The sequence below is a fragment of the Dreissena polymorpha genome, chromosome 16 (assembly GCF_020536995.1).
Source record: "Dreissena polymorpha isolate Duluth1 chromosome 16, UMN_Dpol_1.0, whole genome shotgun sequence".
In the NCBI taxonomy this organism is placed as follows: domain Eukaryota; kingdom Metazoa; phylum Mollusca; class Bivalvia; order Myida; family Dreissenidae; genus Dreissena; species Dreissena polymorpha.
Genome location: NC_068370.1, coordinates 24,908,070 through 25,031,452, shown reverse-complemented (window position 1 = coordinate 25,031,452; position 123,383 = coordinate 24,908,070). Strand labels below are relative to the sequence as shown.

The 123,383-nt window shown below is 34.6% G+C and overlaps 3 protein-coding genes across 9 annotated transcripts; 1 reads left to right on the top strand and 2 right to left on the bottom strand.

Annotated features, from left to right (window-relative positions):
* The first annotated feature begins 14,328 nt into the window (after nt 1-14,328).
* On the top strand, nt 14,329-18,240 carry LOC127862254 (uncharacterized). Its single transcript, XM_052401310.1, has 3 exons — nt 14,329-14,442; nt 15,247-15,335; nt 16,475-18,240. Exons 2-3 carry the CDS (start codon nt 15,247-15,249, stop codon nt 17,994-17,996), a joined length of 1,611 nt encoding a protein of 536 aa, XP_052257270.1. The 5' UTR covers nt 14,329-14,442; the 3' UTR covers nt 17,997-18,240.
* Nucleotides 18,241-42,039: 23,799 nt separating this feature from the next.
* Nucleotides 42,040-71,510, bottom strand: LOC127862259 (uncharacterized). 4 transcript variants are annotated; one of them, XR_008040520.1, is made up of 10 exons: nt 71,458-71,510; nt 71,218-71,233; nt 70,798-71,021; nt 69,689-69,828; nt 69,254-69,499; nt 68,935-69,029; nt 68,390-68,493; nt 67,815-67,929; nt 66,827-67,510; nt 42,040-42,244 (listed from the first exon to the last, which is right to left on the bottom strand). XR_008040520.1 is itself a non-coding variant. In XM_052401324.1 (10 exons), the coding sequence occupies exons 2-10, from the start codon at nt 48,159-48,161 to the stop codon at nt 42,946-42,948; spliced, it is 1,194 nt and encodes a 397-aa protein (XP_052257284.1). In that variant the 5' UTR covers nt 48,341-48,413; the 3' UTR covers nt 42,272-42,945. The 4 variants fall into 4 exon arrangements, 3 of the variants coding, with proteins under 3 accessions (XP_052257284.1, XP_052257286.1, XP_052257285.1); XM_052401324.1 differs by lacking the exons at nt 42,040-42,244; nt 66,827-67,510; nt 67,815-67,929; ... (5 more) ...; nt 71,218-71,233; nt 71,458-71,510 and adding exons at nt 42,272-43,142; nt 44,465-44,579; nt 45,041-45,144; ... (5 more) ...; nt 48,105-48,161; nt 48,341-48,413; XM_052401326.1 differs by lacking the exons at nt 42,040-42,244; nt 66,827-67,510 and adding an exon at nt 42,278-43,142.
* Nucleotides 71,511-76,348: 4,838 nt separating this feature from the next.
* LOC127862258 (uncharacterized) lies at nt 76,349-96,587 on the bottom strand. 4 transcript variants are annotated; one of them, XM_052401322.1, is made up of 10 exons: nt 96,439-96,587; nt 81,390-81,500; nt 80,665-80,680; nt 80,191-80,432; nt 79,581-79,720; nt 78,627-78,887; nt 78,131-78,234; nt 77,371-77,483; nt 76,984-77,089; nt 76,349-76,797 (listed from the first exon to the last, which is right to left on the bottom strand). In XM_052401322.1, exons 2-10 carry the CDS (start codon nt 81,441-81,443, stop codon nt 76,619-76,621), a joined length of 1,215 nt encoding a protein of 404 aa, XP_052257282.1. In that variant the 5' UTR covers nt 81,444-81,500; nt 96,439-96,587; the 3' UTR covers nt 76,349-76,618. The 4 variants fall into 4 exon arrangements, with proteins under 4 accessions (XP_052257282.1, XP_052257280.1, XP_052257281.1 ...); XM_052401320.1 differs by having other exon boundaries at nt 81,390-81,497; nt 96,439-96,583; XM_052401321.1 differs by lacking the exon at nt 96,439-96,587 and adding an exon at nt 81,881-82,019.
* Nucleotides 96,588-123,383: the final 26,796 nt, after the last annotated feature.

Here is a 123,383-nt window from a genome sequence, read left to right as displayed (position 1 = left end):
ATAATTTAACAGGTGTTAATTTTACACCGAATACTCTTAACTTTCCTTAACAATGGACATTCATACAAGACGATATATCATCGTCCTCTTCATAAAAACGTACATGCAATGGGGAAATTGATTTGACTGCTTTTATTGTAGTTACAGAACCAGCATTTAGCTATGTTGTTGATGCGTTATAATTATATTTAATTCTAGCCTGTGACCACTTGGACTGCATATGCGGACATTGTACTATTATATGTGTGTATCAGACCTTTATTTAGTATTGATTTATACACTGTTTGGCACGAAGGTCTAAGTATATTGAAATAGTCTTGAAAGAGCCAAGCTTCTCAACATCAAAGTCGTTAAATGTTTAAACATGAATAAATCAATTCGTGAACTTTGACAGGTACCTTTTATGTGAATAACAACGTACACACTAGCTAGGGTTAAATAAGTGTACCAATAAAAACATTACTTTATTTTTTTTATAATTTATTTCAAATATCTGTGAATTTCAATGTATGACAAGAGCAATCAATTAATACAAAACGATTTAAAATTAATGACGTACGAAATTTATAAGCCAGTAAGATCTCAGCATAATTTAAAACTGTTATTTCCCTATATACATGAATACACGAACGGGACAGCCAAGATGACAAATGTGCATAAAATGGAGATTGAGTACACTCATTTAAATATAAGTCTTTTATTAAGTTCTCTTTGGTTAACATCTGTATAATAAATATATTTAAAACAATATGTATTTATAGTGGTATAGAGATGGTAGTAGTATACAATGCGTTTTTAAGTTCATATGTTCCAATAAATAAAGTATTATACAGTATAAACGGCTCATTTTTTATAAATTGTTATTGTTTATTTATTTAAAAAGTAAGTGTTCTGCTATTTTGTCATTAAATATGTATTATTTCCATATGCAATATCAGCCGACAATGTTTTAATGTTTGTCTTTGTTATATTTGATTCTATGACAGCTTATTGCGTAATTTGATGTTGATGATATTTGTATATTTTTATCATCATGTTGTGTTATTTCCCACTATTTATGAAGATTTGAAAAATTATTAACTCGACAAAAAAACAACAACAAACATATGTCCTTCTTAATATCGATTAAAAAAATAGCCAAAGTCTTATTACAATTGTAATCAACGCAATGAGACTTGTGTACATTAACAAATAGTTTATGTGTGCACAGTTTTAAAACCATTTTGTATAAAATACATGTACACTGTTATGAAATATCTCAACTACTGTGTGCTTATTTGTTCAAACGACATTAAGAAATATTTGTTTGGTCTTTAACGCGTTCCTCTTTTAATTATTATTGCTGATTCCTGTTGAATCTATTTAAGGTATATTTCATGTTATGTTGTTATATTTTCATGCTTGACTATATCGGCATATTGAAGCATTTTCCTTGTAGATGTCGTGTATATAGATATAAAGAAATTTTACTCGAGAAAGTAAGCCAATACACATCAGCTAAGGCATAAATTTGTCCCGGGTCGGAATTTATATGAGTAGCCGCATTAACAGGGTTATTCACGATTATATATAGCGCAAACAGACGAACGGGTCGTTGAATATCTCGAACACAATTATGTAGGTTTTAAAGTAACTGGAAAACTGAGAGGCTTTAATATATACCATTTATCAACAACAGCAATGATCAGTAGTAGGTAAGATGTGCTTCTAGACATGACAAAACCATGTCATCAATCACGTTTGCTCATATTTGCTTAAGTATGTAGCATAATTACAGAATCTATGTAATAAAACGGATTTCAAACCCTAAATAAATAGGAAAACATATCATAAATTGACCCTCTTCTTCAAGATGTATATTTCATTATCACACCCAGATGTGTGTAGAGTTACCCCATATAGCGTATGTGTACGAACGGCTTATCCGCTTTGTAAGTATGACAATATTCGCAGCATTAGGTGCAATTCGCAGATTGTTCACGATCATTTTTACCGTCAGCTGTAAACTAATGGTACAGTCTGGCAGAATCAGACATCTCTCATCATTTGGTGTTAAGTGCAAAGCATACGAATCCGATTCATTGATTTACGAGCAAGTTATGTCTTTCATCTGATAATCATATATTTTAACATACTCCAGCTCATGAACAAATCATATTCTGCTAACGATGTCCCGTCCTGCAAAACTGCTTCTTGGCTTAAACTAACTTCTATTTTCTCCAAAACTCTACTACATTTATGTATTTCTAACTATATTGATCATATAACAAAATAATGATGCTAAATACAAACTTTTTAATCCGCTATATACATATTTTACAACCTTTGTCATGTTGCAATAATGTTTGATACTGTTTCTAGTTTTGATATTGTTTTACATTGTTTTAAAACGTTTAGAGGTTAATATCATATCAGCAGAATTTTCAACTGACATTATAGACATATAGCATAAGGTTCGAGCTTCATTTATGATTTCTGTCAAATTGTACTTTTCATTCCGTTGGACATATTTTGTCAAAGAAGTATGCATGTTGATATTGTATTGCTAACACGTGCTTACGGACAACTACATACATTTTGTTTAAACAAAACATGTAAGCGAGTCAATATCGGCTTAGTGCTACCAATAACTTGGTGGTAATTAATTTCATTTACATGAAAAACGAAATAGGCACGGTACCAATAACCGTTTGAGATGATTAAAAATATTTTAACGTGTTCGCATTAATATGATGTATTATATTTGAGAAAATACAGAGTATGTACACGCGTTTAAAAAAACATCTTCGATAAATGCTTATAAATGATATTCTAAATTGAATGATGCAATGAAGTTTTCATCACATGGAACTAAACTGCGATAAACTGTTTTTGTTTTCACGTTTCAGTAATGTCCCCTAGCTCGGAAAATTAAATAAGCTTACACAGACAAAATAATTTTTTAGTTAAGTGAAACAATGTTTTGTAACATACAATCGGCATAGAACTTATTATTGAGAGGTAATGTGTTTTTCTTATATGGAATACAGAGGACAAAATATTTAAACAAATCGGTCCCAAAATAATTTAAAACAAATGTTATTAATCAGAATATGCACAATTAAAATATTTTATGTGAATCAACCGTTGCAAACCGTAACCGCATTGTTTATTTGCTTATTTTCAACAAGGTCTTATAATATAATACAATTTACAACAAATACATCATATTACATCTTTAGCAATAAGAACAAAACATAAATAATCATATATGCATGCACACTTAAAATGAAATTTATCATAATTAAAAACAAATGACTTACATACAACTACAATAACCATTTATGCAAGAACAGTATTCAAACATTAAAATAATGTTGTTTACTAAAACAACATGAAGCATGTTCAGTTTATTTCATCAAGAGTGGTAGACAGATAAGTATAGATTGGGGTAACGAATTCCAAATACGAATTGCAACAGCGTATTACAGTGTCATGAGCAACAAGCGATTATCAAGCGATTATCAAGATAATGCATGCTGTGAAAGTGGTTATGAAACATATCATTCCTAAGATGGTTCAACAAACATTGCTTTTCACTTCGAATGTTCTGGAACAAGATGACACAAATAGTCATCATAGTCCAATATTTCGCCAGCTTTGTAAGAGATGTGACTGTCCCATTATTTTATCAGACCCCTTACAATATCAAATTACTAACATAATGAATCAAAAAGCGTCAGTTACAAAGTAATTCACAATTAATATTATACGAAAAAAAACATGGCATACTCACACGTTAAAATAGTCGTTTCATTCAAAGCTAAATAAATAAAAAATAATAAATGCACCTGTCATCCTCGATTTTTATTCATTTTTATATCAGCTTAAGATGGATCTATCAAAAATAATGCTATACGTAATAAAATATATTTAAAACTACCGCGTATGTTCTTAAAATGAATTAAGTACTTTTGAATATGTGAGTCATTGTAGATTTAAAAACAAAACACTGATTTCAGTATTATTACATTACACTGGCGTATAAACAACTAAAATATTATTGTTATTTCAAAACATCATATTAGATAGTTAACGAAGTTCGTTGAGGATGTTAATGATTATTTATCATATACGTCATAATTGTCTCCTGTAGTATCTCTAAGTGAATTGTATTCGTGTTTTTAGTTGAATACTTAATTAAACAACCTGTAATTATCTCGATAAGAATTATTAATTATTTGTATTTTTATTATATTTAAATCTATATTTGAATTTGCATACAGCAATACATTGATCAAGGCATGTCAAGAATTACAGATAATACCATTAATATGCCCCTTTAAATGTGTTATATTGATCTTGGTTTTTGTTTGGTGTCATAGAAACTTTTTTTTTTGCTCTTGCTACACATTATTTTAGTTTTCACTTAAATGTAAATCAATTTGCGCCTTGACATACAGAAATACATTGGGAAAGTCATTTCAACATAACAATTAATAACGTTGGTAAGCCCCTTTAAATGTTTTGTATATGTTTTGTTTTATTTGGATGCTGTATTAACATACGTTTACTGATCTTGCTAGAAATAACCTGTGTTTGCATTTAAATGTAAATATACCTTTACACTCGCATACAGTGTACTTGTACTAATATGAGTTTGTACTGTACCATGTAAATTGTTTCCACTTGTTGTTTGTTTTAACTTGCATTGTATAACATGCAGTTTACCTGCAGTTGTGAACAAACGACACTATTGACCTTTGTTTACTTGTATCTTTGCATTAGTTCATGACTAATAAAACTGTTGGGTAAATTTTGACAAAATCTAGGTATGGGAAGTCATGTTAAAATAAAAATGACTTATATGCATTTCATTAATTTATATATGTGAAATTCTGTTGTTTTTGTTTTTGTTAAAAATTTAATAAAAAGCATTATTCAGTTGATATATGTTAAAATAAAATTCCTGTCAAAGTAAATCAGTATTATACATATATTGAGAGAAATAGATGATGTTTTCAACAGTTTCCTCAATATTGTACTCAATAATAGTGACTTATTTGCGAAATGTTCTTATGCTGAAAAAGGCTTATTGTTCAAGTGCGAATTAAAACTTAACAACACTGTTGACCAATGATTTTTATTCCATTTTTCTTTCCCTAACAGATGGTTATAGCTAAATACCAAAAATTATCAAATTCTAGGTATAACACAATTTTTATTAAAACTTCAGCATACGTTCTAAAAATCATTCTTCACTTGTATGAATAAATGGTAATATAACTATATTTATTCTACAAATTACTAATTTATGTATGAGTAATTGATTATATTACTATATTTATTCAACAAAACACTATCTTATGTGCTAGCATTATGGCATTTAGACAAACAAACTAATATTTACATTTAATAATCCAAATTAAATTGTGTCAAGTTTAAGGTTTGATGTGAACATGCAAAAGAAATACAAATTGTTACTTCTGCATTTTGAGTTATTGATTACAAAACTATTTAAAATACTGTTTATTACAGCAACTGGCATATCATACTTATACCTAAACTATGTTTATGTTATGAGTTTATGGAACATAAGCAAAACTGTTTTAGTAATCTCCTGATAAAGCATCTGTAATTCAATTATAGATATTTATCCTTAAAAGAAGGTGCCATTAATTTGTTAAGGCTTTGATCCATGAAACTTGTGTGTATTTTTCCATGTTTAATCTGAAAATATCTGGAAAAAATCTTATTTGTTACCGCTTCTGATCGACATCTCTTGTTGCCTACTTAATTGTACATAACTTAAACCATTGACATCTCTTGTTGCCTACTTAATTGTACATAACTTAAACCAACAGTCGCATAACAATTGTTATCGATTTTTGTGTAATGCTACTATTTCATGTATAATTTGTAAATAGTCAATTGTAAATGACAATTATACATTTTTTTTTTAGAACTTATGATCACATGAAATGAACAATAATCTTCCATAAGAACTCTAAAAGTGTTTCATTACGTTTGTTTTTTGTTATATATATAAAACAAAGTTATTCATTTCGTATTAACTTTAAATTGGTTTATTTCTGCATTTAAAAAATGCGTCGAATGAAATAACATAATTTTAATACATTTTTGTTATTTTAAAAATAAATCAACTTAATAAATTTAAATAACATTATATTGATTGATATCTGCACTTAAAAATATTACAAAAATTCTTAATTTTAACATAACTGTTCGAAAGATAATGAAAAAATTAACTATCCACTGATTGCATATGTTCTTTTATCTTTGTAATGTTTAGCCAAGCTACCATTACACTCATTGTCATTTTCACTTTTATGTTTTTCTCTGTTTAAATTGTTTTTTTTTTAGTTGGGACCAGTGGTTCATTGTGTTTTTTTCTCACTTTTATGATTATTTCTTTTCACTCTTTCATATCTATGGAATATTCATCTTTCTGTATCCCTATTTTTTGTTTCCTATTTTTGTTTGTATGTATGGACATCCTATGTCTTATAATAGAAACAAACTACATGTTTTAAGATTGAAACTAACTGGACAAGCACACACGAATTATCATTTACATCACACTCCACCTCTTAAAATGATTAAATTATGTACTTTGAATGTAAAAGGGCTAAACAATAAAGATAAACGCATAAAAATCTTCAAATGGTTAGACGAAAAACAATAGTATATGCCTATTACAAAAAAGTCACTTGACACATACATTAGCACAAACCTTAAAAGATGAATGGGACGGAGACATCTATCTCAGTGGACGACATACTAATAAACAAGGCATTGCCTTTCTAATAAAAAAATAATATTGGGATCACAGTCGATAACTTTAACGAAATAACAATTGGCAGACAAGCAAGTATAGATATTTAAATACACAAAACACAATCAACATTATTCAACGTTTACGGCCTTAACATAGATGATTCAACTTTTTACGAAACATTACAATCCTTTATAAATAATAACCAAGATTAAAACATTACAGTCGGTGAAGATTTCAATACTGTTCTTAACCCATTATTAGATAAAAAGAAGAGAAACCTTTATACTCATCCTAAAAATAGAAACATTTTAAACAACATAATTGAAAACTACAATATGATAGACATCTGGCGTACAATATATCCAAACGAAAGCAAATTCACCTGGCACTCAAACACAAAACCAACAATATTTTGTAGATTATACTATTATTTAATATCTGAGTCTCTTTGCAACATTAATGACACCTGTTACATAAAACCAGGATTTATGACTGACCACTCTCTAGTTAAACTTAAACTGCACAATATACAACCTGAAAGAGGCCCAGGATACTTTAAAATTAACAACAGCATCTTATTAGGTACACAATATCAAACACAAATAAAACAGGAAATATTAAATACAGTTCAAAATAATAAAGATGCAAACCCAAACACCTTATAGAAAGTAATTAAAGGAAATATACGTAACACAACACTTAGATACACATCATTTAAACAAAAAGAAACACACAAAGTTGAAACTGAAACCATCAAAACCATTGAAACCCTTGAAAAACAATTGCATCAAACAAACACAAATGATACCACCGACATTGAAAATGAAATAACATTAAAAAACAAATATTAGATGGAATCTATCATACACATCTCAATGGTATAATACTAAGAGCGCGTTCACAGCATGTTGAACACAATGAAAAAAAAATACAAAATACTTCGCAAACATTGAAAAACGTAGAAGTGAACAAAAAACTGTACACAAATTAGTAGTCAATGGCAAAGATATAACAAACAGAACTCAAATACTAGAAGAACAACGTTTATTTTTCGAAACCCTCTGAAAACGAACAAATGTTGAAAATAACACCCTTTTTAAAAATACACATCACGCTTTAAATCAAGAAGAAAAACTATTGTGTGACGGATTACTAAATGAATATGAATGTGGATTAGCACTAAAAGAAATGCAAAATAACAAAAGTCCAGGATCTGATGACATCACCATTGAGTTTTATAAAATATTTTGGAATTATATCAAAACACATTTAATTAATTCACTAAACTATTCATTTAATAATGAAAACCTAACTACGCTTCAAAAACAAGGTATAATATCACTCATTCCAAAACCTGGATAAAACTTAGAATCCTTATCGAACTGGCGCCCAATTAGTTTACTAAACAATGATTATAAAATTGCAACTAAAATATAGCAAACAGAATAAAAAAAATATTACTATCAATCATTTCAAAATCTCAATCTGGTTTTATAAAAGGACGTTACATTGGTGAAAACGTTCGTCTTATCCAAGAATGCATAAACTATTCCAACAATTCAACTAATCCTGGTCTAATATTCTTTGCAGACTTTGAAAAGGCATTCGATTCGCTTGATCATTCATTTATGTTCTCTTGCTTAGAAAATATGAACTTTGGTGAAAGTCTCATTCAATGGGTCAAACTATTCTATACCGATATTAACAGTATAATCATTAACAATGGCTTCTTTTCAAACAGTTTTAACATCGAACGAGGGGTTCGACAAGGATGTCCACTCTCATCATCGCCATTTATTATTTGCATCGAGTATCTATCACATCATATCCAATCAAATAAACACATAAAAGGCATATCACTAGAACCTGACGAAGAAATCAAACAGTCCCTATTTGCTGACGATGCAACTTATTTTTTAAACGACAATTACGATTCTTTCCATAACCTAATAGCGTCGCTAACCCTTTACGGAATGACATCGGGTCTTAAACTAAACAAAAGTAAATGTACTGTGCTACGAGTAGGTAAATTAAAACAAAGTAATGTCCAATATAAAAATTAAATTAAATTTAATTGGACATCCGATGAAGCCACAACGTTAGGAATTACTTTCACAAATAATGAAAAGGATACAGTTCTTAAAAACATACTACCTAAATTACAGAATTTTAAAAACTCCTTATAATCATGGCATCACCGTAAACTTACACTAATCGGAAAAAACACAGTATTGAAAACGTTTGCACTTCCTTAATTTATTTATGTATTAACAGTTCAACCAAATCCACAAAATTATGTTATTAACGATATAAAATTAGTAATATTTAATTTCATATGGGACGGTAAGCCTGATAAAATAAAACGAACTCAGTTAATTCAATCTGTAGAAAATGGAGGTATCCAATTAACGAACATTGACTCATTCTTGAATGCAATCAAATGTAGCTGGGTTAAAAGATACCTAGATAATACCAATACAAGTAAATGGAAATTATTATTTCAGAAAATTCCTAAAACAATAAGGTGACTCCTTACTTTTTGAATGTAACATCAGCAATACTTTCTTACATGAAATTGCAAACGAAAACATATTTCTGTCTGATGTTCTATCAGCATGGAGTGATGTCACTCATAACATAGAAACCCAAACCAGCAGTAAAACTATTTTATGGAACAATAAAGACAACTTCAAACAATAAGACGTTTTTCTATAAAGATTGGTTTGAACGAAGCATTAAATATGTCGACCAATTATATGACTACAGAATTAAGGATTTCTACTTTTTTGATGATATATGCTACACATACGGAATACCTTCAAATAATTTTATAAAGTACTATACACTTATCAAAAGCATACCCATACATATTAAATCTGAAATCAATACAAATAATACACCATGTACTCAAACAACATTCGTAGAAAACCTACATGGAAGAAAAAACAAAACGAATAAAATATTTTACACACTACAAATTAAAACCCTACAGAAAACTCCAAAACCAAAAATAAATGGCAAGTCCTTTTCGGAGAACATGAACTTAATTGGAAACACATATTTACAATGCCATATAAAGCAACTATTCAAAGCACACTGAGAAATTTTCAATATAAATACATCCGTAGAATTATAGCTACAACTAAATATCTCTTTAAATGCAAATTATCTAACTCAAATCTGTGTGACTTCTGCGGTGAAAACATCGAAACTATAGAACATATTTTTTGGGAGTGTAAACACATCCAGCCTATTTGCAATCAATTAGTATCTTTTCTTGAACAACAGCAACAAAACGTTAAACTATCTTCCTTAAATGTAAGTTTCGGAATTTACTCATTGAAATCAATTGACTGAAATAATTTTGTGAATTTTATTCTTATATTGATGAAATATTTTATCTTTAACATGAGGTACAAAAAACAAGTACCAAATTTTAATTGCTTAAACTAAAAATCCAAATCGAGAAAGAAATAGCCCTCAGTAATGACACATTACAAATCTTTGAACAAAAATGGAATCGGATTAAACTCTCATAATGTTTGTCCACTTATATACATTTCACTCTAATGTTAGTTAATCTTTCTAAAATATTTTTGTATATATTTTTTTTCAATCTTATAAGATCATTGTGAATATACAACAAAACACACAAGTCCAGTATGCTTTTATTCCCACTTTATACAACTCATAATTGTTCATAACTTTTCTTCTGTTGTTCTTTTCTTTTCTCTTTAAAAAAAATCCCTATCACAAACAACCAAAGAAAAAACATATTAAACCAGTTTTTTTTTGTTTTTTTTTGTGTGTTTATTTTTAATCTTAAGAAAACCAAAAAAAGTATATATATTAGCATATAAAATGTCCGAACTTTATTGCTTTTTACAATCACTTTGTTGTATGATCATATACATGTATACATTGTATGTATTATATTGAATTAAAAAAATACGTTTAGGTAGCCCATCTTTTTCTACATAAGTAAATAATTAAATCGATTTGACCTAAACAAATAAATTGTCCAGCATAATCATATAGTCATTAAAATATGTATACCACTTTATTGGGCATATCATACGCACTTTTGTGTGAAAACACGTGATTAATTTTGCGGACGGACAGTAAAAAGGACGGTTTGTCAGTACGAACATTGAATAAACATACTTATCTACTGCAAAATACCGGTAGGAGAATAGAAATCAATTCAGTATTGACAGGCACTTTTCCCCGTTAGTCTCATCACGATTGCGGATGCGAAGTTTGTTAAACATAAAACACGATTAAATAAGCAGTTAATATTCTGTGGCATTATTTATTTTAAAATAATCAATCAAAAGGAAGATCTGTGCATTTTAAGTATCTATAATACGGTCAAACTTGCACACTGTCATGATATATTTGTAGCATCTGACCTGAGCGCAATCATAATTGCACTATTACCGAGAAGTCGTTCAAACGTATTTACACATGAGACATACATTTATTTTAACCCGACAACACTGCGGTGATAAATGTTTTGTCATTTTTATCGGCTTTTGCGTCAGTTCCGTAGCGTACAACTTTCGAGTCTTTAAAAAGTAGTGTTGTTTAAGTGACGGTTTATAATTGTTGAGATACTTATTAAAATAAAAATTGTTATTTATTTTTATCGTACAATCTAGGATGTCAAACCTTTGATAATTATTTAACAAAATATACATACTTTAAACATTATCTTATATTATGTTTTTGGTGATAGTTTTAACGCATGTGTTACTTTAAGCTATGCCTATATGACCTGCAAATTTATATCCTCTTTCGATATAAAGTCCAAAAATAAAACCTTAAATAGTGTCTTTTCACTTTTCAAACTTGTTCATATTGTTATAAGCATGAATCCATTTAGATAAAAATACATGTAATTTGCACTGTTCGTTATTCGAATAATTTGAATATAATATTAAAAAACTATGCATTCCTTGCATTGAATTGTAAGTAGCATGCTGTATGCAAAAGGTGGTAAATGATGGTTGTATACGGATGACGTTTTAACGCTTTACCACTAAGATACATATTTTCATGCATTCGTAGTCCCTTCGAATGTTATATTTAATTGAAGACTGTTCTTACTAGATTCAAGTTTTTAAGGCTTTATTTCCAACCCTTAGATACTGCTGAGCAGCAAACAGCATAAAACCTGAACATACTGCGAGTTACTCGCAGGCTGTTCTGGTTTTATGCTGGTTGAAAAATCAATTTTCACTTTGCTTCTTATACGGATGACGTTTTAATGTACTGTTAAATTGTATTGGTAAAAACACGATTTAATTTAGGCAAATTATATGCCGCTATCAAACAAAACATATCATAAAATTATTAACATTTCACGTGTTTGCCCGTGTCGTATATTTGTGTTACATTACAAATACATGTAGTGGGTTTTCGGTAAAAACGTGACACAGAGTCAGTTGTAGTGAGCAGATTTGACACTCGTATAGTTTTGTAAAAACTGAAACAAGTCCAATAACACAATTCTAATATAAACATTATGTTTTATCGCAAATACGTGTAAATACAATAAACAAGTAAATAATTATTCTTATCTTTTTTATTCAACATAAGGCATACAATGTATAGATATATATGATCATAAAACAAAATGATACCATGTAGCAGCAATAATGTTCAGACATTTTATACAAGATATGCTAATATATATTTTTTTACCATGTGGTTTCCTTAAGATTAAAAAAAAGGGGTTAATATGTATTTTTTCTTCGGGTGTTTAAAAAAGATTGAAAAAGAAAAAGAACAGAATAATTATGAATAAGGATGGGTTGCATAAAGTGGGTAGAAAGCATACTAGACTTGTTTATGAAAGTTTAATGTGTTTCCATTTTTGTTCAAATATATAAAGTGTATCATTGTTTAGGGCAATTTCTTATTCAATTTGAATCTTCAGTTTTAAATAATTGATAAAACAGTTCATTGTTGGTATTTGTTTTCTGTATTTCATGCTGAATATAAAATATTTCATATAATTATGTAATTCACAGCGTTATTAACCTCTTGTATTTTGAAGGTCTTTACCCCTAAACTGATGTCTAAGAGAGATAGTTTAACATTTAATTGTTGTTTCTCTAGAAAGGTTGTCATTTGATTCCATAGAGATTTAATATGTTTACACTCCCAGAACTGGTTGTTTCAAGTAAATAATGATACGAAGACTATTGCAGACGAATCTATGAGTGGTGCACCCTTAGTCAGACATATATATTTGCGCGGTGCATCATACACAAAAATATTGGTGATTTGAACAGTGAAAATTATTAGAAACCACGTTTGCATTAAACGACATCTTAGGCAGCTTGAAATAAGTCAAATACTATAAGACAAACCTTTAAGTCAAGATTATAACAATATTTCAAACGTTCATAAGCGTATTGAAACGCATTCCGATGAATACCCGTTTGCATTGTTAACATCACCAATTAATTAGCTGCTCTCTAGCTATGAATTTATATATGATCATTAAGAATGTTTCGTTTATATTTTTGTACATGAAAATGTTTACATGTCTTACGTAGCACCTAGCACCATATGTTAAAATTTTATTAAAATGCAATTAAATTTAAAAACAAAATAGTAATTACACAATCAATATGTAAAAAGAGTTCACATCGTATGACTAAGCCATTGCATGCATTTTTGTAAACCATATATGGATATTTAATAATAAGATATTGTCAAAAATATACTATTACACATGTTAAGTAATCTTTAGAGACTCCCTAACACTAGTTTCTGTTCATCGTATTGTTAAAAAACAACCCATTTATGCCTAGCATCTAAAAAAATGCATTGGCAATCACCGTAGACCTCATCTGGGTCTACACTGGTTCCTTATAAGAATTTCTGTACGAAATATTCTAAATATAGAGATAAAATATACTAGACATCCCTTATTTTGGAAATAAATTGATCCAATTTAGAAGGATGGGAGAGTCCACTAGGCTTAAATGGGTTAAAAACAGTATTTAATTCTGCAGCGCATTCATCGCGAAGTACAACAAATAACTAATCCGTCTAGACCTTTCGCAATAATGTTTTTACGATGGATGCTTGTGAATTAACAACAACTGAAACAACAGCAAAACACAAAGTGACAGATCACTCGTTCATAAGCAAATGGTTTCAATTATTATCGTGTTTTTTTTCATATTGACATGTAAACAACAACGTCACTTACTTTTTTTAAACACTACGCTTAGAATTAAGTTATTGACTTATACGGATTAAGGTATTCCAAATCACGCCATGAAATCTAAGTTGTTTGTGGAGCATCATGAGTTGATCAAAGTTAACCAAAAACACAACATCAACATATTTGTTTAAATATGTGTGATCTTTCGAGCGCATTTGTTTTATATCAATAAACGATCCCTTAGGCCGCATGTGACGCAGATTCATAGTTGTACAATTAGCATTTCAGACAAAAATATTAAGATTGATCACGTTTAAACCATATGTCTTAATATATTGCTCGATCTCTCATTAAAGATTGACAGAACGTTGTGCAATATCAAATTGGTTTTTTCTAAGTAGGTAAAGTTTGTCTTCTTGTTGAAGAGAATCCAGAAGGACAAGGCGATTATCTCGGCCAAGCTCTATCCCCGAGACAAAAGGTAATATTTTATTAATATCAAACTTATTGTTTCCTTAACGTCAGATTCAAAGATTTACATAGAGGATATTTGTTGGATTCGACGGAATATCGATTTTATTTCACGAGTGATCATATAAAATAATCTTTTCACGAGTGGCGCAGCGTCATTTCACAGTTTAACAGTGAAAAATATCGTTATTTTTCACTGTTATTTTTCACTGTTTAAAACAGTGAAATACCACTTTTATTTTACAGATATTTCTCTATAAACCACCGGAAAGCACAAAATAAGCCGTGTTATTTAGAAACTATTTAGGACATTTGACAAAAAGTATCTGATTAAGCAACACAAATATGGTAAACGTCAAAACTGAATAGTTATGTGAATAAAGTAAAACTTGACACGCGTCAAACTCTTGTATGCATGTATATCCCTTTGCATGCTGTGAAATTTGTCGTCTGCTAAAATCTCGTCTGCTGAATTTCTAAAATTAGCGTTTTCTTTGATTTTTTTCAAAGAATACTATAAGAATAGCAAACAGTTTGGATCCTGATGAGACGCCTGTGGCGTCTCATCAGGATCCAAACTGTTTGCAAAGGCCTTCAAAATTCGGTTCCAGCACTGAAAGAGTTAAACTCTGTAACGATGAAACAATTCGTGTTTGTGAGGTATCGTATCACAGTTTTAGTAATATAATGCCTCCCATATGTTATAACGGGTTAAATATCTGTTCCACGGTGTCCAGCATTATTATGCTTACATATTTCTATGTATATCATACTCACTTAACATACATTTTATCAATGCCTGATTGTGTTACAGATGTCAATGCTATGTGTCTTTACACTGTGTGGAATCCTCGTTGGCCATGCAACAGGGCAAGGAAGGGGCACTAGTCGTACCGGAAGCAGGTGTGTGCAATATTTAAGTGCTTCTAATAATAGTTATGGCATTATATTCGTATATTTAGTCGGTTAAAAACGTACCGGGTATTTAGTGTACACAGAAATGACCCCAACCATCTAATCAAAATGCAAATTGTAAAACAAGGATTTTTTTCTGTATAATTGTTTTAGATGTTTATTCAGAAGGTGTAATCTAATTTCGCGTTTACGCCTTTCACATATTTTTTTTTATTCAACGCAAATACCAGAGACGAAAAAAGCATAGCTTGATGCCTCAATGAGACGCAGCTAAAATTTCACTTAAAGCGTACGGCCTTGCTCTTTGAAAAACAGGTTTAATGCATGTGTATAAAGTGTCGTCCCAGATTAGTCTGTGCAGTCCGCACACGCTTATCAGGCACGACACTTTCCGCCTTAACTGGATTTTTTGCTAAGAAGATATTCTCTGAAAACGAAAAATACTATAAAAGCGGAAAGTTTCGCTCCTGATTAGCCTGTGCGGTCTTCACAGGCTTATTTGGGACGACGCTTTACGCACATGCATTAAACCCCCATTTCCCAGGGCACGGCCAATATGCAAATAGCCTAAGAAAAATGAAATTAACATGCACAGCTTTCATTGATTTCTTTTTTTTTTTCAATTGACGTTGATACCTCAAAATTTAGTTAGTTATTTAATGAAGATTGATGAACATAATACACGTATTCAATTTAAATAAAATATGCTTTTGTAAGAATGATATTCGACATTTCTTTGACAAAAAGGAAGTCCTTTGAAAAATGAAAAGGACGCGTTTAAAATTATTAAGCACATAAATATTTATGCCTTAAATTGGAACCAAATTTTGGGACTCAATCAAACATGTTTCTGACTCGATGATTTTTTAGCAAATGTGCAGTCGAATTTCGGCTAAACGCAAACCCAGACTTAATATGCAAAATGAAAATTTATAAACACATCTTTCCGATTATATGGTGGTTAATTAACATGTACTTCGAAGAGTATTATGACCAAATCTATGCTTGGGCTGTATTATACGTCTCGTCCATTATACTTTAAGGCTGATCGAAAGTTTTGATGAGTTTTGCTGGTTTCTTTAATGTCTATGTCTATAGTTTTTTAAAAAGTGTATATATTGTTGTAGTGACTATGTACCAGGCGAACTCAATCGTAATGATGGCAGGAGTTCTGGATCTTCTGACAGGGCACCGTCTTTCGCATCAGGATTCGACTCGTCCAGTTTTGATCGTCAACGACCCGACTCGAATGGATTTGGTGGACCTGTTTACACGAATAACGACCGCAATGACGGCGGAATGGGAGGTGGATTTGAGAACAGAGAAACTCTCAGAGGAAGCCCAAGTTTTGAGCGGGGACCTATTGGTGGATTTGGACCAGACTCAGGTTTAGGAGGTGGTATTGGTGTTGGTGGCAGTGGTGGAATGGGAGGTGGATTTGAACAAAGAGACACTTTCAGAAGCGGCCCAAGTTTTGACCGTGGACCAATTGGCGGATATGGACCAGACTCAGGTATTGGAGGTGGTACTGGCGGTGGTGGAGGAGGAGGAGGAATTGGTGGATTTGGAGGCCCCGGCTCATTTGGAGGAGCGGGCTCTGTTGGAGTAATGGGGCCATATAGCGGTTCTAGTCAGGGCATCGGTGGTGGACTTGGAGGAATTGGTGGCTTCGGTGGATCCGGCTCAATGCCCGGCATTGGAGGAGCAACGTCCGTTGGAGGAATGGGGCCATTTGGTGGTTCTGGTCCAGGCCTAGGTGGTGGACTAGGTGGAGAAATCGGTGGCTTTGGTGGACACGGTTCAATGCCCGGAGGGGATTTCGGAGGCATGGGTGGACCTGGATCCGTTGGAGGAATGGGGTCATTCAGTTCTTCTGGTCTAGGCGTTGGAGGAGGACTTGGTGGCGGAATCGGTGGACATGGTGCTATACCTGGAGGCTTAGGAGGAATGAGTGGACCCGGAGCTTTTGGAGGAATGGGGTCGTACAGTAGTTCTGGTCTAGGCGTTGGGGGAGGACTTGGTGGGGGAATTTCGGGCTTTGGTGGACATGGTGCTTTGTCTGGAGGATTAGGAGGAATGGGTGGACCTGGGTCAATTGGAGGAATGGGGCCATTCAGTAGTTCTGGTCTAGGCGTTGGAGGAGGATTTGGTGGGGGAAGTGCGGGCTTTGGTGGACATGGTGCTATGTCTGGAGGCTTAGGAGGAATGGGTGGACCCGGGGCTATTGGAGGAATGGGGCCATTCAGTAGTTCTGGTCTAGGCGTTGGAGGAGGATTTGGTGGGGGAACTGCGGGCTTTGGTGGACATGGTGCTATGCCTGGAGGCTTAGGAGGAATGGGTGGAATCGGGGCTTTTGGAGGAATGGGGCCATATAGTAGTTCTGGAGTTGGTTTCGGCGGATTAGGTACCATGCCCGGTAGTGGAAGTATGGGAGGAATGGGACCTCATGGTGGTTTAGGTGGAGGCGGAGGAATGGCGGGTGTCTTTGGTGGGGGTTTTGGAGGAGGTCACGGGGGAGGAATTGCTTTCGGGGGATCCGGGCCAATGCCCGGAGGCGGAGGTATGGGAGCTTTTGGTCACTTTGGTGGCCCGATGACAGGAGGGCATGGTTTTGGGTATGCAGGAATAGTAGGCCGTCCTGGAATGTAGGATATGGATGGTGCTGGAAGTTTTAGTTTAAGAATAGCTGGTGCACATGGCGTGTATGGTGGTTGGCATGGATTTTAGCATACACATTGTACACGTTTTGCTGTATTTTTGTGAACAAATAATTTAAAATTGGACTTTGTGATGTTACGTATTTATTGATTATAAATCAGAGTTCAATTATTGTATCACCAATGGAACATACTTTGAAATATATATGCATGTATTAATAAAATATAACGTATAATGCTCGAGTATATTTTTCTTTTCCAAATATATATCATCAAAGCATAATACCATGATAATTAGATGGCATTACGCGTCTCTATTACTACTGTACATATAATGTGCCCTCATTGCCTTATCGGTCGCTTCGTTAAAAACAGACACGATATAACTGATAATTGATATATAATAAATTGCAACAATGTAGTCAATATGAATTCAAAGGTACGGAATGGAACGCATTCGTTGCATAGTAAATTTGATATGATCGTGCACACCAGTGATCGAGCGTTGGTGTGTGTTGGTTTAAACCATATACATATGTTGTTCATATTGTAGAATTATTTAAGAAAGGAGATATAAAAAACTAGCTTCACACGATAAAATGAGAAGATAAGGTATTAGCCCATAAACATGTAAATGGGTACAGAACTTTTTAAGCAACCGTAAACAAATAGTACAAATCTATGGGAAATATGCCAAATGGTACGACGTCACCAGTAGCATCCCCCAGGGATCAGTTGCAAGACCCATCCTATTAGTGGTGTTCATAAATGACTTACCAAAATGTGTGGACTCCAACATCTTCTTGTTCGCAGATGATACAAATATATATCGTGAGATATCCACCAAGGCTGATCAGTAAATTCTTTTAAAAGATATACACTTTTCAAAAGGAGCCGAATATGGTTGTTAAAGTTTCACCCTTACACGTTCAAAGTATTGCCGATATCAACAACAAAAACCAGAAACAAGTTCCTATACTATGCAAAAATATAAAGGAGGCCAAGTTTTCCTAGATAGCGTTGCAAATGAAAAAGATGTTTGAGTAACAATAGACACAAAACTAAGATTTGATGAACACATACAAAACCAAATAAATAAAGACAACAATATTATTTTATTACTAGGACGATCGTTTAATTATCGAGATAATAGAAGCTTCCGATTGTTATTCAAGTTTATCGTTAGACGACACCTAAAATACGCTAGTAGCGTATGGTGGTCAACTTAAATTAAAGACATTGATAGTATTGAAAATATACAACGTAGAGCAACAAAAATGTTACCAAAACTTAAGAATATCTTATACGAGAAAATACTTAAATTTATTAAACTACCCACTTTAAAATTTCGCCGACTACATGGAGAAATGAGAAAAACATACAAGATCTTGAACAATATATATGACAAACGAACTACAGCTGAAAGTTTTAGTCTGAATAATAATAACTAGAGATCTACTTTTGAAACTTATTAAACACAGGTGTAAACGCAACGTTTGCAATAACTTTTTCTCAAACCGTATTGTAAACGTGTGGACTAATTTACCAAATGCGATAGTTACAGCCAAGAGCAATAACACATTTAAAAAATGTCTGGACAAATAATGGATATATCATCCTATGATGTATGACTATAAGTGTGAATGTATCACAATAATAACCGGAAGTAGCTTAGTAACCAGTGACGACGAAGAAGAGGCCACTACAGAGGTTCCAAAGACCTACGGTGTTAACCCACTTAAGATAACCTAAGGTATAATAATAACTAAACTGAAATAAAACTCAGTAAAACTTAACATATCAAATTAACATTTTATATAAACCGAATACATTCATTTCGTCGTTTTAATTAAATCATCTCATTGGTTTTTATGCGCTCTTTTTTATTGTCGGAATGTTTTGCAATAGTACAATTAATATTAACAACATGATCACGTTTTTAAAAAAAAAATAGGGATAATATAAATACGTTTAATTAATACATTTACGCCTCATCGATTACCCCACGAATTCATAATCGGAACAATGTCCTCGTATTATATGATTTCGCTTATTTTTTTATCAGATGTGATAAATAGCACATACTTAGAGTTAGAATATCGTGCAATATAAGACGGAACTATCGAGCCTCGTTCTAATAAATCTGAGCGTAACGCATATGCGTGAAGCGTCTTATCATACACGCCTCTGCAATTCACACAGGCTAATCATGGGCGACACTTTACCTTATTTTCGGTTAGAATGGACTTCATTGAAACGAAAACTTACATTTAAGCGGAAATTGTCGTCCCTGTGAGGACTGCACAGGCTGGTGTGGGATTAAACTTAACGCATATGCATTAAGCCCTGTTTTTCCGAGGCTCAAATTATACCAAATACAACGAACATGGCTCCTTGTAAGACAGGTTCAGGCATTGTTTAACCCTTTGCATGCTGGGAAATTTGTCGTCTGCTAAAATGTTATCTGCTGAATTTCTAAAATTAGCATTTTCTTCGATTTATTTTTCAACGAATACTATCAGAATAGCAAAAAGTTTGGATCCTGATGAGACGCCACGTTTTGTGGCGTCTCATCAGGATCCAAACTGTTTGCAAAGGCCTTCAAAATTCGGTTCCAGCGCTAAAAGGGTTAAAGACTGATCCCGAACACATCTTAATTGTTTATGTAAGTGCAAACGTGAAATAAAGTCATGTTGTCATTTCAATAAATACGTATATTATATTAAACTACGACTCTTATTCAGGAATTGCGATTTTTCTAAGCGTGTTTCTGGTCAGCATGTTTTCTATTGTTAGAAATAAATGCTTGAGGGAACAATGCATTTCGAGTTGCTGGTGTTTGAATTTCGATATAAGTTAAATTTATCAAAATGCCTATGAAGTTGAAGCTGTTGTAGCATTGTTTAGTATACATTGATTCATTTTCAGACTCAATGATTCACGTCGAATGCATTTATTAACCCCTTTCCAAGAAGCAAAGTAAAAATGGCTACAGGCAACCAGCATAAAACCAGAACAGCCTGGAAGTTACTCGCAGTCTGTTTAGATGTTATGCTGTTTGCTGCTCATCAGTATCTATGGGTTTGAAATGAAGCCTTTAAAACTTGAATCTAGTGAGAAGGGTTTTTAATTGAAATTAACTTTCTAAGGGACTACAAATGGATCAAAATACGTATCTAAGATGTAAAGGGTTAAAAGCAGTTAAACGATAGGCGTTAAGTCAGAAATCACTTGATGTTTTTAATGTAGGTTAATTGTACACTTTAACTGTATACATCAACATATATTTTTTTTTCTTAAACATCATTTAACAATTGTGTTTTATATTTGAAAGTTTTATTTAACTTTTAAATATTAACATCGATTGCCCGCGGGCCATAAATGAATCAGAGCCAGTATAATCAACTAGCCAATTAGTAAATGCTCATGTCAATTTAATTATGCATCTATCAATGTTTTATACAAAGAAAAAATATAAAGCTATTTGTGCGCGACAATTCATCAATTTTGTATTGGTGCAAACGATGATAAATTGATTTGTAAATTTATAAGCAGTGCAGACACAAAACTGTTTCGATATAATTTATATGTAGTTATAAAAGAAAGGTTTTGCCTAAAGCATACTACTACAAATATATTTGATAAATTTGAGTGAATCATCCTTTGCGAAGAGTGTTATGGTAGGTGTATCTGTTTTAAATTGCTAACACCTTTATCATGTTCGATCAATTAGTAACTTAACTTTCCACAAGTCCATACCTTCGTGATTCTATCAAAGACAAGGTCGATGTGGATTGGAGATGACGTGCCCGGAACCAAGTTCGCCGGAAATGACAATGCCGCGCCCTTCATTGAGAATACCTCTGTTGACGGCACTTTAAGGGGGCGGTGGGACCAATGAAAGATCCGCGACAGAGTGGAAGTCCCTGATGCTCTCGAATATAGAGGACACGGTCGTGGCAAGAAAGCCAACGAATATCGTCGTAGTGCATAGCGGCTCTCCAAAATGGCCTGCCGATAGACAATCCCTTCACATGATACAATTCTATATTTGTTTCTTATGATGCGGTATACCTTTTAAACATGTTAGTCAATTTCATGATTATTATGACGAGTTACAAGAAGCTTGAGAGAAAATTTTAATCCGTATGCTCAATTTAAGAGATTTAAAAGATATCAAAATAATGTAGGAACGCACTGTTACATGTTACATTGTAGTTTATAGTTTGTGGTTTGTAGTAATAGTTGAATGAATAAAACAAGTACTTTTGTTTTTCGTCGACCGTGGTAAGACGGTGACACTTATCTTAGTCAAAGTATGGTTTATGTTGTGCTTATAAGTATTTTTTATGTTTGTCCAACTATATAGTGTACGTTTATTTTTAAGCAATATTTATCCGATACAATGTCGTTTATCTTCACTTCGTTTCGTTGGAGTAGACCTATGAGAACGACCACGTAATCTGTATTTGCCACTTCACAAAGATGATGCACAGCGAAAACATTAATGTTCTAAATAATTTTGCAAATATATTTGCAGTTAAATAATAATTATATAGTAATTATATGTCATACAATTCGGAACTTCTAGTTGCGTTGTAAGTTTGTTTTACAAAAATACTCGCGTTATCATTGTTTTGTGTTGGAAGATAGACGTGATTCATGTTAAAACAACCAGTCTTGTGTTGCAAAACTCGGGCATTTCCGCTTGAAAACAATATTTCGTTGCTAAACAAAGATCCAGTCTAGTCGGAAAATGTCATCCCTGATAAGCCCGTGCGGTCAGCAGAACGCGGAGTAATTATCAGTCAATGAATAAGTGGATCTTTGATATAACAGCATAATAAGTAAGCCTCAAAAGGGAAAGTATTACCGAGGTGTTGGTTCTGATATAAATCCTCGCTTTGCAAGACATCTCCAAAGGATTGCACATACATATCACCTGTTCATGATATGAGGTAAACTTCATGGTAAATGTTTTGGTAAACTTGACGCGTGAAAAATTTCATTGACTGAATAAAAAGTTCATATGTTTATGTCGTGTCATAATACTCCATATTTAATACAAAATGTGATTGTGCTAAAAGGATGCGTCAGATCGTATCATTATTTACATATCTTCAATGTTGTCATATTTCAGGCTTCAGATGCCGTAAGAAGTAGGGCTATTTCTTGTGATTTCTGACACCTGTTTAACACTTTTCTTAGATTGTTATAAACAACGCAAAGTTAATAATTGTATAACGTGTATTCTTTTTGCAAATTAACATCTTAAAAACAACCGAAAAATGTTTTTACCTCTTAAATAGTAGCTCTTCAAGTACTTGAATCTCATGAACCATGCAACGAAGTTATCATTGTCGGCGTGCACAGGAAATGTAACTGAAGTCGTATACAACCATTGCTTGGCTTGCAGGACATGGATCAATACGATATAATATTGAAAATACTTCTGTCTTTAGGATCATTTGTTTTCTTACAGTAACCTCTCATCTACCTTATACGATTACATGTATCTAAGAGTCTTTTTATTTAGCCCATGTCTGAAACGGGGAACTAAATCTCATTCTCTGGAATAAAGGACACGATGTCAATCGGAACATACATTCACAATAGATTACTGTGTATAGATATGAACACACGCATAGTTTCGTCTGTTCAAAGCTTGTGTATTCATATTCGTCGTCAGTCAAACATACTTATGTAGGATACATTACGATAAATAATCAATTAAGACATGTATGGCAGTAACAAAGCGCGGCCATGACGTAAAATCCCTTGTGGGCACGAAACGATGTTTGTCGATATAGAGTCATATATTTATTCTTTCCGAAACCATAGCAACAGGCTGACAAGAACTAACAAAAGACACATGCAACTATTTAGCAGAAATATATAGGTCAAATACAGCTCCGACAAGTGGTACTTTATGTCGAAAAGTACGCAGGATATTAAATGTTCCCATTAAAACCATGACTTACGGTATGAATATGTCATACTACCGGACGGCCGTGCACATGTGTTATGCACTTGACGAATACAACACAGGAAAATACTGATACTTAACTTCGTAAATAAATCTATTAATAAATAAATAAAAACATAAATAAAGTAATAAACACAGTAATACATTATACATATATATATATATATATATATATATATATATATATATATATATATATATATATATATATATATATATATATATATATATATATATATATATATATATATATATATATAATCGTAAACTGCAACATGTGTCTATACACACGCAGACACATGGTTTGGGATTTTAATAAAAATACATTTCCAGACGATAATGCTTTGGGTATCTGACATTTACTTCACAGTAACTTGCCTTATCGTAGGTAAAGGGAATCTGGTGTATTCCATATTTGGTTGAAGCGAGAGTAAAATGTTTGAAGCTGACATATTGTTTAACGTATTATAATCGTGTCGATAATTGTGTTGTCCATCGTTTTTTTTTCTTTACTTAACTTTATAGAAGAATAAAGATCAATTAATTCATTCAAATGTGAACCTAAAAACAAGCAGTTCTCAATTATTGCAAAGGTTAATGAATACAACGTTTTTAAGAGATAATACAAAGTCTCATTTAGAGTTCTCTGATTATATAGAGGATATTTGTTGGATCCGGTGGATTATCGATTTTAATTCACGAGTGATCATAGAAAATAATATTTTCACGAGTGGCGCAGCCACGAGTGAAAATATATGTTTTCTATGATCACGAGTGAATTAAAGTCGATAATCCACCGAATCCAACAAATTTTCTTTTTATTTAATGCATTTTTCACAGTTTATATACATTGTTCAAGAGTTTAACTAACGAATTTTGCTGGGATAATGACGTCATTTCGTCAAAAAAATGACGTCATTTCACAGTAAACAATGAAAATTATCGATAATTCTCACTGATAATTTTCACTGTTTGAAACAGTGAAATTATCAGTTTTTATTCACTGATATTTCTCTATAAACCACCGGAAAGCATTAAATAAACTCCTTTAATTGACGTTTCGGTATAATGCCTTTATCAAAATAATGGAAATTATATGTTAACTACATTTTTATGTCTTTTGACTGCACAATTTAAATAACAAAGAAAATGTTTTTAAACGTCAAATGACGTTGTACATGATGACGTCATAAATGACGTTATATAAAATGGCGCCAAAAAATGTAAAAATTCGCCGAAAATGAAATGACTTTAAATTCTTACATATTTTGTCTCAATCTTATGTCAAATGTGTGCTTTATATATTTAATAAATTGATATTTTACAATAAAACAATCATCATCATATTTAATTATAATTTACGTAAACTTGTTATCAAAAATTAAATAGGGCAAACTTATTTAATGAATTTAATTATTTCTATCCATATCTACGTAAAATATCATAATGATATTTGATTAAATAATCATATATACTTGCTATTCTATCTATCATATACACATTATGGATAAGATAATTGCATAAAGTACTATTATTTTTACATTCAATTATGTTGATGATTAATATAAAATGTTTTTCACATATTTTTTACTAGATAGTCTCCGTAGCAGGACATCAAGTTGATTCTTTGTATTTAGTCCATTTGGTGATTGTGTTTGAAACTTCTTAATGAATTCCAATTCCTTAATAAGTCTGTAATAACGGGAACTGTCTCTTATTTGTGATAGCACTGAAACACCAATGCCCTGCACTATGTGGCCAGCACCATTGAAATGTTGTGAGATTTGTTTATCTCTTTGTAGCCGCACGTCAGCCTCGTGTTCTTTGGCACGTTCCTTTAACGATCTACTTGTTTCTCCGACGTATACCATCTTTTGGCATTTGATACAAAATATACCGTACACCAAGTTATAAATGTAACAGTTCTGTTTTATTGCTTCATTTGGAATTTCACTTTTGGGGTTGTTATGAAAATCTCTTTTCAACATTTTACAGACTATACAATTAGTCTTGCATGATTTTTGGTATTTGTTGAAAACGCTTGTTTATTTCTTTATGTGTTTTACCATGAACTAAAATGTCACCGATATTCCTATCTCGTCTGTATGCAACTATTGGTACCTCTGGGAAAACATTTTTCATTCTGTCTAATTTATACAATTTGTCGGTATGTTTTCGAATTATTGAGTGGATATTTGGAAGGTTGTTGGAATAAGTTATAGCTAGTGGTACTCTCCTGTTGGCTGTTTTATTTGTTTCTTTCTTCTTAAGTAAGTCTGTCCTGTTTAAATTATCAACTCTGGATAATTCATGGTTTACAAATTTATTTGGATATCCTCTTTTCTGTAGATTTTGTTTTAGTTCTTTTTTTCGATGTCGGTTTTTGTTTTCGTCAGAACATATTTTTTTAAACGTATTCCTAGTCCATAGGGTATTGCCTTCTTCACATTTGTTGGATGGTCTGAGTCATATTGGACATATTGATGTTATTCGGTTGGTTTTGAGAATAAATCAGTTGTTATTTTATTATCTTCTAGATGAATGTTTGTGTCTAAGAAGTATATCTGTGCTGTATTCCATTTTAATTCTACTTTGATGATTTGATGTATTTTGTTAGCATAGTCGAAAAATTTCATGAGTTCGTCAATTCCATGTGTCCATAGTCCAAAACCATCATCTATTAAACGTTTATAAAATATCGGTTGTTTATTGTATTTAGATAACTGTGCATCCCATTTTCCCATGTAACAACAGGCATCATTTCTCCCAAGTTTTGATCCAATATGCCGAAACGTCAATTAAAGGAGTATAATCAGAGAGTTATAATTACTTAATATCCCTAAGGATAATTCAACTGAGCTCATTTAGAGTTGTTTACCTGTGTCAAATATGCCATTGCAAACACTTTAATTGTGATTAGAAATGCATATTTGAAGCAATTGTTTTCCTCAGGTTTAACTATGTTTTCAAAGAACTATTTTTAGTAAACTTTCAATGTATGCCTTGCATTTTCAGTTGCCGTACAATTGTATTAAGGAACAAAAAGCTTTTAATATTTTGAACACTCTCTTACACTACGGTTCATAACAGTCATCTCTTTCGTGGGCTCACGGACTACTTTCCACTGCACGTGACTTTTAGTCACATGATCATAGTCGCATATTCAAAATGGCCACGCCCATCGGCTTTGCTTTAACTGCTTGCATTTGAAGTTTACAACTGGACGCGTGCTATTTAATTTTGTTTCATGCACATATTAAATTAAATGAACAAATTGCAATATTAACACTGAGACAAAGTTGTATATCTTTATAAGAAAATAATATAACATTATCAAGAAGCAGCAATAATTAGTTGCTGTTTTGACAAGATTTTGAGTGAATGAGAAATGTTGAATATAAATATTGACCAAAGTAAACAGTGTTTATGTTTTATCAATACAATGCCAGTTTGGTACACATAGACCCAGAATATGTTTACTCAATAAAACTAATTACATGGTAAAATACAAATCTAATAATAAAGTCCAGGCCAATAGCAGTACAGTTGTTACTGTTGTTTTATCAAAATACATTTAATTGTCCCATGCTTTTCCAGAAAGGGGACAACTGGAAGCATCTGTCATACACTAACAAGTTCATTCAGCAATAGTTATAATAATAAAAAATTATATAAGAGAAATATGATTATATGACAATCTGTCAACAAAGAACAGAATAAAAACTGCACGAACCAAGCTGCTATAACATTAATTGAATTCTTTAAATGATCTTTTAAATAAATAATAAATCACCATTCTTCTAATACTCATGCCTTTCCCCAGGCTCTTTAAGCACCAGGGCACCCCTGTGCCTAAATCTTTAATTTATTACATTCTCTTACCAATTTATGTTGCTGTAATTCTTCATTATCATGAAAGACATAAAAATAAAAAATAACAGCTTTTTAAAGTCTGGTTTGTTTAAATATATTTGCTCAATTATTGCACTTTCTTAAGTACAGTAACATTTGATTAAGTGCCTCAAATACAACAAATTTAAACGGGTAACCCAGTACCCGGTTAATCACACATATTTTCCCTTGTGCCTTAGCAAATTTTTGGAGGAAGACCGGAATTGCTGATACAGTAGTGCATGTCCTTGTTTTGTTCAATGTCAATATTATTTATTCAGGATATTCAGAAGGTACAGCAATGCATTAAAGTGCACAAATTTAAACATGATAATATATGACAGGATTTTTTTTTATTCTTCGCAAGTGCAGAGGACCAGTTTAACAACAGAAAACAATAAGAGAAAAATGGACAGTGGAGTGTAAATTTGAATGTCCTTACTTGTTTTCTTTCATACACTTGCATGCCTTTCCATAATTTATATCTGATTAATATAAAAAGGAAAACACAACTTGACTTCATTTTAATCCGTCATGTTCAGCTTTATGTATGTTTCAACATACAGTACAATAAATACCAATGATTCTTTAGTATATTTTCATTATAAACAACACTAAATTTACATGTACATGCAAGCACTTCAGAATAAAAATATTCTAGCTTTAAAATTTGATCTTAACATTTTATCTATAGGACTGCCATTCATGAATTATGGCTTCATATTGCACTGATAAATTTAAAAATTGATTGCAGAAAAAAGTGTATGTATTAAATAATAACTGTGACAATTTACTATTAAATTTAGATAATTAAAGTTGTAAAGACTAATTATGAATATTGGTGTTTTTTTAGCTTTAAGTTATATTGTGAATAATTTGTATATAGTGCCTATTGTACCACAAGCTATTTCAGAATATCAACTTGGTTGGAAATATAAACCCAATTTCATGAGTAAAAACAGCAGTATATTTAATTTTCGTATGGTTTATTGTGTGAATATTTTCACAGACTGAATTTTTTTAATGGTGTATATACTGGTAATGGGAAGATGATACTGATATTGACATTATCAAATAAAATATTCAGGATAATTGCTTTATTGATGTATTCACCATGAAATCTTTGATTTCATGCATATTTTATATTTATAAACTGGTCATTCCAATTTAAAACAATTGCAATTTTATTGAAATGAAAGTACCAATTGAATATTATCAATGTATGTTTTGTTGCCATTAGATCATCTTCTGGAGCCTCTGCTGGGATTTGAACTCAGACCTCTTTCCAATTGGGTTAAATGGAAAGTAATCTCTCTTGAAATACAGGGGCAGGAATGACGAATTCAGCAACGTTGAGCATTTCATTTATCATATTTTATTATATCTTTAAGTGGCAATAAGACCTAGAATTGCAGTTTATAGAGTTATAGTTTTATGCATTGTGAACAGAAACAAGCATCTACTATTCTACATGTAGGTTAGTCAATGTGTTCAGTGCTTGATTTAAATGACAAATAGTATGATCCCATAATGGTGGCAGCTCCAAATAAGCAGGTTACCGTTAACCATAAATAGTGATCAAGTGATAAACTAAATGTTTTATTGTACACATGTATGTAACAGCATGCTCATAGGCACTATCCCTGATAGCGAGGGGTAAAGAATTTGAGTTCCGCATTTGCTGTACAATTTTCCAATCCTTCAACATTTGGTGCACAATGTGGGACCATGGCACAAGCAATTCTCAACAAAATCTGTTCGTGGTTTGAATGGATCAGGTTTACAATGATCCCTGTGACTTAAGTTCTCGAACAAATTCTAACTTGGCAGAGGAGAATGTCAATTCACGAACTTAGTGATTGTCACTAAAGGGGAGATGTTTTGTGGCGCCCTGATTAGCTCAATCACAAGAGCAAGGGGTCCCAGCTTTAAACCCCGGACTTTCTGCACAATTGTGTATCATCCTGTGTCATATAAACATAAAATACTATGGTATATTTACAATGCACACTATTAATTATGTAATTTTAACTGTAAATCATTATTAGCAGTATATTGAACAAGCACAGAAGTAGCATTTCTAAAGTAATTAATAGTGCTTGGTAAGTATGAAACCACATTAAATTAAGTTGACTAGAAATATTTCAGCGATACACATGCACATGTGTTTATGTCATATTTATCTACATACAATGATACAGTTTAGCATATCAAAACTAATTATTATCTAATTAGTTTTTTTGCAAAGTTAACGATTATGCTTTTCCAACATGCAGACTTACGATATATTCCCATAGCCAGCTATTTCATTTGATTATACATTTAACATAAACATATACAATATGAAACGTTCAATGTGTTTGTAGATAAACGCAAGCGTTTCCTCAGCACTTCGGCCTTTGTTTACATTTTATCGGAGTGATGCTATCTGCGTAAATGGGCAGGAAAATAGTTCTCATAATTGTTATAAAATATGTCGATAAATTAACGTATATATGCAGTTTTTTTAAGGGAATTACTTAAAAAAATTATGCCTAGTGTCCTAGATATTTTCATGAAAAAGCGTGCTGTAACGAACGTTTTCGAGTTGTATCAGCATTTAAGTTAATAGAAACGGCAAGTAACTTTCCTTGCATTGTATTGGGCTTTATTAGTTACTTCCCTTAGTCGTAAATTTTCCCACTTATTAACTTGGATAAACCGACTTACACTCACGAAGTAAGCTATATTTTCGTTTAATTACCATAAAAGACTCTCGTAAAACATATGTAATGTTGCTAGATACTTTACCAATGTAGTATTTAATATTTTTGATGCAAAATCATATAGATTTACGTTAATACTAAAGAAATATGAGATCGGTAAACTCCGTCAATTACGAAAGGCATTTAGAAACGTCGGTAGTTTCCGAATCGTTCATTTCCGTTGCGAGGGCTAGGCGGTGCTCTGTTCGCCACTACATAAAGGCTTGTCTCTTGGTAAGTTGTCACTTCTTTGTCTTTCGCATGAGACGTTAAACCGAGGTGCAGTGTACTAGGTGCTATACAACGGGCACTAAAAGACCCAGGGTCACCTCTGGAACGGGGTGTCTCCTGTATCTTGCACTATCCCCCGTAACCAACTAACACGTCTTTCTGGGGGCGATGGCCATATGGGAGACAATCCCGGTGCACTCGATAAAAAATAATGAAGAATGAAAGTTGTCACTTCTCATGTGGATGCGAGCAGAACAAGAGCTGAAGAAAAAGGTACAATATAAAATAATAGGTCTGGAGCATTAGGGTAAATACGTTGGCTGCAAGCTTCAAACGGTGCTGCCCGGGCTACAGAGTGCCTATTCAGAGTTCTTCAGAGGTTTTGAGACGTCGAAAGCGCGGTGGTGGAAGATTACTGAGGGCTTGCAGGACGTGGAGTTACAACTTCATCGAAGCCGGAAAATACAGACAGAAACGCCGTTAGAACAAGAGTTCCCTGTACGTCGCATTCTAAATATTTTAGGCGACATAATTACTGTTCAGTTTCAAATCATTAGGCAGGTAGCCTGAGAAAAATTAGTTAATCTTCATTGTTATTTGTAATTGGGCCTCCGAGGGTTTCGGAAGGAACATCGTCATTGTGAGGCCGCGTACATAGCGCTATGTGGCGGCCACAGGAATCTGCCTCTCGTTACAGTACAATAATTTTGACGTGTTTTGCCAAGATTCCTGGCATTGAGCCCGCTGCAGAGATGTATGTTGAGGCACGAACGACAACTCTGCTTTAATGAAAATATTAAGTATTTTTTTCAATTTATAGAGATTAATTCAGACAAGTGCAAAAATAATTGTTTTTTATAAGATAAGATTAAAATTGTTCCACAGTATATAATGCTTTTTTTAAGTCTATTATAATTATAATAGAAAGCAATCAAAAGTTGAATTCAAAGATTGCCTTCACTGGATCCGAATTTGGAGACATCTTGGAGCAGATTAAGATGCGTTTCAACTTCACCTTGCATGATTTAATATCGGTTGCGAATTAACACTATAGCAACAACCAAAGCTATATAAACTGGCATGACAGAACATTATTCATAAACATAGTACGAACCCGAACAAGGTATGATAGAATTATGAAAACGAAGACAAATGAACGCAGAGGAAAAACGCACAAAAAGCGCAGACGATATAAAAGCAGTAAAAAAACTCGAACTGTATCATGCTTGATTGCACTAACATTAATTTATTTCAGATTGCATCTTTGATTCCGACAACGTATTATGCTCTACATAATTTAAGAAACAAATAATATTGTTAGTAAAATTTGCTTTTAGATAGAATTTAAAACGCTTATAAAACCTTGCTATGCATTGAGTGTTTACTACAAACTGTTGTCGTCTACGATGTGAAGTAAGCATTTGTACCCGCTTTAGACCTTTTAACAGTGATCGAATCATTTTCAGTTTAATCGGATGAAATATTCAACCGCTTAAGCCGATGTCCCCCTACTGGCCTACGTCATGTTCTTCAATCTCGTCATGTGTACCTGTCAATTCGTTGAATTAATGATGCTCATTTTATCTTTGCCTGTGGTCTCGTCTGGGACATAGAAAGCCTACCCCGTTCCATAAAGCCCAAGTCTCACTATTTCCGGTAGAGCCCCGTTTCATCCCGGTTTGCTTACGCCGGTCGACCGGCAAGGTCCGGGATGATTCGTAGTACTGTAATTTTTTAACGCGGTCACACAATTTCCCGGTGTCGCCCCGGTTGAAGCCGGTCAAAAGCCCGGCAGAGTCCCGGTCAACCCCGGACAGGCTACGGTTTATCCCGGTAAAGCCCCGGCAGAGCCCCGGTTGTCGCCGGTAATGCCCCGGTTGAGCCACGGTGAAAGCCGGCAGAGCCCCGGTATACCGTAACTCCGCCGGCACTCACTGGGACAATACCGGCATCAAACCCCGGCAGAGCTACGGCAATGCCCCGGATCATCCCCGGTCGTCGCCGGTAATGCCCCGGCGGAGCCCCGGTGAATGCCGGTGGCGTCCCGGCAGAGCGCCGGTTTACTTATGTACCGTAGCTATACCGGGACTCTGCCGGCATTCACCGGGGCTCCACTGGAGCGTTGCTGTAGCTCTGTCGGGGTCTGTATGGGCCCTGTTGGAGCTACGCTGCCGTCCCGGTTGTTCCCGATGCCGTCCCAGTTGTTCCCGGTGCCACGCCGGTCGTTGCCTGTCCTTCCCGGTGACATCTCGTAGGTATTAAACATTTTAATTTTTTCCTTGTGGAGCCCCGGTTGTCCCCGGTCGTCCCCGGTTCATCCCGGTGGAGCCCCGGTTCATCTCGGTAGAGCCCCGGTTCATCTCGGTAGATGCCGGATCACGCATCGGGGCTCCGCCGGCATCATAGTGAGACTGGGCCTTAAGGAGTCTCGGTTCCGAATGATTTTCTTCAGCTGTCCCGACGTCTTACTATTCTGCTTGGCATCTGCCTCCACGTCAAGACAGCATTATTCGTTAATATTAATTAACCGTTCGCTGGAAATGAATACTACTTCATAAAATGCTTTGATACGTTAACACTCACATCCCCGACAAAGTGTTGACGTTCCTATTGACTTACTGTTGATCAATTTAGCCGGTCCATTGTCCTTACATGAATCTTACGTATCAAGTAGTGTATAGTATCTAAACACTTTAGACATTATATAGATTTTCCTAGAATTAAAACAAAAAAAATCATCGTATATTTTATTGAACTTCTTCACGACTTTCGTGTACCAAGAAGATCAGTATTTAACAAATCAAATTGCTGACAATTATGAACTCGGGTCACACTGTTTATACACGTAATTGAAGAAGGGATACAATTGCGACTTCAATTTTACACAATTCTTGACAGAGTTATGTACCTGCGAGTAGTAGTTGTATATTTTATTAAAGTGACGCATGGTACATAAATAATCGTTGGTATTTACAGCAATTATACGATCAATATTATTATAGGCAAAAATATTTACAAAATATTGTACTGCCAAGCCATATAAATGGCTTACGAGTCACTAACTTGACATGTTATCGGTTAAGTCATAAAATTTCATCAAAATAGTGCAGGATATATCAATATAATAAGTGAGTATATACATATATGCAGTGAGTACATGTTGCACACATATTCATTTCATAAATTCTAAGAACGGTGCTAAAAAGGCGGCATATTATTGATATATCGATATGAGTTCGACATTATATTGACTGTAAACCAATTTGAAAGCGCTTATGTTTGTGAAAAATAAGCCTTATTTTTGCATAGCTAAGACCAACATTATCACATATTAACGATGATATATATATATATTGATTCATTGATGAGTAATGAAATTCAGCAAAATAACTTTGCTTTATACAGAATAAATATATAAGCCGAACATTTAACATCTGTGGTCTGGAACGCGATAGTTAAGACATGCAATTTCATTGATGTGCGCACGCTATTTATATGACGTGCGCCCGCGATTTCTATGACATGAGCGCACACTATTATTGTCACGTGCAAACGCACTAGCGAACGTGTCCACGAATATTGTGTGTAGTAACTTTTCAAGGTATTAAAACAATGTCAACATACATATTTTAATCGTATACAATATAATGCATATGCAAATATCACTTAAATTATCTAAAAGCTGTAAGAGATGTACTCAATAATAATACCTTACAAATGAAGTGTTATTAAAACATAATACTAACTCGTAAATCTACGCATAATTAATTGTTTCAATATATTTATCAATTATGTATATAGGGCTGCAACGCCAAAACGTTGAGTTTCATTAAATTTGATAGCAATTAAAAAGTATGCTCGTTCAATGTTATTTACCGATTTTAAGGGTATGCAAGCAAACCGCATATCAATAAACAATCCCATCGTCCCATCAAAATACGAAGATGTGCAATAAAAAGTGGTTGGGTGTGGTTTAAAAAAAATAACATTAGAGAGAATGTACATATATTTTGACTGCAGAGTATAATCTAGCTTACGCCCAAAATTAAATCCGGCCATTATTAATTATCTCCTCGTATCACACGTCGTTATATTTCAATTAATACAAGTTAACTCTTCATTTGTTAATGTAGGTGCAACGAAGATATTAGATTATCGAGCAATAGGTTTGTTTTACGAGAAGGAAGCACTATTGTGTACACTTGGAGACTTTTCTAACGCAACAAGTAATCAAATCAATATAGCTCCCTCATTTTAAAACGGATTTTGTTGAAATTTCGACTCAGACCAAATCAACACATATCTAATACTTCACGTAAATTTAATTGAAATCGACCAACATTAAAATATAAAACATAACAAATTAAAAAACAATCACTGCAAAAATACAATTCTCAAAATCGTGCAACGTAAAATAATAATGTGAAAAGTATAACGCATTAACTTGACCGACCGGATTGTAACATTGCGCTCATAAATATTTACACGAGTCTTATTTTATTTAAATGAATGTTATGTTTTCATAAGCAAACGATAAAATTATTCATCCGTGTCGCTCGGATACTTAAACAAGTGGGGAAGGTAGCCCCCAACATGCCGATTGCGCGGTTGCGCTCCTGAAATTTTATACGATACATTTACATTTTTAGATTATTTGTATGCTTTCCTGGTGTATCAAACCACCTTAAATGACGAAAAATAAATTATAATCATATAACGTTTCACAATTTCCGCGTGCAAAAAGATGCAACCACACCTACCCTACGTGCAAAAGCGCTCGAGTGTCATGATGACTTATTTTATCTTCATCTTGCAGAGAATATAGTCAATTGATTACATGTGCATTTTTTAATTAAAATTTTAACTCATTAATTTAACATTCAAGTTTGAAAAGTGTTGCGTAAGAAAATTCTCCAAGTGCGTGTATTATGTTGCCTGCTAAACAAATCGGGTGAATGTGAGTAATCGTCCTTTTTGGTAGCCTTTCATCTCCACGAAGTGACTCGTTAATATAATGGATTCGCTTGGTCAAATATGCTAAAACAATAATATAAATATCCCTGTTACAATCTGGCATTTATTAGCAAGATTGTTTACAATAAACTACAACAAGATGTAATTGACATTTCGTCTGGACGATGATCGCCCCGCCCACTTAGTCACGTGGCTTAGCTGTTAAAAAAACCTAGACAAGCTAACACCAAAGTGGCTTCGTTGCCGTTATATTGCCTATAGATTACGCGATATTCCGGATGATTTGTATGGACTTGTTCACCCCCTATAACACTGTTAAACGGGGTTTGTGTCATACGTTTGATGCAAAAACATTATTTTTTTAAAGAAAATTAGCTATGTATTACGGGTATTTCGTTATTTAAAACACGCTCCAAAATGCTTTCGCGCTTACCGAAAGCTAACCTGTTACTACGTGTAATGGTAGTATTAGTAATAAATTACCACCTCTACACTGGTATTTACCCATGTTGTTAACAAAAATACTAACAAAACATTGTGTCCACATGTATTTGACTCGAATAGCGCTTTATAACTGGAATTTCGCTTTAGTTTTACACGCTAAATTTCTGATGCCGAGCGGGTACCGAAACCCCCAATGTTTTTACGTATAAAAGTGATATTAATTTTACTTAACATTGCTTATGGGACATTTACCAATCATTCTAGTTGAACGTTCAGAAACATCAAAACGGTGGCATCGATCCGTTTGTATTAAAATAGTAACATAAAATAGTGTTCACCGGTTTCTGACATGAAAAGCGAGTTCTAACGTTGATTTCGTTAAGTTACGCAAGTACCAATGTTCCCTATTAGTTTACACATACACGTAATACTTTTCATACTAAATATTGCTTAAATTACATTTTCAGTTTCTGAAATAAATTAATTTTCTTTAAGGGGGGTTTTGGTAATTCTACGCTTTGAAGTTTCCACTTGCACTTGTCAATACCACATTTCCGCGTTGGAAATTGCATTAATTTAATTCCTCTACTTTATCGATCTGGATACCGACTGACCGAGTTAAATAAACTTCATTTATACCGTTTTTTATATTTCATGTCCTATGTTTTCGAATAAAATAAACGAAACTCGTTGAATAAATTAGAACTATGCATTGGGCTTGTCTGGAAAATGGCGGACATGATTAATTGATCGCTGATTAGTCGATTGATCTTTAGATAAGATTCTGATTGACAGTTGGCGAGATGTCAATTACTCGAAATATGTATTAAACCCTAATCATGCATGAGTACGAATTATTTTATTTTATTTCAGCCTCACCCATTTACATTTATAACATAGTATATAAAAGATATAAAAACACGTATATAACAACATCTGTAAATAGCCATTCAAATATGAATTATAAGAGACTATAAAAAATCTTATATAATACCATGAACACATTTATGGTAAAACACAGTACATGTATTCCGTGAGTGAATACGTGAGTGTGATTGTGTAAATTAAAAAAAAGACTGTTAAAGGCTTTGCTACGCCTTCCTGTGTGGTTACTATAACTTACATTTTGATCGCATATTTTATGCAAAGCAAAAGCGGGCATGTAATTATGTTCAGTGCTAAATTGTAAGTTATAGACAATATAAAACGCTAGCATCAGCATTGCAACATGTCTTCAGTTGAACACTAAAACTCCGTTTAATAAATCTGTATAACTAAAACAACGCTACCACCCATATAAGTTCAATTTAAAAGCTTTATTTAATCACAAGTGTAAATTGTAATTCTCAAATTGCAGTATGTTTATACAACTGTATTCCCAAAATTTGCAAAATTCTCAGACCAAAAAACGGACAATATATTTTCGTATATTCATTATTTTGGGATGTTTAATATTCATTAGAGTTTCACTTCAGTTGTGTCATTTGCTTGCAAGTTGCATGAACGAGAGTCTTAATGTATATTAATAAAGTACAAATCGTCGCATCGGTTAAAGGACCGATTATCTGACGTGAAAAGTCTCTTCTATTGAACTCTGGTGTCGATGTCCAATCTTATATTTTTTGCTACAAAAGACATTTTAAGTTGCAAATTATGATATACAGTGATGTTCAAATGTTAACTCACAAAATACATACGAAATGTACAAAATTGCCGGTCGACGTGACCCGTTTGCATGACTAAACAGAATAATGCAAAACAACTAATGGAAATTCGAAAGCTTTTAAACACTGGAGGATCCGGTTTTGCAAAGCTAATTTTGATAGTTGTAACGATCAAAAAATATATAAACTATTTATTAAAACATGCATATCCGGAGTTAATCAATATGCTTTCATTTCGCCGGATAGAAAAGATATGCAAATATGTATTCCCTTTGAACATATTTAATCATATATTGAAAAACAAAATAAGATGGAGATGTATCGTCTGTTGTCGGACATTCAGTATATATTTTTCAAACATGAAAGTAATTTGTTAATAATAAGGCGTGTCTGTGTCACCTAAACCTAACGACTGAAACCAACATTGCAAAATGATAATACGGATAAAACTATTATTTTTATTCAAATGATAAATAATAACATGTATTTTGTGCGTTATTTTTTCAAAACGATTTCGAAGATATCCATTGATTTGTAGGATTTACATACTTATTGATGTGTGGACGTTTTTAGTATTAACGTCTCATTCATGTTGATTACTTCATTACTTGAAAAAAAAAACTATTTTATCAGATATCTTATTTTATCTTAATAGCTACATTTTAATTTTCGGCTTAAATCATTGCCTGGTAGACTCTCCCATCTTTCAAAATGGGATCAATTTATTTCCAAAATTAAGGATGTCTAGTATGTTAATTTAATTTCTATATTTAGAATATTTCTTACAGAAATTCCTCTAAGCAAACAGCGCAGACCCTGATGAGACGCCGCATCATGAGGCGTCTCATCAGGGTCTACGCTGTTTGCCAAGGCCTTTTTTAAGACTCTATGCATAAATGGGTTAAATCATGCTACTATTGCATGTGAGCTTTGCGAATAAGACAGCATTTAAATGGCGTAGAGTTCAGTGCACAGTCATGTGTAATTACTACGTGTGGACGCGTACTAAACAATTTAACCCATTTATGCCTAGTGGACTCTCCCATCCTTCTAAATTGGATCAATTGATTTCCAAAATTAGGGATGTCTAGTATATTTATTTATATATTTAGCATATGCGGCGTCTCATCTGAGTCTACGCTGTTTGCTAAGGCCTATTTTTCTACACGCTAGGCATAAATGGGTTAAAACAAATACAAAACTGTTAATTGTGCACAGTTAATCGCATGCAAATGATTTGACTAAAGCAGTATTAACATAGAATGCAAGGAACTTAATACCGTATTTTATGTGACAAGCATTTTTTTTAAATTATTGACACGAAGAATGTACGCATGTTGAGCACACATACAACACAATTCTTAATGATAGTCAGGTCAGCACGGCGGATGGCAAAACGCAAAATTTGCGAGTGGAGACGAGTGAGCCACTAGGATTGGACGTAAATCGGAAAAAAATATATCTTTAGAAAGAATGTGACCACGTGAAGCTTTCATGATTGCGCCTTAGAGACAGTTTGAGTTGTTATTCAATCGCAATAAATTTATATAAAAAAAATAATAATAATTACCCAGCCTGATTATCTGATGTCCATCTGTTTATGTTTTTTTTAAGTTACTTGCCGATTGGGCTAGCTCAGTTGGTAGATTGCCGTACTACAAATCGAAATTTAGCGTTTTTACAAATACCACGGCAACATTTCTTGGGCACAGAAATTGCGTTGCAGTTGGTAAAACAAGATAATAGTTGTATCACCATTTCAAGACTTCCTCTTCTTTGAGAAGGGCCATCGTCTGTTACTGAGTTTATGCATGTGTGTATGTAGTTGTTTGCAATAAGTTCAGATTAACCGAAAGTCCTATCATACATTTATTCGAAACAAAAAATGTAGTATGATGCTCTGCATCTCTTGTTTGGCTTTTCTTGACACATGATTCTAGTCACGTATTTGTCGTTCCATACAAGTTACACCGGAGATGACTATAGGTCTTGTGTCTGCCATTTATGTGTGTCCGTCATTTATGTGTGTCCGTCATTTATGTGTGTCCGTCATTTATGTGTGTCCGTAATTTATGTGTGTCCGTCATTTATGTGTGTCCGTCATTTATGTGTGTCCGTCATTTATGTGTGTCCGTCATTCCGCCCGTCGGATAACCTTGCTCTTGCGATGTTTGTTTTTGCACTAACAATGCTGCGATGAAACTTGGTTTGCTTTTTAAGACGAATAATTATGTAGGTAATACCAAACCTAGTGTTTTCACATTTCAAAGACATGAATACTGTCCCTTAATAAATGAACAAAACTTAGTATTTTAATATCTCAGAAATCATAATTTATTTCACGAAACTGTTCTCTCCATCTTGTCGTTCTAAAACGGTTAAATAATATAACAAATACAATAAACTTGAATCTTAGATTTCTCAAAAGACATCACTGCCTGACTATATGATGCAAATAAGAAATTGATTTATCAGGAAATCAATTCTTGTCATCAAGTGTTTTAAATACAATTCACGACAATACATAAGTTTTCCATAACACTTTCAAATGATTAAAGCTGGTTAAATCCATGTTATCGTCCTTTCATCGTATATTAAAACAGTCATAGATATGAGCCTTGTTCTGAGAAAACTGGGCTTAATGCATGTGCGTAAAGTGTCACCCCAGATTAGCCTGTGCAGTCCACACAGGCTAATCAGGGACGACACTTTCCGTCTAAACTTGATTTTCGGAAAGGAGGGACTTCCTTGAAACTGAAAATACCATAAAAGCGGAAAGTGTCGTCCTTGATTAACCTGTGCGAACTGCACAGGCTAATCTGGGACGACATTTAACGCACATGCATTACGCCCAGTTTTCTCAGAACGCGACTCATATGCTAGGCTGTAGTTCAGAGCGGTTTATTTTGAAACAGTTCAAGTGATACACAGTTCACACAGGCTGGTAGTCACGAGGCTCCACATTTTGTGTCTGACAGTTGTAAGAGAGTAATTGAGCCGCGTTCGGAAAAAACTGGGCTTAATGCATGTGCGTAAAGTGTCGTCCCTGATTAGAATGTGCAGTCTGCACAGGCTAATCAGTGACGACACTTTCCGCCTAAACTTGATTTTCGGTAAAGAGGGACTTACTTGAAACTTAAAATAACATAGCAGTGGAAAGTGTCATCCCTGATTAGCCTGTGCGGACTGCACATGCTAATCTGGGACGACACTTTACGCACATGAATTAAGCCCAGTTTTCTCAGAACACAACTCAATTCATAACTAATATTATTTGTGAAGCATGTGATTATTGCTTGTTACAAACCGGTTAACTATAAACATCTAAGCAATAGTTACTTGCTTCAGGCAGCTATATATAAATAGCAACTCGTCAACACAAGCTAGCAAGAGACTTAAGGATGTGTATGAATTAAAGAAAATTTCGCATTTTGAACGGTCAAAAGCATGTGTTCTGTCTATCATTTGACGTCCATAAACTGTATAAGTTTCCTACGTTGCATTTGTATCTCGATTGGGGGACCGTTTCAATAAACATCGTAGTACACATTTACGATACGATACATTTTTCAATGATACATAATTGCTAAAGTCCATATCATATGATTATAAATTTTCAGTACTTAATTATTTACATTGGCATCCCAAATAGCCGTACATATTTGACGAGCATGGCGAGCTAGTTCGTCAACTTAGTAAGATTACAAAATTCTCTCGTAAGTTAAAATTATCGTACTATCGTTTATGAAACGGCCCCCCGGTCAACATTTTATATTTGTATACTACGCCATATTTTAAGATCTTAAGCACATATAACTGGTATATCTACCAGATCCCAAATAGGTAAGTACATGATTAAATGTTTACATTGGATCAATCGTTTTACAGTTGGCATGAGATGATCATCGTGGCAAACAACACAGTTAATAGCGTGTGCATTTATTATTTATTGACCGAACTTAAATGACCTGAAAAACAGTTACTTTTGAAAATGTATTTAAGTCATGTATGGAACGAATTTAATTATGTATGAATTTCGATTAAAATTATTTTAAAACAACACACAAAAATAATTATAATGCATTTATATAAATAGGACACAAGAAAATATTTGTAAGGAAGTTTATTCAATAATAAAATTAAAGGTAAACATAAAAGCAATTTGACAACACTCTTTTCAGTCTGATGTAGACAAAACGAGATAACCAATAAATATTAACTAGAAATCAATCTACAATTCAAATAAACACTTTTAGTAAAGTCGCTTGAAACAAGTCTTCGAACTGTTACTTGAAGAAACATTAACCTTCTTTATTCTGTTGCTAAGGGAAGTTATTGTGATTTATGCCTGGCGTCTTGAAAAAAAGGCCTTCGCAAACAGCGTAGACCCCGATGAGACGCCGCATGATGCGGTGTCTCATCTGGGTCTACGCTGTTTGCTTAAATGAATTTCTGTAAGAAATATTCTAAATATAGAAATAAATATAACTTGACATCCCTGATTTTGGAAATAAATTGATCCAATTTAGAAGGATAGGAGAGTCCACTAGGCATAAATGGGTTAATCTATTTGATGTTTTTTCGTGTACATGTCATATTTAGAAATCTAAGCATCTAATTCAGAAAAACATATATACATCAATTAAAAGAAACAAAATTTGATTAGTATGTGTGCAATATTTGGGTTTATAAAAGAAGCACAGTTTACCATGGAAACGTAGTATAAAATTATAAAGATATCGTGACATTATTTGCAACGGACACAAAATGACTTACTGAATTGCAGAATTAAGTGGCGATATTTTACGATTTAACTGTGGGCCATGGAACTTTTGTTCATACATGAAGATTTAAGAACATAAACATTTCAGGAGATTTTGAATAACTTGTTTTTTCGAATATCTTATCTGATTTTATCAAACAAAAAGCAAGTAAAAAGAAACAAAACCACATTGATCGAATAAAAACAAACTGTGTTTAAGATCAGTTTAGACAGGTGTTACTTTCTTACAAAGCTTTATTTGTGTAGCCGGTTTTCTCATTGATCCTTTCGACACGCGGTTGCTCAGAGCGCAGTCGATAGAAGATGTATATGCTCCCCATGCTAATAATCGGCAGAACAATACCAAGCACGACAGCGATGATCCAGTACGTCTTGTCGGCTTCACATTCCTGAGACTTGGTGTCGTAAGCCGGGCCAACATCTGACAATATAGGGATAATGCACGTTTTCGAGGGCATGATCATCTGTGGGCGCTCGAAAAATCCGTTCCTGCCCGAGTGCTCATGTCCGAGAAAATGTGTATTTTCGCTATTATTGCATAAACAAATCACACATACCAAAATAATTTTAAATAACATTGAAAACAATATGTTTTCTTCATTCGACATCGACAAAATTATTCGATTATTTCAAATAGTTCAAGGTTGTGTTTTACATATGCCTCACTCGGTCATCATCCGAAATGACGATGCTTTACTTTCGAATAGGCAGTTTTCGATTTAAAATGTGTTAAAACACTGGATTAATACAAAGTTGAAATGCAGCCGCGCAAAGTAAGAAATGAGGAATTATTTTGGAATTTACATCAGGAGGTTGAAGGTACATAAACACTTACATTTACAGCATACTCTTTTGAAAGAGTTGAGTAAATAACCTAAGCTTCATTGACGTTGCCGATAAAATAAAGCAGTTGTCAAGAGAGTGCAGATGGTATAACTTGAAAAGTGGATTGAAATAGTCATTATCCCTGCATGCATGAGCAAACTGGTGCTTATTCAACTCCCCATTTATGCTTGGAAAGTCGTCGAAGGCTGGAGAAGGGAAGTAACTGCGCGTGGACCAGATTATGGATATGAAAAACACATAACAGGGCTTGAATGGCACGTGAAACGCATTGTTAATACACGATTTCTCCCGTTCAAGCCCTCCTTTTGCCAAGTTTCTGCACCCCGCCAGAGGGCATTATAGATAGAGTTTATGCAATAATACACATTAATACAGTATCGTTCTGACCGTTTATTTCGAAAAGTTAACACAATTTTATTTGTATTACAGTAAGTGTTTATCTCAAAATCGATTTACCGGTATATAAGTACTGAATCTCGCATGTTATTCCAGTAAAATTTGGCAAATTATTGGAGTAAAATAAAAACAAAGGCATGGACATAAACAGCTTTTAGTTTTAAATAACAGTATATGTTGATGTTTAACCCATTTATGCCTAGTGGACTCTCCCATCCTGCTAAATTGGATCAATTTATTTCCAAAATTATAGATGTCTAGTTTATTGATTTCTATATTTAGAATATTTCTTACAGAAATTCCTTTAAGCAAACAGCGCAGACCCTGATGAGACGCCGCATCATGCGACGTTTTATCTGGGTCTTCGCTGTTTGCCAAGGCCTTTTTTTCTAGACGGTAGGCATAAATCGGTTAAATAAGTATTGTGTTCATGAACAATATAAATGTGTTCCTGCTTGTGTTCAATTGTTATGTATAAATAAAGTCTGTGTAGATACTTACTCTGTTGAGTTGTTGATTGTCCTGGCAGACCAATGTTGACGCTCAGCGAATATGTTCCATTTACTTCTATATCAATTGCCCTTCTTTTTCGACCATTTAGATTTAAACAATAAGCCTAGGTAAAACCAGAAAAAGTATAAAAAGCAAGGTGAAAATAGACCAAACATTGTTTGAATAAAATATATCATTGAGGAACATACCACTAACCGTATTTAGCTTATAAAAATGGTTATACTATTTACTTAAAAACCCCCCAGCTTTTTGTCATTTTCTGAATTTCAATGCCTGAACGTCAATAGTTTTGATGTTTATCGGTTGTGTATAACCATTTGGGTAAATATCCATACGCTATCGTTCCGTCATTAAATAACATGTTGGTTTCCTGAGAAATCTAACATTTACCACTGTACAGTTTATCATTATCTCCCCATAATGTTTAATGTCGATTTATTGTAATTATTTTTTGCAGAATGCAGCTAAGTAAATATGTTTACTAGATACATATGTTTGTTAGCGGTTGCGCAAGTTTCAATTTAATTAATTCATTGGTCAGTTGTGGTCGTGGTGTATTCTTACCGGCTGATTGAAACACTTGTCTTCGCTCTCATAGCATTCTGCCAGGTAGCGCCCAGTAAAGTGAAGCTGTTTGGTAGTGGCGAACATAACAACCTTGAACGTACCTGAAAATATTATAATGTATGTGTATTAAAACCAAATTCAACATACAAACCAATCAATAAGTGGAGAGTTCATTTAAGGTACATCCCAAAACCAACCACGCGCAGTATTTCAATTATATGTTACTTATAGAAGTTGATACACATGAATATCCAATATCATTTAATCTTTTGAACATTTAGTTTAAGTATGATATTACATAACGCATAAGGCTTTTACAGGCTATCAACCAATACATGAACACTACTTATTGAAATTATACGTTATACGTTTGGTCGTACGTATATAATCCGTTATAAGCTATCATTCTTTAAATGGGGCGACTAAAACCAAAACCACTACATGAGCGTGAAATGTAAGTGTCATTTATTCAATACATTAAATCAATGGACAGTCATTTTTATTTTAAATAAAACACACGAATATACCATGGGTGAAGTTACCTGTTTCGAAAACGTTTTTGCCTGAAGCACTTTGGGCTGCGTTGTAAGTATACGTCTGCCTTACTTCGAAAATGTTGGCCGACATAGAAAGACATCTGTATAATTATAATACCTGTTTCATGTAATAATACCAATACTAACAATAATACGAATATTACGAATAACACGAATTGTACTATAACTACTTTTACTACTAATACTACTTATACTACTATTATCATCATCATCATCATCATCATCATCATCATCATTATAATAACCATTTAAAGAAAGAACAATGGCAAACGTCACCGAAGCACAATCAATAATATACCCAGCATTATTTATCAGCTGTATCCGCCAATTGCTACTATCATCTGGTCCGACAGTCAGATCAAAGTTGTGCAGGCCCCTCGGGAATTCCGATGGCAAGGCGGTCGGGTCAAAGAAATAGGTTGTCCTGATTTTCACGTTTTGTCCAAGTATGGGTGTCGTAGTAACAGCACCGCTCTCTTCGACTAACTCCATAATCACTGAAGTGTTTCGATTTGGTGCTGGCACGAACGATGCGTTGTTGGTGCTTGAAACGGAAGAAAACAGTAATGTTAACGGGTCTCCATCATCATCATGCCTACATAAATATACCTAACACCATACAACACATTTTAAAATATAGTAGATATAAAAACACAGTTCTTAAGACATAATGCTAAAATGAAAAATAAAAATAGTAAAATAAAAAAGCAACATTAAAATTATTTAAAACAAACATGTTCATAGGGTCCAGTTCTAGAAATCCGGTATCGACATCGCTTGTGTTACAAGTCGCTGAATAAAACTGATCGGAGGCTTGGATGAAGTCCTTGTCTTGCTGTACTGCAACATACACCTTGATGTCCGGAGATACAAACTGAAAAAACCAACAAGCTGGTTTTGTTTATAAGCCTGATTTATGCATTTTTAAATTTGTCAGAATGAGCGCGAGTCGTTTGTCATAACTAAAATGACTTTTTCATTGAATGTCGAAATGACAATTTTCCTCCTTCTTTTATCAAAGATTCAAAACCTTAAAAACACTGAACATCGGGGAGCATAATAACCAGAATGACGTAGTCATACTGCAAAACATTTCATGAGTAATTAAAATTAGAAATGTATATACTGATAAACCGTTGCAAACGCAGACGTATTGCACATTTGGAATGTTTATGTCGTTCTCGTTGTATTACGTGTATTACTTATACAAAGTATACCATATACCATGTTTTGTATCAGTTCTGAAGGCAAAGCGGTTGGAAGCTGTTCAATCTATACAAATATAAGTTGTTTGACTCCGGAAAGTCGAACTTTTTTCTTTTTTAAAATATTTTCTTGTTTTATACTTATCTTTTTAATTCCAAAATTTACATTTATAAATCAAAAGCATGTTATGACAAAATGAATGAACAATTCCTTTTAAACAATTAATTCAACATGTAATTGCAAGTATTATTATTATATTTGCCTTAATTATATATCAAAATGGAGAGGCAAATTATTTAAGTCCCATAGTACAAAACCATATTGACAACTGGCGCTTTAAAAATGCGTAAACAGTGATTTAAGCACTTTGTGTGGGAAAACTCTGAACATATAATCAATACATTCAAAGCAAAAACGTTAACATTACAAAGGATCCAAAGAGGCGGTTTAGACTTTTGTTTGGTATGTTTGTTTTGAAGATTGCTGATGTTGACAACGAAAAACAGCTATTGTATTTGAATTAATAGCATCATGGTTGAACATGTTTTAGCGTTTTAATATGCTCAATAAAATAGTTGTTACGCACATGAACTCTCTTATAGATATTACTTAAACATTGATGTATGTAACACTGTACCTCGACATAGCAGTTCTCAGCTGAAGATGATTGCGATTGTGCTGTTATGTTGAATTTGATGATCAACTCGTTTACTCCTGGATCCACCGAAACGCTTGTACAATTTGTTGGAGCTTTTGTTGTATCCAAAGCCATGATTTGCTCGGCGGATGCATTGGTCTGACGTAAAACCATCGTGAACAAACCATCAGGGTCGGAATTGTTGCGATAACACCGCTTTTCAACTGCAAATCACATTTGCAATAAACGCACGTGGTCACGATAAACAGCTAGAATTTCATTAAGTAAACTTAAAATGTAAGATAAAGTCGAGCATTTTTAAACCTTGTTGACTATTTTAATCATAATATTTAATTATTTATACTAAAGCGATCGTTACCCAAAATAAATCATTTAAAAGGAGCATAAAGCTTATACTTACATCCGAAAACGCCGATCTGAAAGTTAAAAACATGTTATAAAATAAGCAGGTGCAGGACAAATTGATAACCATATTGTTTAATTAAAATTATTATTTTGATTGCGGTTTATGGATTAAAGTCATAATTGAGTTAACAAAGAATTAACACGAACATTTCCAGCTTTATTTTGTTTAATAAGTCCTACTAATACAGTATTTTGCTTTTTTCTTAATAAGGTCTCACGACAAATTCATACTCACAGACAACAAACTTGCTATTCCAAGCATCATACATAATTGCCTCATATCTGCCATCATCTAAACAAACAAGTCATTTTGATGAATAGTATTCAAAACAATTATATCAATACTTGTATTCAATCTCAAACAGTTCTAGTTATTTATCATAAGATTCATTTAATTGTCAACAAAAGCCCTACGTTTAAAAAAAACAACAACACTACTACTGCTACAAAATAAAGTGTTTGTACAGATACCTTATTTGGATCTTGATACACTATCAACTGGAACTTTTACTGTTCGAACAAGTTGTCTACAATCCGTTTGAAAGACACATTGGTAGCCAGTTTAATAAAGTTCATGTTAAAATCCTAAGCGTTTTGGTAGGCGTGAACCAAGTAACCAATCGTATCGGTAAATTTTGATCATCCAATACACAACACGGATATCATTTTTTCATACAGAATATTTCTTTATTTTTCTGCTAAACAAGATTAGCACCCATTTAATCTGACTAATGTGTTATTTGTCATGCGACAACATTTAGCTGTTAACCAAAATCATAGTGTTTTTGCTAAGTCAATTAAATGGCTTAAAATGTAATTGACGTTGTCGAAACATTTTTTACTGGTATATAATGAACTAATATGTATCCGCTATAGCAAAGGCGTGGTAATTTATTGCTCTTTTTTTAATATGTTTATACTTTTGTTATCATGATTAAAATATTAATTTTTGTTTTACATCATGCTGTTGTACCATTTCGTGAGCATTCTCCTATGTAAGTGCGTAATTGCTACTTAAACTCATTAAATCTGATTCAAAGCGATTTACCCGAAAAGTCTATAGGTTTGTTTTCTGCGTTTTCTTTATAAAGGCTTGCCATCATGAAACATTGAAACTAACGCTTCCATACGTGTACCAGAAATATAACCTATATTGATAACTTATTACGTTAATATAATACATTTTTACCAAATATGTGTTCGAAACAGTCAGAAGATTTAAAGCAATACGAGAATTATTATTTGATATGATGATATGTGCTTCATGGGACTGAGTATGTTTTACTTCATGCAACTGAGAAATGTCTGCTTCATGCAAATGACCAATGTTTGCTTCATCCAACTGCGCAACTGATCCTCACAACCACCCATATACTTTCCTGGAGGCGTGGTAATTTTGTGCTATTTTAATATGTATATAATTTTGCTATCATGGTTAAAACATTTATTTTAGTGTGACAAATTAATCGATTCATAGCTAACCGAAAAGCTAAGGTTCTGTAACACACCTTTCGTTGCTATTGAATGAGGTTTGGTAAAGCGTCTGTAAAGTCAGCATAGAGAGCCTATTCAGAAAGTTCATTATACAGATTGAAACATAATTCCTGTACCCTTTATTAGCACATACAGCAACCAATTAAGAATGTGAAGGCTCTTTACACACAAATAAATGATGATTATTCAAACTTTATTTGTCAGTTTGATAATGATCAAGACATTGGATCGACATTTGAATGCCTAGATAGCCCAATCTCGGACACTGAAATTTTAAAAGCTAATAAGAAATTTGGTGTAAATAAATCACCATCAATTGACAATGTTCTATTTTAAGGTATGTGCACCACAAATAGTCCGCCCGCTTAACACATTTTTTAATCACGTAATGAACTCAAAGTCATTTCCCCGTGCTTGTGCCTCGGGCATGATTATCCCCATTCATAAAAAGGTGACCAATCCTACCCAAATAATTATAGGGGGATTACACTAACAAGCTGTTTTTCTAAATTGTTCAAAATAGTATTGAACGAGCGTTTAATATTATGGGCAGATGAACACTCGGTTTTAACGGATGCTCAATTTGGATTTAAAAACAATTATGGCTGTATAGACCTAGTGTTTATTTTACACTCGTTGATACAGAGACAAATAAGAAATAAGAAAAAAATGTTTTGCTGTTTTGTGGATTATCGTAAAGCATATGACTGCATTGATAGGAATAGACTGTGGTACAAACTAATACATTTGGGAATCGACGGGAAAATACTATCCGTGCTACGTTCTATGTATAATGAAGTTAAACTTTGCGTAAAACATTTAGGAACATTGTCAATTTTCTTTAATAGCAACATCGGCCTATTCCAGGGGGAGATCACCTCTCCGATATGCTTTTCTCTTTTTCTAAATGATATTGAGATGCACTTACAAGAAAATATAGATGCAGGTATAAATATTGACCAAATCGCTATTTTTTATTGCTATTCACTGACGACGCAGTGCACGTATCTGAATCTAAAGATGGACTGCAAAATTCTCTCAATAGTCATTATTGATATCGTCAAAAATAGAATTTAACTGTAAATATCGAAAAAACTAAAGTAATGATCTTTCGAAAGGGGGGGGGGGGGTAGACGCTAACGATAAATGGTTTTATAATAATCAAGAGGTAGAACTCGTTATCTCCTTCAACTACTTAGGGGTTGTGTTTATCAGCGGCGGGTCATTCGCTCTAGCAATGAAAACACATGCGGGGAAAGGATTGCGATCTTTACATGCGCTTATGTCTTTAATTAAGAATAACCAAGTACCAATAAATATCATGTTTAACCTTTTTGACGCTTATGTCCTATCAGTATTAAATTATTGTTCGGAAGTTTGGGGTTTAATCAAGGTGAAACGTTAGAAAGAGTACACAACAAATTTTGTAAATGGGTCCTTAATGTAAAACCATCTACAAATACTCCTGCATTGTATAGAGAATTTGGTAGATTTCCAATGTATATCGAAAGATATATTAGAATGGTTAAATACTTGTTAAAGATACACACGGTTAAACAAGAAAATTGTATTTTACATACCGTTTTAAACGAAAAATTAAAAAACATAAATGTTAACAATGTTCGTTCAAACTGGGCATCTCAAGTGCGTCTGATACTTTAATCCTCGGGTTTACATGAAATATGGATAAATCCGAACTCTGTTAGAATAGAAACATTCATCCCAAAGCTCAGAGCCCGACTTCGCGATATCTATATTAGCGATTGGCGATCAGGACTAGAAGACTCAACGTCTCTAGATGTATACAGAGAAATAAAACTTATTTGTGAAAAGTCAGCATATATAATACAGTTGGAAAATCCAAAATACAGAAATGTATTGGTCAAATTATATCTATCATCCCACAAATTAAATATTGAAATCGGTCGTCATAATAATGTGTCTAGACAAGATTGAAAATGCACCCTCTGCAACCTTAATGATATAGAAGACGAGTTTCATTTTGTCCTAAAGTGCCCCATATATATCCATATTCGGAAAGAATATCTTTCAAAATATTTCTATACACACACGAGTATGCTTAAATATGTTCTACTAATGCAAAAGGAAAATAAAACTACTTTAAAAAAGTTAGCAACATACTGCCAAAAAGCTTTCCAACTAATAGAAACGTTAATGTCTACAATTTAAATTATCAAATCGATGACTTACACAGCACTCAAAGCTTTCATACACCCGACTCTTGTTGAATATTCATGTTCATGTATGTTTTCTTGCTGTTTGTCTTTTTATATGCTTTTCAAATATTTAATGTATTGTTTAATTGTTATGAAGTAATTTTGACGCATACATACCCCTAGATCATGTTTGTGTATGTTTTGTGCTGTTTGTCCTTTTATTTGTTTTTCAAATACTGAATGTATTGTATAATTGTTCGAAAGTAATTTTGTCGCTTACATATAGTCAATCAGCCAGATGGGTTGGGGTGTACCACTCAGGGGGGCAAAACAACACCTATCCTACTTGATTGTGTACTCAATATAAAGTAGCAAAATGTGTGATAAGAATTTTAGTTGGGCAGCTATAAGTTATTATTGAGCTGTTTCTATGGCAACCGTCAGGCTTTGAATAAAATAGCTAGTGAACTAGTATAATTCTCAAAATTGGTTCTAGAAAAAAAATTGGTGTTAAAATGAAGATTATGATTATTACCTATTATGATCTGCAATTAAACATGCAAATTAGTACATTTGCATATCTATGAATATTAATGAGATTGCAAGAAAAGTTCATCAAAACTAGCGAGCCTCCAAAATAGTAGGGTCAATATATGAAAAAAAACTTCAACCACCAAAATATTGCTACAAAAGGTATTTTAACTGAACCTGGTAGGGTAGAAGCTTTTTTAAAACATACCATTAGTTTATCACAATCGGACCTCCGGAAAGTTTTTTTTCTAGATGGCCGCCAAGATGGCCGCCAATACCTATTAATGATCACAACTATGTAACTATACAATCAAATTTGATGAATTTGGTGTCTATTCCTAAGTTTCAAGGGGCAAATAACACATAAAGATCATCAGACATTGTTTAAGTGTACAATTGTACTCACAAATCCAAAATGGCGTCGAAAATGACCACCAAGATGGCCGCCAAAACCTATAAATGATCATAACTATGTAAATATCCACTCAAATTTGATTAATTTATGGCTATATATGGGTTTCAAGGGGCAAATAACACATTTAGATCATCATACATTGTATAAGTTTATTATATTACAAAATGGCGTCCAAAATGGCCGCCAAGATATCCACCAAAACCTATTACTGATCATAACTATGTAACTAGCCACTCAACTTTAATAGATTTGGTGTCTATACCTACGTTTCAAGGGGCAAAGAACACATAAAGATCATCAGACATTGTTAAAGCTAACAATAGTACACACAAATCCAACATGGCGTCTAAAATGGCCACCAAGATAGCCTCCAAAACCTATTATTGATCATAACTATGTAAATATCCACTCAAATTTGCTTATTTTGGTGGATATGCATAGGTTTCTAGGGGCAAAGGACACATTGAGATTATCCGACATTGTTTAAGTTTACTATATTACACACAAATCCAACATGGCGTCCAAAATGGCCGTCAAGATGGCCACCAAAACCTATTAATGATTATAACTATGTAACTATCCACTCAGATTAGATGATTTTGTTGTCTATACCGAGGTTTTGAGGGGTAAAGAACACATTTTGATTATCAGACATAGTTTAAGTTTATTATGTTACACAGAAATCTCACATGGCGTCCAATGACACAATACGAAGGACCGCAAGTCCATTACTTTTGACGTGATGCTTGTTATGTGAAACGCCATAGTTTGGACCTGCCGTGATTTCTGGATTTTGACAAGAGGATCGATATTTTTCAGTTTCAGGCAACACTGAATTTGCAGGGAATGATGCGTATCTTGCATCAGCAAAGACAGTACCCTGGGCTGTTGTCAGTCAGATTCTTGCCTATGATTAATATGCACAATGGGGACAAAGCGTGCATTCTGTAAACATAAGTCTTAGTTTGCAACCTTGCCTCAACCTTTTCACCATTGTAACGTTTGACCAACCCTTGTATTGGAAAGCTGCCGAGATCAGCATTGATGCGCCACAAAGTAGTTGAAAATGTTGTTCAGAATTTGGGATGTTTCATAAACGTATGAACTTGCGGGGGGGAGGGGGGCAAAGGATCCCTCATGCAAGAAACCGCTCTCAAAACAGGCTGTCTATTGAGAAATGCAATTGTGCACATTGTGACACGAAAAGCTGTCCAGAGGGCTTCACGGGACCATCTTATTGTTGAAAAGTGCATACACAGCCAGCTTTCAGCAAAAATGACCAAGGAAGATCCAGACATTCAGATGCTGCTAGATCATGCCAATGATTTGTACTCTTCCCTTTTGAGGGGCAAAACGACGCTAGCAGATGATATGTTATGCGATTTTAATCAAACTCGAGAGGGCTACAGAGAAGTAGACACATGAAATTGTCCAGACCTCAAAGAAAAGCATAGTATGGCTGAATTATTAGCTTATGATTAACAATTCAAGGGTGTTGATAAAACCATATTGTACTGGGTGTTGGTTGATGCATTAGGCAGTGCCCAAATTGATATCCATCTTTGCTGCTGCTGGATACATTACCTGCAATCTGCGTATTACTACATATATCTGCAGCAAATAAGCAACCTAGAGGAAACGCACCCGGACGTTTATCGAAAGTTCGGTATTGGTTTTCACGTTGTTTGTAGGAGCCATCAGTGCTGGGCTGGGCTAGGACTTGATCTTGTTATTGAGCGAACGTTGATGATGTTTTTATAGAGCACATGTGGTCTAACTCGCGGCAGTGAAATGACTGAGGAAATGCAAACCCCTTGGACCCTATCTGCAACATCCGAGCAAAACAGTGCGATGCAGGATTTCACAGACCTGACCTTTACTTCAAGTCCACAACACAAGGACTCAACTGAAGCGTGCATCAAAGGGGATTCTTCTTATCTAGAGAAAATGCAGACACAGATTACAACCTGATCACCATACACAGCTGACCTTACTCTCAGAAACACGGTTAATGAGATAGTAGCTGGGTCACATGTGAATGTTCATGCAATTGAGGCGGTTGGGAAAACGATCATAAGAGATATCATAGGAAAGTCGGTCTTTGCTTATAAATTCACGAGAAGTACAGAGCGAAATCTTTTTGGAATAGCTTGGCTGTTAAGATCGCTTCTGACAGTGCTTTTGATCCTGCTCTTCTGTTCCAGCGTTTCCTGGTGGTGTCAAAATATGGAGATCCTTTCCTTGCAGTCGTATTGTCTTATGAACTGAGCTCCCATCCTGTTGCCTTCTTTATAGCCAAGAACATATTTTGTACAGCAGATAAGCCTCAGATCGCTCAGGCAATTTGAGAGTATGCTGAGGACACATCATGTGAGGCTGTGATGAACTGTAATCATGAAACAGATGCATGATGGTGGCATTTTGCTGCATCGTTAACCACGGAGAAGAGCGACTCATATAACGCAATAGCCGACTCTTATGTAGATTCAGTGAAAGGCATTACGGACAAGCGATAGTGGGGTTCGATGGCTACGAAGACGGTGATTATAACAAACACAAAACGCACCGGAAACGTGAATAATATTGTGAGTTTCAGCAAAGAAACAGAATGCTCATGTAAAAAAGGAAGACTTTTTGTCTCGTGACAGAAACAAGGCCGGCATGATTGCTCTGATCAGCACAACTCTGACTAAAATTGGATGCTATGTTGTTCTGTCTTCAGGGGATCCGGAAGTTCAAATTGTTAAATACAGTATAACGATCCCGTTTTAGCACCACAACGTTGGTGGGCGAGGATACAGATTTGCTCATCTTGATCCTGCATTACTCCGAAAGGGACAATAAGGCCATCTACTTCCGCTTGTATGTAAAGAAATAGTCAAAGGAACGCAAAGTGTATAATATTAACCTTTTGAAAGAACTCGTGCTTATTCAGGCTGTAATTAATCTTCAATGATTTCAGCAACGGTAAAAAATCAAGTCTACAGAAGTTAGTAAAACCTGATCCTATCATGAAGTCATGTGCTGGTTCATTCTCTCTTCCAAATGTCGTAAATTGGATTTTATGATGATTTAAGTCCTTAGTGATAACCTCAATTCGATTAAAGTGTTTCTTGTCTCCTAAACTATGGCATTTTATATAACAACCATAACGTTTGAGTAACAAGTTATGGACTTGTGGTCCTTCGTATTGTGTTGATGGCCATTTTGGACGCCGTGTTGGATTTCTGTGTAACATAATTAGCTTACATTTTGTCTGATGATATAAATGTGATATTAATGTGTTTTTTGCTCTCTGAAACCTGGGTATATACACCAAATTCATCAAATTTGAGTGGATAGTTACATAGTTATATTTTATAATCATAAATATGTTTTGGCGGCCATCTTGGCGGCCATTTTGGATGCTGTGTTGGATGTGTGTGTAATATAATTAACTTAAACAATGTCTGATGATCTAAATGGATTCTTTGCCCCCTGAAACCTATGTATAGACACCAAAATCGTCAAATTCGAGTGGATAGTAACATAGTTATGATCATTTTATAGGTTTTGGCGACCATCTATGCGGCCATCTTGGCGGCCATTAAGGACGCCATGTTAAATTTCTGTGTAACATAATTAACTTACACTTTGTCTGATGATATTAATGTGTTCTTTGTGCCCCCTGAAACCTGGGTATAGACAACAAAATCATCAAGTTTAAGTTGATACATAGTTATGATCATAAATAGGTTTTGGCGGCCATCATGGCGGCCATTTTCGACGCCATGTTGAATTTGTGTGTACTAAATTAAACTTAATCAATTTCTGATGATCATTATGTGTTCTTTGCCCCTTGAAATCTATGTATAAACACTAAATTCATCAAATTTGATTGGATAGTTACATAGTTATGATCATTAATAGGTCTCGGCGGCCATCTTGGCGGCCATCTTGAAAAAAAATCCGGAGGTCCGATTGTGGTAAACTTTTAATATGTTTTTAAGGACCTTCTACCGTACCAGGATCAGTTAAAATACGTTTTGTAGCAATATTTGGGGGGTCAAAGTGTATATTGACCCTACTTCGGTTCGATTTCTCCCAGACAATTTATGAAAATTAAGCTGATTGAGGCCCCATCTTCAAAGGAGAAAAAAATACCAAAAGCTGCCAGTACCAGACTGTTATCAACCATTTTCATATGCTACTGGCATGCATCTTTCAAGATATATAGGTGTATTTTTGCCCCCCTTACTGGTACACCCCACCTCAATTTTGGGTACTTGGCTGAAGGACTAATACCCCTATATCATGTTTGTGTATGTTTTGTGCTGTTTGTATTTTAATTTGTTAATCAAATATTTAATGTATTGTGTAACTGTTAGGAAAGTTATTTTGTGGCATACATACCCCTGGATCATCTATATTTTTTTCGCATCGATGGTCGACGCTGGAGTATGATACAATTTAAATTGACTAGTGTATATAGATGGAGATTTTACTTTTAGAACTTATGGATTGCCCTCTAAATGATACGATTTTAATATTCGCTACGGAACCATATCCCTATAGATCAACTATAGTTTCGATTTTCGTATAGGTGGTCAACAAATGGGAAAGTACTAATATTAACACTAATACAATACTTAACAAGTAAGTGTAAATTTGAGGTATTATTTTTATTACAAACAGCTTTAAAGTTATCAGCATTCCTATCCCATATTTATAATTTCCATTTGACTAGGAATGAAAATAACATTTTAATATAAAGTTGGATTTATGCGGTTATATGTGCCCATCATATGACTTCATTTTAATGTATTTTTCTTTGTCAAAAAGACTCAAAGGTTTGAATGCATAAAAAACGAGTGATATCTTCCATATGAAGTTTGAAATAAAAATTATATTCACTTGTGAAACTTGTCGCAAAATTATATAATGAGTGCTGCAATTATTACACTACGTTTGAAATTATGTTATAACATTCTCAAGAAAACACGATTACGTGTTTAATTCTTTTATTGTAAATTAATCTTTCTTCGAAATGATTATACTTTTTTGTATTAACTTCATGCTGTTATTGTATACGATTATAAATGACGATGTGCTTGACATGCTTAAGTCTGATTAAACGATTCTGTTCTGTTCTGTGCTATTTAGCAACTTTATTTAGTAGGTTGAAACAAAACCCATATCTAGCTTTTTAAGCATATTTTGATGTCCATTTTGCTTACTTAGCACGTTTATTAAATAAACTGAAACATACATGTTATTTAGCATTTTTATTTTATGAAGCACCATGTTTTACCTATTTTGCAAATTTATTCAATATGTTGAAACAGACTCAAAATTTAGCATTTCTTTCGCCAAATTAGCAGCATATGAAGTAGCCAATTAATCAAACAAAATAACGTTTTAAAGAATTCCTGTTTATAGGAAGTTTAGAAATTCAACATTTTTTGACTAGAGAGCCATTCATACGAAGTGATATTCACTCGTATAGAAGTATAAAGATCCAGGCGTATTTTGTCGATACGCGTTTTTTTAAATAAATACCTGCGAGGTAATTTATCTTGGTTAAAGTTATATAATTATGTGTGTATGCAAAAAACAGAGCACATTTTGTTGTTTGAATTACGTATTTAAAACGTTAGCTCTGTCTTTCGAATAACTGATGATATATGACTATTTGTGAATGACAAAAAACTGTAAAGTTTACGTCAATAAAACATTCTGTCTGTCTGTCTGTCTGTCTGTCTGTCTGTCTGTCTGTCTGTCTGTCTGTCTGTCTGTCTGTCTGTCTGTCTGTCTGTCTGTCTGTCTGTCTGTCTGTCTGTCTGTCTGTCTGTCTGTCTGTCTGTCTGTCTGTCTGTCTGTCTGTCTGTCTGTCTGTCTGTCTGTCTGTCTGTCTGTCTGTCTGTCTGTCTGTCTGTCTGTCTGTCTGTCTGTCTGTCTGTCTGTCTGTCTGTCTGTCTGTCTGTCTGTCTGTCTGTCTGTCTGTCTGTCTGTCTGTCTGTCTGTCTGTCTGTCTGTCTGTCTGTCTGTCTGTCTGTCTGTCTGTCTGTCTGTCTGTATTTCGAATAACAGGGTATAACAGTCGTAAAATATTTTCACATTAATGCGATCAACCGATCGGCCGTTACAAAGTGGTCTACGATCAGAAGGATACACATTTCTAATGACGTAAACCATTTCAATTTAAACAAATTTAAAAGTTTTTTTGGGGGAAAATAATATTAATAAATTACGAATTCGATTGCATTTAAGTACACGCCTCAACTGCTCGTCTTCACAAACGTTTTCCCCTATTGAGAACACATTTACTAATCGCATCGTCCGTCCGACCGTCCTTCCGTCTGTGTGTGTACAGTTATTTGTGCGGAGAATATCTCAGGAAGCTAAGAAGGGTTTATAATAAAAATGCATATACCATTCGAGGGCTTTAATGGGCCGTGTAATGTGCAAGAGCCATAACTTACGGAATCCGGATAGGGCCAAGTTGATTGGCGCGTGTCGACCTTCGAGGTCGTCGCACGACATTCAAGCGACATTCAAGCGACGAACGATATGACACTCGACAGTTGAAGTCGACGCGCGACAATCATGCGACAATCAAGATTTGAGTGTCGCATTTCGCACTGGGTTTTAGAAAAAAAAATATTGCAGAAAATCTTGACTGTCGACTGAATTGTCGCGCGTCGTATCGTGCGTCGCTTGAATGTCGCTTGAATGTCGTGTGTCGACCATCGAGCGCGACACTCGACATTCTCTCGACGCACGATACAACGCGCGACATGCGATATGACACTCGACACGATATCGAGCAAATGTCGCGAAAATGTCGCCTGTCGACCTAAAAATCCCTAGGTCGAAACGCGACATTCTCTCGACGCACGATACGACGCGCGACGCACGATATGACACTCGCGCGATATATCGAGCAAATATCGCGCAAGCGTCGCATGTCGACCGATGTGGGAGTATTTATTTCAACTGCAAGCACGGTGTTATATTCACCTTTTTAAGCTACAAGTAAAAAATGTCGGCATCTCGTAGTAGCAGTAACAGCAGCAGCAGTAGCAGCAGTAGCAGCATCAGCAGAAGCAACAGTAACAACAGAAGCAGCAGAAGCAGCAGTAGCAGTAGCAGTAGCAGCAGCTGCAGCTGCAACAGTAGAAGCAGTAGCACAGAAGTATCAGTAGCAGCAGTAGCTGCAGTAGAAGCAGTAGGAGTAGAAGAAGCTATAGCAGCAGTAGCAGCAGAAGCAGCAGTAACAGCAGAAGCAGCAGTAGATGCAGTAGATCAAGTAGCAGCAGTAGCAGCAGTATAAGCACTAGCATTAGCAGCAGGTGCAGCAGTAGCAGCAGGTGCAAAAGTAGCAGTAGTAGCAGCAGTAGCATCAGTAGCAGCAGTAGAAGCAGAAGCAGCCGTAGCAGCAGTAGTAGCAAGAGTAGCAGCAGTCTTAGTACAAGTAGCAGAAGTAGTAGTAGCAGCAGTAGCAGTAGTAGCTGTAGTACCAGCAGTAGTAGTAGAAGTAGTAGAAGTAGTAGTAGTAGCAGAAGTAGTAATTAGTAGCAGTAGTAATAGAAAAAGTAGTAGTAGTAGAAGTAGTAGTAGTAGTAGTAGTAGTAGTAGTAGTAGTAGTAGTAGTAGTAGTAGTAGTAGTAGTAGTAGTAGTAGTAGTAGTAGTAGTAGTAGTAGTAATAGTAGTAGTAGTAGTAGTAGAAGTAGTAGTAGTAGTAGTAGTAGTAGTAGTAGTAGTAGTAGGAGTAGTAGTAGTAGTAGTAGTAGTAGTAGTAGTAGTAGTAGTAGTAGTAGTAGTAGTAGTAGTAGTAGTAGTAGTAGTAGTAGTAGTAGAAGTAGTAGTAGCAGTAGAAGTAGTAGTAGTAGTAGTAGTAGTAGTAGTAGTAGTTGTAGTTGTAGTAGTGGTAGTAGTAGTAGTAGTAGTAGTAGTAGTAGTAGTAGTAGTAGTAGTAGTAGTAGTAGTAGTAGAGACTGGTAGTAGTGGTAATGGTAGCGGGACTGGTAGTTGTGGTGGTAGTAGTAGATGTAGTAGTAGTACTAGTAGTAGTAGTAGTAGTAGTAGTAATAACAGTAGAAGCAGTAACATTAGTAGTGCATTAGCTGCAACAGCACAACCAGCAGTAGCAGTAGTTGATGTAGAAGTAGTTGTAGCTGCAGTAGAAGCAGTATCAGCAGCAATAGAAGCAGTAGTAGCAGAAGCAGCAGCAGCAGTAGCAGCAGAGTAGCAGCAGGAATAGCACCAGTAAACGCAATAAAAGTAGTAGTAGTAGTAGTAGCAGCAGCAGTAGTAGTAGAAGCAGTAGTAGCAGTAGTAGCAGTAGTAGCAGTAGTAGCAGTAGTAGCAGTAGTAATAGTAATAGCAGTAGTAGTAGTACTAGTAGTAGTAGTAGTAGTAGTAGTAGTAGTAGTAGTAGTAGTAGTAGTAGTAGTAGTAGTAGTAGTAGTAGTAGTAGTAGTAGTAGCTGTAGTAGCAGTAGTAGCATTAGTAATAGTAGAAGCAGTAGTAGAAGTAGTAGAAGTTGTTGTAGAAGTAGTTGTTGTTGTAGTAGTAGTAGTAGTAGCAGCAATAGTAGTAGAAGTAGTGGTAGTAGTAGCGGTAGTAGTAGTAGTAGTAGTAGTGGTATTGGTAGTGAGACTGGTAGTAGTGGTAGTGGTAATGGGACTGGTAGTAGTGATAGTAGTAGTTGAAGTAGTAGTAGTAGTAGTAGTAGTAGTAGTAGTAGTAGTAGAAGTAATAATAGTAGTCACTGTACCAGTAGCAGTGCAGTAGCAGCACCAGCTCCACCAGCAGTAGCAGTAACTCAAGATAAAATAAAATTTTCTATAATCACTCGTGAAATAACAAACGATCTTACACTGACATGAACAAATATCCTCTATTTCATATCAAAATTAACTCTGTATTTTTTATGATCGCGAGTGAATTAAATTTGACATTCAATCGAATCCAACGAATTTTCTTTTTATGTTACGCTTTTTTCACCGTTTTTTTACATTGTAAAAGAGTTAAACCGGATAACTTCGCTATATTTTTGACGTCATTTTGTTTATTGAAATGTACTGAGGCACGCCAAGGGAAAAGAGTAAGTTTTCAGCGAAAGGGACACAGCTGTTACTTAGTTTCTTGAAAAAGAGGCATATTTTTTTTGTCCATGTCAGTGTAAGATCGTTTGTTATTCCACGAGTGGTCACAGAAAAAAAAATATGTTCACTCGTGAAATTACAAACTATCTTACACTGACATGAACACATATCCTCTATTTATACAGTTTTTATATGTCATGTCCTATGTTTTCGAACAAAATAAACGAAACTCGTTGAATAAATGAGAACTAGGCATTCGGCTTGTCTTGAAAATGGCGGACAGGTTATTAGCAACGGCGCGCACGATTGATTGATCTCTGATTGGTCGATTGATATTTAGATAAGATTCTGATTGACAGTTGGCGAGATGTCAATTACTCGAAATATGTATTAAACCCTTATCATTTATGAAAACGTACGACTGTTAAAGGCTTTGCTACGCCTTCCTGTGTTTACTATAACTAACGTTTTAATCGCATATTTTACGCTCAGCAAAAGCGGTCATGAAATTATGTTCAGTGCTAAAGTGACAATATAGACAATATAAAACGCAAGCATCAGCATTGAAACATGTCTTCAGTTGAACAATAAAACACCGTTTAATAAATTTGTTTAACTGAGAGAACGCTAACACCATTATAAGTTTAATTTAAAAGATTTATTTAATCACAAGTGTAAATTGTACTTCTCCAATTGCAGTATTTTTATACTGTTAACTGTATTCCCAAACTTTGCAAAGTTCTCTGACCAAAAACCGGACAATATAATCTCGTATATTTGATTTGTAGGATTCACATACTTATTGATGTGTGGGCGTTTTTAGTATTAACAAGAAATATCTTTAAAAAAGATATACGGCGTTGATTGTGGTTGGAGTTTATGGAAGGTAAAGATTTAAATGAATGAGATCAAGGATAGCTAATATCTTTTTCTGTGCAGTTTTTAGCTGCATCAAACGCAGTACGGGTTGTTACGCGGAGTTTTCGCGGCTTATTTTACATTATTACATATTGCTGGTCATAAACCTATAGATACAAAAAAGAAAACCAAAGTCAACCGGCCACACGCGAAGTCTCCGTACATATTTTAAATATGTATACGCGCGTTCTTCGAACAAACCTGTTTGAGTGGTTTATCGGGAATTGCTACGTGTATTTGATTCGATTATTAACAGTATCGAGAATCATCGCGCTCATACTTAATACATTAGTCAATATGCTGCAATAATACATTAGTAAATATGATGGAATAATTCTTGTTAATTAATTAAAAATAATATTTATCATGGTATTGTTGAAAACACATTAAGAATCTATTATTGACATGCCATAAAATAATATCGCTGGATATCTTCATTTCACATCTTTCTGGTGGTAAAGAAAATTCTGGTTCACCTAGTTCACGCTATAGCGTCTTTATTATATAACTATTATATAACTGACCGCGAACTCCGAACAGCACAGAAGGTCTGACCTGTATATAAACTCTGACATTCAAACACACTAACCGCGAACTGACCCCTTATACCTCGCGGGTTGAAATGCAACACATTAAAGTGAGGCATCGCTTCCACTGCTCTTTATACTTTTATATATAACATGTTGACAGGAATATGGAAGTCAGTACTAAATATGAGAACATGGCCTTTAAGTACACAACGTTCTCGCGCTGAAAATCCTCTGAAAATAAAAGATGTACGCACAAACTGTATTGATGTCGAGATTGAGTGTAAAACTGTTCTATCTATAAAGCCTTTTTATTAGAGATAAAACTGTTTCATGCTGAACACGCAGTAAAACAGTGTTACAAAGACGCGGACATGTTTCCAATGTTCTAGTGGTATTATCAAATCAGCCAATGCAGTCAATGAAGTGTATTCATCTGTACTTGGCCGCGGGAAGTTTTATTTGAATTCTATTGGACGCTAACAAAGGTCAGGCTAAGGTGAAAAGCTGGCGTATTCAGCTGACGCCGAAAAATGCTGCTAAGTCTCATTCATGTTGATTACTCGATTACTTGAAAAAAATATTTAATCAGATATCTTATGTTATCTTTACATCTACATTCAAATTTTCGGCTTACATCGTGCTACTATTGCATGTCTAGTTCACGTGAGCTTTGCGAATAAGACATAGCGTTTAAATTGTCTAGAGTTCAGTTCTCAGTTATGTGTAATTACAACGTGTGGACTCGTACTAAAAGATTTAACCCATTTATGCCTAGTGGACTCTCCCATCCTTCTGAATTGGATCAATTTATTTCCAAAATTCGGGATGTCTAGTATAATTATTTCTAAAGTCAGCATATGCGGCGTCTCATCTGGGTCTACACTGTTTGTCAAGGCCTTTTTTCTACACGCTAGACATACATGGATTAAAACAAATATGTTAATTGTGCACAGTTAATCGCATGCTAATGATTTGACTGAAGCAGTATTAACATAGAATACAAGGAACTAAATACCGTATTTTATGTGACAAGCATTTTTTTCAATTAATGACACGAAGAATGTACTCATGTATAGCGCACATACATGACAATTCTTCATGATAGTCAGGTAAGCATGGCGAATGGCAAAACGCAAAATTTGCGAGTGGAGACGAGTGAGCCACTAGGCTTGGACGTAAATCGGAAAAAATTATATCTTTAAGAAGAATGTGACCACGTGAAGCTTTCATGATGACGCCATAGAGACATTTTGAGTTGTTATACAATCGCAATAAATTTATTTAAACAAAAAAAAACGGCTTAAAATAATTACCCAGCCTGACTATCTGATGACCATCTGTTTATGTTTTTTTTAAGTTTATACTAGCCGATTGGGCTAGCTCAGTTGGTAGATTGCCGTACTACAAATCGAAATTTAGCGTTTATATAAATAACACGGCAACATTACTTGGGCACAGAAATTGCGTTGCAGTTGGTAAAACAAAATAATAGTTGTATCACCATTTTAAGACTTCCTCTTATTTGAGAAGGGCCATCATCTGTTACTGAGTTTATGTAGTTGTTTGCAAGAAGTTCAGATAAACCGAAAGTCCTATCATACATTTATTCGAAACAAACAATGTAGTATGGTGCTCTGCACCTCTTGTTTGGCTTTTCTTGACACATGATTCTAGTCACGTATTTGTCGTTCCATACAGGTTACACCGGAGATGACTATAGGTATTGTGTCCGCCATTTATGTGTGTCCGTCATTTATGTGTGTCCGTCATTTATGTGTGTCCGTCATTTATGTGTGTCCGTCATTTATGTGTGTCCGTCATTTATGTGTGTCCGTCATTTATGTGTGTCCGACATTCCGCCCGCCTGAAAACCTTGCTCTTGCGATGTTTTTTATGCACTAACAATGCTGCGATGAAGCTTGGTATGTTTTAAAGACGAATAAATATGTAGATAATGCAAAACCTAGTGTTTTCACATGAAGGTTCAAAGATAAGGTTACTGTCACTTAAATGAACAAAACTTAGTAATTTAATATCTCAAAAATGATAATTTATTTCATGAAACTGTTCTCTCCATCTGGTCGTTCTAAAACGATTAAATAATATAACAAATACAATAAACTTGAATCTTCGATTCCTCAAAAGACACCACTGCCTGACTATGTGATGCAAATAAGAAATGGATTTATCAGGAAATCAATTCTTGTCATCTAGTGTTTTAAATACGATACATGACAATGAATAAGTTTTCCATAACACTTTCAAATGATTAAAGCCGGTTAAATCCGTGTTATCGTCCTTTCATCGTATATTAAAACAACCAAAGATATGAGCCTTGTTCTGAGAAAACTGGGCTTAAGTCATGTGCGTAAAGTGTCATCCCAGATTAGCCTGTGCAGTCCACACAGGCTAATCAGGAACGACACTTTCCGTCAAAACTTGATTTTTGGTAAGGAGGGACTCCCTTGGAACTAAAAATACCATAAAAGCGGAAAGTGTCGTCCCTGATTAGCCTGTGCGTATTGCACAGGCTTATCCGGGACGACACTTAACGCACATGCATTAAGCCCAGTTTTATCAGAACGCGACTCATATGCTAGGCTGTAGTTCAGAGCGGGTTATTTTGAAACATTTCAAGTGATACTCAGTACACACAGGCTGGTAGTCACGAAGCTCCACATTTTGTATCTGACAGTTGTAAGAGAGTAATTGAGCCGCGTTCGGAGAAAACTGGGCTTAATGCATGTGCGTAAAGTGTCGTCTCTGATTAGCATGTGCAGTCAGCACAGGCTAATCAGGGACGACACTTTCCGCTTAAACTTGATTTTCGGTTAGGAGAAACTTCCTTGAAACTAAAAATACCATAAAAGAGGAAAGTGTCGCCCCTGATCAGCCTGTGCGGACTGCATAGGCTAATCTGGGACGACACTTTACGCACATGAATTATGCCCAGTTTTCTCAGAACGCGACTCCATAAATAACTAAAATTATTTGTAAAGCATGTGATTGTTGCTTGTTAAAAACCGATACCCTATGAACCTTTAAGCAATAGCTACTTGCTTCAGGCAGCTATATGTAAATAGCAACTCCTCAACACATGCTAGCAAGAGACTTAAGGATGTGTATGAATTAAAGACAATTTCGCATTTTGAACTGTCAAAAGCTTTTGTTTTTTTTTCCTATCATTTGACGTTCTTAAACTGTATGAGTTTCTTAAGTTGCATTTGTATCTCGATCGGGTCAACATTTTATATGTGTATACAACGCCATATTTCAAGATTCTAAGCACATATAACAGGTATATCTGCCAGATCTGCCATTGATCCCAAATAGGTAAGTACGCGGTTAAATGTTTACATTGGGTCAATCTTTTTACAGTTGAAATGAGATGACCATCGTAGAAAACAACACAGTTAAGAGCGCGTGCATTTATTATTAATTGACTGAACTTAAATAACATGAAAAAAGTTACTTTTGAAAATGTATTTAAGTCATGCATGGAACTTAAGAATATTAAATTAATTATGAATTTCGATTAAAATTATTTTTAAGCCAACACACGAAAGTAATTATAATGCATTTATATAAATAGGACACAAGAAAATATTTGTAAGGAAGTTTATTCAATAATAAAATTAAAGGTAAACATAAAAGCAATTTGACAACACTCTTTTCAGTCTGATGTAGACAAAACGAGATAACCAATAAATATTAACTAGAAATCAATCTACAATTCAAATAAACACTTTTAGTAAAGTCGCTTGAAACAAGTCTTCGAACTGTTACTTGAAGAAACCTTAACCTTCTTTATTCTGTTGCTGAGGGAAGTTATTGCGATCTTCATCTATTTGATGTTTTTTTTCGTGTACATGTCATATTTTGATATCTAAGCGCCTGATTCAGAAAAACATATATACATCAATAAAACAAGAAAGAAAATCTGATTAATATGTGTGCAATATTCGGATTTATAACAGAAACACAGCTTACCATGGAAACGTAGTATAAAATTAAAATGATATCGTGACATTATTTGCAACGGACACAAAAGGAGTTCCTTAATTCCAGAATTTAAGTGGCGATATTTTACGATACAAATGTGGGCCATGGTACTTTTTTCATACATAAAGATTTCAGAACATAAACATTTCAGGAGATTTTGAATAACTTGTTTTTTCGAATATCTTATCTGATTTTATCAAACAAATAGCAAGTAAAAAGAAACAAAACCACATTGATCGAATAAAAACAAACTGTGTTTATGATCCGATTAGACAGGTGTTACGTTCTTAGAAAGCTTTATTTGTGTAGCCGTTTTTCCCATTTATCATTTCGACACGCTGTTGCTCAGAGCGCAGTCGACAGAAGATATACATGGTCACCATGGTAACAATCAGCAAGACTATACCAAGAACGACAGCGAGGATCCAGTAGGTCTTGTCTGCGACACATTCCTGTGCCTTGATGTCTTTGGTCGGGCCTACATCTGAAAATACACATTACCGTTCTGACCGTTTATTTCGAATAGTTAACACAATTTTATTTGTATTAACTGTTTATGTCAAAATCGATTTATATGCATGTTAGTACTGTATCTTGCATGTTATTCTTGTAAAATTTGACAATTATTGGAGCAAAATAAAGACAGAGGCATGGACATAAATAGCTGTTAGTTTTGAGTAAAAGTATATGTTAATGATTAAATATATATTGTGTACATGAACAATATAAATGTGTTCCTGTTTTTGTTCAATTTGTTATGTATAAATAAAGTCTGTGTAGATACTTACTCTGTTGAGTTGTTGATTGTCCTGGCAGACCAATGTTGACGCTCAGCGAATAAGTTCCATTTACTTCTATATCAATTGCCCTTCTTTTTCGACCATTTAGATTTAAACAATAAGCCTAGGTGAAACCAGAAAAAGTATTAAAAGCAAGGTCAAAATAGACCAAACATTGTTTGAATAAAATATATCATTGTGGAACATACCCCTAACCGTATTTAGCTTATAAAAATGGTTATACTATTTACTTAAAAAAACCAGCTTTTTGTCATTTCCTGAATTTCAATGCCTGAACGTCAATAGTTTTGATGTTTATCGGTTTGTGTGTAACCATTTGGGTAAATATCCATACGCTATCGTTCCGTCATTAAATAACATGTTGGTTTCCTGAGAAATCTAACATTTACCACTGTACAGTTTATCATTATCTCTCCATAATGTTTAATGTCGATTTATTGTAATTATTTTTTGCAGAATGCAGCTAAATAAATATGTTTACTAGATACATATGTTTGTTAGCGGTTGCGCAAGTTTCAATTTAATTAATTCATTGGTCAGTTGTGGTCGTTGTGTATTCTTACCGGCTGATCGAAACACTTGTCTTCGCTCTCATAGCATTCTGCCAGGTAGCGCCCAGTAAAGTGAAGCTGTTTGGTAGTGGCGAACATAACAACCTTGAACGTACCTGAAAATATTATAATGTATGTGTATTAAAACCAAATTCAACATACAAAACAACCAATCAGTGGAGAGCTCATTTAAGGTACATCCCAAAACCAACCACGCGCAGTATTTCAATTATATGTTACTTATAGAAGTTGATACACATGAATATCCAATATCATTTAATCTTTTGAACATTAAGTTTAAGTATGATATTACATAACGCATAAGGCTTTTACAGGCTATCAACCAATACATGAACATTACTTATTGAAATTATACGTTATACGTTTGGTCGTACGTATATAATCCGTTATAAGCTATCATTCTTTAAATGGTGCGACTAAAACCATAACCACTACATGAGCGTGAAATGTAAGTGTCATTTATTCAATACATTAAATCAATGGACAGTCATTTTAATTTTAAATAAAACACACGAATATACCATGGGTGAAGTTACCTGTTTCGAAAACGTTTTTGCCTGAAGCACTTTGGGCTGCGTTGTAAGTATACGTCTGGCTTACTCCGAAAATGTTGGCCGACATAGAAAGACATCTGTATAATTATAATACCTGTTTCATGTAATAATACCAATACTAACAATAATAAGAATATTACGAATAACACGAATTGTACTATAACTACTTTTACTACTAATACTACTTATACTACTATTATCATCATCATCATCATCATCATCATCATCATCATCATCATTATAATAACCATTTAAAGGAAGAACAATGGCAAACGTCACCGAAGCACAATCAATAATATACCCAGCATTATTTATCAGCTGTATCCGCCAATTGCTGCTATCATCTGGTCCGACAGTCAGATCAAAGTTGTGCAGGCCCCTCGGGAATTCCGATGACAAGGCGGTCGGGTCAAAGTAATAGGTTGTCCTGATTTTCACGTTTTGTCCAAGTATGGGTGTCGTAGTAACAGCACCGCTCTCTTCGACTAACTCCATAATCACTGAAGTGTTTCGATTTGGTGCTGGCACGAACGATGCGTTGTTGGTGCTTGAAACGGAAAAAACAGTTATGTTTACGGGTCTCCATCATCATCATGCCTACATAAATATACCTAACACCATACAACACATTTTAAAATATAGTAGATATAAAAACACAGTTCTTAAGACATAATGCTAAAATGAAAAATAAAAATAGTAAAATAAAAAAGCAACATTAAAATTATTTAAAACAAACATGTTCATAGGGTCCAGTTCTAGAAATCCGGTATCGACATCGCTTGTGTTACAAGTCGCTGAATAAAACTGATCGGAGGCTTGGATGAAGTCCTTGTCTTGCTGTACTGCAACATACACCTTGATGTCCGGAGATACAAACTGAAAAAAACGAACAAGCTGGTTTTGTTTATAAGCCTGATTTATGCATTTTTAAATTTGTCAGAATGAGCGCGAGTCGTTTGTCATAACTAAAATGACTTTTTCATTGAATGTCGAAATGACAATTTTCCTCCTTCTTTTATCAAAGATTCAAAACCTTAAAAACACTGAACATCGGGGAGCATAATAACCAGAATGACGTAGTCATACTGCAAAACATTTCATGAGTAATTAAAATTAGAAATGTATATAATGATAAACCGTTGCAAACGCAGACGTATTGCACATTTGGAATGTTTATGTCGTTCTCGTTGTATTACGTGTATTACTTATACAAAGTATACCATATACCATGTTTTGTATCAGTTCTGAAGGCAAAGCGGTTAGAAGCTGTTCAATCTAAACAAATATAAGTTGTTTGACTCCGGAAAGTCGAACTTTTTTCTTTTTTAAAATATTTTCTTGTTTTATACTTATCTTTTTAATTCCAAAATTTACATTTATAAATCAAAAGCATGTTATGACAAAATGAATGAACAATTCCTTTTAAACAATTAATTCAACATGTAATTGCAAGTATTATTATTATATTTGCCTTAATTATTTATCAAAATGGAGAGGCAAATTATTTAAGTCCCATAGTACAAAACCATATTGACAACTGGCGCTTTAAAATGCGTAAACAGTGATTTAAGCACTTTGTGTGGGAAAACTCTGAACATATAATCAATACATTCAAAGCAAAAACGTTTACTTTACAAAGGATCCAAAGAGGCGGTTTAGACTTTTGTTTGGTATGCTTGTTTTGAAGATTGCTGATGTTGACAACGAAAAACAGCTATTGTATTTGAATTAATAGCATCATGGTTGAACATGTTTTAGCGTTTTAATATGCTCAATAAAATAGTTGTTACGCACATGAACTCTCTTATAGATATTACTTAAACATTGATGTATGTAACACTGTACCTCGACATAGCAGTTCTCAGCAGGAGATGATTGCGATTGTGCTGTTATGTTGAACTTGATGATCAACTCGTTTACTCCTGGATCAACAGAAACGCTTGTACAATTTGTTGGAGCTTTTGTTGTATCCAAAGCCATGATTTGCTCGGCGGATGCATTGGTCTGACGTAAAACCATCGTGAACACACCATCAGGGTCGGAATTGTTGCGATAACAACGCTTTTCAACTGCAAATCACATTTGCAATAAACGCACGTGGTCACGATAAACAGCTAGAACTCCATTAAGTAAACTTAAAATGTAAGATAAGTCGAGCATTTTTAAACCTTGTTGACTATTTTAATCATAATATTTAATTATTTATACTAAATCGATCGTTACCCAAAATAAATCATTTAAAAGGAGCATAAAGCTTATACTTACATCCGAAAACGCCGATCTGAAAGTTAAAAACATGTTATAAAATAAGCAGGTGCAGGACAAATTGATATTCTTATTGTTTTATTAAAATGATTATTTTGATTGCGGTTTATGGACTTAAGTCATAATTGATTTAACAAAGAATTAACACGAACATTTTCAGCTATATTTTGTTTTATAAGTCCTACTAATACATTATTTTGCTTTTTTCTTAATAAGGTCTCACGACAGATTCATACTCACAGACAACAAACTTGCTATTCCAAGCATCATACATGATTGCCTCATATCTGCCATCATCTAAACAAACAAGTCATTTTGATGAATAGTATTCAAAACAATTATATGAATACTTGTATTCAATCTCAAACAGTTTTAGTTATTTATCATAAGATTCATTTAATTGTCAACAAAAGCCCTACGTTTAAAAAAAAAACAACACTACTACTGCTACAAAATAAAGTGTTTGTACAGATACCTTATTTGGATCTTAATACACTATCAACTGGAACTTTTACTGTTCGAACAAGTTGTCTACAAACCGTTTGAAAGACACTTTGGTAGCAAGTTTAATAAAGTTCATGTTTAAATCCAAAGCGTTTTGGTAGGCGTGAACCAAGTAACCAATCGTATCGGTAAATTTTGATCATCCAATACACAACACGGATATCATTTTTTCATACAGGATATTTCTATATTTTTCTGTTTAACAAGATCAGCACCCATTTTATCTGACTCATGTGCGATATGTCATGTGACAAAATTTAGCTGTTAACCAAAATCAAAGTGTTTTTGATAAGTCAATTATGAAGCTTATAATGTAATTGAAGTTTTCGAAATAATTTTACCTGGTTTATAATGAATCAATATTAATACGCTATAGCAAAGGCGTGGTAATTTATTTTTAATATGTTTATAATTTTTCTATCATGATTAAAATATTTATTTTGGTTTAACATCATGCTGTTATACCATTTCGTGAGCATTTGCCTATGTTAGTGTGTAATTGCTACTTAAACTCATTAAATATGATTCAAAACGATTTACCCGAAAGTCTATAGGTTTGTTTTTTTGCTTTTTGTTTATAAAGATTTGCAATCGTTTGCTTAAAACTAAAGCTTCATTACGTATACCAGAAATATAACTATTGATAATTCATTGTGTTAATACAATAATCTTTTACGAAATATTGGTTAACAGTCCGATTATTTAAAGCAATACAATCATTATTATTTGGTATGAGGATCTTTATGGGACTGAGTATTGTCAACTTCATCCAACCGAGCAATGTCTGCATCATGCAACTGACAAATGTTTGATTCATATAACCGAACAATTTTTGCTTCATGCAACTGCGCAAACGATCCTCACAAACACCAACATACATTCCCGAAGGCGTGGTAATTTTGTGCTATTTTAATATGTTTATAATTGTTCTTTCATGGTTAAAGTATATTTTTATGTGATACATTAATCGATTCATAGCTAACCGAAAAGCTAAGGTTGTGTAACACACCTTTCGTTGCTATTGAATGAGGATTGGTAAGGCGTCAGTAAAGTCAGCCTAGTTAACCCATTTAACCTAATTAGCAAGTTCATTACACAGGCTCAAACATACTTCCTATAGCCTGTACTATCATATACAAGACAAGACAAGACAAATATTTATTCATATATATACAGCAACCTATCAAGTCATTGTAAGCTATTTACCAACTTTAGTAGTTTTGAACAAAATTCATATCTAGCTTTATAAGCATATGTTGAAGTCCATTTTTCCTACTTAGCACGTTTATTTAATAAACTGAAACGTACAGCCTGTTTAGCATTTTTATTTTATAAAGCACAATGTTTTACCTTTTTTGCAAATTTATTAAATATGTTGAAACATTCGCATTATTTAGCCTTTTTCGCAAAATTAGCAGCATATTAAGTATGCCTATTAATCAAACGAAATAACGCTTTAAAGAATTCTGGTTTATAGGAAGTTGAAAAATTCAACATTTATTGATTAGAGAATCATTCGATTCGATGCGATATTCACTCGTATAGAAGCATATAGATCGAGGCGTATTTTCTAGATACAAGCGTGTTTTTTATAAATAAATACCTTCGTATTAATTTATCTTGATTAAAGTTATGTATATGTTTGCAAAATTCACAGCAAATGTTATTTTATTATGAATTACGTATTTAAACATGTGCCCTGTCGTTGGTATAACAAGAAATAACAGTCGTAAAATAGTTTCACATTAATTGCGATAAAATGCAAACCTGTTGTTACCATGTCGTTCATCAACCCATCGGCCGTTACGATGGAGTAAGATGTGATTTTTTTTCTACGATCAGACGGATGGTAACACATTTCTAATAAGGTAAACCATTTCAATTTAAACGACTTTAAAAAGTTGTTTGGGGGAAGATATTATGAATAAATTACGAATTCCATTACCATAAATTACACACCACAACTGCTCGTCTTCACAACGTTTTTCTCCCTTGAGAACACATTTATTAATCGCATCGACCGTCCGATCGTCAATTCGTCTGTTTGTCCCGTTACTTGTGCGGAGAATATCGCAGGGAGCTAAGAAGGGTTTAAAATAAAAATTCATATACCAGTAAAGGATTTCAAGGGGCCGTTTAAAGTACAAGGGCCATAACTCTCTATCCCAGATACGCATAATACGGTCGCAACAAAAAAGCAAAATGGTCATGAGATTATTACTTGAGCTTAATTGAGCAAACGTGCGACAGCAACAATTAATTATTACTTGTTTGCAGCGAGCTATACAATTTCAATCGAGCTTTACAAATTAAAAGTTATCAGTTTCAATAAACTAATCTTGTGCATTAATAATAACACCTGATTCATAACAAATTGCAATATTATTGTGAAACATGTACATGTAGCTACAAAGGTATTGGACCATCATCATAGTAAGCTTGTTTGTAAAGTTGTAAAGTTGTTAACCTGGTCAGTATTTGGCGAATGTTTATACGGTTTTTTAAGGAGTATCAAAAGCTTGTTTGCTTTCGTAATGCACACAAGTGTGACATATTAAACAAAAAATACATTATTGTACAGAAAATTATATCTGAACTAAAAATTAAAATATTTATTGTGTACAGCGTCATAAACTAGGTTAAAGTTATACAGAACATGAAATAAGACACGGATGCAAGTTGATAATATAACATTAATTACAATTTGGAGAACTGATTGTTTAAATTTGTTTTTAATGATTCATGTTTGTACCAAATAGAGCCTGTCATGCAATAAAGTGTTTCCTTCATGTCAGCTATATAAATCTATCAACTGTCATAACTATTTTTGTATAATACTGATACTAAAACAGCATTTACGATGATTTACCTAATTCAGTTAAATACACATTGTTGTAAATAAAGCTTACTTAACATTATAGAAAATGGAAATTGTAATATTAATATTGGTCATTAATTCAGACATAACTGGTTATCTGGCTATCTGCACTGTAAGTTTTGAATGAACACATGGCCAGTTAAACTGCACATATGGAGTTGTCTCTCTGTTGTACCGACTGTTAAGATGACTTTTATCTGCCTTTTTCTGCGTTGGCTTTTTTTCTATTAAGTAAATAAACAAATGTTCTCGATTATATAAAAGACACGAGGTAGCACACTCAAAATTTTCGGACATTTTTTAATGTCTAGGTAAGTGTGCCTTTAGTGTATGACTGGTTGATTCATTATTTATAAACATAGGCGTCGTCTCATTCATAGTGTTCAATCCGGGAACTAAGATTGGTGGTTTTCTTTCACGCCAAACGCATACATTGATTTCTAAAACAAGGCAAATTCACGAACATCATTGTTTGGCGCGCATTTAATTGTTATAACGGTGTATTCAAGGGTCATATTATCAAACAATAATTTACTTAAGAACCATCGAAGATTGCTGCGCCTAAATGAATGTTACTTTTCTATCAGTGAATCAGATCGTTTTTGTGTGCCTTCAATGCAATAATTGTATATTGTTTTGATAAAATGATAATTCATTCGTATGATAAAAGCAGTACATTAACCATTTACTCCTAATTAAGAACTTAATAACATTGTGGTCCCTTGTATAGTTTTGCGGTGGCCCCGATTGTGATAAAAACCTCGGAGGTGTCTTTTTTCTTTGCAATCGGAGACCACAAAGAAAATTTCTTAATTAGGATTCTCGAAAAAGCTCATTGCTGTTCATTTTTTGAGATTCTGTTTGGTAAATCTGATGATCGTGCTTTAATTTAGCGTGACTGGTGCCTTAGAGTAAATTCTTTGTTTTTCGTACAGTACATTCAATGTTATCAAAATGTGTACTCTGATAGAGGACATTTCGAGTAAATGCAGAACATAAGAACCGCAAATTAAATGTCATTGTATTTGAAGTCATTGTACTTTGCAAATATTGTTGTTATACCATTTTTGCTATGTTGAGCATGACTCAGCACCTTGTAAACATTCGCAAATGCATCGTCATTGAATCTTATACGTCGTTTGTGAACGTTCGCAAATGAATCTTCACATAACTTCTATGTCTTTCACACAAACTTTGCAAATCCAACGACCGAAACGATCTCAGTATTTCCCGACTTATTTGTTGCCCATGTGTGGATATTCATCATACGTATTTTATAGATTAAATAATTGCATTTTCTATTTGAGAATTACCCAAGCAGCATTGAAGGGAATCTTACACAAGTTCATTCAATGATAAGAAACACTGAAGGGCAGTGCTGAGTAAAAATATCATAACTTTTTATTTGGTACTTCGTAGTAAGAGTTGTTTTTTTCTGTTATTTAATACTTTTTTAATACAAATAATCTGTTTCACATGTTTTGAATAACAAGTAAAAATGTTTGGCACAAATCAATATCTCGCGGGCATTCGACACTAACAGTGACAGCTTTTGGTGTTAGTTTTTCTTCTGTTTGTGCACGCAATTCAGTGAAAAGCGACAAAAATGACATTATTTACTCAATTCTTTTGAGGACATGTATGTTCATTCATAAATCATAATAATCATGATAACGGTATTGGAATATACGTATGTCGGCTTAATGGCAGAGAGGAAAACAAGATATGTGCAAAAACAAGGTTGTTAAGTGTTGAACATTTATTTATTGAAAAAATCAAAATGTTTTATTACTGATACCATTTAGTATATCTCTATATAACTAAAAAAAAACAAAAAAATGTAATGTTTCATAATTCATACAGCAAAAACTAATGACAATGAAGAATATCGAGTACAGTGTTTGAATTGAGTCAGCAAACGAAAGTCTTCATAAAGGCATTTGATTGAAGGACACATTTAAAACAAAAAACATAATTATTCAATTTCTTGATTCGTTTGTTTTTTTTTTCGGCTGGATTTTAGTGTCCGGATTTCTCGTGGACCATGGACCGTTGTTGTTCAGCGCGCAGTCGACAGAAGGCGTAGATGGTTACCATGGTAACTACCAACAGAACGATACCAATCACGACAGCGAGGATCCAGTAGGTCTCGTAGGTCACACATTCTTGAGCTTTAAGGTTTTTGATCGAGCCAACATCTGGTAATATAACATCATAACATATTTCTCTTAACGGAAAATTTCAGGGTTTCTTTTTCAAACAATAAATAAACACACATAATATAAATATGAATAAACTTAATTATTTGCTGCATTTAATTTTAATAGTTTTGTCAACGCAATTTATTAATTTTTTTAGTAGACAGGTATGCAAGAACAGCTTACCTTGTTCCAGAGGCGCTTCGCCGGACATGGCTACCTGTATGTTCAAGGAGAGTGTTGTATTTCCTCCCTCGTTAGCTGCCCTCTTTTTTCTACGATCGCAGGTAGCCTACATCAAACACATGTTAATTGTTTATTGGTGAGACGAATATAAGTATATGTGTATCTTTCAATCAATGACAAATGCTAATGACAACTTTTGTTTATTATTTTTATAAGAAATATAATAGTGAAAATACAAAATAATTATTTTGTAATTCATGGATATTTTGAAATTAATTTAGTATTATAACATGCCTATAAAGCCGTTAAAGACACGACATCCTCTAAGTCCATTCGTGCAAATTGAGAACAAATAACTTGGTTATATTATTTTTAATTTGATACTACCTGCTGATCGAAACATTTTTCTTCCAAGTCGTCGTAGCATTCGGCACTGTAACGTAGCGTGAAGTGGAGTTGTTTAGATGTTGGCTTGGCAAACATTACGATTTTGAATGGTCCTGAAAATATAGGTGTATAAGGGGTTTAAATCATTTCCGGACTAAATGAATATTATGTCTTTAAAATTGTGTGTGTCCATCTGAAACCGCCATAAATTGCGTTTGAATAATTATACATGAACGGCACGTAGATGACCATGCAGTCGTTGATCTTAAACTAAGTCGCCAAGGGTCAATAATATATTACAAACGTTATTTAACTCGGTAAATTATCTAATGAGTTCCAAATTACTTTAAACATTTAACAACTATTTATTTAAATACGTTTTTGTTTAAATAGAAGTACACATATTTGTAGTCATTAGCATACACAGATTACTTTCGTTCAAGAAACATATCTTTTATGGTTGCTGTTTTTCTTAAAATTTACACTTTTAGCCGTAATAACCCCAGTAATTTTAAAAAGTCATCAATAACGATTTGCTTTAATGAATACTCAAACCAATAATATTGAATTCACAATAATATCCGGCTCAACGTGACCATGAACTATGTTAAAATGACTTAAGAGAACCAACCTCCGTAAACAAATCAGTGAAAACACCAGGATGCACTTTGATTTTTTTCCTAAGTTGAAGAAATGAGGTTTTGATGGTATAACGAAATGCATCTTTGATGATGCCATATAATTTTAATCTTCATGTTACCTGTCTCAAAAACATGTTGGTTTGGAACGCGTGGATAACTTAGTCTCCGGTTGTGATAAAACGTTCTTGTGAGGCCAAATGGACTTTGCGTGGTAGGAACACACCTAAAGAGCGATTAAACAGCATGACCACATCTGATATATATATATATATATATATATATATATATATATATATATATATATATATATATATATATATATATATATATATATATATATATATATTCATATTTTTTTAAATATATATTTATATTTATTTAATGACTGATGTATTTATTTATTCATATAAATAATAATAAGTATTATAATTCTGCTAGTAGAACAAATAATAATAATAATTATAATAATAATATTAATATTAATAATAATAATAAAAATAATAATAATAATTATTATTATTATTATTATTATTCTAATTATTATTATTATTATATTCATAATAATGTTATAATGATAAATATTATTATCTTGATTATCACAATACAAAAACTTACCCAGTGTCAGTTATAAGTTGAACCCGTCCGCTTGCTCCACTCCCTGGTCCTACAGTCAGATCATAGTTGTGGAGGCCGATCGGGTATTCCCCGGCTGTAGCGGCCGGATCGAGTGTGTAAGTCACCCGCACCCGTACCCTATCCCCCAGGAGAACCGGAATCTTTACTGGACTGCCGTTGATTGTGCCGTCCACTTTGATCAACTGCATGGTAACTCTGTCTTTTCGAGTGACCGCCTCATTAAAGGTTAGGACATTGGTTCTTAAATATAAAATAATATAAATCTTAAATGGATTTATTTATGCAGATTTTTGTTGCTGTTTTGTTGTCAAGAATTATCAGCTATCTTTTTATTTTTAAGTTTTGCGAAACTTATATCAAATATCACTGTTTGAAAAACTACGCCAACCATCGTTTTTAGTCCTTAGAGTTATACTTTTTATCAGAGTAACAATTTTGATTTTCATTAGTTCATACTTAAGCTTTCATTGAATTTTTTTTAATAAATACATAACGTTAAAATGTTTATACTCCAGATCACTTATTGAATGCGTAATTTGTAATGTTATATTTTAATATTGTGCTTATACAATAACTGAACATGTGTGATTATAATCGTTTAATTAATTGTCATTTCGTTTAATTTTGTTCGAAAACTGTCATAGCTTTCTTAATACATATTGCTATCTATGTTAACCCATTTATGCCTAACGTCTATTAAAAAAGGCCTTGGCACACAGCGTAGTTTGCGCTGTTTGTTTAAAGGAATTTCTGTAAAAAAATATTCTAAATATAGAAATAAATATGCTAGACATACCTAATTTTGGAAATAAATTGATCCAATTTAAAGGATGGGAGAGTCCACTAGGCATAAATGGGTTAAATGGTCTTTAATATCTTTTAAATTTATACATGTGTATATTTGATTTTGAGCATCTCTTTGTGAATACCTACATGTTCCCGCCTGCCAGATTTTGTAAGTTGTCGTCTACACTGGTTGTGTTACAATCTACGTCATAGAACCGGTCGGTTATTGTCACGAAACCCGGATTTCCTTGTACTGTTACCTTCACACTAAATATAGGGGCTGAATACTGAAAAAAGGTGTAAAAATCTGTAGTATTAACAGTACATCAACAACATTATTTAAAAGTAAAATAGTTTGGTTTATTTACTGAAATAATATTCCACTTGGAATTATTTGTATAAGCATTTAACCGGAACGAAACCACATCATTTCATATTGCAGATGTATGTGTGTTATTAGCCGAAATCTCGCGTATATGTTTGTATATCAGGCTAAATGCGTATTCCACGGTAAAATAAAATAACAAAATACAAAAGTAAACACGTAATAATGATTTAATGAAAACCAAACAGAAAATGCTACCCTTCAGACTTCTATTCGTCCTTTTCACGAACCTTATAAACCGAAATAAAGTAATTTTGCCTGCACCAATATCAAATGCGATACATAATTTGTGAACAATAACATTGTTGAAAGCAAAAAGGTGCTTCAGCAAAGAGGTCTTATGTATGTGTATAGCTTCAAATATAAAAATACCGTCACAAAGCAGTTGTTGGTCGACGGGTTCGGGGTTGTTTGAGAAGCAGACGATGTGTTGTATTTGATGACCAGTTGGTTAACTGATCCCAAGACAAGGCTGGTACAATTTGTCGGCGCCATCCCGCTTGCCCCATTCAACGCCATGATTTGCATGGCGACACCGGTAGAGACTTGTTCACGCATTTCCAACGTAAAGACGTCTGCATCGTCCGATTCGTTATGATAGCAGCGTTTTTCAACTGTAAGACAAAACCTACATGCATGCCTTCCACGGACGCTAACAATCACAAGTTTAATATGCATATGACCATTATTTTAAATAAATGCAAATATAAAAAAATAATATTTTGCTAGATACTGATATTTTGCTTTGAATAAGACGAATTCCTTTTTTATTCTTAATTCGTATAACCTCTGTTTTAAACACATATTGGATCATGTTAGCGAAAGGTTAAGCTGAATTTTACTCACATCCATAAGCGCCATTCTGAAATGTTAAATGTAAGACATATAACTTACAAATAGTGAAAAATTTAGTATGTAATATAACCTTATCATTAAAGCACATTCAGACATGGAATATAGTTTTTGTTGTTCGCTCACAAAAGTAACCACGTGTTAAATTTTGGTTTCAGTGAGAGAGTACTATGATTTACCAACTCACACACAAATCGAGGATTTAGTGTTAATTTTTTTCTGCTTCAGATTCCTTTTAATTCCACAACAGCTTCACACTTATTCCGGATTTGCAAAAAAAATCCGTTTGGAGCAAGCAGAGATTTCTTATGTCGACATTTTTAATAATATTTTAAGAACATTTTAAGAGTTTTGAGTATTATGTGATACGCTAACAAATAATTTAAGTTTAAGCTTAATCTATTTCCTTTAACATTATTTTTGTCAAACAAGCCTCTAAATTTTTTTGCGATTTATAAAATTAATGTTGCTTTTATTTAAAAATTCATTATACGTATGGTTCGCTCGAACGCAACATTATGTTTACAAATAGCAAACTCACGTTGGTCTTGAAAACCAAAGTTATGGCTACATCAGCATGCGATATTACATAACCATCAATTTACACAATAGCGAAACATTGGAATGCACTCAGCGCTTTGATTTTCATTAACGGTAGCTAACAAAACCATGTTTACGTTCTTTTTATTATAAAAATTAATAGGTGTATGACAACTCACGATAAACACGATGACAACTACAAGGAACACGTGTAGGATGTTGTTGTTGGTCATTATCTCAGTATTTATTCCGGTTTGTTCTTGCACCAATAAAGACTTCACGCACTGCTACTGAAGAAAACAAAGATAGCATGTAATAAAATAATCCTTAAATTTAAGGTAGTGATCAGTTGCACATATTTATGAAAATAATTTTTTTAATGAAAACATAAATAATTTAATTGTTTAGCCAGTTAAGTTAACACGTTCTAATTTTAACTAATATTTAACATCATTTTATGTACACTTCTTGAGATATATTTTTTAATAACTTTAAATAATAAAGTTTCTTTTTAAATAATTACCCTGCAAACATGTTTGTGTGCGTGGGTAAGTTCATGTCATATAGAAATAAAAATGGAACTATATCATGTTTGCCAATCATAATAATAATCGCTAAAATATTTTAAATGTAAACATATTAAGTTGTAAAATAAACATAAAACTAATACCTTCTATCCTAAAAGCAATATTTCCTTTGATAGAATCATTAAACGTAGTTGTGAACCGGATACGGTTAAATTCATTACTGAGGCGAGACTTGAATGCGTTTCGGCTAGATACCGAGGCACTGCGCATAAATGAGTTTGCTATTTTAAAAGAGGGTGTGACTTTATTAATGTTTCAACGAATTAATAGTGGCGCTAAATTGAATTGTCAAAATAGCAGGTGGATCGAATTTTAATAATATGTTATAGTTATGATAGTTACTGAGCATGAAAGAATTAAAATATTTGACTACGGACAGAAAAGTTCACAGAAAATAAAATACGAACACACACACACACCCACCCACACACAAATACAGACTGATATGTTTGATATGTTGATTGAAGTGTTGCTGCTACTAATGACGACGATAACAGATTTGTACAATATGACGACGAGAACAGCTTTGTACAAAATGACGACGAGAACAGCTTTGTACAATATGACGACGAGAACAGCTTTGTACAATATGACGACGAGAACAGCTTTGTACAATATGACGACGAGAACAGCTTTGTACAATATGACGACGAGAACAGCTTTGTACAATATGACGACGAGAACAGCTTTGTACAATATTAACGGTAATCAGCATCTTCTTTGAGACACCGAGTTTCATAGGATGAATAATTGCACATTGACGTGAACATCTAAGTAAAATAGTGTTTGTTTCTATTGATCAGGCTGATCCTAATTATGTGAACCGAACCTTAATTAATTTTTTTTTTGGTATGCTATGTTTAGTTTTCGATCAATTTTGCTTAATTTATTTTCACAACTATTACATTTGCACTGGCTATCTAAAACTGTTTGCATGTATCATCACTAGCATTCTGTAGAATAAATGTAAGACAAATGTAAAAAGGCAACGTGCTAGACGAAATGTAATATTTTGTTTAACCATCAGCACTCAAGGGCAGTGGTTATAAAAACAAGTTCCTTTTGCGAATACTGTCGAAAGATGATATAAATATTTACAAGATGTTTATATAACACGTATCTCCCAAACTGATATGACTTTTAATCATGTCGATTCCCCACAGCTTATCATTATTATTGCTAATTGAATTCGTAGGAAAATATAAAAGGATTGTCAAAGAATATAACATACTTGAACGCAATTACTAGTGGCAGCACCTTTATGTATCATCGACAAATGTTCAGGTAGTGAGTTATCGTACTTGAAGGCTTGTACAAGGATTGTTATTGTGGTTATAAAAGTTAATTGACTTGCTATTGCAAGTGTATAATTTCATGGTACATGCTCCTGTGACCTTGAACTTTGATGTGTTAAACTTAAAGTTCGATAGACGACTTCCTTAATCCTAAGTTGCATGGACATCCGTCAAAAGGTTCTATATATATCGTGCGGAAACCTAATGGTCTACGGCACACAATCTGACCAACCAGGGGACATGTGCAAAGGAATGTATTCCCGCTTCTTTGAAGGAGGCATAATACAAAATAGTTATAATATATTCAGTGAAATTAAACAGAAATATCTTAAAAGCCTTATATTCCATTTCAAACTTGATTAGGGAAAAATATTCAATACAAATATTTTTATATCGGAATGCATGCAACGTTATACATTGTTTTAACGGTTTTATTCTCGGATAATTCGTTTCTTGGTGTTGTTCAAAAACAAGAAACTTCGAGCATGTATGAAACACAATCGCATGAGAAATCGTTATCACACTGCAGTTGCAAAAAATCACCAATAAAATGTGATATTAATTTAGCTTAAGAGCTAACGCCCATAATTACACACGATCTTGTCAAATTATATCTTTACATTTTTGTTTTATATACACGACTATAACCTCCACATGTAGCTACATTTCAAAGTTTGCGTATTGAAAAATTGTTCCCCGTTTGAATAAAACGCACTCACATGTAAGGTGTGAGTAAAACGATGTGTACATAAGAGCATCCCTCTGTGAAATGGGGTTTAAATGCATGTGCGTAAAGCGTTGTCCCAGATTAGCCTTTGTCGTCCGCACAGGCTAATATTGGACGGCATTTTTCGCATAAACTGATTTTTTGCTAAAAAGAGACATTCTTCAAACGAAAAATAACATAAAAGCGGAAAGTGTCGTCCATGACAAGCCTCGACGGACGACACTTAGCACATGCATTAAACCCCTTTTCACAGAGCATTTTTTTGACAATTTTTCTTCAATTTCCCAAAATGTAATGATAGGAAAATCCTGAATCCTGTGATATGCACATAGTGCGAAAAATATACATGCACAATTTAAGTAGAAATAACTGTTTATCTACAAAATGTCAAATTCATTAAATGACTAATTAACTGTACCTCCGCCACTCCTTATGGTGCTAAAAATGTTTGACACCTGTACACACCGGTGATGCAAGTTTCAATTGAGATGTCGCCATTTTTTGTCAATCAAGATATGTTATAAATGGGAGTCTTTCATTAATACAGGATTTTCTTCATTAGTTACGTCTGGGCTATCTGTGGATTAAATATGTGTACATTATGTTGTTTACGTTGCAAAAATTTAATAACTTATTCGTTTGATATCATCAAAAGGGAGTTACCACGAGATGGTTTGTAAATTACTTGGTAAAAAGTTTAAGGCGTTATTGATTCGGAGTTATTTGATCTTTTTCTTTTAACAGCGTCATAACTTGTCATTACTTGATTTGCGTAGTTAATGAAATGAAACAACTTACAGTGTGCTTTGGCAAATACAAAATAATTAGATACATATTTTATCTTTCAAAATATTTCTAAGTAATCGATCTTCACATAATGTATAACAGTTCGGTTGGAGAGAAAATAGAATTTCGTTTACACAGCATAATTGAAAAAAGATAAAGAAAGTAATAAAACTTTTATTTAAAATGGAACGAGTATATGGGTAATTGGCAAAAATAAACATATCAATTTACAAAAGATATTGTTCCTCACATAGCTATACACGAAGTATGTGAGGAAATATTTAGAACGAAAAGGTTGTTACAGTTAAAAAGATAGATAATAAAATATGATAATTAAATATATATGTTACGCCGACAATATAACTTACGGTCATTTTATTCTTCCTGTTGAAATATAATAGCAATTTTAAGTAAAAATGCTAAATTTTGGCATTCGTGATTTTATCATCATATAGCAACTCTATATGAGACGCCTTCTGAGAAAACTGGGTTTAATGCATGTGCGTAAAGTGTCGTCCCAGATTAGCCTGTGCAGTCCGCACAGGCTATTGAGAGACGACACGTTCCGCTTTTATGATATTTAGCGTTTAAAGAAAAGGAACACACACGTTTGTATTGATGGCATACATTATTTGTTTAAATACAATATTTAATCAAACTTCTGTTACTTTAAAATTGTTTTAAATTGTCTTCTCCGTGCATACGCATTGCGTGACATCTTTGAGAAAAAAAACCCACATAATTCGTAATCAAAACTTAAACAAAAATATGTTATATTACATGTACCTCATTGACTGCTCTCTACTACTATTTTCTTCCTCTCCCTCTTACTTGTTGACAACTGGCAAAACTACATAAAGGACAAAATACATGCGAGGCACATGATTATATTTTATTCTGCTACGCGATAATTACAGTACAGATTCCAACAAATTGAGGGAAATAATCCATGTGAAGAATATGCTTTTAAAGTGTACCTTTTTGGTGGTTTCCCTTCCTTAACGTAATGAAACGCAATGCAAATAACAAAAAGTTATAGTTTCCGCATATTTAACTTTTACGCAAACACAACTGTCTTACTTTTAAACTAACAACTGTTGAAGGGAAGTAATCAATGCGAATGATTAACTGTTTTATATCCACGCCCCTGTTACTGACCTTAGTTATGCAACACAATTCAAATGAACATTGAAGTTTCAACTGTTTAAACTTTTACGCAATCATGACTATGTTACAGAACACAAAAACGTTTTGTCCGTCTGTGCGCGCAAAGTCAGTGAAATGAATTGTAGAATTTTGCTTCTTAAGGAAAAAAATATATTTGAACAATATGTTTTTTTTACATTCATGGTTTTGTTTGTCCCCAGCCCTTCATGCTTAACCTATATTTTGCAATCCAATGCAATCAAAATTGTATAGTCAACCGTTTACCTATACGCACTTATAAAAACGTGACCGAACAACGTCTCTCAGGAACTTCTTGTTCTTCTATGTCTGCAATATTAGAATAATGACAGACTCACATACGCTGGAATAGCGTGGTTAATAAATTATGGAAGGGAAATAATGAATGCGGATAATATCGTCTTATTTCATCAATGCAGTATTAAATATGCAACTGATCATTTAAGATGTTCCCTTTACAACTACGCTCCCGATAGGGAAAAACAACAAAATACAACATATTTTTTGGTAAGTCATTGGTATGACCGACTGACTGATACCGTGTATTACTATTTCATAGTCATCAAACACACATAAAAACATGAATACACACAAAAGCTTTGTAACAACATCATACAACGTAGTCTACAACAGCGCCAGGCATACTGTATGCCGGCACGAGTCCCTCCTCGTAGGCAACTTATCTTTTAAGTTGTTCCCTTTACAACTACGCTCCCGATAGAGAAAAACAACAAAATACAACATATTTTTTGGTAAGTCATTGGTATGACCGACTGACTGATACCGTGTATTACTATTTCATAGTCATCAAACATACATACAAACATGAATACACACACAAGCTTTGTAACAACATCATACAACGTAGTCTACAACAACGCCAGGCATACTGTATGCCGGCACGAGTCCCTCCTCGTAGACAACTTATAAGACAGCCACGCCTATCAACGTTGACTACTACAACGCCAGGCATACTGTATGCCGGCACGAGTCCCTCCTCGTAGGCAACTTATAAGGCAGCCACGCTTATCAACTTAGACTTCTTCGGCACCAGGCATACTGTATGCCTACACGAGACCCTCCTCGTAAGCAACTATAAAGGCAGCAACGCCTATCGTCTCTTCCGGAGACCGAATCCCACAGAGGGGTACATAATAATTATTATGATACTGGTAAACATGTATAAATTGAATACATTAAACGCATACTCAATGTGAATAAACGCATGACCTGTTGTAAAAAAAACAATCCTAAGTTTCAAATATCAGCTCGTACCAGGATAAAAAAATATGTAGATTACACAATCATTTAAACAACAACATTTGTAATGTTATTCTTACTGTTATTCAAAACAAGTTAAAAAATTTACACATGTATCGATCAGTCAATCCCAACGCTGAATGACTGAACAGAGTTACTCGGCCACGAGTAAAACGCTCTCTTACAGAGCCACCTATCGGAAACTACATTGACAAGGGAAAGTAGTTTTCGTCTAATTCGCACGTGCTCAAACGACGAAAAAAAAATTTCCCTTTACAACTACGCTCCCGATAGGGAAAAACAACAAAAATACAACATATTTTTTGTAAGTCATTGGTATGACCGACTGAATTAAAAGAACGGGCTTGAAAGTATAGTACCAATAAAAATTGGCTTATTATAGAATGCATTGATGGTTATAAATCCAAGTGACATTGAAACCCTTAACCTCTCATGAACAGAGCTTTTAACATAGCCGTCCTTAGCTGTTTCACTGAGCCATCTACCATGACGTTTAAATAACCTGTCAGGAATGCCATTATTAGCCGCAGCAGTTGCGCCACCAGCTCTCAAAGAATGAAGGCAATATTTGCTTATGTCTTGAACATGCGGTTTAAACGCAATCAAAAACAGTTAAATGTAATATATGACAAATACTTGTTTTCCTGTCTGAGCCTATGTCCACATTTCTTTGAACTTAATAATTAACCGACGAAACAAGTAACATTCAGATTCCGAAGAAAAATCTGTCCAAGTAAGGTATTTCTGTAATTTGACTATGGGACACAACTGTGTGCCTGTCTTAGCAATAAGCACCCATGCTCCTTCACGGAACTTATCTGTCTTGCTAGATTCAATAAATACACTTAAGTAACTACTGTTAATACAAACATCACTCCTTCTCAACTTAAGTACCTCTGCACTTCTTTAAAACCCAGCATATGATAAAAGGCATATTCAAATAAATCTTTGATTCATAACATCATTTTCAACATACATATGTGTTTACATTTGTTGCAGTAAATCAACAGTCATTGGTTCTTTATTATTCACAGGTTTCGCTAAACGCCGTTTTGCAGCTTCTAACATATTAATAACAAGTCTTGAATCAGTGGGTGATACATATTCGAATAAATCATGATAATATTTAATACTGTAAAACGTATTTATAATCGGACTTGCACTACTAGCTGTTTGTATAATTGACGCTAAATATAACGCAACTTGAAAAGCCTTGGCGGGCAGGGCATCCCCGCTTGAAAGCCCATCAGCATACCCCCAACGACGCCATCGATTGAAGCCCGTTTTGTAACTGAGGTACGTGTTTTCCGCTTTGATGACTTTAAGCAACTCGGGCAGCAAGGATACCTTCGCCGCCAAGACCTCTGGCAAGCCATCAACTTCACTTCCGTATCTCTGAAAAATAAATGTGTTACAGCACTAAAGTTGACACAGTTTGTTACTTTGCACATTACATTTACAAACATTAAGCAACGATATAAATGTCCATGATTCACAAATGATATCAAAAGTGCTAACATGCGAAATTTAAAATCTTCAACACCAAACAACCCAGAACCATTCTTACAAGGTATGTAATAACTTTTTCTCCGTAGGTAAAACCATACAGTCTATTACAAACGACTTAACATGTCCATAACTTGTCCAAATCATAGGCCAAAAATTAGCCCGACTTCCATTCTGGAACAATCAAAACACCTTTTGCCCCACAAGATTGCATTTTTAATAATACCCTTGGTATTAATATTATAGGTGGTACTAATAAGCCAAAACTATGTGCCCATGGGTAAGTAAAAGCATCAACTCCTTCAGACTCTTTACACCAAAATCTAGAATAAAAACGTTGTAATTTGGCGTTATGTGTTGAGGCAAAGAAATCGACCTCCAAATTTCCCCATGAAGACTGAATTATTGACAAAATATAAGGGTAAATACCCAAGTCGTCTTTTTCTACTATTTTGGACAAATAGTCTGCCACATAATTCTCTCCCATTGGTATCCATTCAACTTCAAAATGAATGGAATGAACTAAAGAATACCCGAATATTTTAATCGCTATATCTTGTAATTCAGGCTTCATTGAGCCCTTAGCAAAAATGCTACATACACCTGCGTTATCAGTAAACCACTTAACTCTTTGATTTACCAATACACGCTAATTAAGCGACAACAGTACTCTATAAACAGCACACAATTCTCTCCACGTGGAGGATTTTGCCGCTTCCGACGGCGACCACGTGTCGTGCATTACACCGCTTTGTATTTCGACCTCATACCCTGCTAAACCAGTGCTGCTAGCATCACTATCAACAATTGACCAGTCGCCAAATACGAGATCGCTCCGACCACTAAGTTGTGTTTTCATAAAACGCTTTATCCATTACTCCGACAGTCTTTGCTTGTCGGACCATGTGGCCGCAATAAACGAAATCTGATTGATTATTTCGTGAGTTTGATTGACAGCTGGCGACTGGTCAATTCTAGTACATCCATGACTGATTGCCAATGCTCTAACATTTATAATTTGTAAATAGGCAGTGGACGGCTGGTCAGCGTGCACAAGGTCTCTTCCGGGGGATAACTCTTGTTCGTCCGAAAGGGGCCCTTAAAAGGGCATACCCGCTAAATAGGTTGCACCTGGCTCCGACCGTAATTAAAAGTCCCGGCCGAAACTATGTCAGCCCGAATGGAAGTCGACGGCTGGTCAGCGTGCACTAGGTCTCTTCCGGGGGATAACTCTTGTTCGTCCGAACGGGGCCCTTAAAGGGGCATACCCGCTCACTGGGAAATGACGCATACGAGAAATAGGCTAAATAGGCTGCATGCACGGGGCCGACCGTAATTAAAAGTCCCGGCCGAAACTAGTTCAGCCCGATAGGCAGTCGCCGACTGGTCAGCGTGCACTAGGTCTCTTCTGGCGGATATCTCTTGTTCGTCCGAAAGGGGCCCTTAAAGGGGCATACCCACTCACAGGCAAAAATTTCGCGTAATACGCTAAAAAGGTTGCACCTGGCTCCGACCGTTATTAAAAGTCCCGGCCGAAACTAAGTCAGCCCGACAGGCAGTCGACGGCTGGTCAGCGTACACTAGGTCTCTTCCGGGGGATAACTCTTGTTCGTCCGAAAGGGGCCCTTAAAGGGGCATACCCGCTAACTGGGAAATTACGCATACGAGAAATAGGCTTAATAGGCTGCATGCACGGGGCCGACCGTAATTAAAAGTCCCGGCCGATACTAGTTCAGCCCGATAGGCAGTTGCCGGCTGGTCAGCGTGTACTAGGTCTCTTCCGGGGGATAACTCTTGTTCTTTCGAACGGGGCCCTTAAAGGGGCATACCCACTCACAGGCAAAAATGTCGCGTAATACGCTAAATAGGTTGCACCTGGCTCCGACCGTATTAAAATTCCCGGCCGAAACTAGGTCAGCCCGACAGGAAGTCGACGGATGGTCAGCGTGCACTAGGTCTCTTCCGGGGGATAACTCTTGTTCGTCCGAAAGGGGCCCTTAAAGGGGCATACCCGCTCACAGGGAAATGACGCATACGAGAAATAGGCTAAATAGGCTGCATGCACGGGGCCGACCGTAATTAAAAGTCCCGGCCGAAACTAGTTCAGCCCGATAGGCAGTCGCCGACTGGTCAGAGTGCACTAGGTCTCTTCCGGGGGATAACTCTTGTTCGTCCGAAAGGGGCCCTTAAAGGGGCATACCCACTCATAGGCAAAAATGTCGCGTAATACGCTAAATAGGTTGCACCTGGCTCCGACCGTAATTTAAAGTCCCGGCCGAAACTAGGTCAGCCCGACAGGCAGTCGACGGCTGGTCAGCGTGCACTAGGTCTCTTCCGGGGGATAACTCTTGTTCGACCGAAAGGGGCCCTTAAATGGGCATACCCGCTCACTGGGAAATGACGCGTACCAGAAATATGCTAAATAGGCTGCATGCACGGGGCCGACCGTAATTAAAAGTCCCGGCCAAAACTAATTCAGCCCGATAGGCAGTCGCCGGCTGGTCAGCGTGCACTAGGTCTCTTCCGGGGGATAACTCTTGTTCGTCCGAAAGGGGTCCTAAAAAGGGCATACCCACTCACAGGCAAAAATGTCGCGTAATACGCTAAATAGGTTGCACCTGGCTCCGACCGTAATTAAAAGTCCCGGCCGAAACTAGGTCAGCCCGACAGGCAGTCGACGGCTCGTTAGCGTGCACTAGATCTCTTCCGGGGGATAAATCTTGTTCGTCCGAAAGGGGCCCTTAAAGGGGCATATCCGCTCACTGGGAAATGACGCATACGAGAAATAGGCTAAATAGGCTGCATGCACGGGGCCGACCGTAATTAAAAGTCCCGGCCGAAACAAGTTCAGCCCGATAGGTAGTCGCCGGCTGGTCAGCGTGCACTAGGTCTCTTCCGGGGGATAACTCTTGTTCGTCCGAAAGGGGCCCTTTAAGGGGAATACCCACTCATAGACAAAAATGTCGCCTAATACGCTTAATAGGTTGCACCTGGCTCCGACTGTAACTGAAAGTCCCGGCCGAAACTAGGCCAGCCCGACCGGCAGTCGACGGCTGGTCAGCGTGCACTAGGTCTCATCCGGGGGATAACTCTTGTTCGTCCGAAAGGGACCCTTAAAGGGGCATACCCGCTCACTGGGAAATGACGCATACGAGAAATAGGCTAAATAGGCTGCATGCACGGGGCCGACGGTAATTAAAAGTCCCGACCGAAACTAGTTTAGCCCGATAGGCAGTCACCGGCTGGTCAGCGTGCACTAGGTCTCTTCCGGGGGATAACTCTTGTTCGTCCGAAAGGGGCCCTTAAAGGGGCATACCCACTCACAGGCAAAAATGTCGCGTAATTCGCACAATAGGTTGCACCTGGCTCCGACCGTAATTAAAAGACCCGGCCGAAACTAGGTTAGCCCGACAGGCAGTCACCGGCTAGTCAGCGTGCACTAGGTCTCTTCCGGGGGATAGCTCTTGTTCGTCCGAAAGGGGCCCTTAAAGGGGCATACCCACTCATAGGCAAAAATGTCGCGTAATACGCTAAATAGGTTGCACCTGGCTCCGACCGTAATTAAAAGTCCCGGCCGAAACTAGGTCAGCCCGACCGGCAGTCGACGGCTGGTCAGCGTTCACTAGGTCTCTTCCGGGGGATAACTCTTGTTCGTCCGAAAGGGGCCCTGAAAGGGGCAAACCAGCTCACTGGGAAATGACGCATGCCAGAAATAGGCTAAATAGGCTGCATGCACGGGGCCGACCGTAATTAAAAGTCCCGGCCAAAACTAGTTCAGCCCGATAGGCAGTCGCCGGCTGGTCAGCGTGCACAAGGTCTCTTCCGGGGGATAACTCTTGTTCGTCCGAAAGGGGTCCTAAAAGGGGCATACCCACTCACAGGCAAAAATGTCGCGTAATACGCTAAATAGGTTGCACCTGGCTCCGACCGTAATTAAAAGTCCCGGCCGAAACTAGGTCAGCCCGACAGGCAGTCGACGGCTGGTTAGCGTGCACTAGGTCTCTTCCGGGGGATAAATCTTGTTCGTCCGAAAGGGGCCCTTAAAGGGTAATATCCGCTCACTGGAAAATGACGCATACGAGAAATAGGCTAAATAGGCTGCATGCACGGGGCCGACCGTAATTAAAAGTCCCGGCCGAAACTAGTTCAGCCCGATAGGCAGTCGCCGGCTGGTCAGCGTGCACTAGGTCTCTTCCGGAAGATAACTTTTGTTCGTCCGAGAGGGGCCCTTAAAGGGGAATACTCTCTCATAGGCAAAAATGTCGCGTAATACGCTTAATAGGTTGCACCTGGCTCCGACCGTAATTAAAAGTCCCGGCCGAAACTAGGTCAGCCCGACAGGCAGTCGACGGCTGGTCAGCGTGCACTAGGTCTCTTCCGGGGGATAACTCGTGTTCGTCCGAAAGGGGCCCTTAAATGGGCATACCCGCTCACTGGGAAATGACGCATACGAGAAATAGGCTAAATAGGCTGCATGCACGGGGCCGACCGTAATTAAAAGTCCCGGCCGAAACTAGTTCAACCCGATAGGCAGTTGCCGGCTAGTCAGCGTGCACTAGGTCTCTTCCGGGGGATAACTCTTGTTCGTCCGAAATGGGCCCTTAAAAGGGCATACCCACTCACAGGCAAAAATGTTGCGTAATACGCTAAATAGGTTGCACCTGGCTCCGACCATAATTAAAAGTCCCGGCCGAAACTAAGTCAGCCCGACAGGCAGTCGACGGCTGGTCAACGTGCACTTGGTCTCTTCCGGGGATATCTCTTGTTCGTCCGAAAGGGGCCCTTAAAGGGGCATACCCGCTTACTGGGAAATGACGCATACGAGAAATAGGCTAAATAGGCTGCATGCACGGGGCCGACCGTAATTAAAAGTCCCGGCCGAAACTAGTTCAGCCCAATAGGCAGTCGCCGGCTGGTCAGCGTGCACTAAGTCTCTTCCGGGGGATAAATCTTGTTTGTCCGAAAGGGGCCCATAAAGGGGCATACCCACTCACAGGCAAAAATGTCGCCTAATACGCTTAATAGGTTGCACCTGGCTCCGACTGTAACTAAAAGTCCCGGCCGAAACTAGGTCAGCCCGACCGGCAGTCGACGGCTGGTCAGCGTGCACTAGGTCTTATCCGGGGGATAACTCTTGTTCGTCCGAAAGGGGCCCTTAAAGGGGCATACCCGCTCACTGGGAAATGACGCATACGAGAAATAGGCTAAATAGGCTGCATGCACGGGGCCGACCGTAATTAAAAGTCCCGGTCGAAACTAGTTTAGCCCGATAGGCAGTCACCGGCTGGTCAGAGTGCACTAGGTCTCTTCCGGGGGATAACTCTTGTTCGTCCGAAAGGGGCCCTTAAAGGGGCATACCCACTCACAGGCAAAAATGTCGCGTAATACGCTAAATAGGTTGCACCTGGCTCCGACCGTAATCAAAAGTCCCGGCCGACACTAGGTCAGCCAGACAGGAAGTCGACGGCTGGTCAGCGTGCACTAGGTCTCTTCCGGGGGATAACTCTTGTTAGTCCGAAAGGGGCCCTTAAAGGGGCATACCCGCTCACTGGGAAATGACGCTTACGAGAATTAGGCTAAATAGGCTGCATGCACGGGCCGACCGTAATTAAAAGTCCCGGCAAAAACTAGTTCAGCCCGATAGGCAGTCGCTGGCTGGTCAGCGTGCACAAGATCTCTTCCGGGGGATAACTCTTGTTCTTTCGAAAGGGGCCCTTAAATGGGCATACCCACTCACAGACAAAAATGTCGCGTAATACGCTAAATAGGTTGCACCTCGCTCCGACCGTAATTAAAAGTCCCGGCCGAAACTAGGTCAGCCCGACAGGCAGTCGACGGCTGGTCAGCGTGCACTAGGTCTCTTCCGGGAGATAACTCTTGTTCGTCCGAAAGGGGCCCTTAAAAGGGCATACCCGCTCACTGGGAAATGACGTATACGAGAAATAGGCTAAATAGGCTGCATGCACGGGGCCGACCGTAATTAAAAGTCCCGGCCGAAACTAGGTCAGCCCGACAGGCAGTCGACGGCTGGTCAGCGTGCACTAGGTCTTTTCCGGGGGATAACTCTTGTTCGTCCGAAAGGGGCCCTAAAAGGGGCATACCCGCTCACTGGGAAATGACGCAAACGAGAAATAGGCTAAATAGGCTGCATGCACGGGGCCGACCGTAATTAAAAGTCCCGGCCGAAACTAGTTCAAACCGATAGGCAGTCTCCGGCTGGTCAGCGTGCACTAGGTCTCTTCCGGGGGATAACTCTTTTTCGTCCGAAAGGGGCCCTTAAAGGGGCATACCCACTCCCAGACAAAAATGTAGCGTTATACGCTAAATAGGTTGCACCTGGCTCCGACCGTAATTAAAAGTCCCGGCCGAAACTACGTCAGCCCGACAGGCAGTCGACGGCTGGTCAGCGTGCACTAGGTCTTTTCCGGGGGCTAACTCTTGTTCGTCCGAAAGGGGCCCTTAAAGGGGCATACCCGCTCACTGGGAAATGACGCATACGAGAAATAGGCTAAATAGGCTGCATGCACGGGGCCGACCGTAATTAAAAGTCCCGGCCGAAACTAGTTCAAACCGATAGGCAGTCGCCGGCTGGTCAGCGTGCACTAGGTCTCTTCCGGGGGATAACTCTTGTTCGTCCGAAAGGGGCCCTTGAAGGGGCATACCCACTCACAGGCAAAAATGTCGCGTAATATGCTAAATAGGTTGCACATGGCTCCGACCGTAATTAAAAGTCCCGGCCGAAACTAGTTCAGCCCGACAGGCAGTCGACGGCTGGTCAGCGTGCACTAGGTCTCTTCCGGGGGATAACTCTTGTTCGTCCGAAATGGGCCCTTAAAAGGGCATACCCGCTCACTAGGAAATGACGCATACGAGAAATAGGCTAAATAGGCTGCATGCACGGGGCCGACCGTAATTAAAAGTCCCGGCCGAAACTAGTTCAGCCCGATAGGCAGTCGCCGGCTGGTCAGCGTGCACTAGGTCTCTTCCGGGGGATAACTCTTGTTCTTCCGAAAGGGGCCCTTAAAGGGGCATACCCACTCGCAGGCAAAAATGTCGCGTAATACGCTAAATAAGTTGCACCTGGCTCCGACCGTAATTAAAAGTCCCGGCCGAAACTAGGTCAGCCCGACAGGCAGTCGACGGCTGGTCAGCGTGCACTAGGTCTCTTCCGGGGGATAACTCTTGTTCGTCCGAACGGGGCCTTTAATGGGCATACCCGCTCACTGGGAAATGACGCATACGAGAAATAGGCTAAATAGGCTGCATGCACGGGTCGACCGTAATTAAAAGTCCCGGCCGAAACTAGTTCAGCCCGATAGGCAGTCGCCGGCTGGTCAGCGTGCACTATGTCTCTTCTGGGGGATAAATCTTGTTTGTCCGAAAGGGGCCCTTAAAGGGGCATACCTACTCACAGGCAAAATAAACCAGGTTTTTCATGAATACCTAGGTTCTCATAAGAAACTAGGTTTTTCAAGAGAACCTAGGTTTTCATGAGAACCTAGGTTCTCATTTGAAAACCTTGGTTTACGCTAGAGAACCTAGGTTCTCATGAGAAACCAGGGTTTTCATGAGAACCCAGGTTCTCATAGACACATATAACTTAGGTTCTCATGAGAAACTAGGTTTTCATGAGAACCTATGTTTTCATTCTGATATTTTCAGTTCTCGTTTGATATCCAAGGTTTTCACAAGAACCTAGGTTCTTAACAGCTTTTCGCGTCGTTCTCTCTGATAACCTAGGTTTTCATGAGAACCCTTAATTTCATTTGGGAGCCATATTTCTCATGAGAAACCTAGTTTCTTGGGATTATGCGTCGAACCGCTTGCCATAAAACCGCTTGCCATAACGTTGTTTACCTACCTTGTTTGGTTGCATCAGTGTAATATCCATATGGAAAAGATTGTTCAAATACTATATTATTTCTTGTAGGTATTGTCAAAGGCATGTAATAAGGTTTTTGAAATTCGAAACGAAGTGCCGAATTTTACTGTTCATACATATTCTATCTACATATACACGGATCCGTGTATTTCATGGAAATCCTTTGTCCTGATTAAAGCGTGCGAATCTTTTACTTATTGTACCTCCTCGCCTCGTTCTCGTAAAAGCGTTTATACAGAATAAAAACGTCGCAGTGCAGAGAAAGTCGAGATCTTAACTTTAATTTTCAGGTAGGGTATTGATTAAAGCGTATTTTTCTAGTGATTTACATAATTGAAACGGTAGAAGCATCGGTACTTTAATATTTAATGAACATCATCTTGTAGTGAATCTTTGTTTGTTGTGGGTGTGGAGTGGAGGAACATTGCATACAAAGTCCATACCATTTTATTGACGTTGATAAATATGGTCATAGCTGAAAAGTCCTAATTAAGAGAATGAAACTATCTTAACAAACAGAACAAAACATGCCATGCTATAAACTATTAATGAAATAAATAGTCCTATAGTTACGCTTATACCCACACGTTTCATAATACAATAATGCAAAATATTTAATAAACAAAGCCAGTGTAAATCACTGTGTTTAAAACAAGAGATGGACTGACCGTGAGGTCAGATAATAAATCATTTTCATAATACGAATCAGTGCAATAAAATGGGTGTAAATGGCCATAACCATGAACACCATATTTTAACTGCAATTAGATTCGAAGTGCAAATATTTTAACTAATAGATAAAACAAACACTCAAACATATGAATATGCCCCATGCGTAATCAATCGTATTTGTATTTTCCTTACGAAGTTACAGGTTTGAGAAAGACCGCATAAGACTTAACGGCTTTTATCTGAGGTTTTTCATTACTAATTTATCTTTTAACTCTAAAGTCATCATTTGAAACTTTCAACATGCTTGGGAAATGCAAGACTTTTAAGTTCAACAATTTGTTATGAAAAATATGGATATTTATATATGGCAGGTTACACAATACAGACGTTGTTTTAAACTAAAACGCTTGGGTTTGTTTTGAAAGTTTAAGGCAAAGAACTGCGTCACTGCAGCAGGCACATTTCCACAAGCTGTTACCAATATATTGTGATGGGAGAAAATTGTGTAAATGATTGTAATAAAGTCCCTGAAGGTCATAACGTGTTACCAATGTCCGTGCGCATGCGGTGTGTTTGTTAGTTTTGTCAACGTTTAAAGTGTTGCTTTTTTTCGTTTATCACAGAAATTCAAAATAATTAGGCACAATTAATCATCAAGATTGCTTGCAGAACTATGTCGCTTGCTTTAAAGTAAATTCAGAGTTTAAAGTTGTTAAATTATTATATGGATATGATGTAAGTACATAATCGTGTCCGGCCTATACGTTTGCATGCACAGATGGTTTCGAAATAAATTGGCAAAAGTTTTTATTATATCAAATCGTCATGTCGCATTCAATAACTAGCATTTCGCTGACTTAAAGATGAAGGCCAAAAGCACACTTGAATCTCATGAATATCCCTTACAAACCTAGTCGTTCATGTACGGCTAATAACTAAGAATCGAATGTAGAATGTGTATTTCTTTAATATAAGCAGAATAACGATGTAGCTAGTAATAACAAGCACGAATTAGATGTTCGAGGAAAATCTAGTAGATTGAAAACCCACAATTATAGTTTTCATTCCTACTCTTGTTTACACTATTCGGTTACCATGGTTATCAAGTCGAATGAAGAGTTGCTCGAGAATGTCTCATCAACTAAACTGTTCATCAATACGACGTTGCGTTGACTGAAATTCGCGGATAATAAAAAGGCGATGGGTGAAGCAGTTTGATTCGAATTTGCTCTGGAAGATGGTGATTTTTTTACAGCCTATACAGCCAGTGGTCCTTAGAATTATCGGCTGAAAAGATATTAAGTGTGATGGTATAATGAGAATATTAAGACAATTTATAAAAAAATTATATGTATATGAAATTCTGTTGTATGTTCTCGTGTCTAGACTTTTGCTATGATTAGGTTATCTACATCCCTTATTTGATTCGTTTGGAATGTATATAGTTCGTATTTTTTGCGTCATTCAGTAGATTGAGTAACAAAACAATCACCAGGGTATTTGTCTCCGAACTGTTGTTTAACGTGCCGTAACTTCTAGCTTATACCGTTTAATATATCGTATATATGTCAATAAAAAGAAAACTCATCTGATTGTTTTGTAACACTGTATAAATCCTAGGATAATATCCAACCAAACGCAGCCAACCAATTGGAATATTCCTTTTTGCAAACATACATCAAAAAGCGAAGATAGATCGAAACAAATATGATGTTATTTTCTTGAACATATTTATTTATGATTTTGCATGGGTCTTGGTCTTCTTAATTTGTTTATTTGAATGTTTCTCCATCGAAGACGTAAATTTCAGGCACGTTTCATGTGCCTTTCATTAAAGATTGTCCACGTGTTGCTGACCTTTTAACAGAACATGTTACTGATGTTTAAATGACTTCATATATAAAATGAAAGTGTACATGTGTTTAGCGTGCAAATTAGGTTTTTGTATAAATTGTAAATACGTTATTTATTGCAAAATAAAATATTAGCGAAATAATTTGTCTACGGAAATTTAATTAAAAACAACACACTTGAAAATTCATACCAACGATCATAAATCTTTTTTCAGTATTATTGTCATTTTCAAACAATACCCCGTCTGTTTTGGGTCCAAATGTATTGTTGTATCTTTGAATGGCTTGATAAAACTTCTGTCATTGTCTAATCCAATAAAAAAATGTTTGAACATTTCCTTGTATGGACGAAACACAGTCGAATAATGAATTGTACATAAATGAATCATTGTTATATTTCGGGTATTCGAAATATTAAAGCAGGTCAGTTGACTTACGGCTGGCACTAATAGTGGATGTTTCTCTCACCTTTTTGAAGCATTTTACAGTCATTTGTTTATAAGTTTTATAAAGAGCGCGTGTTTGAAATGTCTTAATGTGCTTTCTTTTTCCCAGAGAAAAGCTTTCTAATTGTCACCTAACAACCGCATTCGGAAATGCTACTATTTGTCGTGAATATCGATGTCCAGTTTTTCGATCGTTATGCCAGAGTGTATCGGTGAAACCAGGTTGATGCCTGTTATTCGGAATAATAAAGATTTCAACAGTAAAATCGCAAACACGCAAGTATGTCGAATCTCATTAATGCCGGTGCGCTATATTGTGAAGTGAACTGTTTAAGTCTATTAAACGTGGGTGTATATATCAACATTGTCTATTTGCTGTGAAATAATTGCAATGAATTCACCAATCTTTTTTACTTGAAGAATATGGTAAGTCGTAGTTATGTTTCGTATTGTTCTATAACTTGTGTATATCATGATAGCAAAAAAATGAAATAATTGTGAATAAACGTTTTACATTATATAATCTATCGAGTGTGTTTTTGCAATAAAATTGTGAATTGTGCATGATTATATTAATGTAACATATTAACATTTAATAATAATAATGATAGACACAGTTTAACATTATATGAACCATATGTGAAGCTTTTATTCACATTGAATGGATTTCGTTTTTAAATCAATGTTTGACAAATGATCGTAATCGCCAATTTAATAGCACTAGTGACCACTGCAATCATTAATTGTATATATACCTTGTTCTGCAAAACGGGGCTGAATGCATGTGCGTTAAGTGTCTTCCTTAAACAGCCTGTGCAGCAAGCTCAGGTTGATCAGTGATCAAACTATCTTCCTATACTGTATTTTCGCTACCAATAATGGCTTTATAGAATATCTCCATCATGAGTCTTATACAAGGTTTGGTTTTAAATGTTCACAAATATTTATTGCTGAATTTCGTATTTTATAATTCTTAACACTATCTATGTATTTGATAATGTATCAATTCAGCATTAAGGATTAAAGTTTGTATTTATATGAATAGTTAAGAAAGAGCGTTTTCTTTCTTTAAACACCAGTTCACAAGTCACATATGAGCAATACAGACATTTTTCTTGACTTTTTAGCTTTTTTATAACCGGTTTCGCTGACGTGTATATATATATATTATGGTCATGTCTGATAACTTTGACTAAACCTCATCAGCATTCCGCTTCAAACGTTTATGTATCTATATTGTGAAAGCGTGGTGCAGGTAGCAATGTGCACATTTGTCTTATTAAAGATTTATTGAGAAGGAGACATGATTTCATATTCACATTGCAGTTTAGTTTGAGATTCACTTTGAAAGTATATATACATGTATGCAATCCGCAATATTTAAAGGGTTTCAGTTCATACAAGTTGACATGCTATAGTATTCAACATGTAATTTTTATTGTGGGCACACTAACAAATTAATATGTCTTTTAACATTACTAAAATTTTCACGACCTTCTTTCGGAACGTATTTTTTTCAGAATTTTCCTAAGAAACGTCATTTGTAAGCCGATCTGACAGATCTTATTTCCTAGAATGTGATTACTGTACGAAATCGACTATAATAGACATATTGAGAATGGGCATTTATCCATATATTTGTTTTATTATTTCCCAAAGGAAATTATTCCAAACTCCTTTCTCGCAATAATAGCTGGTCAAGTAATTAAATGTGGCAAATGAAAGCCAACAATAGGCGCAATTGTGTAGTACAAATACCTTTAGGATTTTGATAATGTCATGCCATTTAAACTCTGCTCGCGGTTACACTAATTTAACATTTTACAGAAATAGTTATAGCAGCATGAACTTTAAAAGCATTAATTGATTGAATATATTAATATTTAATTAACGATTTCAACGCGTTCTCGGTTATGATCAATATAATATAAAAAAACTGTTATGGGGTCGGATGTCAATTACTATGTTTCGATAAAGTTAAAATAAGATTAACATATTGAACAGTTTACAGAAAATACAAATTCGAAAATCACACATTTAAATCTTTCTTAGTACTGACATATTGAACACAATGTTCCATAAATCAAACACAGAACCAGGTCATTACTTATTATACTCTGCTTGTGTAATATCGGTTATTGTGGAGATGATATAGTAATTTTGTTTGTCATTTCAAATCTCTTTAATACTTTGACTTTTAAAAAAGGCATTTCCTGTTTGTTGCTAGTCCTTGTAGTAAATAATCCAATTGACAAATGTAAATTCGCGTCTAGTACTTTTCTCCACATAACATATTGATCATGTACGTAAAATTTAAATAGACTGATATTTTTGCATTGATGGCACTCACTAGCACGGTCTCAATTAAAAATAATGTGTACTCTTTTGAAATGTTGTCTACATTATATAGTTCTAATGTATATTTCAGTCATGCGTTACACAACCAAGTTTACGTTATTGAAGACATTTTAAATACACAGTTCTTTTTCTTTTAACAGTAACACGTCCCTTAAGTGCAAAATCGGCTTGTTAACTTAAAGTTAGCATTCCCCTTTGACATTAACTCTTGACAGGCGGATAAACTGTTTACGCAAAGAATTCAAAAAGTCAGTGTCGTTGCCGTAAACAGACAATATAGCTGACATATACTGTACTTTGATAAAATCCTTAAAAGCAGTGGCCGTCTTATATGTCGTCGAACATAATGGGTATTTTATATAAAATTCTTCTGCCTTGTGTTTTCCCTTCATAGATTCAGACGTCGACTTATTTAGGTTCTGATAGTATATATTGATAGTGATCGTTGTATTATCTACATATTTATTTATATTATTTATTCCTTCTTGCAGTTTAGAATTAGAATTAGAACAAAACAGATCTTAAGCTTTACAACCATGTTAAACCTCCTTTAAACGAAAAATACCAAGCTGCATAGGCTAATCTGGGACGAAACTTAACGCAAATGTAAAAAGCCTTTTCCCATAGAAGCGAATATATTGTTTAATTTATAAAACACAATGACACAACTGTGCCCAGCCATGCATACAATTAAACTTAGTACATATATAATACCTGTAACGCCAATGTCTCGTTTCGGTTAATACAAATATAATAAGGTAAACATATTTCTACAATTAAAAAAAATCTATTTTATTAACTAAAACGATCAGTGCAATACTTGAAACAACAATTAAACACAGCTCGTCAAAGAATAAAACACTGCACAAATTCAGAACAACTCATCAAAATTAAAAATTGCTAAGACCAGATTGCTTGAATCAATACAGTCGGACGTCGGCAATAGCTCGAATGTGTTGATGGCATACTTTTGTTAATGCGAGTACATGTATACACAACTATCACTGCTTACAGTTCTATTGCAATATATTTAACTTGCGCGTATCATCACTCAGACTCATGAAATTCGTTTATTAATATTAACTGACCAAGTTTTACAAATTGACTTTTAAACAAGTTCTCTTTTCGAATGGTTTAACAATTCATCTGCTTCCACTTATATCACTAAACGTAGAGTAAGTAGGTCGGCCAACCTTTTTGTGGCGAATTATTTTTTTACATTCCAGAATTTAATTCGAGAATTAAATAGCATGCAGAAATCATCCAAATTTCTATATAAAATCATTTATTAATTAAGTCAATTTGTTTTTGGCTTTTAAGAGACTTTAATCGAATCCAAACAATCGATCGGAAAATTTCAAGTAAATTTTGTGAATTTAGACCAAATGATAAAACATTGAACCTGCAATTACAAAATAAGGTTTAGAGTCGTCACACAAGTAATACACTTTTTTCTCTTAAGATTATTTTTTTCATGCAACGATGCAGTCTTTTTTTTTTTGGTTTTTAATGTTATCTCTTTCATTTTAAGAAACTCAATTAGCACTTTTGTTGTATACTTCGTCTTGTAACGTAGCACCTTGTAAAACAGGTAAAGCCTACGCACAAAATGCGTTAACACTGTTTGGTGCTTGGGATCACAGTTTTTTGTGGGTTCATCTTTTCCGCGTACTCGCTTATTCATTACAACACATACAAATTAAGACTTAAATTGCTTTATTATCTACAGCAGATGCTGCTTGAGTAACACATGTAACTGGTGTTACTGATCATCATAAACGATTCAATTAAACGGAAAGTGTTGCTTTATTGTAGCTATGAAACTGTTTTTATACGAAATCGGATATTTAAATGTATCGATATTTCTCTTAGTCGAGCGGTGTATTCCGAAGAGACAACAGGTATTGAATTGTTATTTGAAAACAGCAAGTGAAACGTGACACAAATATTAACAGTTTTGCTATTGTTAATGCCGCATTCGATTGCAATTAATTCATATTACTTTGGATTAAGCGTTCCATTTACAGATCGGCTTTAATACTCCAATGTATAAAGAATAATATGAGAAATGTTGGTTAACATATGTAGGCAGCTCAATTGATAATAAAGTTAGTTTGTTTGTAATAATCATATCATTTTTATGATATTTTGTGAGTATTGTGATATTGTTCAATGTCGATTGGTCAATTATAATTGGCATATATCTAGCGTATTGTTTGGATTATAGAATAAGCCAAACTATGTTTTTATAATATTAAAGTAAATGAATCATGCAAACGATAGATAAGCCGGTGCTTCAAACTAAAAAAGAATCAGTCGTGACAACTTCTTGCAGAACATGGAAATGTCGAAACATTGAATTGTCACTGTTCACAATGGGAGCATAATATACTATTGTGTCGTCGAATTTACACGTTTGCAACATATCTATGAGACTTTGTGGATATTAAAAACTACCCATATATGATTTTATAATTAAGACTTGCGTATTAACACATGGGCGTGATTTTAGTATATAAAAAAACAGAGCAAGCCAAATCAAACAAAAGATACACAAGACTTTGATTGGTGAATGGTAATTTAGAAGAACTTAAATATGTCAATACAAGTTATAAAATGTAAACGGACGTGACCGTTCGTTGGTGTTACTAATACATATTTCAGATTGAACAATGCGTTGAAGCATATATATTTATCATGGAAATAACATTCTATATAATTATATATAAAAACTGTAATTCTTAGTAGCATGTTACGGTAAGTGGTCATGTTATAGACAATACAATTATGCTTAAAATGTTTTGCAAGATTCGCGTTCCAATTCCCGTCAAATCATTGAAAGTCCTGTGTGTGTTGTTTTTTTTTGCAATCACCTTATAAGGTCCGCAATATTTTCTAGTTGTTTTGTTTAAATTGTATCTTATAACTAAAAACACGTCTACTACAAAATGAGACACACAGCTTCTCAACGTATCTTAATATTGCTGAGAGTTAGGGATACATTCCGCAACCAGAATTGACATCGACTTTATAGAGAAAACGTTTTTTCGTTCCAGGCTTTTACTGGAAAACGTCATTACTAAGCCGATTGGTCTCTTGATATGTTTTAGAATGTCCTTTCTGTCCGCAGTTGATCATTACAGACATATGGGGAACTAAGTATTTCCCAAAGGAAATTGTTCGCAGAACATTACACTTAAGCCAATATAATATTTGGCCAAAAGTGTTGTGCGATACAAAACAACTCATATTGGCATTACTATATACTGAAAAAAAAACAATATAGTTCTTAAAATCAGTGGTTATACATATAGGAATGATTTATTATGTCAATTAATGCTAGATGTTTGCATTACTCCAGAGCCCATTATGATTACAATAATTTAATTGAAAAAAAAAATAAAAAAATAAATAAACAATGTCATTGAGTGGATGCTTGGCCATCCGAACTAGTACAAGTTTTTTTAACTAGATGACAGTTATCCTCGTGTTTAAAGCCACATACCTTGAAATGAAAGTAAATTTAAGTATAAATAAGAAACATATTTGATCTATGTCAATAAGAATATATCGGGTGGTTACAAGGTAGAAATCCGTCTTTTTGCGCTTTAACACTTATAAATAATCGCGTTTGTCGAAATGGACGTATACGTCTAGAAATCCTACACTCGGTTTTAAAATCGGTACCGTTTGAAAAATAATAAATTAATTGCTAACTAGGCTATAGATTTAATTTTATCTATGGCAATACGAATATATCTGGTGGTTACAAGGTAGAAATCCGTCTTTTTTGCGCTTTAAAACTTAAAAATAATCGCGTTTGTCGAAATGGATATATACCGTATATAAATCCTACTTTCGGTTTTAAAATTTAAAAACATAATAAATTACTTGCTAACTAGGCTATAAATTTAATTTTCTCTATGCCAATTAAAATATATCTGGTGGTTACAAGGTAGAAATCCGTCTATTGGCGCTTTACAACTTAAAAATAATCGCTTTCTCGAAATTAACGTATACGTATAGAAATCCTACTTTCAGTTTTAAAATATAAAACAATAAATAAATTACTTGCTAACTAGGCTATAGATTTAATGACAATTTTGCACACTTTCAAATTGCATCTATATGTATTGATAAACAAATATTTCATTTCAAGGTATGTGAATTTAAACAAAATTTAACGCATATAACATAACCGTACCAAATAATTTAAAGTATTCAATCGTTTCGCTTTACAGTTTATCATTTTTAAATCATGAGAATTAATAAAATAAGATGTATTTTCAGTATGAGCCTGCATCATTAGTCCGCTGCCTGATTTGTAGTGTTATTTGTTAATGTTGGAATCTATGACTACAAGGTGGAAGATGTGTCATTTAGTTAGTAGTGGACTTTAAAGCACCTTCAAATTCGAATTATGTAGCCCACTTTTCAATTTACTTGGATATGATGTCAAAGTGTATTTGCTAATAAAAAAATACAAAATGCACAAGTAGCACGATGCATGCTTGTTGCGTATTATGTTTTCATATCAATTCAATACCTGAGAGTATATAACCAACAAACTTTATGACATTACGTGATTTAAAATGTTTACATTCAATCCTAGTTTTCACTTAGCAATAGAATTAAAAAAACAACAACTGATCTTTAAACATTCCGCAAGCATATGTTTGTGGTTGAACACATCCTTCTTACATGTCATGGCAATAAATTAAAACTCTTTCCGGTGTCGCATTTACATGTTATACGTGTCTGCACATCAGCTTCATGTTGCAGCATATTACTACTGTAGAGTTCAAAGCAAGGCGCATAGCCAGCCAAACCATTTATCGATTCCAAAATGTAATCATGATGCTGAATTCAAATCCACGCATATTTGCTCTGGAAAACAAAACATGGTAGAGGATAAAGTCTTTTATCCCACTTTTACAGCGAAATCGGTTGATTAAAGCCCCGTTGATTAAATTTCATCTATAATCAACGGCAAGGCTATAATCAATGGCACGAAATGACGTCATCAACTGCCGAACCGGGACTACTTTTTCCCACGCACCTCGTCACCTGTATTTGCCAAGTGCATCAATAATAAAAACAATCTCAAATGTTTGTCAATCTTAATGACCTTAAAACAAAGGAAAGTAGCAAAAAACGAGTTTTTTGTCATTTATTGTCATTAAAACCTAGTATTAGGTAAATTTAACACTATGCAAATAGGTTCTGTTGTTGTTGCTCCCCTTTGAAGAAGTCAGTTCGAGTTGCTCCCCTTTGACCGTAGAAAACAATCGTCTGGACCAAGAAATCCTGTGTTCATTTACAAGATGTACTCGGATATGCGTCCATCTGATTTTTCTTAAAAGCATCTTTTCTACCTGGCAATACGCACAAATGACACTGCATCCCGGTGATTCTTGCGTCAACAATTGGGTGTCAACAAGTTAGGTCAGATGCTGAAGGCCATGGCAAAAGACGCCGGCTTTCTCAAGCACAAGAGAATAACGAACCACTCAGTTCGCAAATTCCTGGTCCAAAAACTTCGAAATGCAAACATTCCACCCACTGAAACCATGGCCATAACAGGGCACAAAAATGTCCAGTCCATAACCAATTATTCCAACATATCTGTTGAACAGCAGCAAAAGTGTTCATTCTTGCTCAGTCCAGTAAATGTAACAATCCAACAGATTCCTCTTGTTAACCTTCACGCACTGAAACTATGGCCGAAATGCAGCCTAGACAACCGATGTCTACCGTCGAACAAGTTGATCTTGATGTTCGCCCCACCCAGTCACTTCACTTGCAAATGTCTTTCTCTAGTTCGAACAACTTTGCCTCACAATTCTTTGGTGCCACTTTCAACATTCAAAATGTTAATGTATATAATTAGCTTAAATCCAAGTAATCTTTGTTATTTTGTCACGAAATAACCACATATTATAACAAAGAAGGAAATATTGTGCACCTCGTGATCGACTCGATAGTTTGATATCGAAAGTGAATTGTGTGTGGTGTTAGGCTACGTTGTAAACAAATGTAGTTCCTTGTGTATAACAACTTAATGCCATATTGATATCATAAAACTTAAAGATTTGCAATTCAATATGATTAAAATTGTAATAAATAACGCTCGACACTTTGTTACAGAACGATATTCTGATTTAAAAAAAATGATTATTTGATCAGCGGTTATTTTTGGAACGCGGAGTAATACACTGACCTTGGTTACACTACAGTCATTATCAAAGTACGACAAACACTCATAAAAACTTATTTTGTTTAAATAAAAATAGTTTACTGAATAAAAAGTGGGATAAATAGAATAATAGGTTAGTGTTGATTATAGATCAGGTTTATCATGCTCGGCACGAAAACGAAAAAGCACTCGCCAAGGCTCGTGCTTTTTGTTTTCTAAGCCTCGCATGATAAACCTAATCTCTAATCAACACTAACCTATTATTCTCTATGTTTAAAAGGCGCGCACATATATTTTGAATAATTCAAATAATTTTCGAAGTTTTCACAAGATTTTTGTTATAGCATTGTTAAGACTGAAATTGTTCATCTTTTACAATATGTGTTCATATTTTGTTAATAGTGTGTATACCCTTAAATAGAAATTACACATAAAGTATAACGTTAGTTGGTGCCGACATGTTTAAACGAAAGTATTTATAAATGCGAGAGAATAAAGCACATAAAACAGCACACCTTATTTTGATATTTGATATACTACGTTATTGCAATAGTGGTCACTATCGATTGTGAAGACCGTCATTTCAATTAAGATCCTGGTAATAAGTGCGTTAATAGCTTTAAGCTTCGCGTGAAAGAGTCTCATGGGCTTTTAAAAATACTGACCGTTAAGTCACTCAAAAGCAAAGTATAATATAACATTATTTCGGAATTTCTGCGTAACAAAACATTAAAAAAATAATTTTACCCGCTTTGAAGAAGAAAGGTATTCTGCTTTGGACCGGTCGTTCGGTCGGTCGATACATTGATACGTCCTTAGACGTTATATTCCTCGTGATATCTATCGAAAGCATTAACCTTCAACCTAATAAAGTGATACGGTGGTTACGTGTGAGGAAAAAAAATCTTCTATCGATTCGAATTCAACAGGTCAATACTTCCAAACATATTACTCAATATTACTTAATACATGTTGCGGGCAACTAGTTATTTTGGTGCAGTCTATCTGTAGAAGAGAGTTACTTTATTTGTCACTTTAAATCGTATTAAAAATATTGTATTAGTGCTTTTTGTACTTGTGGGTAGATTAAGTTATAAAATATCAATTTAAGCTAATTTATGTCTTATACTTCTTCAAAACAACATTGAAGAAAATAGAAATTCAATATTTCTAACACTAGTTACATGTGTAAAGAGAGAATTTTGTTTAAAGTACAACTTTTCATTTTGACTCTAATCGCATCATTTTAACATGCTTGGGAAATGGAAGCATTTTAAGTTGTACAATTTGTTAAGTGTGTTGTATTTGACAGGTTACAACACACAGTAATTGTTTGAACTAAAAACGCTTCGGTTTGTTTTGAAACTTAAAGCAAAGAAATCCGATTTATAAACAGTATGTACATACTATTGGTGTCGCCAATGCGACATAGTGTCACTGTAACATGCACACATGTTTCCCCCGAGCTGTTCCCATTTTTTTGCGATTTCACCAAATTGTTTAAACACTTGCAATGAAATCACTGAAAGGCATATAATGTTGTCAATGTCCGTGTGTGAGTGTGCGCGCGTTGTGTTTGTGAGTGTGGTCGATGTTTTATGTGCGTCTTTTTGTCGTTTATCACAGACATTTAAAATTAACAGTCACAAATTATCATCAAGACCCGTGCTGCTTGCATAAATCATGTCGCTTGCTTTTAGAGTGATATTATGGGCATTTTTCACGGTTGAATTGAGCTTAAAAGAATTAACAGGTCAAAAGAATTAGTTAAAATGTGGTAACTGACCAATTATGTTCAACTCATCTTGCTACCAGATGTTTATGAATATATATTATTTCCGATATTTTGCATGACTCACCCAATCCTCTAAGCCGAAATGATCCGTAAAACAAAATTGTGTCTTTGTGTCGTATAAACGAATCAGCATGAAAACTACATTAAGACTCACAACCATTTCTGTCGTCAGCTGTCAAAACGAAAGTACGGTTGATATTAAAATGGATTGTTTTCCCTTTCCGGGATATTGTTTTAGTATGCTGATGCTGCATTAACAAATATAAGTGTATACGAAGTGAAAACATAAAAAAATAAACAACGGTTGCGATAGACGCCTATATACTGTTAGATGCCCATAATATCACTTTAAGAAAATTGACAAAATGCATCATCATATCAAGACGACAAGAGATGAGGACATACAGGACAATTGGATTATATGCAAATTCATTATAAAATTAGTCGTTCATGTACTACTCATAACTAAAAATTAATAATACACGAGTAGCACTATAATAGAGGCAGAACAGCTAAAGTAGTAACACATATGAAATTATCAATGCCTTTAAATCAATAGATGTTCGATGAAAATTAAGTACATTCACAACCGACATTATAGCTGTCATCCGTACTGATGTTTACACTATTCGGTTGCCATGGTTATCAAGTCGAATGAACAGTGTCGCGAGATTGTCTTATTAACGTAACTATTTACCAATACGACATTGCGTTGACTGAAATAAGCTGATAATGAGAAAGAAATGATTTTAGCAGTTTTATTTCGAATTTGGTATAGAATTACGTGATTCTTAAAACCAATGCGGGAATCACGTGTTCAGATTTGAGAAAACATGGCCGCCCATGCCTCGATAAGATGGAAATTTGAGTGTTTAAACAGGTGCATCTTCCTTATTACTTACTTGTTTTTAATCGGATGACGCCTATCATAGGGCCAGTCGGACGCGGTTTCATCGAGTATCAACCGTTTCCCTCTGGTTGGTCTGAGTGTGAAGATTACTCATGGAATATTTTGCGATTTCCTGAACGGTCAATTGCTGTTGTACACGGACCTACAATAATATAACTGTTTTCACACTAATTAGCACTGTTTAAGTACCAGTTGTTCATGCGGACGCATTGAAACTGGCAAAAAAATCGATACATCGTGTGCTAATGGCGTTATTTTCAAGGTAAAGTTGAGTTTCGATTGGTTTTGACGAGTGCTGTTGAGCACGCACATGGCTGTTATACACGGACAACTTCTAGAACAACTGTTGTTGAGCACGCACATGTCATGGAATACCGTTTTCTCCGCCGAATAAGTATAAAACAACGTCGCATTGGCATGTTCTGGTACATGTGGCGATACATATCTTATGTATCCAGCAAAACACACATTTTGGTTGAAAATTGCCATGTTTCTTTAATGGAAATATTATAATGATATATTTTTTTCATAAACTGCAAAACAAAAAGAAAAACAGAAAACAACTTTCATGTATGCTAAGCATATAATCAACGCATATAATTATGAAATAGATTTTCCTTGATTGTACTAACACTTTTCCAATAAAATAGTTCAGGATTAAAACTATCGACATATTTATAACTGTTTTCACATAGTCAGAAGCTCAGGAAAAGTACAATACTGCTTACATAGGCACCAAACAGTATTGAAAGGGCCTTCGGGGTTTGGAAACGAACCTTTCATGTCCTTCATGGTGAGGTATGTAAGGAAATTGTTTATTTTATTAATGATAAAATTTATTGAAGATTATACAATAAAATGTATTAAATCAACAAAGATTGTTAATTGAAATTGACATCATCATATATTTCTAGGCATATCAAGTCTAAGAGTTGGAAAAAAATTTATAAATAACTTTACATTATTTTTTCATGCCATAGACACACTTCAGTTCTTACATACAACTTACTCATAGACGGAAAAATGTGCTGAATATTCTAAATATGAATAAATGTAACTGATTTTGGCATATTGCACAAGTCAATGTTACAGCATTATACACAACTTTCTCGTATTACTGTAAAGTACTGATACATTACTGAATGCCAGCTAAAACAATTAAAACATTTTTAGATATGTTTTTGTGTATCTGTTAGAGCTCATAAGAAATACATACGATATTAGTAAATTGTTACACTTGGGAAAAAAAGTAGTCGTTACTATTTACTCTGCATCAAGCATCAAGCATTGGGGACAAATTTGACAACAATTTTAACAATGACTTTTGATGTAACTTTATGTTTCAATGTTATTCCTCCAATTTATGTTTATAACATATATGAATGAAGCCAAGGTCAGCCGCATCACCATTGCCTGTGCTGTTCTTCATAATCTGCGGTTGATGTGGGGGAACCAGCAGTGGATCCGGAACCTTTAGAAGAGGTTGCCAATGGAGATATGTTTCAGGCTGTATCGGATGGGAGAAGAGTTAGAGATACCATTTTGGCAAATTACTTCTCTAAGAACATTAACAGATTAAATATAAATTGTGTCATTATATGTGTGCTTGTATATCTCGGAGTCATACACTGATAGTTTGGTTCCTTGTTTGTTTATGTGGGTTGAACAACCATTCAAAAAAGTGAACAAAATATATTATTTCAATGCCTATATAATATTTTTGAAACAACGTTTAGGTAATAACCTCATTTGTACTCACACATTTTTGGATTTTTTTAATGAGAATATCAGTCTGTACTGTAATTTTTTCGTAGAACTGTTCGTGTTTGTCTGCCAAGCTGTTCTGTTTGGCATAGTACACCATCTTCATCTCGCTCAGTGACCTGTATATGTTTAAATATGTTTGTTTTTCTTGGTTTACTCTATTAACTACTTACAAAAATTATAAGCATTGTTCTGAATGATTTTAATCATTGATAGCCATCAGCTAATTTATTATGGTTATTGTTAAACAATGATCTGATTATATTGGTTCAGTATGTCCGTTTAATTGTTAGCTAATAATATCATTTTAAAGAATATGACATTGTCATAATATAGTTTAAAGTTGATTTTTTAGCTTATATAAATGAAACAAGGTCCACGAATAGTTATATACATACATATATACATACTTAGTCTGAGGCTCTTTCTTGTTACTGTTGCAACTTTGGTGTCCATCTGTATCTGCTGATGCACATCATGCCTGATCTCTGATGAACATACATAATAGAACAATGTTATAGATCTATTATGTTAAGATCATATAATTTGTTTCATTGAGTTAAATTTGTTAAAGCAAGAGATATTTTGAAGTTTTTATTTGTTTTATACATGCTTTACAGTAGAAATGTAACATTGGAAACTGATTCTTACACTGTTAAAATCGTCAATAATCGAAGTTTAGTCTAAACATAATAAAATCTTGGGCAAAATACCACTTTAGCCCCCGCCAGAGGGGTGGACATGCACACGGAATGAGCCCATTGTGTTCATTCAGTATGTATTCACACCTCTTGACAAATGAATGAACAGTCAAACCAATACAATTTTCTAATTGTTACCACAATATCAGTTCGATCAGATAATGGCTTCAGACTGTATGACAGACTTGTTTAACAACGGTAATTTCAAACATAACTTTTTAACCATTTGTTTCGTAGATTAAATAATTGTACCCCACTCTTGATGATCCCAACGATGTCAGCTTCCAATTCCATATTAAACCATCTTGCTATTTTGACTATAAATGTCGTTTCCAAAACATATTTGATACGTATTATACGTTATTCTATGTCTGATATGGCTTATTTTCAGTACTAATTCATAATTTAATAGCCTTTTCAGCAAAGTACTACAGAAATACTTACCTGCGGTCACGCTTGCCGAAACTTTATATTGCCACTGAAATGAAGTTATAGGATCAAAGTTTATTGATGATTGTTGTTGTAAACTAGTAACCTTGTGAATTGCAATGTGTCTGAGTTGGTGTCTGTAGCTATAAGGTTTTATGTCCGCTTCGAGGTTATATGTACAGTCTGTCCTCTATCCGGCTCATGTAAAACGAGTACTGAAAAGAGACGAATGCAAGACTATCATTTCAATGAAAATATTCTTGATAATACTAACCTGGGACGAAAAAAATGCTACTAATCTACATCATCAAATCTGTTAAGCATATTCAGCAAAAATATACTTTTTACAAAAATACTTGATGAATTGATCTTTGAAAGCGTAAAACACAGTACACAATCTGTAGGAAATAAAATACGTTTTCAAGTTGTTTAAATTCATGCCCAATTCCAAATCATATTCATCCTTTATGGTCTGGTCACAAACTGTATAGTAATAGGGTAAAATGTTATCCTGTCTTTACAAAGTTTATAAGTACTTGTCCCTTAAGCATGAAAAAAAATTCTGAAAACAATTGAACATTCCCTTAAATGACAATATCATAAAGGGATTTCTTCAAGCAAATACAGCAATCCAAAACATTTATAAATAAAACTGTCTGGAGGAAAAGCAACATTTTCAAATACTCGCAAGCCATTACAAAAGGCAGCTACACCGAAAGAGGCTGGCAATAAAATTCCTATTGAAAATAAAATTTTGATGATCCAGATTGCCAATTTTGTATACGAATCAACATTGTCAGTGCGTTTGCATAAGATATGTATCGCTACATGTATCAGAACATGCCAATGCGACGTTGTTTTAGACTTATTCGGCGGAGAAAACGGTATTCCTTGACATGTGCGTGCTCAACAACAGTTGTTCTAGAAATTGTGCGTGTATAACAGCCATCTGCAAGCTCAACAACAATCGTCAAAACCAATCGAAACTCAACTTTACCTTGAAAATAACGCCATTAGCAATAGATGTATCCATTTTTTGCCAGTTTCAATGCGTCCGCATGAACAACTGGTACTTAAACTGTGCTTATTAGTGTGAAAACGGTTATATTATTGTAAGTCCGTGTACAACAGCAATTGACCGTTCAGGAAATCGCAAAATATTCCATGAGTAATCTCCACACTCAGACCAACCAGAGGGAAACGGTTGATACTCGATGAAACCGCGTCCGGCTGGCCCTATGATAGGCGTCATCCGATTAAAAACAAGTAAATAATAAGGAAGATTAAACACTGTTTAAACACTCAAATTTTCCATCTTATCGAGGCATGGGCGGCCATGTTTTCTCAATTCTGACTTTGTGATTCCCCGCATTGGTTTATAGGTGTCTATCGCAACCGTTGTTTATTTTTGGTGTTTTCACTTCATATACACTTATATTTGTTAATGCATATCAAAATACTAAAACAATATCCCGGAAATTAAAAAATAATGCATTTGCATATCAACCGTTCTTTCATTTGACAACTGATCATGCATGTACGTTGTGAACCTAAATTTAGTTTTAGTGCAGATTCGTCCATACGACACAAAGACACAATTTTGTTTTACAGATCATTTTGGCTTGGAGGACTGGGTGAGTCATGTAAAATATCGAATATAAAATATATTTTTAATAAACAGCTGGTAGCAAGATGAGTTTCAGATAATTGGTCAGTAACCACATTTTATCTTACTTTGTTGACCGGTTAATTCTGTTCAGCTCTATTCAACAGTGAAAAATGCCCATATTATCACTTTAAACACGCTAGCATGTCAAATCTCGTTAAAAAGCCGGGACGCTATGTTATGTTTTAGTCTAATAAACTCAGATGTATTTATAAAAGTTGTCTGATTCCGGTGTAATGATTTCGACGAATTCATCAAAATGTTTTGACTTGAAGAATATGGTAAGTCGTAATCATGTTTCGTACTTAGCTATAACTTGTGTATATAATGATAGCAAAACTATGTAAAAAACGGTGTCAATTGTATCTTGTGTTTTCAAGTATGATTGTGAATTGTGAATAAGAATATTTATTTAAAATATTAACATAATTCATTCGATAATAATAATGCTAGAATCAGTTTTACAATATGAACCATTCGTAAAACTTGTAGTCACAGTGTACGTATTTCGTATACAAATCAATACTTGACATATTATAGTTCTCATTCATTCAAAATAATAAAAGTTACCACTGCAATAATTAAAAGTATATGTACCTTTACCTGCAAAACTAGGCTAAATGCATGTGCATTTAGTGTCTTCCTATATTAGCCTGTGCAGTCAGCTCAAAGTAATCAAGGACACAATTTTCTTCCTTTACCGTATTTTCGCTACGAAAAGGAGCTTTATAGAACATCTACATTTATTTAATGAGCATTAGAAAACTAAAAAGTTATAAATATAGAAATTTCAAGTAAGAGCGTTTTTTTTTCTTAATTCACAAAGTCACAAGTCAATGTGGTGCAACACAGACATTTAGCATTTCCCTGACAGTTCCTCTAGACATGATGGCGGTTAAAAATATTGTTTGCACTAAAGCCTGTGTCCGTGTCGTCAATGGAAAAGAAAGCTGGCATTTATTATACTTTGAGTGAATCTTTAAAAGCCTAATGCTCGTCTAAATTTCCTTTCACTTTTGAGCATTTTTATTACCGATTTTGCTGACTTGTATGTTTTCAGAAATTGATCCAGAAGTACACTTGTTGTTATTGCGTTCTTATAATTAACTTTCATACTGCCTGTTTTAGTGTTTTCCCTCGTTTGGGCCATTTGGAATAAACTAATTTAGCTATTGAAATGATTCTCAAAATCGTCATACATGGATTTATATTTAATAAAGTTTTGAAAAACAAACATTAGTGTGTGTTTTTAAACCATTGGTTGTTATCAAGGGACCTACGCTTATTAACCACACCGTTGTTTGTGAATTCGTATGATACGGTTGTTAAAATTAGCATTTGGCAACACGAACTCTTAAAGCATTTATTGATTTAAAATTATTATTTAATTAACGACTTCAATGCGTTCTCGGTTATGAACAAAATATTATTACAAAAAAAATGTTATGAAGTCAGATTTCAATTACTATGTTTCGATAAAATTTGAATAAGATTAAATTATTGAACAGTGTACAGAAAATACAAATACATACAAATTCGACAGTCATACATTTAAACGTTTCTTAGTGCTGACATATTATTCACAATGATCGATAAATCAAACACAGAACCAGGCCATTACTTATTTCTACTCTTTATATACTCTGCTTGTGTAATATTGATGATTGTAAAGATGATATAGTAATTTGGTTTGTCATTTCGAATCCCTTAAATACTTTGATTTTAAAAAAGCATTTTCTGTTTGTGGTTAGTTCTTGTAGTAACTAATCCAATTAACGAGTATACTTTTCTTAACAAAACATGTATTGCCATTGTCCGTCATGTAAGTCTGTTAGTAAGACTGTTGTTTCGAGCGTTAATAAAACAACTAGATTATTTTATGCAACGTAGTCATTGAATAATATAGTAATGTCATTTGTCATTTAAAATATCTTAAATACTTTTATAACAAAACATTTTCCATTTGCGATTGAATCTAGTAGGAACTAATCGAATTGACGAATGTAAATTCGCGTCTGGTACTTTTCTCCACTTTTCCTCACATGACATATTGATCATGTTAGTAAAATTCAAATTGACTGATATTTTTGCACGCATGGCACACACTAGCACGGTTTCAATTTTAAAAAGTGTGTAATATGTAAGCTAATAGACTTATTATTTTCCAGGCGTTTAAAACATGAGTGGGGATTAATCTTATATACAAGTGTTGTTGTTGTTTTATATGTAAAAGGACATGTTGAGAAGCCCAAATTTTCGGACAATCGCAAAAATCTTTTGAAATGTTGTCAACATTGTATAGTTCTTATATATAAATAAATAAAATATATATCTTTATATACATATATATGTGTATATATATGTTCAATACACTACACAGTCAAGTTTACGTTATTAAACACATTTTAAATACACAGTTCTTTTACGTCCCTAAAGTGCAACATCGATTTGTTTTTAATTTATAGTAAGCATTCCCCTTTGACCTTAACTCTTGACAGGCGGATAAATCCCTTTTCAGCGTGTATTGTATTGTAAGTACCCATGTTTCAGTCATGCACTACACACAAAAGTTTTCGTTATTAAAGACATTTAAAATACACAGTTCTTTTTCTTCAAACAGTGACACGTCCCTAAAGTGAAAAATCGACTTGTTGTTAACTTATAGTTAGCATTCCCCTTTGACATTAACTCTTGACAGGCGGATAAACAGTTTACGCGAATAATCCAATTAGTTAGTGTCGTTGCCGTAAACAGACAATATAGCTGACATGTAATATACTTTGATACAATCCTTAACAGCAGTGACCGTCTTATATGTCGGCAAACATTATAGGTATTTTATATACAATTCTTCTGCCTTGTGTTTTCCCTACATCGATTAAGAAGTCGACTTTTTAGGTTCTGATAATATACATTGATAGTGTTCGTTGTATTATATGCATATTTATTTATACTATTTATTTCTTCTTGTAGTGTATCAATTAGAATTTAAAAAAATCTTTAGCTTTACAACCTCCTTTAAACGAACAATACCAAGCTGCACATACTAATCTGGGACGAAACATAACGCAAATGTAATAAGCCTTTTCCCATAGAAGCGGATATATTGTTTAATTTCTAAAACAGATTGACACAACTGTGCCCAGCGATGCATACCTATATAATTCCCTTAACGTCATTTTCCCATTTCGGTTAATACAAATATTATAAGGAAAACATGTTTCTATACATTTTGCAAAACTGTATTTTATTAACTCGAACGATCAGTGCAATATTTACTTTAAACAACAATTTAACACAACTCGTCAAAGAATTACAACAACTGCGAAAATTCAAAACAACTCGTCAAGGCTAAAAATTGCTAATGCAAAATTGCTTGAATCAATACAGTTGGGCGACGGTAATAGCTCGAAAGTGTCGATAGCATACTCTTTTTAATGCGAGTATACACCACTATCAATGCTTACAGTTTTATTGCAATATATTTTACTTGTGCATATCATCCCTCAGTCTCTTGAAATTCGTTTATTTATTTTAAGTGACCAAGTTTTACAAATTGACTTGTGAAACTATTTCTCTTTTCATTTGGCTAAACAATTATCTGCTTCCACTTATATCTTATGTCTGCGTAACAAAACAGGAAATGATATACATATGCCCTCTCTAAAGAAGAATGGTATCTTGCTTTGCACCAGTCGGTCGGTCGGTCGGTCAATACATTCATACGTCCGTAGACCATTCGTTTTCTCGTGATATCTAGCGAACGCTTTAACCTTCAACCTTGTAAATTGATGCGGTGGTTACTTGTAAGAAAAGAAAAACGCCCATCGATTCGAAGATTCAACACTCTCCCACATATAACTCATTATTACTCAATACATGTTAAGTTATTTGTATGCAGCCTATGTGTAGAAGTATGTGTTACGCCATTGGTCATTTCAAATCACGTCAAGAATTTTCTTTAACAAGTGCTTGGTATTCGTGGGTAAATTGAGTAATAAGAAAACAAATTTATTAAGGTTAATTCGTGACGTATGCTTCGTCAACAAAGCATTTGCAGAAAATCGTGATTAAATATTTCTAACACAAATTACATGCTAAAAGAAAGCATTTTGTTTAAGGTATTATTTTAACTCTAAACGTATCATTTCACATGCTTTGAAAATGCAAGCACTTTAAGTATAGCAATTTGTTAAGTGTGTTCATAGTTGACAGGTAACAACACAAAGGAATTGTTTTTAACAAAAAAAGTTACCTTTGGTTTGAAACTCTTAGGCAGAGAAATTAGATGTATAAACAGCTTGTGCGTACTATTTTTGTCGTCCCTGCAGCATGCAAACACATTTTCCCAAAGGTCGGATGTTGCCAATGTATTGTAATAAGAACACATTGTCAGCAATTTACTAGGTTTAAACACTTGCAATAAAATCACTGAAGTGCATATATTGTTACACATGTCCGTGTGTGTTTGCGCGCGCACGCGATGTGTTTGTAAGTGTGGTCAACTTTTTATGTGCGGCTCTATGTTGTTTATGAAATACATAGGCAGAAATAATCATCAAAACCACGGGTTTCTTGAAGCGATAATGTTCCTTGCTTTTAGTAAATGTAAAGCCCATAAGTGTGTCATGCGCAGATGGATTTCGAAACAAATTGGCAAAGTGAATCTTCATATCAAGATGAAATAAAGATAAGTGCGCAAAGGACACTTTTATGTTATGCACATTAATTATGAATCTAGTCGTTCATGTACAGCTAAGAATTAATGTAACACGTGTGGTACTATAAAAGAAACAGTACAATAAGTTAGCTAAAGTAATAACAAAGCATGATGTTATGAATAACCATAAGCGTAACTTTCTGTTCAAGGAAAACCTAGTCTTTTCACAAACCACAATTATAACTTTCATCCTTACTACAGTTAACACTATTCGGTTACCATGGTTATCATATGGAATAAAGAGTTTCGCGAGAATGTCTCATCAACTAAACTGTTTATCAATACGACCTTGCGTTCACTGAAATTCGTGGAAAATGCGAGGGATATGGGTAAAGCACTTTTTATTCGAATTTGTCCTGGAAGTACGTGATTTGTTTTCCTTTTAACAAATGAAACTTTATACTCAGAGTTTCTCTTTCTTTTTTGTGCATGCTAATATTATTGTGTAATCATAAAAAACAAGTATGTTCGTCTAACAACATGTAATTGTTTTTGTATAGGGAGAAGAACTATATAAGACATTGTCTTTCGTTCCCATCCTATTCAAACTTGTTAACTGTATAAATGTTGAATGTCATTCGATGTATAACAATATGTATTGTTTGAAATAAATATGTTTAAACTTAAAGGGAAATGTGTTAAGGATGCTAGTAAGCTTTTTAGATATACTCCAAATACGTGATTTTTTTTTCTGAAATAAGAACTTAAAGAAGTAGTGTGTCTACAAAATTTAAAATTACACAATCATTCTAAATTCATTCATTAATGGGTATAAAACAATAAGTATTATTATCCTTTTTAAACAATATTCCGTCTGTTTTGGTTTTAAATTAATTGGTACATCTTTTGTTGGCTTAATACAACTTCTTATATTTAAAGGGACCTTTTCACAGATTTTGGCATATTTTGAAGTTTGTCATTTAATGCTTTATATTGATAAATGTAAACATTAAATTTTCAAAATCTCCAGTAAAAAATCAAAAATAAAATTTAAAAAAGGAAAAAAATGTTGCCCGCAGCAGGGCTCGAACCAGTGACCCCCGGAATCCTGAAACAAAAACGCAATAGCCAACTGAGCTATCCTGCCAAGCATACATAAGATGCGTATTTTATACGTTATATAAGCAATCTTCGCAGTTTCAAAAATTTAAACGACAACAACAGAACTCTCCAAATTATTCAATCGTTTCGCGTTGCAACGCTTTTTAATTTTTAGGTTTTTAAATCGTCAAAAGATGCATATAATGGCTGTATTAGACCATGGCAAATGTTCAGTAATACTGTTTCCTCACAAATATCATAACTTAACCAAAAAATTGCGAATCTGAAACAACTTTTTTCAATTTTGTCAATTTACCAAACCGTGAAAAGATCCCTTTAATTACTCAATCGGACATGTTTGAACCTTTCCTTGTATGGACGAAACACAGTCGAATGATGAATCGTACATAAATGCATCATTGTTAAATTACGGATATTCGAAACATTAGAAAAGATTGGTTATCTTATGGCTGTCACTCATCGTGGATGTTTCTCTCACTTATTTTTAAAGCACTTTTTAAAGTCGTTTGTTAAAAAGTGTAATAAGGAACGTTGTAAGATGTCTTCATGCGCATACTGTTTTCCAGAAAAAAGCTTTCTAATTGTCAGCTAACAACCGCCTCCGGAAAGGCTACTATTTGTCATGATTATCGAAGTACTGTGTTTCGATTCTTATACTAGCTTAATCGGTGAAATGTGTTTCGATACTTATACTAGCTTAATCGGTTAAACCAGGTTGATGAATTTTATTCGGAATAACATAGCTTTTAAACGGTAAGATCATAAACACGCAAGCATGTAAAATCCATTAAAAGCCGGGACGCTAAGTTGTTAACTGAACTGTTTTAGTCTATTAAAGTGGATGCATTTATTAACGTTGTCTGATTCCTATTTAATAATTGCGATGAATTAATCATACCATTTGACTCAAAGGATATGTTAATTCGTAGTTAAGTTTCGTATTTATCCATAACTTGTGTATACCATGATAGAAAAAACTGAAATAATTGTGAATGAACGTTGTCCATTTTGTACTTTGTGTTTTTTAATTATAGTTGTGAAATATTTCATTAAAAAACTATTATATAAGTATATTTATGCAAGATATGAACATTAAAGATGTAAAAATAATAATGCTAGACACCGTTTAACATAATCTGAAAGATTGGTTATTTTTTAATCACAGTGAATGAGTTAACGTATTAAAATCAATGTTTGACAAACTATCGCAATCATTCATTCAATAATACTAGTGACGAATGAAATCATTAAGCTTATATAAACCTGGTGCTGCAAACTTTGGCTAAATGCATGTACATTACGTGTGTTCCTAGATTAGCCTTTGCAGTAAACAGAGGTTAATCAGGGAATAAATTGTATTCCTATGCTGTTTTTTTCACTACGAAGAATGGCTTAAAAGTATATCTTAAAGTATATAGGAATTAAAGTTTTAATATAGACAGTTCAGAAAGAGCGTTTTCTTTCTTAAAACACCAGTTCACAAGTCACTGAGGTGCAATTCACACATTTTGCTGTAATATTGCTGTTATTTAAGTTAATATTTTTAAAAGCCCAATGAACGTCTCAGTTTTCTATCACTTTTGAGTATTTTTATAACCGATATTGCTAACGTGTATGTTTTCAGATATCGGTCTAAAAGTACACTTGGTGTTATTGCGTTGTTAAAATTTACTTACCTACTGCATGTTTTATTGTTGTTCCTCGTACAGTGGCTCGTTTGGAATAAAAAAACTACTGCATGTTTTATTGTTATTCCTCGTACAGTGGCTCGTTTGGAATAAAAAATATTGCTTCATAAATGATTCTCAAAATTTTCATTATTTTATTTCTATATAATAGTGTCATTAAAACACATATACGACTATGTTTATTCAAACGATACAATTGCTTCTTTAATGTTATTATTATGCTATCGTAGAGCAACTTTTTACCGTATACAATATTTGACCAATTATCGGGTGATGCTTTGCAAATAACTAAAACACTTTTTTGATCGATTTGTTTTCTGATGTAGAATATTTTAGAAGGAGTGACACTATACTATAGTTTATTTATAACAATTCTGTCTTCCCGTTTACGCACAAGTATTATATTAATAATTTTTTAAATATGTAGTTCTGCACTAATGTTTATTTCATAACTGAGACATCTCTATAGCAAATGTTCAATATTCACTTACACATCTACTTAATTGTTCTAAGACTTATGTCGTTATAACAAGCTATGCAGCAAAAAGAGCATATGTGGAAAATGTTGCAAAGACAAATATAAAAAGTTTGGTCTGATATTTTGTACATAAACATTATAAACCGACTTCCCCGACGGTTGAAATAATATATGTGTTAAGTCTTA

What these genes read in the sequence shown, in the direction of transcription:
- LOC127862254 (XM_052401310.1), top strand. Translation starts at nt 15,247, where the DNA reads ATGTCAATGCTATGTGTCTTTACACTGTGTGGAATCCTCGTTGGCCAT. An exon ending in ACTAGTCGTACCGGAAGCAG is followed by an intron (nt 15,336 to 16,474) that starts GTGTGTGCAATA and finishes ATATTGTTGTAG; the next exon opens with TGACTATGTACCAGGCGAAC.
- LOC127862259 (XM_052401324.1), bottom strand. Translation starts at nt 48,161, where the DNA reads ATGATGGCAGATATGAGGCAATTATGTATGATGCTTGGAATAGCAAGT. An exon ending in CAGCTGATAAATAATGCTGG is followed by an intron (nt 45,681 to 45,898) that starts GTATATTATTGA and finishes ATAATTATACAG; the next exon opens with ATGTCTTTCTATGTCGGCCA. An exon ending in CAAAAACGTTTTCGAAACAG is followed by an intron (nt 45,145 to 45,585) that starts GTAACTTCACCC and finishes TAATATTTTCAG; the next exon opens with GTACGTTCAAGGTTGTTATG.
- LOC127862258 (XM_052401320.1), bottom strand. Translation starts at nt 96,468, where the DNA reads ATGGATATTACACTGATGCAACCAAACAAG. An exon ending in CACTGATGCAACCAAACAAG is followed by an intron (nt 81,498 to 96,438) that starts GTAGGTAAACAA and finishes TTTCTTCAGTAG; the next exon opens with CAGTGCGTGAAGTCTTTATT. An exon ending in CAACTTATAACTGACACTGG is followed by an intron (nt 78,235 to 78,626) that starts GTAAGTTTTTGT and finishes ATCGCTCTTTAG; the next exon opens with GTGTGTTCCTACCACGCAAA.